This window comes from Pristiophorus japonicus, chromosome 1, assembly GCF_044704955.1.
Source record: "Pristiophorus japonicus isolate sPriJap1 chromosome 1, sPriJap1.hap1, whole genome shotgun sequence".
NCBI classification, from domain to species: domain Eukaryota; kingdom Metazoa; phylum Chordata; class Chondrichthyes; family Pristiophoridae; genus Pristiophorus; species Pristiophorus japonicus.
The window spans coordinates 166,494,838-166,639,016 of record NC_091977.1 but is presented as its reverse complement, the minus strand read 5'-3'; the positions used below and the strand labels follow the sequence as shown (position 1 = coordinate 166,639,016).

The 144,179-nt window shown below is 45.9% G+C and overlaps 1 protein-coding gene and 2 long non-coding RNA genes across 3 annotated transcripts; 2 read left to right on the top strand and 1 right to left on the bottom strand.

Annotated features, from left to right (window-relative positions):
* Positions 1-44,878: 44,878 nt before the first annotated feature.
* On the bottom strand, positions 44,879-89,168 carry riok2 (RIO kinase 2 (yeast)). Its single transcript, XM_070884439.1, has 10 exons — positions 89,003-89,168; positions 81,247-81,385; positions 76,445-76,561; positions 74,845-75,020; positions 69,539-69,627; positions 67,728-67,919; positions 60,781-60,873; positions 57,968-58,474; positions 55,597-55,693; positions 44,879-45,546 (listed from the first exon to the last, which is right to left on the bottom strand). The coding sequence occupies exons 1-10, from the start codon at positions 89,066-89,068 to the stop codon at positions 45,385-45,387; spliced, it is 1,638 nt and encodes a 545-aa protein (XP_070740540.1). The 5' UTR covers positions 89,069-89,168; the 3' UTR covers positions 44,879-45,384.
* A 246-nt stretch (positions 89,169-89,414) lies between these two features.
* LOC139266839 (uncharacterized) lies at positions 89,415-115,314 on the top strand. The gene is made up of 3 exons (XR_011593785.1): positions 89,415-89,508; positions 114,368-114,450; positions 114,548-115,314. It is a non-coding gene; the product is annotated as an uncharacterized lncRNA (long non-coding RNA).
* Positions 115,315-119,318: 4,004 nt separating this feature from the next.
* On the top strand, positions 119,319-127,109 carry LOC139266843 (uncharacterized). The gene is made up of 3 exons (XR_011593786.1): positions 119,319-119,741; positions 121,631-121,755; positions 126,538-127,109. It is a non-coding gene; the product is annotated as an uncharacterized lncRNA (long non-coding RNA).
* Positions 127,110-144,179: the final 17,070 nt, after the last annotated feature.

Here is a 144,179-nt window from a genome sequence, read left to right as displayed (position 1 = left end):
CGTGGATAACCAAGGAAATAGAGGAGAGTATCAAATTAAAAAGCAATGCGTATAAGGTGGCCAAGGTTAGTGGGAAACTGGAAGATTGGGAAAATTTTAAATGACAGCAAAGAATGACTAAGAAAGTAATAAAGAAAGAAAAGATAGATTACGAAAGTAAACTTGCGCAAAACATAAAAACAGATAGTAAAAGCTTTTACAGATATATAAAATGGAAAAGAGTGACGAAAGTAAATGTTGGTTCCTTAGAAGATGAGAAGGGGGATTTAATAATGGGAAATGTGGAAATGGCTGAGACCTTAAACAATTATTTTGCTTCGGTCTTCACAGTGGAAGACACAAAAACCATGCCAAAAATTGCTGGTCACGGGAATGTGGGAAGGGAGGACCTCGAGACAATCACTATCACTAGGGGGGTAGTGCTGGACAGGCTAATGGGACTCAAGGTAGACAAGTCCCCTGGTCCTGATGAAATGCATCCCAGGGTATTAAAAGAGATGGCGGAAGTTATAGCAGATGCATTCATTATAATCTACCAAAATTCTCTGGACTCTGGGGAGGTACCAGCGGATTGGAAAGCAGCTAATGTAACGTCTCTGTTTAAAAAAGGGGGCAGACAAAAGGCAGGTAACTATAGGCCAGTTAGTTTAACATCTGTAGTGGGGAAAATGCTTGAAGCTATCATTAAGGAAGAAATAGCGGGACATCTAGATAGGAATAGTGCAATCAAGCAGACGCAACATGGATTCATGAAGGGGAATTTACTGGAATTCTTTGAGGATATAACGAGCATGGTGGATAGAAGTGTACCGATGGATGTGGTGTATTTAGATTTCCAAAAGGCATTCGATAAGGTGCCACACAAAAGGTTACTGCAGAAGATAAAGGTACGCGGAGTCAGAGGAAATGTATTAGCATGGGTCGAGAATTGGCTGGCCAACAGAAAGCAGAGAGTCAGGATAAATGGGTCCTTTTCGGGTTGGAAATTGGTGGTTAGTGGTGTGCCACAGGGATCGGTGCTGGGACCACAACTGTTTACAATATACATAGATGACCTGGAAGAGGGGACAGAGTGTAGTGTAACAAAATTTGCAGATGACACAAAGATTAGTGGGAAAGCGGGTTGTGTAGAGGACACAGAGAGGCTGCAAAGAGATTTAGATAGGTTACGTGAATGGGCTAAGGTTTGTCAGATGGAATACAATGTCGGAAAATGTGAGGTCATCCACCTTGGAAAAAAAAACAGTAAAAGGGAATATTATTTGAATGGGGAGAAATTACAACATGCTGCGGTGCAGAAGGACCTGGGGGTCCTTGTGCATGAATCCCAAAAATTTAGTTTGCAGGTGCAGCAGGTAATCAGGAAGGCGAATGGAATGTTGGCCTTCAATTGCGAGAGGGATGGAGTACAAAAACAGGGTATTGGTGAGGCCGCACCTGGAGTACTGCGTGCAGTTTTGTCACCTTACTTAAGGAAGGATATACTAGCTTCGGAGGGGGTACAAAGACGATTCACTCGGCTGATTCCGGATATGAGGGGGTTACCTTATAATGATAGATTGAGTAGACTTGGTCTTTACTCGTTGGAGTTCAGAAGGATGAGGGGTGATCTTATAGATACATTTAAGATAATGAAAAGGATAGACAAGATAGAGGTAGAGAGGTTGTTTCCACTGGTTGGGGAGACTAGAACTAGGGGGCACAGCCTCAAAATACGGGGGAGCCAATTTAAAACCGAGTTGAGAGGGAATTTCTTCTTCCAGAGGGTTGTGAATCTGTGGAATTCTCTGCCCAAGGAAGCAGTTGTGGCTAGCTCATTGAATATATTCAAATCACAGATAGATAGATTTTTAACCAATAAGGGAATTAAGGGTTACGGGAAACGGGCGGGTAAGTGGAGCTGAGTCCACGGCCAGATCAGCCATGATCTTGTTGAATGGCGGAGCAGGCTCGAGGGTCTAGATGGCCTACTCCTGTTCCTAATTCTTATGTTCTTATGTTCTTGACCTTGTATGACCCTTGTAAAAAACTGGTTTTAACGTGTGATGCATCATCCTACGGGGTTGGGTGCGTGTTGCAGCAGAGTAATGATGATGGCCGGTTCCAACCGGTGGCTTATGCCTCCAGGTCGCTCTCCCAGGCAGAGCGTGGATACAGCATGATCGAAAAGGAAGCACTCACTTGTGTTTACGGTGTGAAAAAGATGCACCAGTACCTTTTTGTTAGGCGGTTCGAGCTAGTAACGGACCACAAGCCGTTAACATCCCTGTTGTCCGACAGCAAGGCTGTCAACGCCAATGCATCAGCTCGCATACAGCTCAAATCACAGATAGATAGATAAAAATCTATCTATCTGTGATTTGAGCTGTATGCGAGCTGATGCATCTACTGACCAGCTGTGGCCCAAAGACATATGCGCTGATGAAAGATCTGCTCGCACCCGAGAAGCCGGCGGACAAGTCCTTCGAAGAGCTCAGCCAGCTGATCAGTGAGCATCTCAAACTGGCGAGTAGCGTACACATGACCCAGCGCCAGTTCTACACACACCAGCATCGGGAGAGACAAAACGTCTCGGACTTCGTCGCGGACCTGCGGCGCTTGGCCAGTCTCTGTAAGTTCACAGACGCTTGCAGGGGGAGATGTTAAGGGATTTCTTCATTGAGGGCATTAGTAATGCCGGGATTTTCAGGAAGCTCATAGAGACCAAGGACTTGACTTTAGAAGGGGCAGTGTTGATAGCTCAAACCCATGGCAGGGGAAGAGGAGACCAAGCAAATTTACACGCGCAGCTCTGGCTCCAACATGGCAATGGACCAGGGGGTTAACATTGTGAACGTGGCTCAGGACTCCACAGGCAGGCAAGGGCATTTTGAAACTGGCCAGGCAGCAACAGACGCTAGGGTGGGCCCGCAACAGGGACAATGGAAAGGGGATCGGCAATTCACGCCATCTCGAGGAACAATGCGTCCTGTGATGGGACCATTGACACCCACCATCAGAGCGCTTAGAAACAACCAAAGGGACAATCAGAGAGGAATGCCTGGTAACAGTCCTTTTGTTAACAACAACCTCAGCTCATGCTGGAGGTGTGGGGGTAGACATACTGCGAAAAGCTGCAGGTTCCAGCAATTTATCTGTAGGAATTGCAACATCAGTGGACACTTGGCCAGAATGTGCAGGAAGGCTGTAGTGAGGTTAATCTATGAGACAGAGGAACCAGACGAGGGGTCTGCAATGCAGGATGATGCTTGGGGCAAAGCCATGGATGCTGAAGTTCAGCGGGTTCATGTGGCTGACGTCCACAGCTCATATACCAAAACACCACCCATGATGATGAAAGTTTTATTGAATGGCATCCCAGTGTGCATGGAGCTGGACACAGGAGCCAGCCAGTCCCTTATGAGCGCCCAACAATTTGAGAGACTATGGCCACACAGAGCTAGCAGGCCCAAACTGGAACGCATTGACACGCAGCTACGGACGTACACCAAAGAGATCATCCCAGTGCTAGGCAGTGCAAACTTGGTGGTAACACATAATGGATCACAGAACCGCCTGCCACTCTGGATTGTCCCGGGAAACGGCCCCGCACTTTTGGGGAGGAGCTGGCCGAGATGAACTGGAAATGGGGGGATGTGCACACCATTTCATCTATGGAGCGAAGCTCATGCTCACAGGTCCGACAGAAATTCGGGGCACTGTTTCAACCAGGTGTCGGGGACTTTCACGGGCACCAAAATAATGATACGCATCACCCCGGACGCCAGACCAGTGCGCCACAAAGCCAGAGCGGTGCCGTATGTGATGCGTGAGAAAATTGAAAGTGAATTGGACAGGCTGCTCAGAGAGGGCATAATCTTGGCAGTTGAATTCAGTGACTGGGCATGCCCCATCGTTCCTGTTCTCAAAGCGGATGGCTCGGTCAGGATTTGTGGCGACTACAAGGCCACCATCAACCGAGTGACACTGCAGGACCAATACACGCTTCCGAGAGCGGAGGACCTTTTTGCCATGCTGGCAGGTGGCAAACTGTTCACCAAGGCCTACATGACTCAGGAACTGGCTGAAGAATCCAAGCTTCTGAGCACCATCATGACGCACAAGGGGCTATTTATCTACAACAGGTGTCCATTTGGCATTCGTTCGGCGGCCGCTATCTTTCAGAAGAACATGGAAAGCTTGCTTAAATCCATTCCTGGAATGATCGTATTCCAAGATGACATCCTAATAACAGGTCGAGACACCGAGGAACACCTCCAAAACCTGGGGGAGGTGCTACGCCGACTGGACCGGGTAGGCTTGCGGTTGAAAAAGCCCAGGTGTGCGTTTTTTGCCCCAGAGGTCGAGTTTTTGGGCAGGAGTGTTGCCGCAGACGGGATTCGGCCCACCGAAGCTAAAACGGAGGCGATCCGCCCGACGCCCAGGCCCGGCAACACATCGGAGTTGCGATCATTCCTGGGAATTTTGAACTATTTCGGGAACTTTCTGCCTAACTTAAGCACACTGTTGGAGCCGTTACACGTGCTCTTGCGTAAAGGTTGTGAATGGTTTTGGGGGGACGGTCAAGAATGGGCTTTCAATAAAGCGCGGAACCTCCTTTGTTCTAACAAGCTGTTCGGCGAGAGGCGGGAGTTCCGGGGATCGGAAATATATTCCAGTGAAAAAGAAGGGCGGCAAGAGAAGTGATAACCAGCCGTGGATAACCAAGGAAATAGAGGAGAGTATCAAATTAAAAAGCAATGCGTATAAGGTGGCCAAGGTTAGTGGGAAACTGGAAGATTGGGAAAATTTTAAATGACAGCAAAGAATGACTAAGAAAGTAATAAAGAAAGAAAAGATAGATTACGAAAGTAAACTTGCGCAAAACATAAAAACAGATAGTAAAAGCTTTTACAGATATATAAAATGGAAAAGAGTGACGAAAGTAAATGTTGGTTCCTTAGAAGATGAGAAGGGGGATTTAATAATGGGAAATGTGGAAATGGCTGAGACCTTAAACAATTATTTTGCTTCGGTCTTCACAGTGGAAGACACAAAAACCATGCCAAAAATTGCTGGTCACGGGAATGTGGGAAGGGAGGACCTCGAGACAATCACTATCACTAGGGGGGTAGTGCTGGACAGGCTAATGGGACTCAAGGTAGACAAGTCCCCTGGTCCTGATGAAATGCATCCCAGGGTATTAAAAGAGATGGCGGAAGTTATAGCAGATGCATTCATTATAATCTACCAAAATTCTCTGGACTCTGGGGAGGTACCAGCGGATTGGAAAGCAGCTAATGTAACGTCTCTGTTTAAAAAAGGGGGCAGACAAAAGGCAGGTAACTATAGGCCAGTTAGTTTAACATCTGTAGTGGGGAAAATGCTTGAAGCTATCATTAAGGAAGAAATAGCGGGACATCTAGATAGGAATAGTGCAATCAAGCAGACGCAACATGGATTCATGAAGGGGAATTTACTGGAATTCTTTGAGGATATAACGAGCATGGTGGATAGAAGTGTACCGATGGATGTGGTGTATTTAGATTTCCAAAAGGCATTCGATAAGGTGCCACACAAAAGGTTACTGCAGAAGATAAAGGTACGCGGAGTCAGAGGAAATGTATTAGCATGGGTCGAGAATTGGCTGGCCAACAGAAAGCAGAGAGTCAGGATAAATGGGTCCTTTTCGGGTTGGAAATTGGTGGTTAGTGGTGTGCCACAGGGATCGGTGCTGGGACCACAACTGTTTACAATATACATAGATGACCTGGAAGAGGGGACAGAGTGTAGTGTAACAAAATTTGCAGATGACACAAAGATTAGTGGGAAAGCGGGTTGTGTAGAGGACACAGAGAGGCTGCAAAGAGATTTAGATAGGTTACGTGAATGGGCTAAGGTTTGTCAGATGGAATACAATGTCGGAAAATGTGAGGTCATCCACCTTGGAAAAAAAAACAGTAAAAGGGAATATTATTTGAATGGGGAGAAATTACAACATGCTGCGGTGCAGAAGGACCTGGGGGTCCTTGTGCATGAATCCCAAAAATTTAGTTTGCAGGTGCAGCAGGTAATCAGGAAGGCGAATGGAATGTTGGCCTTCAATTGCGAGAGGGATGGAGTACAAAAACAGGGTATTGGTGAGGCCGCACCTGGAGTACTGCGTGCAGTTTTGTCACCTTACTTAAGGAAGGATATACTAGCTTCGGAGGGGGTACAAAGACGATTCACTCGGCTGATTCCGGATATGAGGGGGTTACCTTATAATGATAGATTGAGTAGACTTGGTCTTTACTCGTTGGAGTTCAGAAGGATGAGGGGTGATCTTATAGATACATTTAAGATAATGAAAAGGATAGACAAGATAGAGGTAGAGAGGTTGTTTCCACTGGTTGGGGAGACTAGAACTAGGGGGCACAGCCTCAAAATACGGGGGAGCCAATTTAAAACCGAGTTGAGAGGGAATTTCTTCTTCCAGAGGGTTGTGAATCTGTGGAATTCTCTGCCCAAGGAAGCAGTTGTGGCTAGCTCATTGAATATATTCAAATCACAGATAGATAGATTTTTAACCAATAAGGGAATTAAGGGTTACGGGAAACGGGCGGGTAAGTGGAGCTGAGTCCACGGCCAGATCAGCCATGATCTTGTTGAATGGCGGAGCAGGCTCGAGGGTCTAGATGGCCTACTCCTGTTCCTAATTCTTATGTTCTTATGTTCTTGACCTTGTATGACCCTTGTAAAAAACTGGTTTTAACGTGTGATGCATCATCCTACGGGGTTGGGTGCGTGTTGCAGCAGAGTAATGATGATGGCCGGTTCCAACCGGTGGCTTATGCCTCCAGGTCGCTCTCCCAGGCAGAGCGTGGATACAGCATGATCGAAAAGGAAGCACTCACTTGTGTTTACGGTGTGAAAAAGATGCACCAGTACCTTTTTGTTAGGCGGTTCGAGCTAGTAACGGACCACAAGCCGTTAACATCCCTGTTGTCCGACAGCAAGGCTGTCAACGCCAATGCATCAGCTCGCATACAGCTCAAATCACAGATAGATAGATAAAAATCTATCTATCTGTGATTTGAGCTGTATGCGAGCTGATGCATCTACTGACCAGCTGTGGCCCAAAGACATATGCGCTGATGAAAGATCTGCTCGCACCCGAGAAGCCGGCGGACAAGTCCTTCGAAGAGCTCAGCCAGCTGATCAGTGAGCATCTCAAACTGGCGAGTAGCGTACACATGACCCAGCGCCAGTTCTACACACACCAGCATCGGGAGAGACAAAACGTCTCGGACTTCGTCGCGGACCTGCGGCGCTTGGCCAGTCTCTGTAAGTTCACAGACGCTTGCAGGGGGAGATGTTAAGGGATTTCTTCATTGAGGGCATTAGTAATGCCGGGATTTTCAGGAAGCTCATAGAGACCAAGGACTTGACTTTAGAAGGGGCAGTGTTGATAGCTCAAACCCATGGCAGGGGAAGAGGAGACCAAGCAAATTTACACGCGCAGCTCTGGCTCCAACATGGCAATGGACCAGGGGGTTAACATTGTGAACGTGGCTCAGGACTCCACAGGCAGGCAAGGGCATTTTGAAACTGGCCAGGCAGCAACAGACGCTAGGGTGGGCCCGCAACAGGGACAATGGAAAGGGGATCGGCAATTCACGCCATCTCGAGGAACAATGCGTCCTGTGATGGGACCATTGACACCCACCATCAGAGCGCTTAGAAACAACCAAAGGGACAATCAGAGAGGAATGCCTGGTAACAGTCCTTTTGTTAACAACAACCTCAGCTCATGCTGGAGGTGTGGGGGTAGACATACTGCGAAAAGCTGCAGGTTCCAGCAATTTATCTGTAGGAATTGCAACATCAGTGGACACTTGGCCAGAATGTGCAGGAAGGCTGTAGTGAGGTTAATCTATGAGACAGAGGAACCAGACGAGGGGTCTGCAATGCAGGATGATGCTTGGGGCAAAGCCATGGATGCTGAAGTTCAGCGGGTTCATGTGGCTGACGTCCACAGCTCATATACCAAAACACCACCCATGATGATGAAAGTTTTATTGAATGGCATCCCAGTGTGCATGGAGCTGGACACAGGAGCCAGCCAGTCCCTTATGAGCGCCCAACAATTTGAGAGACTATGGCCACACAGAGCTAGCAGGCCCAAACTGGAACGCATTGACACGCAGCTACGGACGTACACCAAAGAGATCATCCCAGTGCTAGGCAGTGCAAACTTGGTGGTAACACATAATGGATCACAGAACCGCCTGCCACTCTGGATTGTCCCGGGAAACGGCCCCGCACTTTTGGGGAGGAGCTGGCCGAGATGAACTGGAAATGGGGGGATGTGCACACCATTTCATCTATGGAGCGAAGCTCATGCTCACAGGTCCGACAGAAATTCGGGGCACTGTTTCAACCAGGTGTCGGGACTTTCACGGGCACCAAAATAATGATACGCATCACCCCGGACGCCAGACCAGTGCGCCACAAAGCCAGAGCGGTGCCGTATGTGATGCGTGAGAAAATTGAAAGTGAATTGGACAGGCTGCTCAGAGAGGGCATAATCTTGGCAGTTGAATTCAGTGACTGGGCATGCCCCATCGTTCCTGTTCTCAAAGCGGATGGCTCGGTCAGGATTTGTGGCGACTACAAGGCCACCATCAACCGAGTGACACTGCAGGACCAATACACGCTTCCGAGAGCGGAGGACCTTTTTGCCATGCTGGCAGGTGGCAAACTGTTCACCAAGGCCTACATGACTCAGGAACTGGCTGAAGAATCCAAGCTTCTGAGCACCATCATGACGCACAAGGGGCTATTTATCTACAACAGGTGTCCATTTGGCATTCGTTCGGCGGCCGCTATCTTTCAGAAGAACATGGAAAGCTTGCTTAAATCCATTCCTGGAATGATCGTATTCCAAGATGACATCCTAATAACAGGTCGAGACACCGAGGAACACCTCCAAAACCTGGGGGAGGTGCTACGCCGACTGGACCGGGTAGGCTTGCGGTTGAAAAAGCCCAGGTGTGCGTTTTTTGCCCCAGAGGTCGAGTTTTTGGGCAGGAGTGTTGCCGCAGACGGGATTCGGCCCACCGAAGCTAAAACGGAGGCGATCCGCCCGACGCCCAGGCCCGGCAACACATCGGAGTTGCGATCATTCCTGGGAATTTTGAACTATTTCGGGAACTTTCTGCCTAACTTAAGCACACTGTTGGAGCCGTTACACGTGCTCTTGCGTAAAGGTTGTGAATGGTTTTGGGGGGACGGTCAAGAATGGGCTTTCAATAAAGCGCGGAACCTCCTTTGTTCTAACAAGCTGTTCGGCGAGAGGCGGGAGTTCCGGGGATCGGAAATATATTCCAGTGAAAAAGAAGGGCGGCAAGAGAAGTGATAACCAGCCGTGGATAACCAAGGAAATAGAGGAGAGTATCAAATTAAAAAGCAATGCGTATAAGGTGGCCAAGGTTAGTGGGAAACTGGAAGATTGGGAAAATTTTAAATGACAGCAAAGAATGACTAAGAAAGTAATAAAGAAAGAAAAGATAGATTACGAAAGTAAACTTGCGCAAAACATAAAAACAGATAGTAAAAGCTTTTACAGATATATAAAATGGAAAAGAGTGACGAAAGTAAATGTTGGTTCCTTAGAAGATGAGAAGGGGGATTTAATAATGGGAAATGTGGAAATGGCTGAGACCTTAAACAATTATTTTGCTTCGGTCTTCACAGTGGAAGACACAAAAACCATGCCAAAAATTGCTGGTCACGGGAATGTGGGAAGGGAGGACCTCGAGACAATCACTATCACTAGGGGGGTAGTGCTGGACAGGCTAATGGGACTCAAGGTAGACAAGTCCCCTGGTCCTGATGAAATGCATCCCAGGGTATTAAAAGAGATGGCGGAAGTTATAGCAGATGCATTCATTATAATCTACCAAAATTCTCTGGACTCTGGGGAGGTACCAGCGGATTGGAAAGCAGCTAATGTAACGTCTCTGTTTAAAAAAGGGGGCAGACAAAAGGCAGGTAACTATAGGCCAGTTAGTTTAACATCTGTAGTGGGGAAAATGCTTGAAGCTATCATTAAGGAAGAAATAGCGGGACATCTAGATAGGAATAGTGCAATCAAGCAGACGCAACATGGATTCATGAAGGGGAATTTACTGGAATTCTTTGAGGATATAACGAGCATGGTGGATAGAAGTGTACCGATGGATGTGGTGTATTTAGATTTCCAAAAGGCATTCGATAAGGTGCCACACAAAAGGTTACTGCAGAAGATAAAGGTACGCGGAGTCAGAGGAAATGTATTAGCATGGGTCGAGAATTGGCTGGCCAACAGAAAGCAGAGAGTCAGGATAAATGGGTCCTTTTCGGGTTGGAAATTGGTGGTTAGTGGTGTGCCACAGGGATCGGTGCTGGGACCACAACTGTTTACAATATACATAGATGACCTGGAAGAGGGGACAGAGTGTAGTGTAACAAAATTTGCAGATGACACAAAGATTAGTGGGAAAGCGGGTTGTGTAGAGGACACAGAGAGGCTGCAAAGAGATTTAGATAGGTTACGTGAATGGGCTAAGGTTTGTCAGATGGAATACAATGTCGGAAAATGTGAGGTCATCCACCTTGGAAAAAAAAACAGTAAAAGGGAATATTATTTGAATGGGGAGAAATTACAACATGCTGCGGTGCAGAAGGACCTGGGGGTCCTTGTGCATGAATCCCAAAAATTTAGTTTGCAGGTGCAGCAGGTAATCAGGAAGGCGAATGGAATGTTGGCCTTCAATTGCGAGAGGGATGGAGTACAAAAACAGGGTATTGGTGAGGCCGCACCTGGAGTACTGCGTGCAGTTTTGTCACCTTACTTAAGGAATGATATACTAGCTTCGGAGGGGGTACAAAGACGATTCACTCGGCTGATTCCGGATATGAGGGGGTTACCTTATAATGATAGATTGAGTAGACTTGGTCTTTACTCGTTGGAGTTCAGAAGGATGAGGGGTGATCTTATAGATACATTTAAGATAATGAAAAGGATAGACAAGATAGAGGTAGAGAGGTTGTTTCCACTGGTTGGGGAGACTAGAACTAGGGGGCACAGCCTCAAAATACGGGGGAGCCAATTTAAAACCGAGTTGAGAGGGAATTTCTTCTTCCAGAGGGTTGTGAATCTGTGGAATTCTCTGCCCAAGGAAGCAGTTGTGGCTAGCTCATTGAATATATTCAAATCACAGATAGATAGATTTTTAACCAATAAGGGAATTAAGGGTTACGGGAAACGGGCGGGTAAGTGGAGCTGAGTCCACGGCCAGATCAGCCATGATCTTGTTGAATGGCGGAGCAGGCTCGAGGGTCTAGATGGCCTACTCCTGTTCCTAATTCTTATGTTCTTATGTTCTTGACCTTGTATGACCCTTGTAAAAAACTGGTTTTAACGTGTGATGCATCATCCTACGGGGTTGGGTGCGTGTTGCAGCAGAGTAATGATGATGGCCGGTTCCAACCGGTGGCTTATGCCTCCAGGTCGCTCTCCCAGGCAGAGCGTGGATACAGCATGATCGAAAAGGAAGCACTCACTTGTGTTTACGGTGTGAAAAAGATGCACCAGTACCTTTTTGTTAGGCGGTTCGAGCTAGTAACGGACCACAAGCCGTTAACATCCCTGTTGTCCGACAGCAAGGCTGTCAACGCCAATGCATCAGCTCGCATACAGCGATGGGCTCTTACGCTGGCTGCGTATGACTACACCATGTGGCACCGGCCAGGCACCGAGAATTGCGCTGACGTGCTCAGCAGACTTCCACTGGCCACCAGTGAGGGGGCGTCGGAGCAAAGCGCTGAGATGGTCATGGCCGTTGAGGCTTTTGACACCGCAGGCTCCCCCATCACAGCCCGCCTGATCAAAATCTGGACCAACAGGGACCCCCTCCTGTCCATGATAAAGAAATGTGTTCTGACTGAGGATTGGGCGCCCGCACATGGGGCGTGCCCCGAGGTGGTCAGACCGTTTCACAGATGATGGATGAGCTCTCCATTCAAGCCGACTGCCTGCTATGGGGCAGCCGGGTAGTCATGCCCCAGAAAGGAAGGGGAGCATTCATCAGGGAACTCCACAGCGAGCACCCTGGCATCGTGCTAATGAAGGCCATTGCCCGGTCACATGTATGGTGGCTGGGAATTGACTCAGACCTGAAACACTGGGTACGCAGGTGCATGACGTGTGCCCAGCTGGGCAATGCCCCCAGGGAGGACCCCTCAGTCCGTGGCCCTGGCCTACCAGGCCATGGTCACGCATTCATGTAGACTACACGGGCCCGTTCATGGGAAAAATGTTCCTGATCGTTGTCGATGCATACTCAAAATGGCTTGAGTGCATCATATTAAACTCGTGCACGACATCCATCACAGTGGAGAATCTGCACACGGTTTTCACGACCCATGGCTTGCCGGACATTCTGGTCAGCGACAATGGCCCGTGCTTCACCAGCCATGAATTCCAGGAGTTTATGTCGGGTAATGGCATCAAATACGTCCTGACAGCGCCGTTCAAGCCAGCTTCCAATGGCCAGGCGGAACGTGCGGTCCAAGTCATAAAACAGGGCATGCTCCGTATCCAAGGACCCTCCCTTCAGCACTGCCGATCACACCTCCTGCTGGCCTACAGGTCCCGCCCACATTCACTCACGGGAGTACCGCCAGCGAAACTACTCATGAAACGCACGCTTAAAACGCGGCTGTCCCTCATTCATCCAGCCCTGGCAGACATTGTTGAGGGCAAGCGCCAGTCCCAAACCGAGTGCCATGATCAAAATGCAAGGGGGAGATGTATAGAAATTGATGATCCAGTATTTGTTCTTAACCATGCTATGGGACCCAAGTGGCTTGAGGGCACCGTAATTGGCAAAGAGGGGAATAGGGTCATAGTGGTCAGACCCAACAATGGGCAGATATGCCGAAAACATTTGGACCAAGTAAAGAAAAGGTTCAGCATAGACTCTGAGGAACCTGAGGAAGAGCATGAGATGTTACCCACACCACTGCCAGTGGACGAGCAACAAGGACATTCACCAACATGCACAGTCCCTGCGGCCAGCCCGGACAGGCCGGAATCACCTCAGGTGACATAGATGCATGCCAACTGCGGCGCTCCACGAGAGTCGACCATCTGAAAGACTTAACCTTTGACACAAAAAGATGTGAGGGGGGAGGTGATGTCATGTATGCAACCTTCATACAACTGTAACCTTCATGTAACTGTAACCTTCATGCAACCACACTGTACACTGTATATATGTCCTGGAACTGCACACCTTGACCACAGGGGGTGAACTTGTGGGAGACACTCCTCACCTGGGCACTCAGGTATTTAAAGGGAGGTCCCACGCAGGGTCATCACTTCTTGGTCCTGGGAATAAAGAGAGGTCACGCAGTGACCGTGTCTGCAGTACATGCCTCGTGTGATTCAGTAGCAAGGTGCAGGGACACCACAGTGGGAAAATTATTGTAAAAAATTCTGAGGGACAGGATAAATCTTCATTTAGAAAGACACGGATTAATCAAGGACAGTCAGCATGGATTTGTTAAGGGAAGGTCATGTCTGACTAACTTAATTGAATTTTTTGAGGAGATAACAAGGAGGATTGGTGAGTGCAGTGCGTTTGATGTAATGCATATGGATCTTAGCAAGGTTTTTAGATAAGGTCACACATGGCAGACTGGTCACGGAAGTAAAAGCCCATGGGATCCAAGGCAAAGTGGCAAGTTGGATCCAAAATTGGCTCAGAGGCAGGAAGCAAAGGGTAATGGTGGTTGATGAGTGTTTTTGTGACTGGAAGGCTGTTTCCAGTGGGGTTCCACAGGGCTCAGTACTGGGTCCCTTACTTTTTGTGGGTATATATAAATGATTTAGACTTGAATGTAGGGGTTATGATTAAGAAGTTTGCAGATGATACTAAAATCGGCTGTGTGGTTCATAATGAAGAAGAAAGCTGTAGACTGCAGGAAGATATCAATGAACTGGTCAGGTGGGCAGAACAATGGCAAATGGAATTCAATCCGGAGAAGTGTGAGGTAATGCATTTGGGAAGGGCTAACAAGATAAGGGAATACACATTAAATGGTAAGACACTAAGAAGAATAGAGGAACAAAGGGACCTTGGAGTGCAAGTCCAGGTAGATAAGGTGGTTAAGAAGGCATACGGAATACTTGCCTTTATTAGCCGAGGCATAGAATACAAGAGCAAGGAAGTTATGCTTGAACTGTATAAAACACTAGTTAGGCCACAGCTAGAGTACTGCGTGCAGTTCTGGTAATCACATTACAGGAAATATGTGATTGCACTAAAGAGGGTGCAGAGGAGATTTACGAGAATGTTGCCTGGACTGGAGAATTTTAGCTATGAGGAAAGATTAGATAGGCTGGGTTTGTTTTCTTTGGAACAGTGGAGACTGATGGGAGACCTTATTGAAGTGCATTAAATTATGAGGGGCCTAGATAAAGTGGATTGGACAGACCCATTTCCTTTAGCAGAGGGGTCAACAACCACGGGGCATAGATTTAAAGTAATTTGTAGGAGGTTTAGAGGAGATTTGAGGGGAAATTTCTTCACCCAGTGGGTGGTGGGGGTCTGGAACTCACTGCCTGAATGGGTGGTAGAGGCAGAAACCCTCACCACACTTAAAAAGTGCTTGGATGTGCACTTGAAGTTCTGTAATCTACAGGGCTATGGACCAAGAGCTGGAAAGTAGGATTAGACTGGATAGCTCTTTGTTGGCCGGCACGGATACGATGAGCCAATATGGCCTCCTTCCGTGCTGTAAATTTCTTTGATTCTATGATTCTATTTCATTTCCAGCATTTGATAGAACTTGGTTTCAGAACAAACTCCAAACATCTTGAGAGCACCACGGTACCATTACTGCGAATCCAGGGGCTCTCAGCTCCCCTACAGATCTGGTAAAATAATATCTGAGATCTGTAAGAGTGCAGAGGGCCCCTAGATTCTCAGATGCAGCTGTGAAAGTGCAGCTAAATGAAGCAAGACAGAAGAAAGCCCGGTTTGTCATAGAGCGATCCAGACGTCAATGTAAGCAACACAGCGGCAATGGATGGTGGTGGCCAAGGCACTGGCTGCCAATTCTAAAATGCATGTATAGCCAATTAGTGTCAGAAAAAGTTTAATGGGGCTTATCCAATCTGGCCACACCATCCAAAAACGTACTGTACTATGCACACCTTCCACTTCCACTAACAGTGCAAGGGGAGGTTAAAGTAGTCAGATTTCTTGTGATCAGTACTCAGGATGCAGTGCAGTGGGTTTTAAACCCCCAGCCTTCATTGTAAGTGTTCATTCACTCATAGCCTTGTATGGATTCACCCCACTAACAACCTCACATAGAATGTAGTGGATAATTTTGAGAGTCTGTGCTGCCATCAGAGACACACCTCTGCCAGCACCACAAATCAGAAACTTGGATTCACACTACCCTTGATTTTCCAATCAGAAAGGCAGCGTGCACTAAAATTTGCAATTTGCATTGCCATAAGTACCCCCATCATTGTTAGGTAAATGAAACCCATTATTGCTAACACATGAGTTTTGGGGCTAGAAATTTGCCATTAGTTCTTTTCTTTGACGTTAAAAGGTTTTTTTTGGTGGTAAATAAATTTAAGACCATTTTGCTAGTTTCACCAGTGGTGTAACGGCATCGTTAAAAATTAAGGACCAATTTTTTTGGAACCATTTTTGTGATGTCACTCGGCATTAAAACCAACAATAACACCGTTATTGAGAGTTTCCCCAATAAGGACATTTTTAAGGACAGTGATAAATACCGATTTGAAAAAGTTTGGCTTATCTGATCGAGTCTGATCGAAATTGGCGTTAACAGCGCCATCTTGGGAAACTGAGCTTTTTTGGAGGGAGCTTATAATGCGTTTTTAGGAACATTTAAGGACTTTTAAGGATATTTAAGGGCATTTAAGGACATTTAAAGAATGGGAGCTATTCTATCTTTGCCATATGTGGTGAGTGCTTAAGTTACCCAGGATATTCATAGAAGGCTTATTCGACAGCATTATCAGCATAATCAAAGAGGTTGCAGACTTATGGGGAGGAGGCCTTACTCCCAACGAGTTTACAGGGAGAGGTGCTCATACCTGCACCTGACTGAGGTACAGTGCAGAAGGCTGTGCTTTCTAAAAGAGGTGGTCACAGAGAAATGTCAGCTCATAAAGGCAGACATACAGCCTACAAGCGGGAGGAGGACTGCACTGTCCGTCGAGGTCCAGGTGACTGCGACACTTGCCTTCTATGCCTCCGGCTCCTTTCAGGCATCAGCAGGGGACATATGCTGCATCTCGCAGCACGCTACACATTGCAGCATTCGCCAGGTGACTGCTGCATTGTTTGAACGGAGGGACGACTTCGTCAACTTCCCAATGACTAGGGAGGCACAGAAGGAGAGGGATGTAGGCTTTGCATGAATTGCTGGCTTCCCCAAGGTAGAGGTTGCCGTTGACTGTACACACATTGCCCTGCGAGCACCTTTTGAGGATCCGGAGGTTTACCGAAACCGAAAAGGGTTCCACTTGCTGAACGTACAGATTGTCTGCGACCATACTCAGCGTATCATGTCAGTTCAGTGTATCATGTCAGTAAATGCACAATATCCAGGGAATATCCATGATGCTTTCATCTTACGTGAGAGCTCTGTCTCAGCCTTGTTCGAGCTTCAATCACAAGGCCAGAACTGGATGCTGGGGAACAAAAGTTATGGGCATGAGTTTGGTTTAGTTGAAAAAATAATTTACAGTTTATTAAACATTTGTACACTTGTACTTAACTTTAATAAAAACTTTTACATTAAACTTTAAACTTTTAAATTAACATCACTTAAATAACAATAAAAGAAGAACAAAATAACAGCAAAACAACAACAGCAGCAAATAAACTTCAGCTGCAGCTATCTCTCCACCCCCCACCCCCACTTATTTAAAAACTGCCACACTGCGTGCCCTTCTTGAACATGCCACTAGCCTTGGCCGTTTCCTTAGCCTTAGGCCAATTCCCGGTGAGCCCAAGGTTTTTGTTAGTGTCTTGGGTACGGTGTTCCGCTTGTTGGGGGACAGACCCAGGGGACGGCAATCCGAAAGGCCTAGGTTCAGCCTCTTCGGCCTGTGGATCAACCTGCACACTACCTGTTGAGGTTGGTCTGGGGATTGGATACTGTCAATTGCTGCTGGAACTTGTTCAGTATGGCCGAGGCTGTTGGGGCCATCCACTTCTGCTTGTGGCAAGGTGGCGAGGTCTTCTCCTTCATTATTGGATGTCTGTGAAGCATCTGCAAAATATAACAGAACAGATGAATGGTTAGCAGCAGGGGAGGGAACAGGGTGACATGAGTAGCCTCACATAGCGCAGGTTCATTTGAAGGACCACGGTGAATGATAGTATATCGCATAAACCGAAGTGTAGCTGACAGAGAGTACATCGCATAAACCAAGGCCTAGCCCACTTGTGCCAACCCAGACTGGATTTTGCAGTATTTACCCTCTCTCTGCAACCTGGGCCCAGCATCCGCACGGGTGGTTGATCTTTGGGACTCACCAATAATACCTGCGATTCTACTTTCCAAGGCTGTAGTGGGCGCAGGCTTGGCGAACCTCCACCAGTTTTTGTCCGCTCTCGGTGGTTGTCTGCAAAGATAACAATAGAAATTTTTAAGAGAGGGGCCCACTGCTGTCATTGCACACATAGATAGTCACATTTACAATTCAAGTAATTGTAGTGCATAAATAAAAACATTACTTACTCTAACTGCTTGGCAAAGGTCCTGCCACTTCTTGCGGCACTGCTGGCCAGTCCTCCTGATGGACCCCATTGAGGAAACTTGCTCTGCAATGCATTGCCAAGCTTGAGCTATTACTGCTGGTTTAAGTTTACCAGGACACTACTTGCCAATCTGGCACCATCCTCTCTCCACAGTGCCTACCAGGGCCTCATTGGCATCTTGGTTAAACTTCCTGGCCCTTTTCCTTTCCAAATCACCAAGGTGGTAAGAGGGATGTATGGGAGGAAGATTGGGGCTTCCCCCATTGGTATTTACATGCAGTGTGTCGGGAGGAATAGCAGCATTATCTGCTGACATTAGTACAGAACAGTGGAAGGCATTTCTACCATGGTGCCAAAGTGACAATTTAAATAAAAAGGGAACTCTTACTATCGTTGTAGCAGCAAGGTTAAACATTTGGACTGAAAATGTATGAGGACTGGATGGTGAAGCAGATTAAACACTGTCTGCTGACTTCTGGAACCTGGCCTCAAATCCAGCCCAGACTAATGGGCTAACTGTTGCCTGGCTGAAGCCTGGCTGAAAAGCTCAGCCTGAAAAGAAGTTTGGTCGCCATCACCCCAGTTTATACCAGGTGCAGGCTTACAGCACAAAACTGCCCCCGATTCAGCAACAATCAGATTCTCATTCAAACATGACACAGGGACGTCTGGTGTGGGAAATGGAAACACAAGTGTTGCAATTATGGGTGGGGCAAGAGGTTGTCTTGTTCAAAAAAGTTTAACTAAAGCACACTGCTAGTACTGAATAGAAGCGTCACTCTGCAGTTAACTGTGCTATAAACAATCTGCAAAAGCTTACAGCTAACACTTGTACTTGGAATGTGAAAGCATTTAATTCCTCAGCACTAATATTCCTCATCTTCACGACCACAAGGAATTATAAAGCTTTGAAAAGGGACATGTTAATTTGCAACACCTAAAGCTTTGATTGGTCCCCCTTGATGACACGTCCTGATGGCTGATTGGTCCCCTTGGAAGATAAGACACACCCAGCAGTTTCTGTTTGCAAAGTATAATTCGAGCCATTCTGATTGCCGACTCCAGACAGCACAGAGCTCTCTTGGAACAGGCAGGGCTCACTCTCACAGATTACGACCTTCTCCCAACCCCTAAAGAAGTTCCTGCCCACACACCCCTAACCGCCCAAGTGCCTGACCTCCCTTCCCTGCCCAAGTTCCTGACCTCCCTTCCCCTACTGCCCCCACTTCCCCCACCCCAGGTTGCTGAACTTCTTCCCTGCCTAAGTTCCTTCCCCACGGATTCATGACCTTCTCCTTGCAATAAGTTCCTGATCTTCTCCCCCCCCTCCCCTTCAACCATAAATATGGCATTGTGTGTGGGTCACGGATTGTTAACAGGTTTTAAAACATTATTTCCAGGATGTGGGCATCGCAGGCAAGGCCAGCATTTATTTCCCATCCCTAATTGCCCTTCAGAAGGTGGTGGTGAGCCTCCTTCTTGAACCGCTGCAGTCCTTGTGATGAAGGTACTCCCACAGTGCTGTTAGGGAGTGAGTTACAGGATTTTGACCCAGAGACGATGAAGGGATGGTGATATATTTCCAAGTTAGGATGGTATGTAACTTGGAGGGGAACTTGCAGGTGATCATGCTCCCATGTGCCTGCTGCCCTTGTGGTAGAGTGGTAGAGGTCGCGGGTTTGGGAGCTGTTACCGAAGAAGCCGTGGTGAGTTGCTGCAGTGCATCTTATAGATGGTACACACTGCAGTCACAGTGCAACGGTGGTGGAGGAAGTGAATGTTGATTGGGTGCCATTCAAACGGGTTGCTTTGTCTTGGATGGTGTCGAGCTTCTTGAGTGTGTTTAGAGCTGCATATAACCAGGCAAATGGAGAGTAATCCATCAGACTCCTGACTTGTGCCTTGTTTTCTCAATTCACCCTTCTCTCTCTCCTCTGAGTTCACTAGCCTCCTCAGGCGGTGCTCCATTGGGGGGGATGAAGGCAGAGGCGGTGGTTGCACGGGTACGGGAGCGGGGGGTGCCGAGGTGGGAACATTCTCGAATCCAGAAGCAGGATCTTCCTCTTATGTGTCATTGGCACTGGTGGTGCGGAACCTAGGGATGGAGTGCTTTGCTGCGAGATCACTGGGGTGCCTGTGCCAGCAGTGTTCCTGGCTATCGCCTCCAGGGCCTCTGCCATCCCAGAACGTACTCAGTCATGGTGCCGGAGATGGTGGCCAGCTGTCGGGATATGCCCCCCAATGCATTGAGGATCTGGTCACCAATGTCTACAGTCCTCTTGGACAACTGTACCATCTCTCCGCTCTCATCTGGTGCTCGTGGACCAGACCTGCTGCAGCCACGCAACCCCCGCGGGGTCGGCGCTGTCCTGGGGACAAATGGAGTGCCCTGTGGCAAGGTGCTTGGGCCCGGTACCTCCAGAGTGGAGGCAGGAATAGCCGGAGGAGCACTAGATGGCCTTGGAGTGGAATGCCTTCTGGAGTCTGGCGATGCAGGTTCCTCGAAGTCCGCGCTCTCATCCGTAGAGAACAGACCCAGCGGATTGATGGGCGAGAATCGGAGCTCCTCAGCACCAGATGTAGGATCGTCCTGTGAGTCTAGCCCCGCACCCCCACCTTCTGGCCTCTGTGGTCTTGCCTGGGGCCGCACTGCTGGCTGAGCTGCAAAACACAAATGAGGTTATTAGAGGAGAAAGAGGTGCTAGGATCACAAGGTGATTCCAGCGCTACACACAGCATATGCACGACAAAAGCACCACCGCTATCAAAATCATCACAGACATCATATTTCATTACCATCAACACATTGTACATTGCAATGATTAGCATTAGGCCAGCATTATTTATATGACAATTTTAGAAATCATCTATCATATGTGATTGTTCGGATATGAGTGGGTGTGGCATCTATTGACTTTACATCACGCAATGGTGTAAACTTAACTCACATGGCATCACTTCAGGGTCTGCAGCTGCTTGCGTGGCTGTCCAGGGATGCTTCCCCACAAGTGCGAGTACCTGTTCCTCCATGTCAGTGATGTCGCTGGTGACTGGTGGCCCCCCACCCGTTCGCCCCTGCATGGACCTCATCATCAATAGCTTCTTCTGTAAAAGGTAACAGGACGATATGGCATGAGGTCATTGTGTGATATCATTGCTAGGTATTGTCACAGAGACTGATACAACACATAACCGACAGATATAATCATGATTATTATGATAATTATCATTCTTTACCTAAAGACGTGCACCGTGACCGCAGGCTTTGAGTAAAACATTCCCGGTAAAAGTGAAAGACCTCACATCTGATGATAATCACTCATGACTCCTACAAATCAAATTATATAAATACATAAGTACATGTAAATAAATGTAATACTTACTCTTGCGGATCCGACAAGTCGTTCCATCGTTGCGGCATTGGTTGCCCTCACGGTCCTCGTTAGTCGCCGACGAGTCCACCTCTACTATCTCGGCCCATATCTTCTGGTATGCCTTTGGGGTGGGCTTCCTGTTATATATGCAGACTATAGATATACTCTCTGTGTAGTCACTGTGTAGTTGCAGAAAATGGAGATGTGTTACCTGATGTATTATCAATAAGGTTTACACTGTGTATATACTATGCTGACACCACTAGAGGGTGCAACTGGTGGAGACTGGGGTTTCCTGCCCCTGTGGCAGAGGCTGTTCACCAGAGGGCACTGCAGTGGGAGGCCTGAGGGTCACCTGCATAGGTGTGCAGGGCCCAGTATAAAAGGCTGCCCGCCATGTTTGTGCCTCACTCTGGAGTTACGAATAAAGGACCAAGGTCACTACAGTTTGAGTACAACACATTGCCTCATGGAGTCATTCATAAGTACATTACAGACATAACAACTGGCGACGAGAATACAGACTTTCACGCGATTATAGATACCTTTGGCATACTAAAAGACTTTGCAGGGGGTGATGATTGGGATGCCTTCACGGAAAGGCTTGAGTTATATTTCATGGCAAACGACCTGGCAAGGGAGACGGACGCATCGGCGGAGAAGCGCAAAGCTATACTGCTGACCAGTTGTGGGCCCGAGGTCTACCGCCTCGTCAAGGACTTGCTGGCACCCACGAAGGCCAAGGATAAGTAATACGATGAGCTGACTGAACTAATTCACGCCCAACTAAAACCAAAAGAGAGCATCCTCGCGGTCAGGCACAGATTCTACCTCACCGCAGGCCTGAGGGCCAGGAGATTGCAAAATATGCTGCCGACCTCAGGAGGCTTGCAGCACCATGTGATTTTGGCATGCAACTCAACGAAGCATTGCAAGACATTTTCGTTATGGGAATTGGCCACGAGGGCCTCCTTCATAAGCTATTATCTGCCGAAACCATAATCAACCTGTAGAAGGCCATCAGCATCGGTCAGGCGTTCATGACCTCAACCTGCAGCACCAAGCAAATTATTCATCCTGTGGACTCAAACCCGGCAAGTACAAGAATGGTGCCTTTCACAGGCAAAACTGTAGAATGTGACTCTGCCCAGGGCAGGAAGCACAGACCTCAGGGTTCCAGAACTCAGAGTCCACCGAGGGGTGCTAATCGAGTAGCACCATGCTGGCTTTGCGGAGGAAACCATAGAGCTCACCAGTGTCGGTTTGCTGAGTACATGTGCAAAGCCTGTAACACGAAGGGCCACCTCCAGTGTATGTGTAAAAGAAATACGACTTACTGTCTAGCGGAGGAGTGGGTAGATGACTTTGAATCCAGCGGGGAGTATGATGATTTGGCCAGAGAGGCAGCTCAGCCCCAAGAAGTATATGGAGTGTATACCTGCACCACCGATTGTCCTCCAGTGAAGATGGAAGTCGAGCTAAACGGCATTCCACTCTTCATGGAAGTGGACACGAGAGCGAGCCAGTCAGTGATGAGCCAGGATGCCTTCAAGCGGCTATGGAATGAAAAACGACCCGAGCTGGTTCCAGTACAGGAAAAGTTGTGCACCTACACCAAGGAGCTGATCCCAGTCCTTGGTAGTGTGGATGCAAGTGTAATCCATAATGGCGTGGTGCACAAGTTACCTCTGTGGATTGTTGCAGGTGATGGTCCAACGCTACTCGGAAGAAGATGGATGGGGAAGATCCAGTGGAAATGGGAAGACCTCTTCACTTCAGCAATCGATGTCCCCCGTGCTCAGAGGCAGAGCAAAACCTCACCTTCGCTTGGGCCAGGCAGCAAAGAACAGACCAGCGCAGCACCTGAGGCACAGACCGTCCATCACGACTGCATAGCAATGATCCGACCGGAACGACTTAAAAGTACCTTCCCGGCTCCAGTGGCAGGACTCCTGGAGAGGAGGATCGAATTCACAGGCACTCTTCCAGCTTTTGTGGCAGAATCGCAGGAGAGAAGGATCAAGACAGTTGACCTTAAGGACCAAGGCAAGATGGCGTCCCTGCTGCAGCGAGGTGCAGCGTGGCTGAAAAAAAAGATGGCCGCAGCAATATCACAAGGTGCAACGCTGAGGGACCAACACGTGGTATCTAACAAAGGACTTGATTGGGGTAAAGCCAGCGGGGTTCTCTTAAAGGAGACCTGCAACCAACTGAACTTAAAGAGACATTGTATGCATGGCAATCACTGTAACGAACCGATTAAGATTGTGAACAAAATGTTGTTGCGAGATGTCGGGAATAGAGTGTCCCCAAAAGTAGCAAGCGAGCGAATTCGGGCAGGTAAAGGTGCTGATCCTGATGCCCTGCCCCCGGTGTCCCCACAAGATATAGGCCAGCGACCTCAGGAGGGTGAAGCACTGATCCTGATACCCTGCCCCAGGTCTATCCCACGCTGCAGGCACCCGATGGCACTATTCGCCACGGACCTGGAAATGAAAACGGCGCCTATACGGGTAGTCAGCCGCCGTTGCCCACCACCCGGGTGGAGACGGCGCAGCCCCCAGACCCAGTCGCTATCTCGGCCATGTCCAGGAGCGAGTTCCCCAAATGGGACCTGGAACAGTCAGATTCCCAACACCATTAGAGAGCAGTCAGAAGCTTCTGCAGCCCTCAAAAGAGGACAGGGAGGCCACACACATCTGTGGCTCTGCCCACCACTAGGCAACGGCAAAGGCCCTGAGTCCTGACTAGGTGAGCGAACCAAGCCCACACCACTAGCAAGGGGCGCAGCGCTGCTCTCAGACGACTAGGATCCCGTCCGGTTGCTCTGGAACCTGTGTCCTCATACCTGTACTGTTACCTCAGTACTTACCATGACTGAACCATGAATGCAATCTACCCAATCCTGGCGCACGACCGCAAAACGTAATGAATGTAAGTCACTGAATCAAGGTGTCACGATACAAACTGTAACCTCCTTTCTTTGTACTTGCACTGTGTCTGATCCTGTATGTTAATGTAACGGGCCTGCTGCATGATCTCGCCGTGGGGTGGGGGGGGGGCGGAAATGAATGTATATAACCATGGTCACACACATGGATCACACCCAGAACCCATTGGAACCTCCACTGCATCATCGAACCATCCAAACTGGTAACCACTACCCAACGTTGTGGCAAAAGTACTTGGGGGTTAACAGGGAGAGAGCCAAGCCAAAGGACAGCTAAGGTGCAAGGGCTATTGGCACTTAAGTCTGGGGAGAGCTGAGCCAGAGCACATAGTGCAAAGGTAATTGGCACAAAGGACTTGGGAGAGAGTGATGTTATATATGCAGACTATAGATATACTCTCTGTATAGTCACTGTATAGTTGCATAAGATGGAGATATGTTACCTGATGTACTATCAATAAGGTTAACACTGTATATAACATGCTGGCACCACTAGAGGGTGCAACTGGTGGAGACTGGGGTTTCCTGCCCCTGTGGCAGAGGGCATTGCGGTGGGAAACCTGAGGGTCACCTGCACAGGTGTGCAGGACCCAGTATAAAAGACTGCCCACCATGCTTGTGCCTCACTCTGGAGTTACAAATAAAGGATCAAGGTCACTACAGTTTGAGTATAACACATTGCCTTGTGGAGTCATTCATAAGTACATTAGAGACATAACAGTTCCCACGCCCTCCCTGGTTCAAATCACCTCAGCGTAACTCAATCTCCTGCAGGAGGGAGGCATGTTCCTCGTCCGAGAACCTCCTCGCTCTTTTGCGCCCTCCAATGTGCTCCTCTCCCAGCTCACTGCTCTCGCCAGTGTCAGTCTCCACAGTGTGCTGTGTCGCCTCCTCCTCTCCCTCCATTATAGGCACCAAATTCGAGAAAATATCTAACTGGTAACAGCAATTTTTTTTGTCCCAATTTGCTCGAAAGCTCTAAACTCTCCCTCCTTTCTCCCAAAGCAGCCACGCCACACCCACGCACGCCTTCACTCCCTCTCAGCTCCCTCTCTCTCTGTCTCCTCTTATGCGCATGTCATGATGACCCTTGACCTCTTGAATTGTGGGAATCAAGCGTTGCTATGCCGTTGCTAAGTACAGCGACACATTACAGCAGAAGGTCAGAGAAATTTAACGCTAACACCCATTTCAAATCACTCGTAGTAAGCCCAATTTCAAAAATGGAGGCTCGGGGCTTTGAGAATGGATGACAAGCCGACGATCTGAAAATGCATTTTTGCTGCCCACGCCGGGAATAACGCACATTTTTGGGTGATCTGCACAGAAGTGTAAAATCTAGCCCATAGACTTGAACGGATATGGCGGACAACTGGTTAGGCCATTCACCGCCAGATCTCGCTGGACCACATAAAGCATTATTGAGTCCTGCTTTCATCTGACAAAAACATTCACCATTCCAGAATCATTCTGGAATATGAAGATAAACCCCGGCTTCTATTCTCCACTGCTAACCCTCCTTTTAAACCCCTCTCCCCAGTCTCCACCCTCACCTCTGAAAATAAATGTGAACAGCTTATGGACTTCTTTGTCTCTAAGATTGAGACCACCCCTTCGGCTGCCTCTGCCTCTTCCCTTCCTTCCTCCCACTGGGCCAAACTTCCTCTAAGGAAGCCCCCTGCCCTAGCCCTGACCACACATCTTTCTCCAGTTTCTCTCCAATCTCCCCTCATGACCTTTCCGAGCTCATCCTATCTATGAGACCCACTTCCTGCTTCCTTGACCCTATTCCCACCAAACTGCTGACCACCCAACTTCCTTTTCTGGCTCCCATGTTAGCTGACATTGTTAATGGTTCTCTCTCCTTGGGTACTGTTCCTCTCTCCCTCAAATCTGCCGTCATCACGCCCTCCTCAAAAAACCAACACTCGATCCCTCCGTCCTTGCAAATTACCGCCCCATCTCAAAACTTCCTTTTATCTCCAAAATCCTTAAATGTGTTGTTGCCTCCCAAATCCATGCCCATCTTTCCCACAATTACATGTTTGAATCCCTCCAATCCAGTTTCCGTGCCTGCCATAGTACCGAAACGGTTCTCATCAAAGTCACAAATGATATCCTTTGTGACAAAGGCAAACTATCCCTCCTTGTCCTTCTTGACTTGTCTGCAGCCTTTAATCTGGTTGACCATTCTATCCTTCTCCAATGCCTCTCCACTGTCATCCAGCTGGGTGGGACTTGCCTGGTTCCATTCTTATCTATCTAATCATAGCCAGAGAATCACCTGCAACAGCTTCTCTTCCCACACCCCCACCGTTTCCTCTGGTGTCCTCCAAGGATCTATCCTTGGCACCCTCCTATTTCTCATAAGAACATAAGAATATAAGAAATAGGAGCAGGAGTAGGCCATCTGGCCCCTCGAGCCTGCTTCACCATTTAATAATATCATGGCTGATCTGATCATGGATTCAGCTCCACTTCCCTGTCCGCTTCCCATAAACCTTTATTTTCTTAACGCTCAAAAATCTGTCTATCTCCGTCTTAAATATATTCAATGACTCATCCTCCACAGCTCTCTGGTGCAGAGAAGTCTACAGATTTACGACCCTCTGAGAGAAGAAATTCCTCCTCATCTTAGTTCTAAATGGACAATCCCTTATTCTGAAACTATGCTCCCTAGTTCTAGATCCCCCTACGAGGGGACACATTCTCTCTGCATCTACCTTGTCGAGCCCCCTCATTATTTTATATGTTTCAATAAGATCACCTCTCATTCTTCTAAATTCCAATGAGTAGAGACCCAACCTGCTCAAGCTTTCTTCATATGACAACCCCTTCATCTCAGGAATCAACCTAGTGACATCAGTCATTGAAGGTTGGCATGCAGGTACAGCAGGCGGTTAAGAAGGCAAATGGCATGTTGGCCTTCATAGCAAGGGGATTTGAGTACAGGGGCAGGGAGGTGTTACTACAGTTGTACAGGGCCTTGGTGAGGCCACACCTGGAGTATTGTGTACAGTTTTGGTCTCCTAACTTGAGGAAGGACATTCTTGCTATTGAGGGAGTGCAGCGAAGGTTCACCAGACTGATTCCCAGGATGGCGGAACTGACCTATCAAGAAAGACTGGATCAACTGGGCTTGTATTCACTGGAGTTCAGAAGAATGAGAGGGGATCTCATAGAAATGTTTAAAATTCTGACGGGTTTAGACAGGTTAGATGCAGGAAGAATGTTCCCAATGTTGGGGAAGTCCAGAACCAGGGGTCACAGTCTAAGGATAAGGGGTAAGCCATTTAGGACCGAGATGAGGAGAAACTTCTTCACCCAGACAGTGGTGAACCTGTGAAATTCTCTACCAAAAAAGAATTGTTGAGACCAATTCACTAAATATATTCAAAAAGGAGTTAGATGTAGTCCTTACTACTCGGGGGATCAAGGGGTATAGCGAGAAAGCAGGAATGGGGTACTGAAGTTGCATGTTTAGCCATGAACTCATTGAATGGCGGTGCAGTCTCGAAGGGCCGAATGGCCTACTCCTGCATCTATTTTCTATATTTCTATGTTTCTATGATATTGGTTCCAGTCCTGCCCAGGTGCAGCCCGTCCAGTTTGTACTGGTCCCACCTCCCCCAGAACCGGTTCCAATGTCCCAGGAATTTGAATCCCTCCCTTCTGCACCACTCCTCAAGCCACATATTCATCTGAGCTATCCTGTGATTCCTACTCTGACTAGCACGTGGCACTTGTAGCAATCCTGAGATTACTACTTTTGAGGTCATACTTTTTAATATAGCTCCTAGCTCCCTAGATTCGCCTCTTAGGACCTCATCCCTTTTATTTACCTATGTCATTGGTACCAATGTGCACCACGACAACTGGCTGTTCACCCTCCCTTTTCAGAATGTCCTGCACCCGCTCCGAGACATCCTTGACCCTTGCACCAGGGAGGCAACATACCATCCTGGAATCTCAGTTGAGGCCGCAGAAACGTCTATCTATTCCCTTACAATTAAATCCCCTATCACTATCGCTCTCCCACTCTTTTTCCTGCCCTCCTGTGCAGCAGAGCCAGCCATGGTGCCATGAACTTGGCTGCTGCTGCTCCCCCCTGATGAGTCATCCCCCTCAACAGTACTCAAAGTTTCAACAGCCATGACCATCTCAGCAGCATGCTCGGTTGCCCACTTGGTGGTGGCTAGTGGGAGCCTGCTGAGTGCATCGCGCAGTTTTTAGTGCCTGGTCTGTGCTGAATTGTATAGTCATAGGCTGCTAACGTGAGTGCCCACCTCTGTATGCGGGCCAATGCATTTGCAATTATGGCCTTGTTGTCAGCCAAAAGGGCCGTTAGGGGTTTGTCATCTGTCTCCAGCTCAAATTTCCTGCCAAACAGGTACTAGTGCCTTTTTTTTAACTTACTTTTTTTACTGCATATACACATGCGAGCGCTTCCTTTTCAACCATCCCATAGCCCCTTTCTGCCTGGGTCAGACTTCTGGAGGCATAAGCTACCGGCTGTAACTGACCCTTGGTATTAACATGCTGCAACACACACCCGACTCCATAGGACGATGCATCGCACGTTAACACAAGTTTCTTACATGGGTCATATAGCGTTAACAGATTGTTGGAGCATAACAAATTGCGTGCTCTATCAAAAGCCCTTTCCTGGCTGTCCCCCCAGACCCATTTGAGACCTTTGCGTAGGAGCAATGGTAGCGGCTCTAACAGCGTGCTCAATTTGGGAAGAAAGTTACCAAAATAGTTCAGGAGCCCCAGGAACGAACGCAGCTCCGTCGTGTTACGGGGTCTGGGTGCTCTATGGATCGCTTCCGTTTTGGATGCAGTAGGTCTGATCCCGTCTGCTGCTACCCTCATCCCCAGGAATTCTACCTCTGGAGCTAGAAAGACGCAGTTCGCCTTTTTCAGTCGCAGACCTACCCGGTCCAGTCTGCGTAGCACCTCCTCTAGGTTGTGGAGGTGTTCTTAAGTATCGCAACCCATGATGAGGATGTCGTCTTGAAAAACCACCGTCCTTGGAATCGACTTGAGGAGACGTTCCATGTTTCGTTGAATGATCGCGGCGGCCGACCGAATCCCGAACGGACATCTGTTGTACTCAAACAACCCCTTGTGTATCGTGATGGTGGTCAGCTTCTTCGACTCACTCGCCAGCTCCTGGGTCATGTAAGCTGAGGTCAGGTCCAATTTTGAAAAAGGTTTGCCACCAGATAGCGTCGCAAAGAGGTCCTCTGCTCTCGGTAGCGGGTACTGGTCTTGGAGTGACACCCGATTGATGGTGGCCTTGTAATCACCACATATCCTGACCGACCCATCCGCCTTGAGCACCGGCACAATCGGGCTCGCCCAGTCACTGAATTCGACTGGCGAGATGATGCTTTCCCTCAGCAGGCGGTCCAATTCGCCTTCTATCTTTTCTCGCATCACGTATGGCACCGCTCTGGCCTTGTGGTGTACTGGCCTGGCGTCCGGGTCTATGTGAATCACTACCTTGGTCCCCATGAAAGTGCCAATGCCGGGTTGAAATAGCGAGCCAAATTTGTCCAGCACCTGTGAGAATGATATTCACTCCACAGAAGAAATTGCAGTGACATCGCCCCATTTCCAGTTCATGACAGCAAGCCAACTCCTCCCCACTAGTGCGGGACCATCCCCCGGGACAATCCAGAGTGGCAACCTGTTCTCCGAATCTTTGTGGGTCACGACTACCGTGGCGCTGCCTAGCATTGGAATTATCTCCTTTGTATATGTCCGTAGCTGTGCGTCAATCGGCAATAATTTTGGCCTCCTGGCCTTGGATGCCCATAACTTGTCGAACTGTTTGATACTCATCAGGGACTGGCTGGCCCCCGTGTCTAGCTACATTGATACTGGGATGCCATTGAGGAGCACTTTCATCATTATCGGTGATGTCCTGGTGTATGAACTGTATATGTGCTCCACATGAACTCGCTGAACTTCAGCTTCCAGCGATTTCCCCCAGTGTCCATTTGGCCTCGTAGGGCTTACATCGGGCCCGTCCTCCTCGTACATCAACCTGGCTGCAGGCTTCCTGCACATACGTGACAAGTGACCGCTGACATTGCAGTTTCTGCAGGTATATTGCTGATACTTGCAAGGTCTTGCTGTGTGTTTGCTTTTACACCTCCAACGTGAACCGTTGTTGGAAACAAAAGGTCCATTACCAGTCGATCGTCTCTGACTGTCTCTGTAACTGGCCTTAAACGCACCATTGACAGGTGTTGATGGCCCCATTACTGGCCGCATTGTACCTTGCGATGACATGAGTAGCCGTTCAGCTAGCTATTGTCTCTGTTGACTACATGCTCGGGCATGTCCGATTGCCCCTGTCTGCCTGGAGAACTGTGTGCTGCATTAACAATGTTGACTCCCTGTCCATTTGCTGCATTTAAACCAAGATTTTTGTCAAACATCATTCTGGTCTCTTCCTCCCCTGAGATAAATGTCTGGGCCATCAAAGCCATCGTTTCCAGGGTCAAGTCTTTGGTCTCAATCTGTTTCCTGAAAACCCCAGCGTGCCCGATGCCCTCAATAAAAAAAGTCTCGCAGCATCTCCGCTCTGCGTGCATCTGGGAACTTACATCGGCTCGCCAGTCGCCGGAGGTCTGTCACGAAGTCTGGAACGATTTGCCCTTCTCGCCGCCGGCGCATGTAAAACCGGTGTCTCGCCATGTGCATGCTGCTCGTTGGTTTAAAGTGTTCCCCGATCATCTTACTGAGCTCTTCAAAAGTCTTGTCCGCCGGCTTCTCTGGCACTAGAAGGTCCTTCATCAGGGAGTATGTCCTGGATCCACAAACCGTCAGGAGATGAGCCCTGCGCTTGTCGGTCGAATCCTGTCCCAGCCATTCCTTAGTGACGAAACTTTGCTGTAGTCTCTCAATAAAATCATCCCTATCATCACCAACACAGTACCTCCTGCCTGTGCTGCTAGTGGCCATGCTCGCGTGGTTTAAATCCCAGTTTCTCGTCGCCAATAATATGTCCTTACTATATAGTACAAATGCACACGAGGCCCATACTAGAGAGAAGGTCACTCTGTGACCAGTAACCTTTATTTGCCAGCACTGAAGTGGAGACGATGGGTGGAGCTTCCCCTTTTATACCTGAAAGTCCAGGTTAGGAGTGTCTCCCACAAGTTCACTATCTAATGTTCAGTGTTCTCATGGTGTACAACTTAGGTTAGTTTATACCTGGATTGCAATGACAGTTGAATACATGACAACTTCCTACCTAAATTGAGCACCTTATTAGAACCACTGCACATGTTGCTAAGAAAAGACGACAACTGGGTGTGAGGTGCGTCTCAAGACAAAGCTTTTGAGAAAGCCACTAACCTGCTTTGCTCCAACAAGCTGCTGGTACATTATGACCCATGTAAACGTTTAGTATTGGCCTGTGATGCTTCGTCATATGGAATTGGTTGCGTACTCCAACAAGCTGATGAGTCGGGTAAACTTCAACCAGTCGCGTATGCTTCAAAAAGTTTGTCTAAAGCGGGAAGAGCCTACTGCATGGTAGAGAAAGAAGCACTAGCCTGTGTGTATGGGGTTAAAAAGATGCATCGGTACCTGTTTGGTCTTCGGTTTGAACTGGAGACAGATCACAAGCCGCTCATTTTACTGTTCTTTAAAAGCAAAGGTATCAATACCAATGCTTCATCTCACATCCAGAGGTGGGCACTGACATTATCCGATTATGATTATGTCATTCGCCATAGACCTGGCATCGAGAATTGTTCCGATGCTTTGAGCAGTTGCCCACACCGGAGGTGGAAACACCACAACCGGCGGACCTAATTTTTGTTATGGATGCTTTTGAGAGTGAAAGAATCCTGTCATGGCTCAACAAGTTGAGAACTGGACCAGCCAGGACAGGATTTTATCGGTGGTGAAGAGTTGCATCTTCAAAGGTGATTGGTCTGCCATACCCAAGCAAATGTGCGAGGAGACCAAACCTTACATTCATTGCAAAGACGAACTGTCTATTCAGTCGGATTGTATACTGTGGGGCAATCGTGTTGTTATGCCCAATGTGAAAAGATAGAAAAAGAGCAACCATAGATTGCAAGGCTTGCTGGGACATTATATTTGGTCAACCTAAGAATTAGAGCGTACTTCAGCAACTATACCAAACAAGCTGTCAGCAGTTGAAACCACGGGTTGCAATACCTTGCAGCAACTGAGGTCATCTGTCTTTTCTGTTTAATTATGATCACAATGAGGATGTGATAACCAAAAACCAGACACTGGAGTGTACAGGGGGCAAGGAAAGGTTAGCCCAAATAAGGAAAGGGTAGCTAAGACAAGTATCCATTGGATAACACTGATGAAGTAATTAATTAAACTGCTGTCGAGAGACTGTTGAATTTTGCAGACTCTGCACTATTACAAAAAGAGGAACCATTACACATGATTCTATGGGACTTGTTTACTTGGGTATATAAATACGTACCAATTTCTGTGGATTGCCGGATGGGTAACCCTAGCCTTTGTCGAGGGCACTCTCCCCTTGTATGTAAGTAAAAATAAACTAACAATCTGACGGTCTGCTTGTGTTAAGAGTCTTGCCTTGATTCGGTGTCTTCGACACCAAGAAAGGGAGAGAGAAAATTGTAGGTGAGATACATAGCACACATCCTGGCATTGTAATGATGAAAGCCATCTCCAGGTCTCATGTATGGTGGCCGGGAATTGACTCTGAGCTGGAATCATGTGTGCATCAGTGCAACACTTGCAAGCAGCTCAGCAAAGCACCAGCGGAATCGCCGCTGAGTCTGTGGTCATGGCCGTCCAAACGAAGTCCAGAATCCACATAGACTTTGCAGGTCCCTTCCTGAGGAAGATGTTTTTAGTTGTGGTGGATGCATATTCGAAGTGGATAGAGTGTATAATCATGTCATCCAGCACATCCACAGCTACCATTGAGAATCTCAGTGTCATGGTCTGCCTGACATCGTTGTTAGCGACAACGGATCATGTTTCACCAGTCAGGAGTTTCAAGAGTTCATGAAACTCAATGGTATCAAACATGTAAGGTCAGCACCATTCAAACCTGCGTCCAATGGGCAAGCAGAACGTGCTGTCCAAATCATAAAGCAGAGTAACTCAAGGGTCACTGCAGACCCGCCTGTCATGCATACTGCTGAGTTATCGGACAAGACCACACACGCTGAACTAATGATAAAGAGAGTTCTTAAGACCAAGCTATCTTTTGTACACCCTGACTTGAATAATCATGTTGAATATAGAAGGCAAAGTCAGCAAGGGTATCACGATCGCACAGCTGTGTCACGCGATATTTCTGTAAATGATCCTGTATATGTTCTGAATTATGGTCAGGGTCCCAAGTGGATCGCTGGTACTGTCATGGCCAGGGAGGGCAGCAGAGTATTTATTGACAAGCTCAAAAATTGGCAAACATGCAGGAAACATATGGATCAGACAAAGTTGCGGCACACAGACGAACCGGGACAGTCAGAGGAAGAGACAATCGACGACCAACCAACCTACCCCCAGTCATCAGAGGACTCAGTGGTCATCAGTGAATCGGGACTTTCAATCACTGACATGTTCAATGAAAATGGACTTTCAATCCCTGACATGGCCATTGCCACACCCACCAGGTCAGCCACCCAGCCACCAGTCATAACAGACTCTGAACACTCACCCAAGGCTGGAGTTGAACTGAGACAGTCAACCCAGGAGCGTAAAACACCGGATGGTCTCAATTTGTAAAAAGCTGTGTTAATATCTCAGAGGGGGGTATTGTCATGTATGTACTTTTGGGATCACTAGCCACTAGATAGCGTCACTGTTGGAGGTCATTATAAAGTATAAAAGGCCAGCCATTTTGTATATTAGTCACTTTGGGCCTTAATAAAGCAGAGCCAAGGTCATACATCTTGGAGTTAAACAGTACTCAGTCTAACAGTTATTGCATGCACAACACGGTCCCCACCACAAACTCTGTTGCCTAGACACTGGCTTCATCCCTCTCCCCAACTCCTGTCCGAGGCTGAACCAAACTGTTTGTAACCTTGGTGTCATATTTGACCTCTGAAATGAGCTTTCGACCACATATCCACAGCATAACTAAGACAGCCTATTTCCACCTCCAAAGCATTGCCTGTCTCCGCCCTTGCCTCAGCACATCTGCTGCACAAGCCCTCACCCATGCCTTTGTTACCTCTAAACTTGACTATTCCAACACACTCCTAGCTGGCCTTCCACATTCTATCCTACGTGAACTAGAGATGATCCAAAACTCGGCTGCCCGTGTCCTAACTCGCACCAAGTCCTGCTCACCCATCACCCCTGTGCTCAGTGACCTACATTTGCTTCCGGTTAAGCAATGCCTCGATTTCAAAATTCTCATCCTTATTTTCAAATCCCTCAATGGCCTCACACCTCTCTATCTCTGTAATCTCCTCCAGCCCCACAACCCCCTGAGATGTCTGCGCTCCTCTAATTCTGCCCTCCAGAGCATCCTTGATTGTAATCACTCAACCATTAATAGCCATTCCTTCTGTTGCCTAGGCCCCAAGCTCTGGAACTCCCTAGCTCTCTTTCCTCCTTCGAGATGCTCCTTTCCCCTCGCCCCACCCACTGCCACGCCCCTTGTCCCACCCACTGCCACGCCCCTTGTCCCGCTTTAGTTTCCTGAACAATTGGGACCGCTTCTGGGGAAGGTGGGACCTGTACAAGTCGGACAGGTTACACCTCAACAGAGACGGGACCAATGTTCTCGCGGGTGGTTTTGATAGTACGGTTGGGAGGGCTTTAAACTAGCTTGGCAGGGGGATGGGAACCCAGGAGAGGGCTCTGAGCTAGTTAGAGCTTGATGAACAGAACCCCAAGAAAGAAGGCAAACGGCAGGAGGCAACAGAGCAGAGTAGCACTGGGTTAAGTGTAAACCACAAGGTGATAGGAAAGGACAATATGTATGAATATAAAGGGGCTGCAGGAGGGTTCAAAACTAAAAATCATGGTTTAAAAACTAGTATTAAAACACTCTACCTAAATGCACGCAGCATTCGAAATAAAGTAAATGAGTTGACGGCACAAATCATTACAAATGGGTATGATTTGGTGGCCATTACAGAAACCTGGTTGCAGGATGGCCAAGACTGGGAATTAAACATACAGGGGTATCTGACAATTTGGAAAGATAGACAAGAAGGGAAAGGAGGTGGGGTAGCTCTGTTAATAAAGGATGATGGCAGGGCAGTTGTGAGAGACGATATTGGCTCTAATTAACAAAATGTTGAATCATTGTGGGTGGAGATTAGAGATAGTAAGGGGAAAAAGTCACTGGTGGGCGTAGTTTATAGGCCCCCAAATAATAACTTCATGGTGGGGCGGACAATAATCAAGGGAATAATGGAAGCATGTGAAAAAGGAACGGCAGTAATCATGGGGGATTTTAACCTACATATCGATTGGTCAAATCAAATCGCATGGGGTAGCCTTGAGGAGGAATTCATAGAATGCATACGGGATTGTTTCTTAGAACAGTATGTTACAGAACCTACAAGGGAGCAAGCTATCTTAGATCTGGTCCTGTGTAAATGAGACAGGAATAATAAACGATCTCCTCGTAAAAGATCCTCTCGGAATGAGTGATCACAGTATGGTTGAATTTGTAATACAGATTGAGGGTGAGGAAGTAGTGTCTCAAACAAGCATACTATGCTTAAACAAAGGGGACTACAGTGGGATGAGGGCAGAGTTGGCTAAAGTAGACTGGGAACAAAGACTATACGGTGGCACAATTGAGGAACAGTGGAGGACTTTTAAGGATGTTTTTACTCAACATCCAGGGGTATTCAACATTCAGGAAGGATAGAATAAAAGGAAAAGGAGGTGGGGTAGCATTGCTGGTTAAAGAGGAGATTAATGCAATAGTTAGGAAAGACATTAGCTTGGATGATGTGGAATCTATATGGGTAGAGCTGCAGAACACTAAAGGGCAAAAATCGTTAGTGGGAGTTGTGTACAGACCACCAAACAGTAGTAGTGATGTTGGGGAGGGCATCAAACAGGAAATTAGGAGTGCATGCAATAAAGGTGCAGCAGTTATAATGGGTGACTTTAATATGCACATAGATTGGGGTGGCCAAACTGGAAGCAATACGGTGGAGGAGGATTTCCTGGAATGCATAAGGGATGGTTTTCTAGACCAATATGTCGAGGAACCAACTAGGGGGGAGGCCATCTTAGACTGGGTGTTGTGTAATGAGAGAGGATTAATTAGCAATCTCATTGTGCGAGGCCCCTTGGGGAAGAGTGACCATAATATGGTGGAATTCTGCATTAGGATGGAGAATGAAACAGTTAATTCAGAGACCATGGTCCAGAACTTAAAGAAGGGTAACTTTGAAGGTATGAGGCATGAATTGGCTAAGATAGATTGGCTAATGATACTTAAGGGGTTGACTGTGGATGGGCAATGGCAGACATTTAGAGACCGCATGGATGAATTACAACAATTGTACATTCCTGTCTGGCGTAAAAATAAAAAAGGGAAGGTGGCTCAACCGTGGCTATCTAGGGAAACCAGGGATAGTATTAAAGCCAAGGAAATGGCATACAAATTGGCCAGAAATAGCAGCGAACCTGGGGACTGGGAGAAATTTAGAACTCAGCAGAGGAGGACAAAGGGTTTGATTAGGGCAGGGAAAATGGAGTACGAGAAGAAGCTTGCAGGGAACATTAAGGCGGATTGCAAAAGTTTCTATAGGTATGTAAAGAGAAAAAGGTTAGTAAAGACAAACGTAGGTCCCCTGCAGTCAGAATCAGGGGAAGTCATAACGGGGAACAAAGAAATGGCAGACCAATTGAACAAGTACTTTGGTTCAGTATTCACTAAGGAGGACACAAACAACCTTCCGGATATAAAAGTGGTCAGAGGGTCTATTAAGGAGGAGGAACTGAGGGAAATCTTTATTAGTCGGGAAATTGTGTTGGGGAAATTGATGGGATTGAAGGCCGATAAATCCCCAGGGCCTGATGGACTGCATCCCAGAGTACTTAAGGAGGTGGCCTTGGAAATAGCGGATGCATTGACAGTCATTTTCCAACATTCCATTGACTCTGGATCAGTTCCTATGGAGTGGAGGGTAGCCAATGTAACCCCACTTTTTAAAAAAGGAGGGAAAGAGAAAGCAGGGAATTATAGACCGGTCAGCCTGACCTCAGTAGTGGGTAAAATGATGGAATCAATTATTAAGGATGTCATAGCAGCGCATTTGGAAAATGGTGACATGATAGGTCCAAGTCAGCATGGATTTGTGAAAGGGAGATCATGCTTGACAAATCTTCTGGAATTTTTTGAGGATGTTTCCAATAAAGTGGACAAAGGAGTACCAGTTGATGTGGTATATTTGGACTTTCAGAAGGCTTTCGACAAGGTCCCACACAGGAGATTAATGTGCAAAGTTAAAGCACATGGGATTGGGGGTAGTGTGCTGACGTGGATTGAGAACTGGTTGTCAGACAGGAAGCAAAGAGTAGGAGTAAATGGGTACTTTTCGGAATGGCAGGCAGTGACTAGTGGGGTACCGCAGGGTTCTGTGCTGGGGCCCCAGCTGTTTACATTGTACATTAATGATTTAGACGAGGGGATTAAATGTAGTATCTCCAAAATTGCGGATGACACTAAGTTGGGTGGCAGTGTGAGCTGCGAGGAGGATGCTATGAGGCTACAGAGTGACTTGGATAGGTTAGGTGAGTGGGCAAATGCATGGCAGATGAAGTATAATGTGGATAAATGTGAGGTTATCCACTTTGGTGGTAAAAACAGAGAGACAGACTATTATCTGAATGGTGACAGATTAGGAAAAGGGAAGGTGCAACGAGACCTGGGTGTCATGGTACATCAGTCATTGAAGGTTGGCATGCAGGTACAGCAGGCGGTTAAGAAAGCAAATGGCATGTTGGCCTTCATAGCGAGGGGATTTGAGTACAGGGGCAGGGAGGTGTTGCTACAGTTGTACAGGGCCTTGGTGAGGCCACACCTGGAGTATTGTGTACAGTTTTGGTCTCCTAACTTGAGGAAGGACATTCTTGCTATTGAGGGAGTGCAGCGAAGATTCACCAGACTGATTCCCGGGATGGTGGGACTGACCTATCAAGAAAGACTGGATCAACTGGGCTTGTATTCACTGGAGTTCAGAAGAGTGAGAGGGGACCTCATAGAAACGTTTAAAATTCTGACGGGTTTGGACAGGTTGGATGCAGGAAGAATGTTCCCAATGTTGGGGAAGTCCAGAACCAGGGGTCACAATCTAAGGATAAGGGGTAAGCCATTTAGGACCGAGATAAGGAGAAACTTCTTCACCCAGAGAGTGGTGAACCTGTGGAATTCTCTGCCACGGGAAGTGGTTGAGGCCAATTCACTAAATATATTCAAAAGGGAGTTAGATGAAGTCCTTACTACTCGGGGGATCAAGGGGTATGGCATGAAAGCAGGAAGTGGGTACTGAAGTTTCATGTTCAGCCATGAACTCATTGAATGGCAGTGCAGGCTAGAAGGGCTGAATGGCCTGCTCCTGCACCTATTTTCTATGTTTCTATGTTTCTTTCATAGTGCTCAAGCAAAATATATTCCAGTGAAAAAGAAGGGTGGTAAGAGAAGGGATAACCAGCTGTGGATAACCAAGGAAATAAAGGAGAGTATCAAATTAAAAACCAATGCGTATAAGGTGGCCAAGGTTAGTGGGAAACAAGAAGATTGGGAAAATTTTAAACGACAGCAAAGAATGACTAAGAAAGCAATAAAGAAGGGAAAGATAGATTACGAATGTAAATTTGTGCAAAACATAAAAACAGATAGTAAAAGCTTTTACCGATATATAAAATGGAAAAGAGTGACTAAAGTAAATGTTGGTCCCTTCGAAGATGAGAAAGCGGATTTAATAATGGGAAATGTGGAAATGGCTGAGACCTTAAACAATTATTTTGCTTCGGTCTTCACAGTGGAAGACACAAAAACCATGCCAGAAATTGCTGGTCATGGGAATGTGGGAAGGGAGGACCTTGAGATAATCACTATCACTAGGGGGGTAGTGGTGGACAGGCTAATGGGACTCAAGGTAGACAAGTTCCCTGGCCCTGATGAAATGCATCCCAGGGTATTAAAAGAGATGGCGGAAGTTATAGCAGATGCATTGGTTATAATCTACCAAAATTCTCTGGACTCTGGGGAGGTACCAGTGGATTGGAAAGCAGCTAATGTAACGCCTCTGTTTAAAAAAGGGGCAGACAAAAGGCAGGTAACTATAGTTTAACATCTGTAGTGGGGAAAATGCTTGAAGCTATCATTAAGGAAGAAATAGCGGGACATCTAGACAGGAATAGTGCAATCAAGCAGACGCAACATGAATTCATGAAGGGGAAATCATGTGTAACTAATTTACTGGAATTCTTTGAGGATATAATGAGCATGGTGGATAGAGGTGCACCGATGGATGTGGTGTATTTAGATTTCCAAAAGGCATTCGATAAGGCGCCACACAAAAGGTTACTGCAGAAGATAAAGGTACGCGGAGTCAGAGGAAATGTATTAGCATGGATCGAGAATTGACTGGCGAACAGAAAGCAGAGAGTCGGGATAAATGGGTCCTTTTCGGGTTGGAAATCGGTGGTTAGTGGTGTGCCACAGGGATCGGTGCTGGGACCACAACTGTTTACAATATACATAGATGACCTGGAAGAGGGAACAGAGTGTAGTGTGACAAAATTTGCAGATGACACAAAGATTAGTGGGAAAGCGGGTTGTGTAGAGGACACAGAGAGGCTGCAAAGAGGTTTAGATAGGTTAAGCGAATGGGCTAAGGTTTGGCAGATGGAATACAATGTCGGAAAATGTGAGGTCATCCACCTTGGGGAAAAAAAACAGTAAAAGGGAATATTATTTGAATGGGGAGAAATTACAACATGCTGCAGTGCAGAGGGACCTGGGGGTCCTTGTGCATGAATCCCAAAAAGTTAGTTTGCAGGTGCAGCAGGTAATCAGGAAGGCGAATGGAATGTTGGCCTTCATTGCGAGAGGGATGGAGTACAAAAGCAGGGAGGTCCTGCTGCAACTGTACAGGGTATTGGTGAGGCTGCACCTGGAGTACTGCGGCAGTTTTGTCACCTTACTTAAGGAAGGATATACTAGCTTTGGAAGGGGTACAGAGACGATTCACTAGGCTGATTCCGGAGATGAGGGGGTTACCTTATGATGATAGATTGAGTAGACTGGGTCTTTACTCGTTGGAGTTCAGAAGGATGAGGGGTGATCTTATAGAAACATTTAAAATAATGAAGGGGATAGACAGGATAGAGGCAGAGAGGTTGTTTCCACTGGTCGGGGAGACTAGAACTAGAGGGTACAGCCTCAAAATACAGGGGAGCCAATTTAAAACCGAGTTGAGAAGGAATTTCTTTTTCCAGAGGGTTGTGGATCTGTGGAATTCTCTGTCCAAGGAAGCAGTTGTGGCTAGCTCATTGAATATATTCAAATGACAGATAGATAGATTTTTAACCAATAAGGGAATTAAGGGTTATGGGGAGCGGGCGGGTAAGTGGAGCTGAGTCCATGGCCAGATCAGCCATGATCTTGTTGGGTGGCGGAGCAGGCTCGAGGGTCTAGATGGCCTACTCCTGTTCCTAATTCTTATGTTCTTATGTTATTATTAATGTTGGGGAAGTCCAGAACCAGGGGTCACAGTCTAAGGATAAGGGGTAAGCCATTTAGGACCGAGATGAGGAGAAATTGCTTCACCCAGAGAGTGGTGAACCTGTGGAATTCTCTACCACAGAAAGTTGTTGAGGCCAATTCACTAAATATATTCAAAAAGGAGTTAGATGTAGTCCTTACTACTAGGGGGATCAAGGGGTATGGCGAGAAAGCAGGAATAGGGTGCTGAAGTTGCATGTTCAGCCATGAATTCATCGAAGGGCCGAATGGCCTACTCCTGCACCTATTTTCTATGTTTCTATGTTTCTATTAAAACATACCTCTTTGATCAAGCTTTTGGTCACCTGTGCTAATTTCTACTTGTGCAGCTCAGTGTCAAATTATTATCGCACAATACTCCTGTGAAGCGCCTTGAGACGTTTCACTACATTGAAGGCACTATATAAATACAAGTTGATCAAGTTGCTGTTGTTGTTTTTGTGGTAGATGGTGGAAAGGCTTTGGGGAGTCAGGAGGTGAGACACTCGCCGCAGAATACCCAGCCTCTGACCTGCTCTTGTAGCTACAGTATTTATGTGGCTAGCCCAGTTAAGTTTCTGGTCAATGGTGACTCCCCAGGATGTTGATGGTGGGGGATTTGGTAATGGTAATGCCTTTGAATATCATGGGGAGGTGGTTAGACTCTTGCTTGTTGGAGATGGTCATTTCCTGGCACTTGTGTTGCGCGAATGTTACTTGCCACTTATCAGCCCAAGCCTGAATGTTGTCCAGGTCTTGCTGCATGCGGGCATGTACTGCTTCATTTTCTGAGGAGTAGCGAATGGAACTGAAGACTGTGCAGTCATCAGGGAACATCCCCACTTCTGACCTAATGATGGAGGGAAGGTCATTGATGAAGCAGCTGAAGATGGTTGGGCCTAGGACGCTGCCCTGAGGAACTCTTGGGGCTGGGCTGATTGACCTCCAACAACCACAACCATCTTCCTTTGTGCTAGGTATGACTCCGTTTTCCCCGATTCCCATTGACTTCAATTTTATTAGTGTTCCTTGATGCCACACTCGGTCAAATGCTGCCTTAATGTCAAGGGCAGTCACTTTCACCTCACCTCTATAATTCAGCTCTTTTGTCCATGTTTGGACCAAGGCTGTAATGAGGTCTGGAGCCGAGTGGCCCTGGCAGAACCCAAACTGAGCATTGGTGAGCAAAGTATTGGTAAGTGCCGCTAGATAGCACTGTCGACGACACCTTCCATCACTTTGCTGATGATTGAGAGTAGACTGATGGGGCGGTAATTGACCGGATTGCATTTGTCCTGCTTTTTGTGGACAGGACATACTTGGGCAATTTTCCATTGTTGGATAGATGCCAGTGTTGTAGCTGTACTGGACCCGCTCAGCTAGAGACAAGGGTAGTTCTGGAGAACAAGTCTTCAGCACGACAGCTGGGATGTTACCGGGGCCCATAGCCTTTGCTGTATCCAGTGTGCTCAGCAGCTTCTTGCTATCAAGTGGAGTAAATCAAATAGGCTGAAGACTGGATTCTGTGATGGTGAGGACCTCAGGAGGGGGCCGAGATTGATCATCCACTCAGCACTTCTGGTTGAAGATGGTTGCAAATGCTTCAGGCTTGTCTTTTGCAATTGTGTGCAGGGCTCCAACAGCATTGAGAATGGGGATATTCATGGAGTCACCACCTCCCGTTAGTTGGTTAATTGTCCACCGCCATTCAAGACTGGATGTGGCAGAATTGCAAAGCTCTGATCTGATCTGTTTATTGAGGGATCACTGAGCTCTGTTTATAGCATGCTGCTTCCACTACTTTGCATGAATGTAGTCCTGTGTTGTGTTGTATGGCTGTCTCGCTTTTTCGCTTCGTTGCTTTTAATGTCGAATTATCCGCACACTCAGTTGCAGTAAAGTGTTACTGAGAACACTTTACAAAGGCAACTTGCTTCGATTTATGTGGCTGCTTGAGACACACACCTTCCAAACGTCCAGTGTCTCTGGTGTCTATGTGTGTGAGTCTCATCTTTATACTGAAAAAGCCTTTGAACTCTTATTTCTTTGCATTTAGACAATTACGGCTAACTGCTTTGTGAATTGTTTAACATACAGACTTAACATTGCTTGTTTAATCTACAGATGTCATTAAATAGTAACAAAGGTACAATCAAATATTTAACATACAGACATCATCAAATCGTTTAGTCATGAATTTCCATTATATTTAACATCGTTTAGTTGTAAGGTACTCAAATATTCCATTATTTCCACCGTAACGAGGTGCTCAAATACTTAACATTACTTGTTTAACCTACAGATGTTATTAAATAGTAACAAAGGTACAAATATTTAACATACAATGACCAGTTACTCATTTCAATGGCGGAAGGCACCACATTGTCTAAGTCTCTTTCAATCCAAAACTTCCAATCTTCCTGTTTTTTAATCCAAATTTCAGACCGCGTGCTGAAACAAAGAGTTCAGAAATGCGGGACTGTGCTCCCACATGTTGCAGCTTCCCTACGTTGGCACCTCATTTTTAGGTATGCCTGGTGCTGCTCCTGGCATGCTCTTCTGCACTCATTGAACCAGGGTTAGTCCCTGGCTTGATTGTAATGGTAGAGGGATATGCCGGGCCATGCGGTTACAAATTATGGTGGAATACAATTCTGCTGCTGTTGATGGCCCACAGCGCCTCATGGATGCCCAGTTTTGAGTTGCTAGATCTGTTCGAAATCTAACCCATTTAGCATGGTGGTTATGTCATACACTATAGAGGGAGTCTTTAATATGAAGACAGAACTTCGTCTCCACAATGAGGGTGCGGCGATCACTGCTACCAATGCTGTCATGGACAGATGCATCTGCGACAGGTAGATTGGTGAGGACGAGGTCAAGTAGGTTTTCCCTGGTGTTGGTTCTCCCCACTTGCTGCCAACCCAGTCTGGCAGAAATGTCCTTCAGGACTCGGCCAGTAGTGGTGCTGCTGAGCCACTCTTGGAGATGGACATTGAAGTTCCTCCCCAAAGTACATTCTGTGCCCTTGCTACCCTCAGGTGTTTCTTCCAAGTAGTATTCAACAGCTTCATCAACTGAGGGATCGCGGTTGGTGGTAATCAGCTGGAGGTTTCCTTGAACTGAAGTCATGAGACTTCATGAGGTCCGACGTCAATATTGAGGACTCCCAGGGCCACTCTCCCCCGACTGTATATCACTAGCTCAGCACCTCAGGTGGGTCTGTCCTGCCTGTGGGACATGACATACCCTGGGATGGTGATTTAGACAAGCCTGGGACATTGGTGGAAAAGTATGATTCTGTATGACTATGTCAGGCTGTTGCTTGACTAGTCTGTGGGACAGCTCTGCCAATTTTAGCGTAAGTCCCCAGATGTTACTGAGGGCTTTGCAGGGTTGACTGGGGTTGGTGCGCCATTGTTGTGTCTGAAGACGGTGCCGAGGTTGATGTTGGGTGGTCCGTCCAGTTTTATTATTACCTGTATAGTTTCTTATAGCAGTTTGTTACAACTGAGTGGCTTGCTAGGCCATTTCCATTTATTGAGTATGAAGCGAATAGTGATAGTGTCCTGACTTCCGGATTTTGTCCAGTTTTACCATCTGGATCATTCTCGCTCTCAACCTCGCACCCCAACTTTAGACCTGGATCATGTTCTTCCGCCATCCCACTGTGCTCTCTACCCTGCCCCCACTGAGTTCCTTACCTCCTCTCTCTACCCTCTCCGATCCCCACATCTCTCCCTCTCTTCCCTTTCGATCCAAGCTTCTCCGGGGCCGTGATCCACGGAGCTGAACAAAGCGTGGGTCACGCTGCACTGTGGGGTACTGCGCATGTGTGGCTGGACCTCAGTGTCAGCATGCATTGCAGAAGGGGATGAGGTGTGCATGTGCAAAAATGGTGTGTCCGAGCGCACATGCAGAAGGACACAAAAATGTTTGTGCAGATACTCACTTTGTTTGAAATATTAGGCAAATAGTGACAATGATGAAATTGTTAGCTCTTTTTATTAGTTGAAAACCAACAGCAGTGAGCTAATTAAACAAAGTTACTTCAATTTTGATGGATCTAGTACATCAAAACAAGACTCAGGAAGGTAGTGATCTTATAGTATATGCCAATTTAAAATAGTAGGTTACATTGGTACAATGTCATAGTGGATCCATACATTTTTCTCAAAATATCACTTACAGCATTCACTAGTTTGACATTTCTGACTGTGGGCTTTATGATTAGCTGGATGTACAGGACCTCAAATCTTTAAAATCAGTCTGAAATCCTCCACTATTAAATGTATATGCTCTCTATGTTAGTTTAAAAATTGAATTAAAAACATTATTTCAAACTGTACTGTATAATTTATTTTTATATAGCCAGGAAATGTAATCAATTCAAATACACAGAAATCACCACAAAACTAGTTTTCACAGATTCATTTTCGGTTGTATTCATTTAAGCATAGCATCTTGGGATATTAGAACGTCTACAGGCCCCTTCTAACCCCAAAAGCTTTGTGCGTCAGCACTCCATTTAATGGTCTGCATGTTTTCTCGTCGCTGTTTGGTGTAGATGTTGGCCTCTCCCTTCTGTAAACGTCTTCTGATTGCTGTCTTCTGCTGTTTGGTCAGTTGTTGCTTCACTTTCCGTTTGATCACATCCTAAAATAGCAAACGATCTGAAATTAAATTCAATGCCAATCGACAACAGTAAATCATACAACATTTAGAAACATTATTTGTTGATTTCAAGTCAACACACACCCATGGATGAGGGTTTCCACAGCAGAAGAGCTGAGGCAGGGTCAGAGTTGTATGGAGGTGGAAGGCGGCAGTCTTGATGATGGAGCAGATGTGGTCGGAAGCTCAGCTTGGGGTCAAACACAACAATAAAGGTTGCAAACAGTTTGGCTCAGCTTCAGACAGTTGCCAGGGATGGAAACGGTGGCCAGGGAATGGAGTTTTTGGCAGGAACCAAAGACAATGGCATCAGTCTTCCCAATATTTACTTGGAGGAAATTTTTGCTCATCCAATATTAGATGTTGGACAAGCAGTGTGACAAATCAGAGACTGTGGAGGGGTCCAGGGAGGTGATGATAAGATAGAGCTGGATGTCATCAGTGAATAGAATCATAGAATGGTTACAGCACGGATAAAGGCCATTCAGCCAGTCAAGCCTGTGCCAGCTCTCCAAGAGCACCTCAGCTACTCCCACTCTCCCCACCCTTTTCCTGTAGGCCTGAAAATTTTCTTTCAGGTACTCATCCAACTCCCTTTTGAAAGCTGCGATTAAGTCTGCCTCCGCCACCTTTTCAGGCAGTGCATTCCAGATCCTAACCACTCGCTGCATAAAAAAGCTTTTTCTTGTGTTGCCTTTGGTTGTTTTACCAATCACCTTAAATCTGTGTCCATTGTTCGTGACCCTTCTGCCAATGGGAACAGTTTCTTTCTATCTACTCTGTCCAGACCACTCATGATTTTGAACACCTTTATCAAATCTCCTCTCAATCTTCTCTGCTCTATGAACAACCCAAGTATATCCACGTAACTGAAGTCTCTCATCCCTAGAATCATTCTTGTAAATCTTTTCTGCACTCTTTCCAAGGTTTTCACATCTTTCCTAAAGCGCGGTGCCCAGAATTGCATATAATACTCCATTGAGGCCGAACCAGTGTTTTAGAATATCATAATATCCACGTTTTTGTACTCTGTATCTCATGAAGCCCAGGATCCCGTAAGCTTTTTTAAAATTGCTTTCTCAACCCGTAATTTCTTGTGTGGCTCGGTGTCAAATTTATCTCCTTTATCTTATAACACTGCTGTGAAGCGCCTTGGGACATTTTACTACGTTAAAGGCAGCATATAAATAAAAGTTGTTGCTGTTGCCCTGCCATCTTCAACAATTTTTGCACATATAGCCTTGGGTCTCTTTGTTCATGTACCCCTTCTAGTTCATATTTCCTCTCCTCTTTCTACCAAAATGTATCACTTCGCATTTTTCTGCATTAAATTTCATCTGCCACATGTCCGCCCATTCCACCAGCCTGTCTATGTCCTCTTGAAGTCTATCACTATCCTCCTCACTGTTCCCTATACTTCCAAGTTTTGTGTCATCTGCAAATTTTGAAATTGTGCCCTGTACACCCACATCAAAATCATTATTATATATATCAAGAAAAACAATGGTCCTAGAACCAATCACTGTATACCTTCCTCCAGTCCGAAAAACAACCAACCACTACTACTCTCTGTTTCCTCACTTAGCCAATTTCGTATCCATGCTGCCACTGTCCCTTATATTTCATGGCCTTCAACTTTGCTGGCAAGCCTATTATGTGGCACTTTGTCAAACGACGCTTGGAAATCTATGTATACCATGTCAACTGCATTGGCCTAATCAACCCTCTGCTATCTCACCAAAAAACTCGATCAAGTTGGTTAAACAGGATTTGCCTTTAATAAATTCTTGCTGGCTTTCCTTAATTAATCTACATTTGTCAAAGTGATTGTTAATTTTGTCCCTGATTATCATTTCTAAAAGTTTTCCCACTACTGAGGTTAAACAGACTGGCCTGTAGCTACTGAGTTTATCTTTGCACCTTTTTTTGAACAAGGGTGTAACATTTGCAATTCTCCAGTCATCTGGCACCACCTCCTTTTTTTAAAGGAGGAATGGAAGATTATGGCCAGTACCTCCACAATTTCTTCCTTCACTTCCCTCAGTGCCCTAGGATGCATCCCATCCGGTTCCAATGCCTCATCTACTTTAAATACAGCCAGCCTTTCAAGTACCTCATCTTTACCAATTTTTATCCCATCCAGTATCTCCTCTACCTCCTCCTTCATTATGTCCATGGCAACATTTTATTTGTTCGTGAAGATGGATGCAAAGTACTCATTTCGCACCTCAGCCATACCCTCTGCCTCCATGCATAGGTCTTTTTGGTCCCTAATCAGCCTCACCCCTCCAATTACCTGCTTACTATTTATATGCCTATTGAAGACTTTTGGATTACCTTTTATGTTAGTTGCCATTCTATTCTCATACCCTCTCTTTGCCCCTTTTATTTTCTTTTTCACTTCTCCATTGAACTTTCTATATATAGTCTGATTCTCAGATGTATTCTCAACCCGACATCTGTCATAAGGGCTCTTTTTCTGCTTCATCTTACTCACTATCTCTTTTGTCATCCAGGGAGCTCTGACTTTAGTTGCCCTAAGTTTCCCCCCTAGTGGGAATGTACCTAGACTATACCAGCACCATTTCTTCTTTAAAGGCAGTCCATTGTTCCACTACAGTTTTGCCTGCCAATCTTTGATTCCAATTTATCCGGGCCAAATCCATTCTCGTCCCACTGAAATTGGCCTTCCTCCAATTAAGTATTTTTACTCTAGATTGCTCCCTGTCCTTTTCCATAGCTAATCGGAACCTTATGATACTACAATCACTGTTCCCTAAATGTTCACCTACTGACACTTGCTCCACTTGACCTATCTCACTCCCCGGAACCAGATCCAATGTCTCCTTCCTCTTTCGGCCAGAAGCATACTGATTGTTTTCCTGAACACACTTCAGAAATTCTTTTCCCTCTCTACCCATTACACTATTACTATCCCAGTCTATATTAGGATAGTTGACATCCCCCATTATCAATATTCCATAGTGCTTGCACCTCTCTAATTTCTCTGCAAATTTGCTCCTCCATATTTTTCCCACTAGTTGGTGGACTATAGAATACACCGCAGTGTAACGGCACTCGATTATTTTTTAACTTTAGCCATATAGATTCTGTCCTTGACACTTCCAGTACATCCTCTCTCTCTCCAGCACTAACATTCTCCTTAACCAATACTGCCACACAACCTTCTATCTTTCCTTCCTTCTTCCCTGAACACCCTATATCCAGGAATATTAAAAAAAAAAATCCTTTCCCTTTTTTGAGCCAGGTGTCCGTCATTGTCATGACATCATATTTCCATGTGGCTATTTGTGCCTGCAGTTCACCAATCTTGTTTACTATGCTTCATGCGTTCATATACATGCAGTTAAACCTATCTTAGACCATCCGGTGTTCTCCCTTAGACTGAGCCCACCTAATACATTACTATTTATTACTTGTGCTCATCAGTCTCTCCCAATCCCTTTGTGCCCCCTTTCTAATGTTACATCCTGGTGCCCATCTCCCTGCCAATTTAGTTTAAAGCCTCCCCAACAGTACTAGTAAACCTCCTTGCGAGGATATTCATACCGGCTCTGTGGAGGTGCCACCTCCCCCAGAACCGGCCCCAATGCCCCAGGAATCTGAAGCCCTACACCATCTCTCCAGCCACGCATTAATTTGCTCTATCCTCCTATTTCTATACTCACTGAGCTACACCAATATGTTTATACTCAAAACACATCTGAATGGCCTAATGGAAATATAGTCAGTTGAAAGTGAAACATGGAAATGTAGCACTTAACAGCTGGCAATGCCACAAAAATGCAAGATAACATTACACAGAATTTTATTGCTTAGTCTATTATTCTGAATTGTCATTCCTTGCTTCTATCACAGGGTGGCACTCCTGTGTTGTATCTGGATTACTTTTTAACAGTTGCATAGATATTTTAACTTTCACATCTCGAGCGAACAACTCCACCCAAAAGAGGATGCCATACTGGAGACAAATATATTTCCACAAGCAGGGGCTGGCTAATATTTTTTTTAATTTAGGGATAATGTCTAAACTGAGACCCATTAACAATGAGGGCCAGGAAAAGTAGTGAAGTCATGAATGTTCTCAATGTTTCTCTTCAGCACCACAATCTCACTACATTATAGCCGTCCTGATCCCCAGATCCATATCATAATTAGTTTTATTTGGCAGTAAAAAGCAATTTTTTTTTTGGTACCAACTCTTGGATGCCAGCGTACTTCCTAATTTTTCTTCCCTTTTATCTCCATCCAATTCTCCCTCTCGCTATTTCTAATTTTACTGCTTGCTATATTTTCACTATTTCCTCTGTCCATCCCTCTCTGGTCAGATTTCCAGCACCTATGGTATTTTCCTTTTTACGGGAAAAATAACTAGGCCTCAAGTCTTACTGCTTTGCCACAAAGGACGTGAACTTACTGAACTGAGCCATGGTTTGACATGGGGTGGATTTACAATTTTCGGGTCTGTCGTAGAAATGTTCTTAGTTCAGCAGTTCTGGTACTTTCATAAATGGTATCAGAATCTTACATTCCTTACTGCCCAATAGCTAATCATATGAAAGCTTAACCTGTGGGCATAACATTCAAAACTGAGATATAGATTGTGTGTTAGGTAGGATATTCAGGGATATAGAGCAAAGGTGGGTAAATGGAGTTGTGTTACAGATCAACCATGATCTAACTGAATGGTGGAACGGACTCAAGGGGCTGAACAGTCTACACCTATGTTTCTAATATCCTTGTGATCTGAAGTGGATATTACATCATGTGCATTTGTCCAATGTTTCAGTAGGTAGACTGAAAACACTTTAATGAGATGAAGCTAGATACACATTGTTAAGCGGTTTTATTTTTGGACAGAAAGTGAATGTAAAAAGACAAGACAGTCATAAGCAAAACTCATTTACTTCACTTAAGTTAATTTCAAACCCATCCTTCTGAATCAGAAAATTAAACTAAGCCACACTATTGCACCTTAGTGGGCAGGCTAACTTTTCTGGGGCAATTTCCTGGTTCTAAGCTTAAGATTAGCCAGCTTTCCCCTGGCTGTGCGAGGCTTGCTTCACAAATCTAACTGGACTGATTGACCTTAAAAGAGAAAAATCAATGGTCAAGGTTAAGAACTCCCAGACCATGCTCCCTTCATTTCATCTGCTCTCCTCCTCCCCTCATGGACTTCCTGACTTCCTTTCCACAAAGAGTGGAAGGCGGAATCCAGCGGAACAGAGTTCCGTCCCGTTTTTAACCCCTTGCTTGGCAGTTAAGCTAGGGAACTTTCTGGACCAGCATATTCTTGTTATTGTTGTTTTAACAATGTTCTTGTCCACAGCCATGAAATGTTTCTTTAACATTCACTGATTCAAGTTTTAAGTGACTTAGCATAACATTTAGTGGCCATTTATTTTAAAAATAGAAGAGAATGAATCTACTTCAATTCCTTTATGCAAGCTAAAATTGTGGAAACATGGTTTGTGGATGGTTGACAGAAATGTTGGTACGAATTAATGTTGTGTTACTGGAGCTCAGGATTTACATACTGAATTCTGTCTCAAACAATACTAGCATTTCAATAAAACATCTGTATTAAGACAAATTCCAGCAGTTATTGCTCTTCATCATCATAGGCAGTCCCTCGAATCGAGGATGACTTGTTTCCACGTCAAAAAGTTCACAGGTGTTTCAATGAAGGACCTAAAATTCCAGGTCCCGAACTAAATCTTGGAGTGGAAGATGCCTGTGCGTGGATTTTTTTGAAAATGTGTGGTGGCTGTTGCACACCAGCCACCACATGGGTTACTGCTCTTACCCTCTGATACAGATACAGTTTTCCATACATAACATATTCAAATCACATTTTACTCTTTAAAAAAAAAAATCAAGAATAAAAACTTCAGCTGACAATATCATCTATCCATTAATATACATTTATCTTAAGTCGATTTCCTCTGACATTGCACACAGGGACAAGATGAAGTACAGTCTTCAGGTGCAGTGGAATTCGCGGGCAGTGGATAATTGGACCAGGAAACACACGTTATTCATTATTTTAAAGTCATACACACTGTCCTCAATTTTATATGTTTCCGTTATAAATGTTTATGTCTACATTCACAATGGCACATTCCTGCCAATGATGGTGTTGTAGTACTAGCATAGTAATAGCAAGGATGTGCGCATCACCCGTGCCATGACAAGAGCCGACGACTGCTGGACGGACCACCGCCTAATCCGATCCATCATTGACATCAACATAGCCCCAAAGCGAAGAGGGCAGCAGAAGCGGCGTCGCAAAAAAAGTCAATGCCGGGGCACTTAAGGACCCAGTTAAGAGAGCCCTTTATAGTCAGTGCCTCACAGCTAACCTGGAGTGCCTTGATGACCCCGTGACGGAGAATGTCCACAGCATTTGGTCTGCCCTCCAGGCCTTCATAACCAGTGTCTGCAAGGAGACGCTCGGTCACTCAACCAGGAAACAACAGGACTGGTTTGATGAGAATGATCAGGAGATTCAGGAACTAATAGATTGCAAGCCCAGGGCATTTCTGAGCCTTAAACAGCAACCCAACTCTGGAGCAGGAAAGCAGCATTACAGACGGCTAGAGGCTAAGGTCCAACAAAAAACCCGGGACCTAAAGAACAGGTGGTGGATGGAGAAAGCACAGGAGATACAGCAGCTGGCCGACAGCCATGATGTGCGAGGATTCTTCACTGCAGTCAAGGCCACATACAGACCAAACTCCCAAGGCCCCAACCCCACTCCTGGCCAAGAACAGGGAAACACTCATCAAGGACACCGAGGCAGTCAGTGCGCGCTGGAAGGAACACTTCGAAGATCTCCTCAATCGAAACTCTGCCTTTGACTCGAGTGTTCTCGACTCCATCCCGCAGCATGCTACCCGCCACCACCTCAGTGAGACCCCAACACTGCACGAGATAGAAAAAGCCATAAGATCGTTTAAGAACAACAAGGCTACGGGAGCGGATGGAATCCCTGCTGAGGCACTGAAGTATGGCGGAGAGGCACTACTGGCGCGAATACACCACCTCATCTCTCTCATCTTAGAGATGCAGTGATCGTGACCATCTTTAAAAAAGGGGACAAGTTCGACTGCGGCAACTACAGAGGAATCTCTTATCAACCACTGGGAAAGTCGTCGCTAGAGTCCTCCTCAACCGTCTTCTCCCAGTGGCTGAGGAGTCCCTCCCGGAGTCGGAGTGCGGATTTCGTCCCCTCCGAGACACAACGAACATGGTTTTTGCAGCGTGACAGCTGCAGACAAAATGCAGGGAACAGCGCCAGCCCTTGTACGTGGCCTTCTTCGACCTTACAAAGGCCTTTGACACGGTCAACCGCGAGGGTCTATGGAGCTTCCTCCTCCATTTTGGATGCCCCCAAAAGTACATCACCATCCTCAGCCTGCTCCACGACGACATGCAAGCAGTGACCCTTACCAACGGATCCATCACAGACCCAATTCACGTCCGGACCGGGGTCGAGCAGGGCTGAGTCATCGCCCCAACCCTCTTCTCAATCTTCCTCGCTGCCATGCTCCAACTCACAGTTGATAAGCTCCCTGCTGGAGTGGAACTAAACTACAGAATACAGAACCAGTGGGAATCTGATCAACCTTCGCCATTTCCAGGCCAGGTCCAAGACCACTTGAATCTCTGTCGTCGAGTTACAGTACGCGGACGCCGCCTGTGTCTGTGCACACACAGAAGCTTAACTCTAGGATATAGTCGACGTATTTACCGAGGCGTATGAAAGCATGGGCCGTACGCTAAACATCTGTAAGACAAAAGTCCTCCACCAGCCTGTCCTCGCCGCACAGCACTGCCCCCCAGACATCAAGATCCACGGTGTCGCCCTGGACAACGTGGACCACTTCCCCTATCTCGGGAGCCTCCCATCAACAAGAGCAGGCATTGATGACGAGATCCAACACCGCCTCCAGTGCGTCAGTGCAGCCTTCGGCCGCCTGAGGAAGAGTGTTTGAAGACCAGTCCCTCAAAACTATCACCAAGCTCATGGTCTACAGGGCCGTAGTAATACCCGCCCTCCTGTATGGCTCAGAGACGTGGACCATGTACAGTAGACACCTCAAGTCACTGGAGAAATATCACCAGCGAAGTCTCCGCAAGATCCTGCAAATCCTCTGGGAGGACAGACGCACAAACGTTAGCGTCCTCGTCCAGGCCAACATCCCCAGCATTGAAGCACTGACCACACTTGATCAGCTCCGCTGGGCAGGCCACATAGATCGCATGCCAGACACAAGATTCCCAAAGTAAGCGCTCTGCTCGGAACTCGTCCATGGCAAACGAGCCAAAGGCGGGCAGAGGAAACGTTACAAGGACACCCTCCCTGATAAAGTGCGACATCCCCACTGACACCTGGGAGTCCTTGGCCATAGACCGCCCTAAGTGGAGGAAGTGCATTTGGGAGGGCGCTGAGCTCCTTGAGTATCATCGCCGAGAGCATGCAGAAATCAAGCGCAGGCAGTGGAAGGAGTGTGTGGCAAACCAGGCTCCCTGTCCACCCTTTCCCTCAATGACTATCTGTCCCACCTGTGACAGAGACTGTGGTTCTTGTATTGGACTGTACAGCCACCTAAGAACTCATGCTAAGAGTGGAAGCAAGTCTTCCTCGATTCCGAGGGACTGCCGATGATGATGATGATAGTAATAGTGCGTCAAGTTTACATAGATAGTTTTCATTAGAACTGTGGATTTAGGAAGCTATAATGGAAATGATGATAGGAAGTGCACGCAAACATTCGACTAAAAAAAAAGACAAAAACAGATTAAACTACGCCCTGCATTATTATAGCTAACATATTATATTTTTGTTAAGTCAGATTCAGTTAATAGGTAATTCCTAAATGTCATTTCTAAGTACAGGTTGAGCGTTCAATATCCGGAGTTCTGAAATTCAGACACCGTGGCAGGGTCGTCCAGGAACCGGAAAATGTTCCGAAATCCGGACTCCCCGTCTTGGCTGCCCAATCTCCCTCCACCTCTGCCCCTGAACCCACCTCCCCCCCACTTACCTCAGCCGCCGGCCCCCCCCCCCCCCTTACCTCGGCCGCCCAACCCCCCCCTCCCGCCCCAGGCAAAGACATTCCAAAATCCAGAAATACCCGGAATGGCCTCGGTCCAGAGGTTTCCAGATTTCGGACGTCACACCTGTATTGTGAGTTGGTAGCCAACACTGCATTATGGAGTTCATGTCGGAAACTTCTTTTGTAGCGAGCTACCAATTTTAAGTAGCTCAGGACGAATAAGCAGCAGAGTACCCTAGTGGTAGTTGGTATCCAAGTCACTCATGGTATTCACTGCCTTGGAGATGAACGAGTAGCACCATCAGAACAGACCACCCGCTAATCTAAAAGCAAAATACTGCGGATGCTGGATCTGAAATAAAAACAGAAAATGCAGGAAATCTCAGCGGGTCAGGCAGCATCTGTGGAGAAAAAAAAGTTAATGTTTTGGATCGACGACCCTTTGTCAGAACTAGTGAATGTTCGAAAAAAAACACTTTCTTAAGAAGCACTGAAAGGGAGATGGGAAGAAAGAACAAAAGGGAAGGTCTGTGATAGGGTGGAAGGCAGGAGAGATTAGAGACACAAAAGCGATGATGGGCTGAAATGAAATGGTCCCCATTGAAGTGATCCCCAAGATCTATATCCTGCTCCAATACCTCAAGTACATTCCCATTTAACATAATCCACATTAATCTTCTCGCCACCAAATCTCATAGCCAACTGCTAATCTACCGTTCAGCTGGGAAAGTTGTGCTTTGAAGCCTAAAGGACAATACCATTGACATCATGCTGAAAATATTAAACAATTGTATGTAGTTTCAGCTATTAAAATTACAGCAAGACAGAGGAATGATATGGAGCTAGAACACTTGAAAGCTATATAGGTTGTGAAAGAAAGAGCAATTAATGTAGACTACTACCAATGCAAAACAAAAATTAGGAGAGGGATCTTTGAATACAGACTTACTGGTGGGATTGTTGAAGTACTCAGCAAGCTGCCTACAGAACTCTCACTGGTGGTCCTTTGTCTGTGCTCATTCGTGTGCATCAAGCTTAATTCATCCCTACAAAATGGAAAAAGCATTTACAATCATTGAAACTTGCAACAAATTAACTACATTCCATGAAACAGATATATCAATAAACCATGAAAATATATTATGGGATCTACTGTAGATGAGTAAGACACAATGCACTAAAACATAGTAACAAGTTCAGGTAAGACCTTCAGTCCATGTAGCTCACCCATCCAGTATTCCTTTGGTGCATTTCTAATAACCATGAATCCCATTTGTTGACAACATGTGTCTAATTCCTCTTAAAACCCATTAAGGTTTCTCATTCCACTACCTTTGCCTGTAATCTATTCCACATACTTACCACCCTTTTAGTAGAAAAGTTCCTCCTGCATTTCCTATTTTCTTTTGTCCTAAATTTGTAATTATGACCCCCTGGTGTATAAATTTTGTATATGGCAGAAAAGCATACTTGAATTAAATTTGTCCAAATCTTACATAAACTCTTCGATCATATCCTCTCTCATTTCGAGACACACAAGATCAGGCTAGTCAATCTTTCATGTTATCTGGGATCAACTGTGCCCCTTCTCTGTACGCTCTCCAATAATTAAATATCCCCTTTGATAGAGAGATGAAGGTGCACGCAGTACCTCAAATGTAGTCTAACGGAGGGACAAATACAGTTTTAACACAAACTCTCTGGAGTTAGGTTATACTCCTTGCTATGCATCCCAACATTGTGTTTTTTTTTTTAAATAGCTTGGGAATATTGTGCAGAAGGTTTTAGTGATCACCAAGATCTATCTCCTACTCCAATACCTCAAATACATTCCCATTTAACATAATCCACATCAACCTTCTCTCCACCGAATCTCACAAGCTTGCATTTTCCTGTATTAAACTGCATCTACTATTTCTCCGGCCACTGATTGAGCTCGTCGAGATCCTTTTGAATCCATCTGCATTGATATTAATCATTTGCCACAGCTTTCAGTTTGGTATTGTGTACAAATCTGGACACAATACCTTTCTCCAAATCATATATAAAAATTAGAAATAGCAGCTCCAACACTGAATCTTGTGGCACTCCACTGGTAACTGGCTGCCAACTAGATAGCTACCCATTCACTACTACTTGTTGCTGAATACCCACCAGCCATTTCAATACATTCCCATCATGGGCTTGGACCTAATGTAGTAGCCAATTATGTGGAATAGCATCAAATATCGTCCTTAAATCCAGGTAGAAAACATCCACAATCTCTCCCTTAATACTAGGTCTTTCATCACCTCAAGAAAAATCCTGTAAATTAGTTAAGCATAATCTCTCACTTTTAAAAGCATGCCATCTCAGATTAGCTCATGGCCCTTAAATTATTCCTCAATACTTTCAAACACTTTACCAACAGTAAAAGCAAGTCTTACAGGTTTATAATTTGATGGTTCATCTCTCACCCATTTTTTTGAGAATGGGGAGTCACATTTGCTATTTTCCAATCCCCTGGGATGTGGCCAGTCCATTTCTCTATCTTCAGATACAACTTCCCCACTGTCATTTTCAGTGAGCCAATGCCTCTTTGCACCTTTTGTTTACTCCTGACACACTTGAATTCTTTCATGGTCTGCTTCATGTTTCTAACTAGGTTTTGTTTGTGATCCCTCAATTCCGTGGGGTTACGCAGCCTACTTTTACGGAGCTCCTTATCCTGTTCCTTTCCTGAACATTCAAAAATGTATTACGCCCTGTGGGTTCCTTCACATACTCTTTTAGAAACAAGTCTCTCACAATTTGAATAAATTCCTGCTCACATGGTACTCGGCTGTCTTATCAGTTCCCAAAAAGTTGCATTTCAAATTGCAAGACCATCCTCGGGAATTTGCCAGGTTAGCCTTGTGGCTGGAATAGTGTGCACTGCACCTACAAACATGCTACTTCTATTGTTGTCTACAGATTCAAAAAACACATTCTGCAATTATAGCAACTCAAGGTATGATGCGATCTTTCAGAAGTAACAGTGTCTACAGCAGTATGAGAATATTTGCATTCCTCACACGGAAAAGTCTGAAAAATCTACTGTGAAATCAGCAATGTTAATAGATGCAAGTATACAGGAGGACTAACTGACACATGAAGCCATTCTCCATTATTTTCTCAATCAAAAGGAAAAAACTGCACATACAACCTAGCATCACATTGGATGCCAGATAAAAAGGAAAAAGTCTATCACCTGGGTTCAATGCACTAACTGCTCCCAACCTGCCAAGAATGCAAGATGCAAGACAACATGGATGGCAGGTTAGACATTGCTCAATTGGTACCTGAAAGGTCTAAATTCCTTGTTTTGAGTGGACAGATCAACTAAGTCTGGGCATTCATCTTCATGTCTTGGAGCCTCCTCACTATGGCGTATCTGGTGCACTGTTTCAGTGGCATGTTCAAGATTATGTTCTGTAACATCTACAGAGAATTCAACAGCACTAACTGCTTCAGTACATTGTCTTTCAACTTCTTCTACATTTATTTTCAGTTTGGCCAGATCAATATTTTCAACGTCATTGTTCTCAGCATCTTCCTTGTATATTTTTTCAACCATGTTGGAATTAGAAGTAGGAAACACTACAGAATCAGTTTTATTTTCAGGAAGCAAATCCTTGCTTTCAGCTGTTTCATTTGAAAACTTAATTTCATCATCCAAATCATCTTCTGGAAATTCAGGCTCATCACCTTCCTCTTCAGGGCCTGGAGCATATAGCAGCTCAGCATCTTCTTGGAGCTCTTTAGTGTAACCGCTAACTGCTATCTCCACATCCAGTGAAGACTCCTTCCTAAAAAAGATGGAGAAGGAATCCAGATAATAAAAAGAATACTAAAGTTTCCTGTTGCAAAGGAAAGGGGGCGGGGGGGGGGGAATAAAAGGAGAGAAGCATTATAGCTGAAGAATGAAATAAGAGTGAATGCATTTCAAAACTTAAGGGTTCCTGCATGTATAGTTACTTTGTATAGCACCAGCTCCCGAGACAAACGCATTAAATGGTTTTCAATGAAGAGTGGGCGAGACCAAGAGAAACAATTCCATTAATGCATAATTTCTAGTCATTTTTTTTTAGTCAATTATATTAAATTATTTTTTAGCCCAAAAATGCATTACTGTTTTAGTCTAATTTTATTCCTTTTTGAAGTCATTGACAAACTCAGCTGTAAATCCCCTATAGTTTTGTGATGTCAACAACAACTTGCATTTATACTGCACCTTTAACATAGTAAGACATCTCAAGGTGCTTCACAGGAGCATTATTAAGCTAAATTCAACATCGAGCCACATAAGGAGATATTAGAGCAGATGATCAAAGAGGTAGGTTTTAAGGAGCGTCTTAAAAAGGAGAACATGGTAGAGAGGCAGAGAGGTTTAGGGAGAGAATTCCTGAGCTCAGGGCCTAGGCATGGCCGCCAATGGTGGAGCGACTTTAAAAAAAAATGGAGATGCACAAGAACCCAGAATTGGAGGAGCACAGAGACTTGAGGATTGTGGGGCTGGAAGAGGTTACAGAGGTAGGGAGGGGCGAGACCACAGAGGGATTTGAAAACATGGACGAGAATTTTAAAATTGAGGTGTTGCCGGACTGGGAGCCAATGGAAGTCAGCGAACACAAGGGTCATGGGTGAATGGGACTTGGTGCGAGTTAGGATACAGGCAGCAAAGTTTTTGATGAGCTCAAGTTTATGTAGGGTGGAAGATGGGAGGCCGGCCAGGATAGCACTGGAATAGTCCAGTCTACAAAGTAACAAAGGCATGAGGGTTTCAGCAGCAGATGAGCTGAGCCAAGGGTAGAATTGGACGATGTTGCAGAGGTGGAATTAGACAGCCTTGGTGATGGGAGTGGATATTTGGTGAGAAGCTCACCTCGGGGTCAAATACGACAGCAAGGTTGCGAATGGTCAGGTTCCGCCTCAGACTGTCACCGGGGAGACAGTGGCTATGGAACGGAGTTTGTGGCAGGGCCCAAAAACAATGGCTTCAGTCTTCCCAATATTTAGAGGAAACTTCTGCCCATCCAGTACTGGATGTCAGACAAGCAATGAGACAAACCAGAGATAGTAGAGGGGGTAGAGAGAGGTGGTGGTGAGGCAGAACTGGGTGTCGCCAGCGTACACATGGAGCCTGATGTTTTTCGGATGATGTTGCCAAGGGGCAGCATGTAGACGGGAAATAGGAGGGGACCAAGGCTAGATCCTTGGACAACTAGAGAAGCATTAATGCAGGAGTGGGAAGAATAAGCCCTTGCAGGTGGGATAGTTTACCAGTCACAGTCAGTCACATAGGATGTAATTTGTGACTTTGATATATAAAATCATAACCAGATTGTCTGAAATAACCATGAGTATTAATCCTGTCATGTTACTGACAGAACAGAAGCATAAAATGCAGCTGTCACTAGGCTCAGTTTAAGTACAACTTTAGCAAATATAATGCAGTGAAAAATGTCTGGTATAATGGATATGTGGAAGCTAGCAGTACTTTTAGTTTGATTAGAGTTGAACAACTGGGGAGACATCATTGTTGTTGTCAGCAATTTAGAGTTGTTACTAAACCAGGACATCCCAGGTTAAATTCCTTTTCTGTACTGAGTTGGCTGACATCACCCAATAGAGCATCTAGGATACTAAAATTGGCATCAGTTCCTAAGTTAGGGAAACAGGAGAGATGGGAAGAGGGGCGGGGGGGTGGAAGGAAGAAGAGAAAACAGATAGCATCCAACAAAATCCTTTAGATGTCAGAGGGCAGGATGCCTACTATAGTCGAATAGCTGGCCAACATTATCTAGGCTGCCGATATTATGATCCAATTAACTGAAGAAAATATTGTACCTTGACAATTGCTGCCATACTGGATTCCCTTGACTTGGGTCACTGAGTTTCTGGCTTATTATATTCACTTCAGATAAATTAATAAAATGGGCTGTATATTGCAAAACTGCATTATTGATGAGCAAGAGGACAGCTTTTGAATATACAACTGCTACAGAAGTCTAAAGGATGATGATTGAATTATTAATTTACACGCAAAGGATCACCACAAATCTAAAATATTAAATTCCACAAGATGTTATCAATTTATACAAGTGTTGCTAACCTGATGTCCTTGAATGTTGGATAAAGCTCACTTTCATAGCTAAAGCGTCTGATAAAAAAATCACGGATACATTTTACATCTCTATTAAAATACCTGTAAGAAAAGATAGGCCAGTTTACTGATTGACATTTTTTTTTATAAAAGAGCTGTGCAGCCAGTTTTTAACCAATGTTCTTCCAAAAATCTTCCTCCAGTTTTTCATCCATTCTTTAAAACAAATAAAAATCTGCTTTTTCCTATGTAGAAATGAAAATGTTACTTTCAATAATAACTGATTATCTTTATGGGGGTCAATACCTTGTAAAAACTGGTTCATGTTTTACACAAACCAAATTTTTGGAGAATATACTGAAGAGCACAAATCATTTTTATTTTCTAATTGTCGTTAACTTTTGACTTTAAAATTTTAATTACCAGTGTCCTTCTCACTCCAAACGCACTTGAAGGCAGGAAAGCCTCTTGAATTGTAACTTAATGCTAGGTAAGCAAAATTCAATGATCAAACTTTTCTCCTCTCTTGCAACCCCAATTCTTTCTTTCTCTTGGAACGCATCTTGCCTCTGCTGTGTGCCTTCCATTGAGTGCCATTAAGAACTCATCATTATTTTTTATTCGTTCCGGGTTGTGAGCATCACTGGCAAGGCCAGCATTTATTGCCCATCCCTCATTGCCCTTGAAAAGGTGGTGACGAGCCACCTTCTTGAATCACTGTAGACCTTGTGGTGAAGGTACTCCCAGTGCCGGTGGTGGAGGGAGTGAATGTCGAAGATGGTGGATGGGCTGCCAATCAAGTGGGCTGCTTTGTCCTGGATGGTGTCAAGCTTCTCGAGTGTTGTTGGAGCTGCACTCATCCAGGCAAGTGGAAAGTATTCCACTGCACTCCTGACTTGTGCCTTGTAGATGGTGGAATTTAATATAATAATCATTCTATACTGCCTTTTAAATCAAAGATATACTGCTCTGATCAGTTTCCAGTTGGCTCCTTTTCTGAACCAGGTTGTGCACAAGATGCTCTGACCATTCCTTGCTTGCCACTCCGCCCAAACCGGATTTCATATGAAGTGCTCTATTTCCAAGGCCAACCTTCAGAGAAACAACGCTGTCATAATAAACGTGTAACTGCAGTCACAGTATATTCAAATAAACCAAAGAGATGTGTGGTGTTTGTTAGGTTTGTGCAGATGAATTTTGTTAGCTTTGCCCAATTGTTAAAATAAACATAGAAACATAGAAAATAGGTGCAGGAGTAGGCCTTCGAGCCTGCACCACCATTCAATATCATGGCTGATCATTTCCTCAGTACCCCTTTCCTGCTTTCTCTCCATACCCCTTGATCCCCTTAGCTGTAAGGGCCACATCTAACTCCCTCTTGAATATATCCAATGAACTGGCATCAACAACTCTCTGCGGCAGGGAATTCCACAGGTTAAAAACTCACTGAAGAAGATTCTCCTCATCTCAGTTCTAAATGGCCTACCCCTTATCCTAAGACTGTGTCCCCGGTTCTGGACTTCCTCAACATCAGGAACATTCTACCCACATCTAACCTGTCCAGTCCCGTCAGAATCTTATATGTTTCTATGAGATCCCCTCTCATCCAATGTATAAAGGCCCAGTCGATCCAGTCTCTCCTCATATGTCAGTCCAGCCATCCCGGGAATCAGTCTGGTGAACCTTCGCTGCACTCCCTCAATAGCAAGAACATCCTTCCTCAGATTAGGAGACCAAAACTGAACACAATATTCCAAGTGAGGCCTCACCAAGGCCCTGTACAACTGCAGTAAGACCTCCCTGCTCCTATACTCAAATCCCCTAGCTATGAAGGCCAACATACCATGTGCCTTCTTCACCGTCTGCTGTATCTGTATGCTACCTTTCAATGACTGATGAACCATGATACCCAGGTCTTGTTGCACCTCCCCTTTTCCTAATCTGCCACCATTCAGATAATATTCTGTCTTCGCGTTTTTGCCCCCAAAGTGGATAACCTCACATTTATCCACATTATACTGCATCTGCCATGCATTTGCCCACTCACCTAACCTGTCCAAGTCACCCTGCAGCCTCTTAGCATCCCCCTCACAGCTCACACCGCCACTGCGTACACTATAAATAGAATGGTTGCAGATAATGGAAGAGCGCTCCAGCTAGTCCTTTCTCTGTACCCTGCAAAGCCCCGCCCTTTCTCCGTACCCTGCAAATTTTTTCCGCTCAGGTATTTATCCAACTCCCTTTTGAAAGCAGTGATTGGATCTGTATCTGCCCAAACCTTTGGAGCTGCTGACCAAGGGGCTGCTGACACGATGGGCTGAAATGGCCTCCTTCTGCGTTGTAAGTTTCTATGAAAGGCTTTGGGGAGTCAGGTGAGACACTCTGAACCGCTCTTGTTGCCACAGTATTTATGTGGCTGGTTCAGTTAAGTTTCTGATCAATGGTGACAGCCATGATGCTGATGTTGGGGGATTCGGCGATTGTATTGTTGAATATCAAGGGGAGATGGCCATTGCCTGGGTGTTGCGCGGCTGTTACTTGCCATTTATCAGCCCAAGCCAGAATGTCGTTCAGGTCTTGCTGCATGCGGGCATGGACGGCTTCATTTTCTGAGGAGTTGCGAGTGGAACTGAACACTGTGCAGTCATCAGCAAACATCCCCACTTCTGACCTTATGATGAAGGAAAGGTCATTGATGAAGCTGCTGAAGATGGTTGGGCCTTGGACACTACTGAGGAACTCCTGCAGCGATGTCCTGAGGCTGGGTTGATTGACCAACAACCACAACCATCTTCCTTTGTGCTAGGTATGACGCCAGCCAGTTTTACTCCCGATTCCCATTGACTTCAGTTTTACTAGGGCTTCTTGATGCCACATTCAGGGGTTGACTTATGAGGAAAGGTTGAGTAGGTTGGGCCTTTATTCACTGGAATTCAGAAGAATGAGAGGTGATCTTATCGAAACGTATAAGATTATGAGGGAGCTTGACAAGGTGGATGCAGAGAGGATAGAGACGACTAGAACTAGGGGGCATAGAATAAGGGGCCACCCATTTAAAACTGAGATGAGGAGGAATTTCTTCTCCGGGAGTTGTAAATCTGTGGAATTCGCTGCCTAGAGAGCTGTGGAAGCTGGGTTATTGAATAAATTTAAGACAGAGATAGACAGTTTCTTAACCGATAAGGAAATAAAGGGTTATGGGGAGCGGGCAGGGAAGTGGACCCAAGTCCATGATCAGATCAGCCATGATCGTATTAAATGGCACAGCAGGATCGAGGGGCTGTACGCCTACTCCTGCTCCTACTTCTTCTGTTCAGTCAAATGCTGCATTGATGTCAAGGGCAGTCAATCTCACCTCACCTCTGGAATTCAAATTTTTGGACCAAGGCTGTAATGATGTCTGGAACCGAGTGTTCCTGGTGGAACCCAAAATGAACATCAGTGAGGTGGTTATTGATGAGTAAGTGCCGCTTGATAGCACTGTCAACAACCCCTTCCATCACTTTGCTGGTGATTGAGAGTAGACTGATGGGGCGGTGATTGGCCGGATTGGATTTGTTCTGCTTTTTGTGGACAGGACCTACCTGGGCAGTTTTCCACACTGTCAGGTAGATGACAGTGTTGCAGGAATAGCTTGGAGGTGCGGCTGGTTCTGGAGCAAAAAGTCTTCAGCACGACAGCTGGAATGTTGTCGGGACCCATAGCCTTTGCTGTATCCAATGTGCTCAGCCGCTTCTTGATATAACGTGGACTCAATTGAATTGGCTAAATCGCGGGAGGTGGCCGATATGGATCATCCACTCGGCACTTCTGGCTGAACTGTTTGCAAATTCTTCAGCCTTGTCCTTTGCACTTTTGTGCTGGGCTCCGCCATTATTACATAGGATATACGGCACAGAAACAGGCCATTCGGCCCAAAAGGTCCATGCCGGCATTTATAGAAACATTGAAAATAGGTGCAGGAGTAGGCCATTCGGCCCTTCGAGCTTGTACCACCATTCAATATGATCATGGCTGATCATGCAACTTTAGTACCCCATTCCTGCTTTCTCTCCATACCCCTTGATCCTTTTAGCAGTAAGGGCCACACCTAACTCCCTTTTGAACATATTTAACGAACTGGCCTCAACAACTTTCTGTGGTAGAGAATTCCACAAGTTCTCTGAGTGAAGACGTTTCTCCTCATCTCGGTCCTAAATGGCTTACCCCTTATCCTTATGCTCCACTTGAGCCGCTTCCCGTCTTTCCTCATCTAAATCTCAGTATAACCCTCTATTCCCTTCTCCCTCATATCCTTGTATAGCCTCCCCTTAAATGCATCTATACTATTTGCTTCAACCACTCCCTGTGGTAGTGAGTTCCACATTCTCATCTCTCTTTGGGTACAGAATTTTCTTCCAAATTCCCTATGGATTCCTTGGTGACTATCTTATATTGATGGCCTCTAGTTATGCTCTTCCCCACAAACAATCTCTCTGTATCCAATCTATCAAAACCTTTCATAATTTTAAAGTAGGTCACCCCTCAGCCTTCTTTTTTCAAGAAAAAAAAGAGACCCAGCCTGTTCATCCTTTCCTGATATGTATACACTTGCATTTCTGGTATCATCCTTGTAAATCTTCTTTGCACCCTCTCCAGTGCTCTAACTGTGGTCTAATTGAGGATGGGGATATTCATGGAGCCTCCTCCTCCCATTAGTTGTTTAATTGTCCATCATCATTCACGACTGGATGCGACAGTACTGCGGAGCTTTGTTCTAATGCGTTGATTGTGGGATTGCTTAGCTCTGATTATAGCATACTGCTTCCGCTGTTTATCTTCCCAAGGTTGGTACCTCATTTTTAGGTGCGCCTGGTGCTGCTTCCAACATACTCTTCTGCACTCCTCATTGGTCCCCTGGTGTGATTGTAATGGTAGAGGGGTATGCCGAGTCACGAGGTTACAGATTACGGTGTAATACAATTCTGCTGCTGCTGATGGCTCACACGCCTCATGGATGCCTAGTTTTGAGCCTAAAGATCAGTTCTGAATCTATCCCATTTAGCACGGTGGTAGTGCCACACAACACGATGGAGGGCGCCTTCAGTGTGAAGATGGGACTTTGTCTCCACAATGACGGTAGCAGTGACCACCGCACAAATGCTGTCATGGACAGATGCATCTGCTACAATAGATTGGTGAGGATGAGGTCAAGTAGGTTTTTTTCCTCATGTCGGTTCTCTCACCACTTGCTGCAGGCCCAGTCTGGCAGTTATGTTCGTCAGGGCTCGGCCAGCTCGGTCAGTAGTGGTGCTACCGAGCCACTCTTTGTGATGGACATTGAAGTTCCCTACCCAAAATACATTCTGTGCCCTTGCTACCCATAATGCCTCTTCCAAGTGGTGTTCACCATGGAGGAGTACTGATTCATCAGCTGAAGGAGGGCGGTAAGTGGTAATCAGCAGGAGGTTTTCTTGTCCATGCCCGACCTGAAGCCATGAGACTTCATTTCACAGGCTCCGGAGTCAATGTTGAGGACTCCCAGGATCATTTCCTCCCAACTGTATATCATTGTGCCGCCACCTTGGGTGGGTCTGTCGTGCCGGTGGGACAGGATATACCCAGGGATGGTGATGGTGGATTCTGGGACATTGGCTGAAAGGTATGATTCTGTGAGTATGACTATGTCAGGCTGTTGCTTGATTAGTCTGTGGGACAGCTCTCCCAATTTTGGCACAAGTCTCCAGATGTTTGTGAGGAGGACTTTGCAGGGTCAACTGGGCTGGGTGTGCCATTGTTGTGTCCAAAGTCGGTGCCGAGGTCGATGCTGGGTGGTCCATCTGGTTTTATTCTTATAGCGGTTTGCTACAACTGAGTGGCGTGCTAGGCCATTTCAGAGGGCAGTTAAGAGTCAGCCACATTGGTGTGGGTTTGGAATCACATGCCAGACCAGGTAAGGACGCCAGATTTCCTTCCCTAAAAGGACATTAGTGAACCAGTTGAGTTTTTACGACAATCCGGTAGTTTCATGGTCACCATTACTGACACTAGCTTGTTAAAAAAAATTCCAGATTTATTTAATTAACTGAATTTAAATTCCACAGCTGCCATGGTGGGATTTGATCTCGCGTCTCTGGATTATTAGTCTAGGCCTCTGGATTAGTAGTCATCATGCAGGAAATTGACAGTGTCCTACCACGTTATATCATTATATGCAGCTGCCACCCTGAGCAAGTACTCGAAACTCGTCTCAATGGAGAGAAAAAGGAGAAACTGCAGATTCTGAAAGTTTTAAATAAAAGCAGAAAGTACACAATGTTCACTCTAAGCTGCGCGGATGCACAGCTGTCTGCCGGTCTTGCGCAGTTTTTACAACGTGAAATTTGAATGGGCCGCGCAGCTCATTAAAGGGATCGTGCACCTAAATTTAAAATGGGGGGGGGGGGGGTGGGCAGGAGGAGAAAAGAGATGGAAGGAAGAACTTTGGTCCGCGACCATCTGAAATAATTAAAAACATTTTGGGTGGAGACCCTTCATCAGAACACCTGACAAAAGGATGTCCACCCAAAACACGAATCTATCTTTTTGCATACTGACAGACCTTCTTGTCCTAGGTTGTGTATATTTTTCATACAGGCTACAGTTTTAGGCATCGTCATGGTTTCCCCAATGGACCAAGATCAAAATCAATTCATGCACAGATACTACCAACTTTATATAAAAATCAAAGGATCGTATGCATTTATTTATTTATTCAAAGAAAAACTGGATGTCAAATGTTACTTTGATAATGTGCCTCTGTAGGAGGGCAAAAGTGCAAATGACTTAATAAGCAGCAGAATGCAAGAACATTGGTGTAAAATCATGTGCGTGAGAAACAGCATAGCACCCATTCCAAATCTGCAGTAAATTACACCACCAAATATAAATAGGAAAAATAAACCCCACAAAATTCCACTTTTTGATTTTGTACTTACCATTCAGCATTTAGATGAGATGTAGATACCATCTGTGGAAAATCAATCATTGTGATATGATCCTCATCATCCAACATCAAGTTAAATTCATTGAAGTCACCGTGAATTAAACCATGATTACCAAGCTTCACAATAAGATCCATTAACTCATTATAAGTTGCTGCAGGATTATCAAGCTGGCGAACTTGGCACCTAAGCAAACATGAATAAATGTAATATTTTGGTGATTTAAGAATTTTTTAAACACTGAAGTTTTCATGCTACTTGGTCTGTTTTTGCTTAAAGACATTGGACTAGAGTTTCCCTAACCTGTTTTTCTGGCGCCCTCACTTGAGGTGCGTCGCTTTTGTCCGCCTCCAAGCGCGCCGAAAAAAGACGTCCGTATTCTGGTCACTCCCCAGCCTCTCCTCTGTCGTGGTGCAGCGTGGCTCAATGGATTGGGAGCGGAGCCAGGTTCCGGCGCTGAAAACAGTGCGGGGACCTCTGCAAATGCGCGTTAGAGTCTGCACGCATGTGCAGTAGCTCCTGGCAGGCCGTTTCTGCAAATGCACGCTGCAGCTGTGTGGGAGGGGCCCGAAGCACACCGTCCCTAACCCTGGTCGAATGAGCCCCCTCATCGGCGACCTGCTGCGTTCCCCAAGGTAGGACTCCTAATTTTTGTGTGTTATTTACTGATTGATTTTGGTGCTTTAGGTGCAGGGTTCCTTCTATTTTATTTGTTAATTAATTGCTTATTACTTTTTGTGTTTCGTCTGGTGCTTTAAATGTAGTTACTTGCGTCGATTCCTTAACTCTAGATAAGGTTTTTCTGTGCAGACAGAAGTGGCAACATACGCTGGCGGAAGTTAGTTTGGAGCAACTATTTGCTGGCCAAACGCCTAAAACAGGGGCAAGTGGCTGGGAACGCCCCCTTTTGGAAAAAAAAACTAAAAAAAAAACCTAACTAACTCACTTACACTGGCGCAAATTAAATGGCCAGAATTGCAACCAAAAAGATAGTCCAGAAAAATCAAGTTGCTCTAAAAAAAGAGCAATTCCTGGGGAAACCTGGGTCCACTGGAACTTTTAGCATCAGAGAAAAAATGTTTTAAAGTTTGTGTTACAAAGTGGCATGGCAAATTCTTGTATGGTCTCTCAATATACTGTGGTTAGTTTAAAAAATACCAGACACAACATGATGGCATTACAGTGAAAATACTTCAAGTCTGTCAGTACATGTTGCTTAAGGCTTTGACTAATCTTCTGGAATGGTTACTGAAAATTGCTATTTACCTCCTCATTGAGTCTAAACCAGTGTGAGATTTATTTTGTAGATGCCGATTTGATTTGTCGTATATAACTATATTTGAATGTAATAAGTCTTAAGAAAAGTTATTAAGCAAAACAGACTTACAGCTGAAACAGTGAATTTAACATTTATTTATGGAACTTCCATTCTATGGAATTATGTACACTTAAGGCAGTGTCTCCTGAGAAATTTGAAGCAGTTTACTTGTAATCAAACCTTTCAAGATGATGCCGAAAGGTTACTATAACCCCCTCGAAAACCTCAGTGATCTTGTGATTGCAGCTACATAAACAGATAAATTGTGACTCAAGATGCTGAATGAAATTTTAAGATCTCTACAAAAAAGCCTTTTAGATAATAACAGTACAAACAACTTAACAATTTACAAGAGACATTGTAACAGAGACTACCCTGCCCTGAGCTCTGCTTTGTAGTGTGAAAGTCCCTACCTGGCATCTAAAATATCTGAAAGAAACTCTTGTACAAAATTTTGAGCTGGCTCTGCAAGAATGCTGATACTCACATGGGGTAGCCATTTATGAGCTCCATGACCACTGCATGTCTGTTGAAGTCCACTGGTTTGGGAACAGGGAATCCTCGGTCATATAATGCCTCGACACAAATAAAACAATATAATTGAATACATGCAATTTATCAAGATCACTGCCATACGGCAGGACATTCAATTTGCTTAAGATCAGTTATACACCACTGAACAATCACAAGTATGAGGACTTTTCAGTAAGAAATATTTAAATTATATATATATATAAATATATATTTTAAATTGCACAACATTACTACTTTTGGTCTTCACATTTTGGTCTGTGATAAAGGTTTAAACATTACTGTGCCGACACCCAGTGGCTTTGCAATGGAACTGCGTGTTGATTCTCAGTTGTAATACAATATTAGTAAATTGTATGTTAAGTGGCAGGGCTTTGAACAATGCAAAGGCCTAACAAGGGTCACCTACAAATGTAACTGGAACTACAGGTTCATGTGGAGAGTTTTTCCAATGTGTTTTTTTCCCCAGAGAGCAAGTAACAGTTTTGTATGTTTTGAAATGTAAAGTTGCAACCCACCCAGCAGATTTTTATATATGCAGTAATGGATTAGTGGATCTTGCACAAGGGGAGTCAAGACCAAGTGTTGACTTCAATAAAGGGTGGTGTTAGCCAACGAAGAATTATTCAAACAGGGCATGCAGTCCTTATTTTAAAGTTGTATATTCTGTCCTTTTTATATTTCCATGATAAATTCCCATGTCCACATTTATAATGGAATCCGCCTTTACAAACTGGTCATATTATAATGATATCCTTTTGCCAGTTTTGGTGTTGGGGGTGGGGGAGTAATTAGTATGACAAGTTTACATCAGTAGTTTCCATTATAAATGCGGACTAAAGATTCATAATAGAAAAAACATCTCCGAGATAGAGAATAGTCTTTCTGTTACTTGTCTCAGCTACTTTTGTTTCTCTCAGTCACTCCTCCCCTCACTTTGGCACGCTTTCTCTTTTCTCCTCTTAATTCTTGTTTCCTTTCATGTTGGAGATGGTGGATGGTATGGCAGGGAAAGAAGTCACCATTGACACCAGGCTGCATTTGGTGTGAGAATAGTGGGGAAAATATAACATTCACCAGCTCCTTCCCCAATCACTCACGTTTCCCACTCCGCCTTGATCATCGTCCCCTTTACCAATTCACCTTCCCACTAATACCCTCATTGCCTTTACCTCTTCCCTTTGAACTACAAACTCAACCTCTTAGGCCCTTGCTCCCTATCACTCACCTCACCCTTAACTCCACTACCACTGACTCCCCTACCCAAAGTGCAGGTGATAAAGGGCGCCAGAAAGTAGAATCTCGGTTTCAAGCGCAAACTATTAGCATTGACATTTTCGAACCATGAATGAAACACAGGTGAGGCAATTAGCTTTAAAGCTCAACTTAAATAACATTACATGAAAAAGATACTCGGTATCCCACCCACCCTCTCTTTCATGTTCTAATGTTTAGACAACAAAAAACAAATCAGTGTGTGTGTTGATTTCTGGATTCTTTTACCTCAATCTGGTTCAGCAAAATTACTGAAACGAATACCGTTTGTGCTTTAAACAAAGCAAGCTTTTATTTAAAAAGCAAATCCCGATCGGGGACCTTATCAGACAGAAGGAATGTAACTCTGATAGAACGCACCCACTTCCTACGGACAAAGTGACGTTACATTGTAAAGGGACGACGGTTATACATTTTCGGCAAAAGATAAGAAGATAGGGCTAGAGTGACATCCTAGTTCAGCCTATCTCTTTTGATCCCTCTTTCCCTTTGTCCACTCATAAGCCGACCTAAGTATGGTCTGATTTTAAACAAAGACCTTCTGTTAATGTTTCAGGTTAATAACATGATTTAATAAGACCTTGAGGTTTTTCTGCAAGCTGTGGGTTTTGTTTCAATATGTGTTAGTGTTGTAACATTTCGCAGTCTCAAGTCTGAGATGTCATGGCTATTCCTCCATGAATTCTTTGTTAGCTTATACTGTCCCTATACAATTCCCACGTTCTCAACTTCAATGTCTCTATACATTTTTAAACATTCACATGTGTATCAGAACACTTGTCAATTTCATATATACACACTTTATTTAGAGAAAGAACTATACATTTTACCCCAGTAAAGCTTTTGACATTTATCCTCTAGCTTTTTCATCAACTAATTTTGGAAAACATTTGAGCAGAGACCGTTAAAGGATAAAGAAAAGAAAATTCCTCAGTATATCTGACTGAGTGGTACTGAGGCATCCTCGGATACAATGCACATGCTCAAAATGCACAATACAATTTCAGCTCATAGTAACACAGCTCTGGACAAAGCATTCAAGTTCTGCCTTTGTCCCTATCCTTGATACCCTTACCCAATAAAAATCTCTCTCTCAGTCTTGAAAGTTCCAATTGTCCTCGCATCCATAGTCTTTGGGGAAGAGTACCAAAAATCGACCACCTTTGTGAAAAATTGCTTCCCGATTTCAGTACTGTACGAGCATTAATTTTAAGATCATATCCCCTTGTTCTTGATGTCAACGGAGAAAATAGTTTCTCTGTATCTATGTGTGGAGGCAGAAGATGTGAGAATGTTCTTAATGAATACTTTGCGTCTGTCTTCACAGAAGAGAGGGATGATGTAGACATTATAGTTGAGGAGGAGTGTGAAATATTAGATGTGATAAACATAGTGAGAGAGGAAATATTAAAAGGAGTTTAGCATTTTTGAAAGTAGATAAATCACCAGGCCCAGATGAAATGTATCCCAGGCTGTTAAGGGAAGCAAAGGAGGAAATAGCGAAGGCTTTGACCATCATTTTTCAATCTTCTGGCTACAGGTGTGGTGCCGGAGGACTGCTAACGCTATACCGTTGTTTAAAAAAGGAGAAAGGGATAGACCGAGTAATTACGGGCCAGTCAGCCTAACCTCAGTGGTGGGCATTTATTGGAAAAAAAATTCTGCGGGACAGTATTAACCGTCATGTAGAAAAGCACGGATTAATCAAGGACAGTCAGCATGGTTTTGTTAAGGGAAGGTAGTGTCTGATTAACTTGATTGAATGTTTTGAGTTGGTAACGAGGCAGGTCAATGAGGGTAGCATGTTTGATGTCTACGTGGATTTTAACAAGGCTTTTGACAAGATCCCACATGGCCGACTGATCAGAAAAGTAAAAGTCTATAGGATCCAAGGAAAGTGGCAAGTTGGATCCAAAATTGGCTCAGTGGCAGGAAGCAAGGGGTAATGGTTGACAATTTGCTGATGATACAAAGATGGGTGGGAAAGCAAGTTGTGAGGACACAAAAAATCTGTAAAAGGATATAGACAGGCTAAGTGAGTGGGCACAAATTTTGCAGATGGTGCATAATGTGGGAAAGTGTGAGGTTATCCACTTCGGCAGAAAAAATAAAACGCAAATTATTTAAATGGAGAAAAATTACAAAATGCTGCAATACAGAGGGACCTAAGGGTCCTTGTGCATGAAACACAAAAAGTTAGTATGCAGGTACATCATGTAACCAGGAAGGCAAATGGAATGTTGGCCTGTAGTGCAAGGGGGATAGAGTATAAAAGCAGAGAAGTCCTACTACAACTGTACAAGGTATTGGCGAGGCCACACCTAGAGTACTGTGTACAGTTTTGGTCTCCTTTTTTAAGAAAAGGATATATTTGCATTAAAGGCAGTTCAGAGAAGGTTCACCAGGTTGATTCCAGAGATGAGGGGGTTGACTTAATAAGGTAGGTTGAGCCTATACTCATTGGAGTCAGAAGAATGAGAGGTGATCTTATTGAGACATAAGATTCTGAGGGGGCTCGACAAGGTAGATGCAGAGAGGATATTTCCACTCATAAGGGAATCTAGAACTAGGGGGCATAGTTTCAGAATAAGGGGTTACCCATTCAAAACTGAGGAGGAGGAGAAATGTCTTCTCTCAGAGGGTTGTAAATCTGTAGAACTCTCTACTCCAGAGAGCTGTGAAGGCTGGGTCATTGAATATATTTAAGGCAGAGATAGACAGATTTTTGACTGAGGCCGTTCCAGACTTCGTGTTTTTCTGGACTTTCAAACGTGTTTCTGATGTCCGAAAACGCCCGAGCCCAGGTTCTGGTATTTCGGAACGCCAGAGGCGGGTCGAGAGTCCAGAAATGCCTGTGCCTAGGTTCCAACATTTCCAGTTTTTGGACGTAATTTTGTAGTTCTTCTCTTCGCAAGCCTTGTAGTCCTCGCTTCTTCGCAACACATCATAAGTCTTCCTCTCTTGTTTTCGTATCTGTATGTTTTGGAAGGTAGGCTGATGTGCTGTACAAGCCGAAGGGGACTTGCACGTGAAGTTTGGTTGGTTGTGGCCGAAGGGACTTGCGCGCAGAGCATGGCTGATTGTGGCTGAAGGGGACTTGTGTGATGTGCAGAGTTGGTTCTGGCTGAAAAGAACTTGTGTGTTGTGCAGAGTTTGATTTTGACCAGGGACTTGCGCGCAGAGCTTGGTTAGTTCTGGCCAAAGGGACTTGCGTGCAGACCCAGGAGCAGTGGTGCGGTGACTGTGAAGATGTGGCCTGGAACAGGTAGGATTGGAGTTTTTATTCTTGCAATTTTTGTTAGTTGGGTTTCATTTTTTGACTTCTCCCTGGGCCCGGCTAGCAGCGGTTAACGGTTTGGCAGGGTGCCCGATCTCCGGAACATTTTGGATTCTGGACGACCCAGCCACGGATCCCAGAGTCCGGACCATTCCGGAACTCCGGATTTTTGAACCTACTACTACTACTACTGAGCCAAGGCTGAGACCAAATAGAGGGGAGTCTGAGGCATTCCAAGTAAAAAAAAAACATTTAAATTAAGGCATTATGACAAAAATAAAATCAATTCATAAATTTTGTAATATTATTGCGAAATAAGTGACTTTTTTCTATTTTTTAGGTTAAACCCTTATTTTGGACATTGGGATGTTCAGTTACTCGGAAAAAATTGGCAGATGAAAACATTTCAGAAAGCATTGAGAATTATGGGATACTGGCCAGATTGTGTAAATGGCATTTCAACTGATCTTCTGAAGTTACAATGGGAGAACCCCTGTCAAAATTGCTGGCAACAGTCTATGATAGCATAACATTTTATTTGGTATGCAACTGTAATGAGAATAAGAGCCACATATACACCATCATACTAGTACATCAGATGAACTGCATCTCACCTCTTTCATATTTAACTACTACATTGAAAATTCCCTATACATTCGCAGGATCATCTAGGAAAATATTATCAGTTGCACTTTAAAAGTATCAAATACCTTCATATATGCATATTCTTTCATTGCTGCAAGGCGGGAGAGATAAAGCCATGACATTTTTTGTCTGTGTTTGTGGTAGTCACGTTTGTTCTTCAAATTCCGAAATGATGTACGGCCCAATCTATGCAGTTTTAAAGCAAACTGTTGCTCCTCTTCATTTGCAACTATATAAATATCTGCAATAGATTAATGCAAATTAAGTTTCTGTTGTATCTGATCAGACACATTTTACAATTTCAAGGACCACAACGGTAAATGTACTGTAGCTGGACCACAAATGGACGAGCATTCTTCTACAATAAATACATACATCATGAACTGAAGAGTTCTTAGGGCTGGAAATGGTGATAGAAGACACAAGTAGTCTAGAGCAGGGGTTCTCGACCTTCTTGCTTCTGAGGCCCCCCGCCCATGTTATAAGAATTTCACAAACCCCTGTAACAGAACAGAGGTACTGTTTCCTGTATAAAAATTCTCTCAGCGCCACTCTCAGTCACTATGTTGCTGCTGCTGCTATTCCAGCATTGTAGAAAATACTGGTCCCCACGACCATCCCTCTTTTCCTCCACACGACATCTAATCACCTGACCCCCAGTCTCCCTCTTTCCCCCATAACGATACTCGGCACAGGTTCTCTGCTTGGTTGTCAGTCAAGCAGCCTCCCCCGCCCCCCCCATCTCCAATATTTTCCTAACTAATAAACAAAGAGTACAATGAAAATGGGGGGGGAAAACACACACAATTTGCTTGCAACAGTCTCCAGATTAATGATTTATTCCTGGCAACTCCAGAAAAAAAATTGAAAACCTAGCTGGAGGCCAATAATGGATGTGAACAATCAGGTCTGCCTGTCCTTGGCAGAGCAAGGCTACTAACATTCAACATATGCACTCATAGGTAAAGAATGGATGTGGTTAGGAACCAAAGGGCAGCCAGCACCCTTCTAACCATACTACAGCGCGAGTCAATATCCTTGCTAAAATCCATCAGCTAACTGCGAGTTTCCGATATTGTGTAGAATAAGTTATGGATGCAATCGGATGCTTTTGGTTGCGAGGCTAGAAGTCGAATCGATATGGAGTTATACTCCAGGTGACGCCAATCCCAGTGTCTGGAGGCTGCCTCCTTGAAGGGTCTCGCACCTCTGCAGGCCAGAGTTATATTGGTGTCTGATTTCCAAGTTATACGGAAAACTATGTTGCTGAAACAAGTCAGTGTAAACCCATGTGTTTATGTCTGACTTAGCATCTTTAGTTGCAATTGGTAACTTTTTCTTACAACTAGTAACTACCATTAAGGCTATTAAGATTTGCTATACATTATTGAAATTAGTCCTGCGAAGAGTAATTTGTGGAAAATATTGCGGGGCGAGAGGGCGGGAAAGAGGGAGGGGACAAAAAAAGGGAGAGTTCCAGTATTGCTTCTGGGATGTTGGCAAGGCCACTTTTATTGCCCCTCCCCAGTTGCTCGGAGAAGGCAGTGGTGGGTCTTTTCCATGAACCATAGACGTTTAATTTACTTTAGTCTTGCAATTTGCAGATCAAAAAAATGATTCCCTAGTTATCAAATATTGTGTAAGGTAAATAGTTTGTTTTCTTACCAGATTCTTTGCCAACACCCATTTGGTTTCCAACAGAATTAAGGACATTACGAGAAGAAAGAGTTTTCAGAGCTAGGTAATCATATCCGCTATTTGTCAATCGATAACCTTGGACAGCTGAAAGAGAAACAGTGTGATGAGCCAAAATGGACACCAATGGAGAAACCAAACGTAGATTGGATGATTGCTTTGCTGAACACCTCCATTCAATCTGTAAGAGTGACCCTCAGCTTCTGGTCACTTTAATTCTCTATCCCACTCTGAACTCTGTCTTTAGCCTCCTACACTGTTCCAATGAAGATCAATGCAAGATTAAGGAACAGCACCTCACCTGGCTAAAAAGGCACTTTATAGCATTCGGGCCTTAATATTAAACAAATACTTTAGTTCTGTCTTCACGAAGGAAGACACAAATAATGCTCTGGAAATACTAGGGGACCGAGGGTCTAGCGAGAAGGAGGAACTGAAGGAAATCATTTAGTCAGGAAATTGTGTTAGGGAAATTGATGGGATGAAAGGCTGATTATATCCACAGGGCCTGATAGTCTGCATCCCAGAGTACTTAAGGAAGTAGTTCTAGAAATAGTGGATGCATTGGTGGTCATTTTCCAACATTCTATATACTCTGAATCAGTTCCTATGGATTGGAGGGAGCTAATGTAACACCACTTTTTAAAAAAGGAGGGAGAGAGAAAACAGGGAATTATAGACCGGTTAGCCTGACATCGGTAGTGGGGAAAATGTTGGAATCAATTATTAAAGATGTAATAGCAGCTCATTTGGAAAGCAGTGACAGGATCGGTCCAAGTCAGCATGGATTTATGAAAGGGAAATCATGCTTGACAAATCTTCTAGAATTTTTTGAGGATGTAACTAGTAGAGTGGACAAGGGAGAACCAGTGGATATGGTGTATTTGAACTTTCAAAAGGCTTTTGACAAGATCCCACACAAGAGATTGATGTGCGAAATTAAAGCACATGGTATTGTGGGTAATGTATTGATGAGCATAGAGAACTGGTTGGCAGACAGGAATCAGAGAGTTGGGATAAACGGGTCCTTTTCAGAATGGCAGGCAGTGACTAGTGGGGTGCCGCAGGGCTCAGTGCTGGGACACCAGCTATTTACAATATACATCAATGATTTAGATGAAGGAATTGAGAGTAATATCGCCAAGTTTGCAGATGACACTAAGCTGGGTGGCGGTGTGAGCTGTGAGGAAACATAGAAAATAAGTGCAGGAGTAGGCCATCCGGCCCTTCGAGCCTGCACCATCATTCAATAAGATCATGGCTGATCATTCCCTCAGTACCCCTTTTCCTGCTTTCTCTCCATACCCCTTGATCCCCTTAGCCGTAAGGGCCATATCTAACTCCCAGACACTAAGAGGCTGCAGGGTGACTTGGACAGGTTAGGTGAGTGGGCAAATGCATGGCAGATGCAGTATAATGTGGATAAATGTGAGGTTATCCACTTTGATGGCAAAAAACAGAGAGACAGACTATTATCTGAATGGCAGCAGATTAGGAAAAGGGGAGGTGCAATGAGACCTGGGTGTCATGGTACATCAGTCATTGAAGGTTGGCATGCAGGTGCAGCAGGCAGTGAAGGCAGCAAATGACATGTTGGCCTTCATAGCTAGGGGATTTGAGTATAGGAGCAGGGAGGTCTTGCTGCAGCTGTGCAGGGCCTTGGTGAGGCCTCACCTGGAATATTGTGTTCAGTTTTGCTCTCCTAATCTGAGGAAGGACGTCCTTGCTATTGAGGAAGTGCAGCGAAGGTTCACCAGACTGATTCTTGAGATGGCAGGACTAACATATGAGGAGAGACTGGATCGACTGGGCCTGTATTCACTGGAGTTTAGAAGAATGAGATGGGATCGCATAGAAACATATAAAATTCTGACGGGACTGGACAGGTTAGATGCAGGTAGAATGTTCCTGATGTTGGGGAAGTCCAGAACCAGGGGTCACAGTCTAAGAATAAGGGGTAAGCCATTTAGGACCGAGATGAGGAGAAACTTCTTCACTCAAGAGTTGTTAACCTGTGGAATTCTCTTCTGCAGAGAGTTGTTGATGCCAGTTAGTTAGATATATTCAAGAGGGGGTTGGATATGGCCCTTACGGCTAAAGGGATCAAGGGGTATGGACAGAAATCAGGAAAGAGGTACTGAGGTGAATGATCAGCCATGATCTTATTGAATGGTAGTGGCTCGAAGGGCCGAATGGCCTACTCCTGCACCTATTTTCTATGTTTTAATAACTTAACCACATTTTCATTTTCTCTCCAACAATAGGTATTAGGAATGGAGGATGGCTGCATCAGTGCCACTGGGAGTAGGTGAGGTGCAGGTTGGTGCTTGGAGTGGGGGATACCCTGTCTGTAAACAGACAAAGGGGTAAGCCCACCCCTGGAGTCTACCTGCCTTTTTGCCGCCACACTCCCAAGCCACAGCAGCCTTCCTATCTTTGCCAGATTTTCCATGCATCCTTCCTCTTCTGCTATTTTGCTGTAACCATTTACACCTCCTTTGGACCCATTTTTTTGTTTCTATACTTGCTTCATCATCATCTCATTTTGCTTTGCATCATCACATAAAAGTCACTTAATTACTGCTGTCCTCTACCCTTTCACAGACCCTTTTGTTCTTTTCCCAGGCTCTGCAACTGCTCAAAAGTGGTTCATCTTCCATCTGCCGAAACTTTAACTCTTTCTTTCTCCACAAATGCAGCCTGACCTGCTGAGTGTTTCCAGAATTTTCTGTTATGAGTTTATTTCAATTCCATTATAATGTGAATTAAGTTACAGCTTTTCAAATTTAGAACGCAAATTTAATCAGTTTCTACAGTTGTAACATTTTGTTGGCTTGGAAATTGCCAATTAGTAATTTGCTTTACTTCACTTGCAGGGCTGCAATATACATACCCCTAAAATATTGCAAGATTGTATCAGAATTTAAAAAAAATAAAAGATCGGCAAGTGAATCCTGAATGTTTTTTTTGAGGGAAGGATGCAAGGGCGTATTTATTTCATCTCTTAATTTGCTTGTCAAAAAGCTAGGACAGTAACTTGCTCTGGACATCTACTAATTCTGCCCTACACATCAGTTACTAGGAAGCAAGCAACTGCAATTTGGTGCACCTCATCCTTCAATTGCTCCCCCTTTTTGAGACACATCCAGAAAAAAATTAAGTTTCACAGGTGCAGTCACATCTTATTAATTAGTGAGAATGCATATTGATGCTCTGATTATTTTCCGTAGTTACTTAAATTGTAAGATCCAAACACTATTACTACACTACTTAAGGGCAAAACAGCACTATGTTGAATATTTGGGATTTTTTTTGGGGGGGGGGGGGGGGGGGCAGGGGAAGCAGAGATGCAAGGGAGATAAAAGTGGACATTTTTCCTCTTCTATTCTTGGGAGGTTTATATGTGAATCTTCAAATATTGCACAAGATGTGAAATTTTGGAAATCAATGTCTAGTGGTGTGTCAGGAAAAGGACAGAAGAAATGTTAGGAGAGCGAAACTTTAAAAATGTTTCAATTATATTAGTTTATGGCTGTTCCACGGTTCTCATTAAGTGGTTTATTATTGAAAAATAGTGGCATTTAGGTATATCCTGACTAGGCATTTTAAAAGTCTGCAGAAAACAGTGTGGTTGACAGACCCAAACTGCGCCATACCTGAATTTAGTATGTGAGGCCCGGTCATTAACACAACCTGATCTCATCCCTGGCGCAGGCCTGCCAATACGGAGCATTGTGCCAAGCACTGCGGGCAGGAAGAGGCAGAGGCTTGCTAGTGGCCTCAGGCCTGGCTGTTAAGAGAAGAGAAGAGAAGCCACAAGGCACTGAAGCCCAAAAGCAGACATCCAACTTTCCAAAAACAAAAAATGCTACCAATCTTTGGGCCTGTCTTCAGCTTGGTGCAAGGTGCCCCCCCACCCCCCACTCACTTCCCCAGGCAGTTTCTTGGGGTCATTAGGCGCATGGGCTCAACTTCAAGAGAGAGGTGGGAGGCTGTGAATGTCTCGCAAATCTCACCAGCATAGGGCCTCCGTCTACTACAAGCATAGAACCTGTTTCCGCCCCTCAAGGGAAATCTGGAAACCTCAGGACACCATAAGGGGGGACAAAACCCAGTGTTCTCAATCTCTGCCACTTTTTTCCTGATCTGTACATCTGGGGAATATGTTTTCCCTCGGGACAAAAAAAATCAGCCCTGATGTTTTTTGAACTGGATTATCACTATGAATTGTGCGGCTACAGTCCAACAGTCAAATGGGTATTCCAAAGTCATAAAAAAAAACTTAACTGAGGCCAAACTTAAAATTAAATTGCAGTGCTGTACAATTTGAAAACAAGAGTACCTGTAATATGTTAAGACTTACATATTCAGGTCCTTTATTTTGATGTCTCATTACAGCACAAGGTATTAAACATGATTTCACAAAAATTGCAAATGATGGAAGGGTCATTCATATCAGTAACATAAAAGGTAAATAGGTAACACAAGCATACTTCCCTCCATACATAACAGATAACAAATATTTGGTTTGTGTGCATTTATTCACTAAAATTGGTACAATAATGCATAAATTGAAGCAAAAAGGTGCTAAAAATGTGACACGACAAACTGTAATATAAAGGAGTACCATCACTGAAAAATACAAAATAGCTGAAATTTCAAAGTATGGCTAAGACCAGGGTTTACATGGAGAATATAAATGTGGCATTTATGACAGCGGATACGGTTAAAATGCAAGACAAATTATTTAATGTTATCTGTACCAAACTTACTTTTTGTTCGTTCATAAGCCAATAGTTTGTGTTTTACCAATTCACACAGGATCTTGTTGCATCCACCATGTTTAAGGTTTGATATTGAAGCAATAAGACTGGGTGGCACAATTTCATGATTCTTCATTCCCATTTCAACCTGTATATTATTATAACAAAATAAAAGTTGAAAATGTTAACTTAAGATACTTAGAATAAAGTAAGTAATGCACACTATTATTGAATAAAATATCAAAGTATTTATGTGACCAACCTATCCCCTCCCCATCATGCAATCTCCTGGGACAGGCAAAAAAAAAGAAAAAGCCACAGGAAATCCCTCTGTCACTTAAGGCAATCAAGCGAGTTCCTGGAGATTGCTGTGACTCACGAGTATCACTAATCACAGGAACTCCACAATCTACTTTTTATAGCTTGAAATGTTGTCCAGAACTTATCCAGCTCCCTTTTCCCCATGTTCTTTAATAATCTGTCAGAGGTCGGTAACATTCTGTGAAAAGGAATCCCTGTACTTCCTAGCATTAAATCCAACAGTATGTTTACATATATTTTATAGTGATGTCACAATTCTCCCCGATCCAAGACATCGATATCTCCCATTATGTGTCGGGATCAAAACCAAAATACAGTACTCCAAAATATAGCCATGTACAACCCACAAAGTATTCCTCATTTTATACTCTATCGTCCCAGCAATATGCCTCCAAACCCCATTTATTTGGTTCATCACACAGCTTGTGGACCTTCAATGTGTCAGCTGCTATAATTCTCAAGGCCCCTTTCCTGCTCTGCAACCTGTAATAGATATCTCTGCATTGCATACACATGTAAGAAATTACCTAGCCCACAGTATCTCAGTACATTTAAACTGAAGGACATTTGCCACAAGTGTGCTCATTCTACCCACCCCCATATCCCCTTGTATCCAAATTGGCCTGTACTAGAAACACAGAAATTTACAGCGCAGAACGAGGCCATTTCGGCCCATCGTGCCCGTGCCGGCCAACAAAGAGCGACACGGCCCTTGGTCAGCAGCCCTGAAGGTTACATATAAACCAAGACAATTGCGGACAGGTAAAGAGCATCTGGCCCAACCAGGCCGCGCCCGCCCCCCCTCCAAAAACTGCGATTCCTCATGTATTGCAACATTTTATACTCCACCCCACCCGGAGCCATGTGATCTCCTGGGAGAGGCAAAAAACAGATAAAGACCCAGGCCAATTGGGGAAAAGAAATCTGGGAAAATTCCTCTCCGATCCATACAGGTGATCGAAACTAGTCGAGGAGATCACTTTGGCCGTATTAGATTTCCTGAAGTACTTACCATCGTATCTGTGTTGACCAACAAGAGGTTATCCAGTCTAATCTCACGTACCAGCTCTAGGTACGTAACCTTGCAGGTTACGGCTTTCCAAATTCCCATCCAACCACCTTTTAAATGTGGTGAGGGTTTCTGCCTCTACCACCTTTCCAGGCAGTGAGTTCCAGACCCCCACAACCGCGTGTGTGAAGAAGCTTCTCCTCAAATCCCCCCTACACCTTCCACCAACCACCTTAAACCTATGTCCCCTCATAATTGACTTTTCCACCAAGGGAAACAGGCCCTTGCTATCCACTATATCTGGGCCCCTCAAAATTTTGTACATCTCAAATGAGGTTTCCTCTCAGCATCCTCTGTTCCAATGAGAACAAACCCAGCCTATCCAATCTACCCTCAGTTAAGATTCTCTATTCCAGGCAGCATCCTCGTAAATCTCCTCTGCACCCTCTCGTGCAATCACGTCCTTCCAAAATACAGCGACCAGAACTGCACGCAGTACTCCAGCTGTGGCCTAATCAGTGTATTATACAATTTAAGCATAACCTCCCTGCTCTTGTATTCTATGCCTCGGCCAATAAAGGCAAGCAATCCGTATGCCTTCTTAACCACCTTATCCATCTTGCCTGCTACTTTCAGGGATCTGTGGACAAGCACTCCAAGGTCCCTTTGTTCATCTGCACTTCTAAGTGACCTACCGTTTAATGTGTATACCCTTTCCTTATTAGCCCTCCCCAAGTGCATTACCTCACACTTCTTCAAATTAAATTCCATTTGCCACTGTTCTGCCCACCTGACCAGTAGATTGATATCCTCCTGTAGTCCACAACCACACAGCCAATTTTAGTGTCATCTGCAAACTTCTTAAATCATACCCCCTATATTCAAGTCTAGATCATTAATGTATATGACAAAAAGCAAGGGACCCAGTACCTGCGGAACCCCACTGGAAACATCCTTCCAGTCACAAAAACATCCATCAACCATTACCCTTTGCTTCCTATCTCTAAGCCAATTTTGGATCCAACTAGCCATTTTGCCCTGGATCCCATGGGCTTTTACTTTAGTGACCAGTCTGCCATGTGGGACCTTATCAAAAGTTTTGCTAAAGTCCATGTACACTACATCGTACGCACAACTCTCATCGACCCTCTTGGTTACCTCCTCGCAAAATGCAATTCGGTTAGTCAAATACAATCTTGCCTTAACAAATCCGTGCTGACTGTGCCCGATTAATCCTTGCCTTTCTAAATGTAGATTTATCCTATCCTTCAGGATTTTTCCAATAATTTTCCCACCACTGAGGTTAGGCTGACAGGCCTGTAATTACTCAGCCTATCCCATTCTCCCTTCTTAAACAAGGGCACCACATTAGCAGTCCTCTAGCACTATGCCTGATCCAAACAGGACTGGAAAATGATGGTACTATGGGCTAGAATTTGCACTCTTTCACCGCCCGGTTTCTTGGCGATATTGGCCGTTTTGGGCGAGATTTGGGTCGGCGAAAAATTCCCCAACTGAGGCATGCTGGCGGTTTCGAATTACCACAGGGAAGCACACCGCTGGCGTGCAATGTCCACAGATCTTGGCTGAGTGGGGACCCGTAGGCAAGTATAAAAACATTTTTTTTTTTTTTTAAAAACGCCAACGAGAATCAACGGAGCTGGGCGGTAGTAAGTAGGTCTGCAAGAAAAAGGTAAATGATAGTTAAAAAAAACAATTTATTTTCAAAATCTGTTGGGGTCATTTAATTGTTTTTTAAAAAGTGTCTTGGAAATTTTTTGGGATTTTTTTTAAAGTTAGGTTTTTTTGAAAAATCATTTTTATTCCTTTTTTGGTGTTTGGCCCAACCTGCAGCCTCAGTGTAAATTTTTATATATTTTTTTATTTTTCGCCCATTTTCTTTAGGCGCTGCCCAATCTAGCCAAAATTGCACTTGTCCGCCCAGATTGAGGGTGCAAGGCCTATATTTTTCACTGGGCGAATTAAAAAAACATTTGGGGAAGTTTTCGCCGCTGATAATCTTCCCTCCCAGCTTTAGCAGTTTTTTTGAGCGGCAATTGGGCGCTGGCAGGCTTTGGGCAAACTCTAGCCCTATATTCATTCAATCTAAATTCCCATCTGCAGTGTATCACTTTTAAAACTGGCCTGAATCTCCCCGATAAATCCTGTGGTAGCCGACTGCATCAGTTTCCAGTATGAGTTTGCTGTTCCTTGTTTGAATGTGGCAGAAGCAGCTGAATCCCAACATTTCCAATGCTGCTGGGTCCACCAATTTCAAACAGAAAGAAGAATAGTATTGACTGTTCTAATTCCTAGTCTCGTGATGGCCATTCCAGACACCAGAGAGCAGGGTGGTACACAAGCAATACATTAAGTTACTGCAGAGAAGGACTAGGCCAGGAACAAAATTCTAGACCAATTAAAGTTTTGGTATGTCAATTTTTAGCAGTCTACTTACAATTCAATACATCAAGACTCTACTGCATCATTGGTTATGTATTCAGCTGTGACATTTCAACTTTTATAATGGACCTAGACTCAGTTCTAGGGAGCAGCATTATAAAATTTGCAGATAATATGAAACTTTACAAAGTAGTAGATATTGATAATAGGCTTCAGGATGGCAGACAGGATGGCAAAATGGGCAGAAGCATGGCAGATGGAGTTCAATGTGAAGTGATGCACTTTGGGAGGACGAATATGGAAACTATATGATAAATGGCACAATTTTGAAAAGTTTAGATCGATCACACAAATCCTTAAAGCTGGTGCAACAAGTTGATAAGGTGGTTAAAAAAGCATATAGTTTACATGGGTTTACAAATAGAGGAATAGAATATAAAAAGCTGAGATGTTGCTAGAGCTTTATAAATCACTGGTTAGGCCTCAGCTGGAGTATTGTGGACAATTCTGGACACCACATTTCAGGAAAGGTGTAAAGGCCTTAGAAAGGGTACAGAAGAGGTTTATCAGAAGGGGAAGAGTGACCATAATATGGTGGAATTCTACATTAGGATGGAAAACGAAACAGTTAATTCAGAGACCATGATCCAGAACTTAAAGGAGGGTAACTTTGAAGGTATGAGGCATGAATTGGCTAGGACAGATGGCGAATGATACTTAAGGGGTTGACAGTGGATGGGCAATGGCAGACATTTAGAGACCGCATGGATGAACTACAAAAATTGTACATCCCTATCTGGTGTAAAAATAAAAAAGTGGCTCAACCGTGGCTATCAAGGGAAATCAGGGATAGTATTAAAGCCAAGGAAGTGGCATACAAATTGGCCAGAAATAGCAGCGAACCCAGGGACTGGGAGAAATTTAGAACTCAGCAGAGGAGGACAAAGGGTTTGATTAGGGCAGGGGAAATAGAGTACGAGAGGAAGCTTGCAGGGAACATTAAAATGGACTGCAAAAGCTTCTATAGATATGTAAAGAGAAAAAGGTTAGTAAAGACAAACGTAGGTCCCCTGCAGTCAGAATCAGGGGAAGTCATAACGGGGAACAAAGATTTGGCAGACCAATTGAACAAGTACTTTGGTTCGGTATTCACTAAGGAGGACACAAACAACCTTCCGGATATAAAAGGGGTCAGAGGGTCTAGGAGGAACTGAGGGAAGTCCTTATTAGTCGGGAAATTGTGTTGGGGAAATTGATGGGATTGAAGGCCAATAAATTCCCAGGGCCTGATGGTCTGCATCCGAGAGTACTTAAGGATCTGGCCTTGGAAATAGCAGATGCATTGACAGTCATTTTCCAACATTCCATAGACTCTGGATCAGTTCCTATGGAGTGGAGGGTAGCCAATGTAACCCCACTTTTTAAAAAAGGAGGGAGAGAGAAAAAAGGGAATTATAGACCGGTCAGCCTGACATCGGTAGTGGGTAAAATGATGGAATCAATTATTAAGGATGCCAGAGCAGCGTATTTGGAAAGAGGTGACATGATAGGTCCAAGTCAGCATGGATTTGTGAAAGGGAAATCATGCTCGACAAATCTTCTGAGGATGTTTCCAGTAGAGTGGAGAACCAGTTGATGTGGTGTATTTGGACTTTCAGAAGGCTTTCGACAAGGTCCCACACAAGAGATTAATGTGCAAAGTTAAAGCTCATGGGATTGGGGGTAGTGTGCTGACATGGATTGAGAACTGGTTGGCAGACAGGAAGCAAAAAGTAGGAGTAAATGGGTACTTTTCAGAATGGCAGGCAGTGACTAGTGGGGTACCGCAAGGTTCTGTGCTGGGGCCCCAGCTGTTTATATTGTACATTCATGATTTAGACGACGGGATTAAATGTAGTATCTCCAAATTTGTGGATGACACTAAGTTGGGTGGCAGTGTGAGCTGCGAGGAGGCTACAGTGACTTGAATAGGTTAGGTAAGTGGGCAAATGCATGGCAGATGAAGTATAATGTGGATAAATGTGAGGTTAGCCACTTTGGTTGTAAAAACAGAGAGACAGACTATTATCTGAATGGTGACAGATTAGGAAAAGGGGAGGTGCAACGAGACTTGGGTGTCATGGTACATCAGTCATTGAAGGTTGGCATGCAGGTACAGCAGGCGGTTAAGGTGGCAAATGGCATGTTGGCCTTCATAGCAAAGGGATTTGAGTACAGGGGCAGGGATGTGTTACTACAGTTGTACAGGGCCTTGGTGAGGCCACACCTGGAGTATTGTGTACAGCTTTAGTCTCCTAACTTGAGGAAGGACATTCTTGCGATTGAGGGAGCGCAGCGAAGGTTCACCAGGCTTATTCCCAGGATGGCGGGACTGACATATCAAGAAAGACTGGATCAACTGGGCTTGTATTCACTGGAGTTCAGAAGAATGAAGGGGATCTCATAAAACGTTTAAAATTCTGACAGGTTTAGACAGGTTAGATGCAGGAAGAATGTTCCCAATGTTGGGGAAGTCCAGAACCAGGGGTCACAGTCTAAAGATAAGGGGTAAGCCATTTAGGACCGAGATAAGGAGAAACTTCTTCACCCAGAGAGTGGTGAACCTGTGGAATTCTCTACCACAGAAAGTTGTTGAGGCCAATTCACTAAATATATTCAAAAAGGGGTTAGATGTAGTCCTTACTACTAGGGGGATCAAGGAGTATGGTGAGAAAGCAGGAATGGGGTACTGAAGTTGCATGTTCAGCCATGAACTCATTGAATGGCGGTGCAGGCTCGAAGGCCCGAATGGCCTACTCCTGCACCTATTTTCTATATTTCTATGTCACCAGGGATGAGGGACTTCAGTTATGAGGAGAGATTGGAAAAAGTTAGGACTGTTCTCCTTGGGAGAAGGTTAGGAGGTGATCTAACAGAGGTTTTCAAGATGAGAGGTTTTGATGAGAGAAAAAACATTCCCTCTGGCGAGTTGGCCAATAACCAGAGGTCATGAATTTAAAATCATTGGCAAAAGATCTAGAGGGGAGTTTAGGAGAATTTTTTTTCCACCCAGTTGTCAGGATCTGGAATACTCTACCTGAAAAGATGGCAGAAGCTGATTACATAAATATTTTTGAGAGAGTTGGACAGGTACTTGAGGATGAGAAAGTTACAGGATTACGGACAAAAAGCAGAATGTGGGACTAAGCACAACTGCTCTTTCAAAGAACTAGCACGATGGCTGAATGGCCTCCTTCTATGCTGTAAGTTTCTATTACTATAATTGGCCTCAGCATCAGACAATGCCAGACATAGGAGTTAAAAGGAAAGAAGTAAGGGCTCCTACATCTGAACATTATCTAGATAAAAAAATGCAAAATTTGAAAAGATTTTAAATACTGCCAGACTGTCTTTTCCAGTTTAACTGAATATAGTATGAAAGTTTCATGCACCATTATACTTTATTGAAATTTCAAAAATTACCCGTGTGCCAGCACAAAAACGTCACCATATAATGTTGTACTGAAATCTTAGTAACAACATTTGAAAAGGGAGAAATCAGGCTCAGCTGGGTTCTATCTTCGTTCCGGCATGAAGTGTGCTCTCTTGGACGAGGTAATAAACACCATGAAATTATTTGGGAGCAATGCCAGCAAAAGCAACAGCGAGGGCACACAGGGATACTGCATACATTTAGAGCGGTTGTGTTAATATTGTATTGAATGTGTATAATATAGGAATTATCTCTTCACTACCCCACCACACACACACATAACATTGCTACTAAATGTACAATACAGCTAGGGCAAGTAATTGATCATTCTAAAACTATCAAACTAGCAGTTTCAGTAAACTGCAGAATTTTTTTAAAATGGAAAACTGTGTTGATTAGGGAAAAAAATCGCTCATCCCAAACGATAGCCACATGCCCAATTTTGCTCCAGCACAACTTGGACTGCGGGAGTAAAATCTTGGTAGTATACACCCAGAAACAGAGCTAGGCCTAGACCAGCCAGCACACCAGGATCTTATAGAGGCACAGCTGGGACTTACCCCAACCAGCACCCTGAAGTCCTCTCTCTCGAGGTACCTCAGCAACACCACGTTCAGCTTCCCCATGGCGCCAGCCTCGGAACGCCGCGTCCTTCAAACCTCACCGGATTCCAAACCGGCTACACGCGACACACCACCGACTGCGCATACGCGCAGCACTGCCTTCAGGTCCTGGAATCCACTTAAAATAAATAATCAGCGAGTTAAGCATAATCAATCGCACTTTTAAAAAATGTCTGTAACAAATTTATTTTAAGATGATTTAAAAAAAATAATTACATAATATTTTAGTGGCAATCATCTTCCCCTTTGGATGGTTGTTGGCTTACTGCGAGTTTTCCTTTATGCTGCGAGGACCTGCGAGGCCGTGGTGACGGTGGCTGAGCTGAGCGCGGGCTGGAGGGTTCAGAGCGGCTGCGCAGTGGCTGCGAGCGCTGAGTTAGAGCTCCCCGCGAACGCCGCAATCAGCTATGTCCTGGAATAAGAGCCAAGACCTGCCACCAAAGGTACCGGTGCTTCCATGTTGCAGGGCTGGATTAACCCATAATAATCATCATCACAGGCAGTCCCTCGAAATCGAGGACTTGCTTCCTTTCTAAAAGTGAGTTCTTAGGTGGTTGTACAGTCTAATACTAGAACCACAGTCCCTGTCACAGATGGGACAGATAGTCCTTGAGGGTGGGACTGATTTGCCACACGCTCTGCACTTAATTTCTGCATGCTCTCGGCGTTGAGACTCGAGGTTCTCAGCACTCTCCCAGATGTACTTCCTCTACTTAGGGCTCAGTCCCACACCTCACGGACTATTCCTGCTCCATCTGTGCGGGACTCGAGGTTCGTCTTAGCACTGTCACCCATATGAACTCACTACTTAGAAGGAAGCAAGTCCTCGTTTCGAGGACTGCCTGTGATGATGATTATTATGGGTAATCCAGAAACATGTCCCTGCAACCGCGGCGTTCGCGCTCAATGAGGCTCGCAGCCACTGCGCAGCCGCTGAACCCTCCAGCCCGCGCTCAGCTCAGCGTGCATCTGGCCTCCCAGGGGATTTGCAGGATCTTGAGGAGACATCGTTGATGGTACTTCTCCAGCGATTTGAGGTGTCTACTGTATATGGTCCACTGCTCTGAACCATACAGGAGGGTGAGTATCACTGCTGCCCTGCAGACCATAAGCTTGGTGCCAGATTTGAGGGCCTGATCTTCGAACACTCAGGTGGCCGAAGGCTGCGCTGGCACACTGGAGGCGGTGTTGAACCTCGTCGTCGATGCCTGCCCTTGCTGATAATAGGCTCCCGAGGTATGGAAAATGGTCCATGTTGTCCAGGGCCGCTCCTTGGATCTTGATGACTCGGGGAGGACAGTGCTGTGTGGCAGGGTCAGGTTGGTGGAGGACCTTTGGGATACGGATGTTTAGTGTAAGGCCTATGCTTTTGTACGCCTCGATGAAGATGTCGACAGTGACTTGGAGTTCAGCCTCTGAATGTGCGCAGATGCAAGCGTCGTCTGCGTACTGTAGTTCGATGACAGAGGGTGGGATGGTCTTGGGTTAGGCCTGAAGGCGACGACGGTTGAACAGGTTCCCACTGGTTCTGTAGTTTAGATCCACTCCATCGGGGTGCCTGTTGAGTGTGAGGTGGAGCATTGCAGCGAGGAAGATCGAGAAGAGGGTTGGCGCGATGACGCAGCCCTGCTTGACCTCGGTCCAGACGTTGATTGGGTCTGTGTTGGATCCGTTGGTTAGGATCACGGCTTGTATGCCATCGTGGAGCAGGCAGAGGATGGCGACAAACTTTTGGGGGCAGCCGAAACGCAGGACGACGCTCCATAGTCCCTCGCGGTTAAGTGTCAAAAGCCTTTGTGAGGTAAAAGAAGGCCACGTACAAGGGTTGATGCTGTTCTCTGCATTTCTGTTGCAGTTGTCGCGCCGTAAAGATTATGTCCATTGTACCCCATAGTGGACGAATCCGCACTGTGACTCCTCAGCCACAGGGAAGATGGTTGAGGAGGATTTGAGCGATGACTTTCCCAGTGGGTGACAACAGGGAGATTCCTCTATAGTTGCCACAGTCGGACGTGTCTCATTTTTTAAAGATGGTCATGGTTACTGCATCTCTCAGATCTTCCGGCATGCTCTCCTTGTTATGTATGGACAAAGAGTCAGACTGAACACTGTGAGCTGAAAGTAAAATGTGACCGTAGTCTTTTATGGAATCCATTGGGACTCCAGGGGATGAGCTCTCTGGTGTCTGTACAGTGTAAATACAAGTTTACATATATAACAACACTCCCTGCCAAAGTCAGTAGTGTAACTATTTACAACGTGAGTTGATCTGGGGCCCTTCTTGCCCTGGTTGATCGTCTTGGTGCGAAAGCTGGTATTGTTGAATCATTTGTTGGGCCCTCGCTGGGCTGCTGTGCAGCTGGCCTTGCTGGGCTGCCTGGTGTGTTGGGTCCTGATGGGCTGCTGTGGATGATGGGTTCTGCTTCGTGGTCAACCGTGGTGCCGGTTGCCACTGGTATATATGTTGGGGGATCAAAAAAGGTAGGGTCCAAGTTGGGTTGCTCAGGATAGTCCGTGAATCTGAATTTGACTTGGTCCAAGTGTTTCCGGTGAGTGAGTCCATTTGAAAGTTTGACCCGAAATACCCTGTTCCCCTCTTTGGCCACGACAGTGCCGGGAAGCCACTTGGGACCTTGTCCATAATTCAGTACAAATACAGGATCATTGATTTCAATCTCGCATGACACATTTGCGCTATCATGGTATGCACTTTGTTGAAGCCGCCTGCTCTATACCTGTTCATGTAAATCAGGGTGAACTAACGAGAGCCTTGTCTGAAGTGCTCTTTTCATGACCAGTTCAGCAGGTGAGATCCCAGTGAGTGAGTGGGGTCTCGTGTGGTAGCTAAGCAGGACTCGGGATAGGCAAGTCTGCAGTGAGCCTTCACTTACCCTCTTCACGCATTGCTTGATGGTTTGCACTGCTCTCTATGCCTGGCCATTGGCTGCTGGTTTAAACGGGGCAGATGTGACATGTTTGATCCCGTTACGGGTCATGAATTCTTTGAACTCAGCACTGGTAAAACAAGGCCCGTTTTCGCACAATAGGACATAGGGTAAGCTGTGGGTGGCAAACATGGCCCGCAGGCTTTCAGTAGTGGCAGCGGACGTGCTAGCCGACATTATCTCACATTCAATCCACTTGGAGTACGCGTCTACAACCACAAGGAACATTTTACCCAAGAACGGGCCTGCATAGTCGACGTGTATCCTAGACCACGGTTTGGAGGGCCAAGACCATAAACTTAGCGGGGCCTCCCTGGGTACATTACTTAACTGCGATCATCTATTACATGTGTGAACGCAGGACTCTTAAGTCCGCATCGATACCGGGCCACCACACGTGGGATCTGGCTATCGCTTTCATCATTACGATGCCTGGATGGGTACTGTGGAGGTCATTGATGAAGGTGTCTCTGCCCTTCTTGGGGACCACTAGTCGATTGCCCCATAGAAGGCAGTCAGCTTGTATAGACATTTCATCTTTGCGCCTCTGGAACGGCTTTATCGCTTCCTGCATTTCCACTGGGACACTGGACCAGCTCCCGTGAAGCACACAGCTTTTGACTAGAGATAATAAGGGGTCCTGGCTTGTCCAGGTTTTGATCTGCAGGGCAGTGATGGGTGATTGCTCACTTCAAAGGCTTCCATAACCATGGCTAGATCTGCGGGCTGCGCCATTTCCACCCCCGTGGTGGGCAATGGCAGACTACTGAGAGCATCGGCGCAGTTTTCTGTGCCTGGCCTGTGGCGGGCGGCGTAGTTGTATGCAGACAATGTGAGCACCCATCTCTGGATGCGGGCCGATGTGTTGCTATTTATCCCTTTACTCGGAAAACAGGGATATAAAGTGGCTTTTAGTCAGTTTCCAATTCGAATTTTAGTCCAAACAGGTACTGATGCATTTTCTTTACCCTGAACACACACACACTAATGACTCTTTCTCAATCATGCTGTAGGCCCTCTCGGCCTTAGACAAGCTCCTGGAGGCATAGGCGACAGGTTGCAACTTCCCCGCAACGTTAGTTTGTAGTAATACACACCAGACTCCATATGACGATGCATCACATGCTAGCACAAGTCTTTTACACGGGTTATACAATACAAGCAGCTTGTTGGAGCATAAAATGTTTCTGGCTTTCTCAAAAGCGATTACTTGTTTTTTTCCCCATACGCAGTTCTCACCTTTACGCAATAATACATGTAGGGGCTCTAAAAGGGTGCTTAACCTCGGTAGGAAGTTACCAAAATAGTTGAGGAGTCCCAGGAACGATCGCAGATCCGTGACGTTCTGTGGCCTGGGCGCGTTCCTGATAGCCTCTGTCTTGGCGTCTGTGGGCCGAATGCCCTCCGCCGCGATCTTTCTCCCCAAAAACACCCTTCTGTTGCCATGAAGACGCATTTCGACCTCTTCAGCCGCAGCCCTACGTGATCCAATCGCTTGAGGACCTCCTCCAGGTTTTGTAGGTGCTCGACGATGTCCCGACCCGTGACCAATATGTCATCCTGAAAAACCACCGTGCGTGGTACCGACTTGAGTTGGCTCTCCATGTTTCTCTGGAAGATCGCTGCAGCCGACCAAATTCTGTGGAAGATGAACAGTGCCTTGTGCGTGTTGATGCAGGTGAGGCCCTTCGAAGACTCCTCCAGCTCCTGCGTCATGTAGGCCGAAGTCAGGTTGAGCTTGGTGAACGTCTTGCCTCCTGCCAGTGTCGCAAATAGGTCGTCTGTCTTAGGTAGCGGGTATTGGTCCTGTAGCGAGAAAGGATTAATAGTTACTTTAAAATTGCCGCAAATCCTGACCGTGCCATCACTTTTGAGTACTGGAACAATCGGGCTGGCCCACTCGCTGAATTCCACTGGGGAGATGATACCCTCGTGTTGCAGCCTGTCCAGCTCGATTTCCACTCTCTCCCTCATCATGTGAGGTACCGCTTGCGCCTTGTGGTGAATGGGTCATGCCTCTGGGACCAAGTGGATCCGCACCTTCGCCCCGGAAAAGTTTCCAATGCCTGGCTCAAAAAGGGAAGGAAATTTGTTAAGAACCTAGATACATGAGGCCTCATCGACATGTGATAGCGCTCGGATGTCATCCAAGTTCGAGGATTTTGCCCAGCCAGCTCCTTCCAAGCAGTGTGGGGCCATCGCCCAGGACAATCCAGAGTGGCAGTTCGCGCACCGTGCCTCCATAGGTGACCTTGACCATGGCGCTGCCCAGGACAGTGATGAGCTCTTTGGTGTACGTTCTCAGTTTCGTGTGGATGGGGCTCAGGGCTGGTCTGAGTGCCTTGTTGCATCATAGTCTCTGAAACATCTTTTTACTCATGATGGATTGGCTACGCCATGGCTATGGGTAAGACATTCAATTTTACATTTAGCATTATAGGTGGACATTTCGTCGAAAATGTGTGCACCCCGTGTACTTCAGCATCTGCCTCCTCTCTCTGAGGCTCGAAATTGCTTTGATCCACCATGGACTGATCTTTCTCTGCCACGTGGTGGTTAGTAGGTTATGCAGAGCTGCAAGCTCGTTGGAGGTGCCGCATTGTTCCACAGCTCTTGTAAACATATCCTTTGAAGTGGCATGAATAGGCTGAATGGAAGCCTCCACAACGCCAACAAGGTGTGAATTGCCTTGCATTCATCATTTGTTGTGGACTCTGAGTCATCTGGATCACATGAGGCCTGCTGGCAGTTGCAGACTCGTGGTTTCTGCCCTGTCCATTTCTGCTCGCAAACACAGTTCCAGTTAATTTATGAACATTGCTAGCACTTGTGTGCTGAGAGATTTGTTTCGTGTTATCACTGGTGGACATAAACGCCTGTGCTATCGCAATGGCTTTGCTGAGGGTCGGTGTCTCTACAGTCAAAAGTTTTCGTAGGATGGTCTCGTGGCCAATGCCCAATACAAAAAAGTCTCTGAGCATTTGCTCCAGGTAGCCATCAAACTCACATTGTCCTGCAAATCGCCTTAGCTCGGCGACGTAGCTCGCCACTTCCTGACCTTCAGATCGCTGGCATATGTAGAACCGATACCTTGCCATCAGCACGCTCTCCCTCGGGTTAAGATGCTCCCGAACCAGTGTACACAGCTCCTCATACGGCATATCTGTGGGTTTCACTGGAGCCAGAAGATTCTTCATGAGGCTGTAGGTTGGTGCCCCGCAGACCGTGAGGAGGACCGCTCTCCTTTTTGCAGCGCTTCCTTCTCCGTCCAGCTCGTTGGCTACAAAGTACTGGTCTAGCCATTCGACATAGGCTTCCCAGTCCTCACCCTCCGAGAACCTCTCCAGGATGCCCATAGTTTGCTGCATCTTTGTGTTGGATTCGTATACTCATCGCTAGTTATTGTGTTCCTAACACAGATGAGACTGCACACAGGGAGGTTAAAGTAACAGTGACCTCAGTCTTTATTAAGACACTCCAGAGTGAGGAACCGGCCTTAGGGGCCGGCTTATATACAGTGCTCCCAAGGGATGCTGGGATCCCTTGGGACTTCAGGGGATGCACTCCCTGGTGGTGGAACATGGGAGTGCATGCTTTACAGATACATAACACTAGTACCAAACGCTTACATGGATCATAGAACAGAAGCAATTTGTTTGAGCATAACAATTTTCTCACTTTTACAAAGGCATTTTCTTGGTTTTTGCCCCAAACCCATTCGTTGCCTTTTCATAGTAAGACATGCAGTGGTTCTAACAGTGTGCTAAGACCCGGTAAGAAGTTACCAAAGTAGTTCAGGAGTTCCAGAAACGACCGCTGCTCCGTCACGTTCTGTGGCCTCGGTGCGTTCTCGATTGCCTCTGTCTTCACGTTGGTGGGCCTGATGCCGTCCGCCACAATCCTCCTTCCCAAGAACTCCACTTCAGGTGCCAGGAAAACGCACTTCGAGCGTTTTAACCTGAGCCACACGTGGTTGAGTCGACTAAGAACCTCCTCCAGGTGCTGCAGATGATTGACTGTGTTCCGACCTGTGACCAAGATGTCAACCTGGAAGACCACAGTGTGCGGGAGCGACTTCAGTAAGCTTTTTATGTTTCTCTGGAATATTGCCGCCGCCGATCGGATTCCAAACGGGTATCTGTTATAATCAAAAAGACCTTTGTGCATGTTGATGCAGGTGAGGGCCTTCGATGATTCCTCCAGTTCCTGCATCATGTAGGCTGAAGTTAGATCCAGCTTCGTGAACGCCTTTCCTCCCGCCAGCATTGCAAAGAGGTCGTCGGCCTTTGGTAGTGGGTATTGGTCCTGCAGTGTGAAATGATTGATAGTTACTTTGTAATCACCACAGATTATGACGGTGCCGTCTGCCTTGAGGACTGGGACAATAGGACTGGCCCACTTGTTGAACTCGATTGGTGAAATGATGCCCTCTTTTTGCAGCTGGTCTAGCTCGATCTCTACTCTTTCTCTTATCATGTACGGTACTGCTCTCGCCTTATGATGGACAGGTCGCGCCCCTGGAATTACGTGGATCTGCACTTTTGCTCCTTGGAATTTCCCGATGCCTGGTTCGAACAGCGAAGGAAATTTGTTTAAGACCTGGGCACACGAAGTGTCATCAGCACTCAGACCTTGTCCCCGTTCCAGCGTATCTTTCCCAGCCAGCTCCTTCCGAGCAGCGTGGGACCATCGCCCGGTACCACCCAGAGTGGTTGCTTGTGCACCGCTCCATCATAGGAGACCTTTACGGTGGCACTGCCGATTACAGGAATCAGTTCTTTTGTGTAAGTTCTTAGTTTCGTGCGAACTGGAGTTAAGACTGGCCTTGAGGTCTTGTTGCACCACAATCTTTCGGAAGTCTTTTTGCCAATGATGGACTGGCTCGCACCCGTGTCCAGCTCCATTGATACCAGGAGTCCATTTAGTTCAACATTCAGCATTATCGGGGGACAATTCGTGGTGAATGTATGCATCCCTTGTACTTCTGCCTCCTCGGTCCGAGGCTCTGGTTCATCGTGATCCTCCGTGGATCTGTCCTCCTCTGCAATATGGTGGTTTGCAGGTTTAACAGGATTTGCAGCTCGCCTGCACACTCGTTGGAGGTGTCCCATTGTTCCATAGCCCTTGCAAACGTACCCTTTGAATCGGCATGAATGGAAATGACGATCACCCCTGCAGCGCCAACAAGGTGTTAATGGCCTTGCATTCATCACCCTTGATGGTGGACTCTGAGACATCTGCGGACGTGCAACTGCAGGTAGTGTGACCTGCCCTGTACGTTACGATTCGAAAACAACATCACTTTGTTCACAGTACTTGTAGCAGCACTTGTATGCTGAGAGATTTGCTTCGTATTGTCACTGGTAGCAATGAACGCCTGGGCTATCGCTATGGCCTTACTCAAGGTTGGGGTCACTACAGTCAAAAGCTTGCGAAGTATGGTTTCGTGGCCAATGCCAAGTACGAAAAAGTTTCTGAGCATGTGCTCCAAATGTCCTTCCAATTTGCAATGTCCTGCAAAGCGTCTTAGCTCGGCAACATAACTCGCCACTTCCTGGCCTTCAGACCTTTTGTAGGTGTAGAACCGGTACCTCGCCATCAGAATGCTTTCCTTCAGGTTCAAATGCTCTCGGAGCAGTGTGCACAAATTGTCATACGATTTCTCTCTGGGTTTCGCTGGAGTGAGCAGATTCTTCATGAGGCCATACGTTGGTGCCCCACAGGCAGTGAGGAGGATCGCCCTTCGTTTGGCAGCGTTCTCTTCCCCATCTAGCTCGTTGACCACAAAGTATTGGTCGAGTCGCACCACGAAAGTTTCCCAATCATCTCCCTCCGAGAATTTCTCCAGGATGTCACTGTTCTCTGTATCTGTGGGTTCACTATCTGTATCTCGTCGCCAGTTGTTATGTATGAAGAAAGAGTCAGACTGAACACTGTGAGCTCAAAGTAAAGTGTGACCGTAGTCTTTTATTACAGGTCTCCAGAGTGCCTCTCCAACCTGTGAAGCCTCCTTAAATACCTGTGGTCCCAAGGGATTATGGGATCCCTTGGGACTCCAGGGGATAAGATGCAGATGGTTAATATGCATGCGCAATGTAGCTGTGATTGCTTCACAAATTCAAACTTTCAGCATAATTATCAAGATAATTGTTAGAGTGAGATTTGTATATTCAAAAACAATGGGACTGATTACAAACCTGTTTAAACATATTGGGGGATTTTCTCCAGATACTTTATGTGCTAAAGAGCCTCCAAGGTGGTCAATATGGGGTCTTCAGCTGCAATGCCAGTTTAGCACACCTTTAGTGCAAGACGATACCTTGGTAAAGGAGTTGAGGCACGTGCTAGGAACGGCTGCCCCAAGATTGTCAAGACTCATTGTCAATTAAATTGACTGAGTCATGTATGTATGCTTGGGATTACTAGCCACCAGGTGGCACCAGTGTCATTGGGCTGTATGCATGTGTGTGCGGCCCAGGTATAAAAGGCAAGCCATCATGTAATGTAATCACTTCGGGGCCCTAATAAAGCAGAGCCAGGTTTGTACCTGTGTTAGTTTACAGCATTCAGTCTATCGAGTTATTACATATATGACATTTGGCGACGAGGTAACTTAAGAACCTTCGCATGCAAAAATGAACACTATTGGAATTCTGGAGAGATTCGTGGAGGGAGAGGACTGGACAGATTTTGTAGCTCGCCTGGACCAGTACTTCGTGGCCAACAAAATGGAGGAACTTACTGACGCAGTTAGACGCAGGGCGGTCTTCCTCACTGCGGTCCGAGAATCTATGGACTCATAAAGAATCTTCTCTCGCCTGCAAGTCCAACGGACAAGAACTATGAGGAATTGTGTGCTCTGGTACGTGACCATCTCAAACCAGAAGAAGGCATCATCATCTCACGCTATCGTTTCTACACGCACGTTCGTTCTGACGGCCAGGATATGTCGGAATTCGTTGCTGACCTAAAACGTCTAGCTGGACCGTGTAAGTTCGAAAATGCGTTTGGAGACATGCTGTGGGACTTCTTTGTAATCGGCATCAACCACGAGGTGATCCTGCGTAAGCTACTGGCGGCGGAGACGCTGGATTTGAGCAAGGTCATCACGATTGCCCAGGTATGCATAACGACGGACAAAACCTTATAGCAGATATCGAAAAATCGGAACTTGACAAGTACTGTAAACAAGATTTTATTGTCGTTTGGCAGATCTGTATGTGACAGGGCCTACTCGACTGCGAATGCAAAACCTGTGGCTGCCCAAAGTCCGCCAAGGGGAATGAATCCGATTTCACCGTGTTGGCGTTGTGGGGGCAAGCATCAGCCTCATCAGTGTCGGTTTAAACAGTACATTTGTAAAGGCTGTTCGAGACTGGGGCATCTCCAGCGCATGTGTCCGCAACTGAACAAGCGTGCTGCGACACACCACGTGGAGGATGATAGCCAGTATAGCGCGGATCCGGATATGCAATCCGAGATACCAGAGGAGAAAGTGTGTGGACTGTATTCATTCCTAACAAAGAGCCAACCGATAATGATTCATGTGAAACTTAATGGTGTGCCGGTACCGATGGAATTGGACACAGTGCGAGTCAATCAATAATGAGCCAGAGGACATTTGACAAGCTGTGGGATACTAAGGGCTGTGAGGTCTAAGCTGAGTCCAGTCAATGCCAAGTTGCGCACGTAGACTAAAGAACTCATAACAGTGATTGGCAGTGCAGTAGTCAAGATGTCGTATGATGGTGCGGTTCATGATTTACCGTTATGGATTGTTCCAGGCAATGGTACAATGCTGTTCGGCAGGAATTAGCTACAAAAAATCAAATGGAATTGGAACGATATCAAAGCGTTGTCATCGGAGGATGATACTCCATGTGCTCAAGTGTTGAGCAAGTTCCTCTCGCTGTTTGAACCAGCCATTGGCAATTTCACGGGAGCCAAGGTGCAGATCCACTTGGACTCGGATGCAAGACCCGTCCATCATAAAGTTCTGGAGGTTCCGTACATGATGAGGGAGAAGGTCGAAATCAAACTGGACAGACTCCAGCGTGAAGGGGTCATATCACTGGTCGAATTTAATGAATCGGCCAGCCCCATTGTTCCTGTGCTGAAGAGTGATGGCACTGTCAGGATTTGTGGAGACTACAAGGTTACGATCAACCGAGTTTCGAAACAGGATCAATACCCATTACCGAAGGCTGATGACCTGTTTGCAACGCTAGCCGGGGGGAAGTCGTTCACTAAACTGGATCTGACATCGGCCTACATGACACAGGAGCTGGTCGAGACGTCGAAGAAACTTACGTGCATCAACACTCATGAAGGACTGTTTATCTACAACAGATGTCCTTTCGGAATTCGCTCGGCTGCAGCTATATTTCAGAGGAACATGGAGAGTCTACTGAAGTCCATCCTTAGAACCGTCGTGTTCCAAGGTGACATCCTGGTCACAGGTTGTGACACTGCCAAACATCTGAACAACCTGGAAGAGGTTCTACATTGTCTGGACAAAGTGCAACTCAGACTGAAACGTTCGAAGTGCGTCTTCATGACACCAGAAGTCGAATTCCTGGGGAGGAAAATTGCTACTGACGGCATCATGCTTACGGACTCAAAAACCAAGGCCATCAAAAATGGACCCAAGCCTCAAAATGTGACGAAGCTGCGTTCGTTCCTCGATCTACTCAACTACTTTAGTCATTTCCTACCTAGATTGAGCACTTCATTAGAGCCACTACACTTGCTGTTAAGAAAAAGTGACAACTGGGTTTGGGTTGCGTCTCAAGATAGAGCTTTTGAGAAAGCTACTAATCTGCTTTGCTCTAACAAGCTGATGGTACATTATGATCCGTGTAAGCGTCTAGTATTGGCCTGCGATGCTTCGTCATATGGAGTTAGTTGCATGCTCCAACAAGCTGACGAGTCGGGTAAACTACAACCTGTTGTGTATGCTTCTAAAAGTTTGTCAAAGGCAGAAAGAGCCTACAGCATGGTAGAAAAGGAAGCATTAGCCTGTGTGTATGGGTTAAAAAGATGCATCAGTACCTGTTTGGTCTTTGGTTTGGACTGGAACCAGATCACAAGCCACTCATTTCATTATTTTCGGAAAACAAAGGTATCAATACCAATGCATTGTCCCTCATCCAGAGTGAGCGCTGACATTATCTGCCTATGATTATGTCATTCACCATAGACCTGGCACCGAGAATTGTGCCGATGCACTGAGCTGTCTGCCGTTGCCCACACTGGAGGTGGAGATGCCACAACCTGCAGACCTACTATTAGTTATGGATGCTTTTGACAGTGAAGGAACCCCTGTCATGGCTCAACAAGTTAAGACCTGGACCAGCCAGGACCCGATATCAGTTGTGAAAAGTTGTGTCCTTAGTGGTGATTGGTCTATCATACCCAAGCAAATGGGTGATGAGACCAAACCTTACAACCGTCGCAAAGACGAACTATCCATTCAGTCAAATTGTTTACTGTGGGGTAATCGTGTTGTTATGCTTAAGAAAGGCAGAGAGAAATTTGTACATGATCTACATAGCACTCATCCCGGTATTGTCATGATGAAAGCCATTGCCAGGTCTCATGTATGGTGGCCTGGAATTGACTCTGATCTGAAATCATGTGTGCACCAATACAACACTTTCATGCAGCTAAGTAAAGCATCAGCGGAATCGCCGCTGAGTCTGTAGTCATGGCCATGGTCCAGGATCCACATCGACTTTGCAGATCCCTTCCTGAGAAAGATGTTTTCAGTTGTGGTGGATGCATATTCCAAGTGGATAGAGTGTATAATCATCTCATCCAGTACATCCACAGCTACCATTGAGAGCCTTCGTGTCATGTTTGCCACTCATGGTCTGCCCGACATCGTTGTAAGCGACAATGGACCTTGCTTCACTTGTCTGGAGTTTCAATAGTTCATGAAACTCAATGGTATCAAACATGTGATGTCAGCACCATTTAAACCCGCATCTAATGGTCAAGCAGTGCATGCTGTTCAAACCATCAAGCAGAGTATGAAATGTGTAACTCAAGGTTCACTGCAGACTCGCTTGTCATGCATATTGCTTAGTTACAGGACAAGACCCCACACGCTTACCGGTGTCCCCCCTGCTGAACTATTGATGAAGAGAGGTCTCAAGACCAAGCTCTCTCTTGTCCACCCTGACTTGAACGATCATGTTGAATACAGACGTCAAAGTCAGCAGTGGTATCATGATCACGCTGCTGTGTCACGCGACATTTCTGTTAACGATCCTGTGTATGTACTAAATTATGGTTAAGGTCCCAAGTGGATCGCCGGTACTGTTACGGCCAAGGAAGGTAACAGAGTATTTATCGTTAAGCTCAAGAATGGGCACAGATGCAGGAAACATGTTGATCAGATAAAGCTATGGCACACGGAAGAACCGGAACAGTCTGAGGAAGACACAATCAGTGACCAACCAACCCACCCTCAGTCATCAGAGGACTCGACTGTGATCAATGAATCTGGACTTTCAATTCCTGACATAGTCATTGCCACTCCCATCAGATCGGATACCCAGCCCCCAGTCATAACAGACTCAGAATGCTCGCCCAAGGCTGGAGATGAACTGAGACAATCAACTCGGGTGCAGAAAGCCCCAGACAGTCTCAATTTGCAAAAAGACTATTACTAATATCTTAAAGGGGGATATTGTCATGTATGTATGCTTGGATACTTATAGACTGGTCAGCCTGACCTCAGTAGTGGGTAAAATGATGGAATCAATTTATTAAGGATGTCATAGCAGTGCATCTGGAAAATGGTGACATGATAGGTCCAAGTCAGCATGGATTTGTGAAAGGGAAATCATGCTTGACAAATCTTCTGGAATTTTTTGAGGATGTTTCCAGTAAAGTGGACAAAGGAGAACCAGTTGATGTGGTATATTTGGACTTTCAGAAGGCTTTCGACAAGGTCCCACACAAGAGATTAATGTGCAAAGTTAAAGCACATGGGATTGGGGGTAGTGTGCTGACGTGGATTGAGAACTGGTTGTCAGACAGGAAGCAAAGAGTAGGAGTAAATGGGTACTTTTCAGAATGGCAGGCAGTGACTAGTGGGGTGCCGCAAGGTTCTGTGCTGGGGCCCCAGCTGTTTACATTGTACATTAATGATTTAGACGAGGGGATTAAATGCAGTATCTCCAAATTTGCGGATGACACTAAGTTGGGTGGCAGTGTGAGCTGCAAGGAGGATGCTATGAGGCTGCAGAGTGACTTGGATAGGTTAGGTGAGTGGGCAAATGCATGGCAGATGAAGTATAATGTAGATAAATGTGAGGTTATCCACTTTGGTGGTAAAAACAGAGAGACAGACTATTATCTGAATGGTGACAGATTAGGAAAAGGGAAGGTGCAACGAGACCTGGGTGTCATGGTACATCAGTCATTGAAGGTTAGCATGCAGGTACAGCAGGCGGTTAAGAAAGCAAATGGAATGTTGGCCTTCATAGCGAGGGGATTTGAATACAGGGGCAGGGAGGTGTTGCTACAGTTGTACAGAGCCTTGGTGAGGCCACACCTGGAGTATTGTGTACAGTTTTGGTCTCCTAACTTGAGGAAGGACATTCTTGCTATTGAGGGAGTGCAGCGAAGATTCACCAGACTGATTCCCGGGATAGCGGGACTGACCTATCAAGAAAGGCTGGATCAACTGGGCTTGTATTCACTGGAGTTCAGAAGAATGAGAGGGGACCTCATGGAAACGTTTAAAATTCTGACGGGTTTAGACAGGTTAGATGCAGGAAGAATGTTCCCAATGTTGGGGAAGTCCAGAACCAGGGGTCACAGTCTGAGGATAAGGGGTAAGCCATTTAGGACCGAGATGAGGAGAAACTTCTTCACCCAGAGAGTGGTGAACCTGTGGAATTCTCTACCACAGAAAGTAGTTGAGGCCAATTCACTAAATATATTCAAAAGGGAGTTAGATGAAGTCCTTACTACTCGGGGGATCAAGGGTTATGGCGAGAAAGCAGGAAGGGGGTACTGAAGTTTCATGTTCAGCCATGAACTCATTGAATGGCGGTGCAGGCTAGAAGGGCTGAATGGCCTGCTCCTGCACCTATTTTCTATGTTTCTATGTTTCTATGGAGTTACTAGCCACCAGGTGGCGCCACTGTCTGAAATCATTGGGCTGTATGTACATGTGTGCGGCCCAGGTATAAAAGGCAAGCCATCATGTAATATAATTATTTTGAGCCCTAATAAAGCAGAGCCAGGTTTGTACCTGTGTTAGTTTACAGTATTCAGTCTATTGAGTTATTACATACATAACAGACTGCTAGCACACTATTTTGCTGGTTAGCGCTGCAATTGATGACCTCTCCTAACAGTGACCAGCTGAACAGAAGTAAAGACGTTGTTGCTGAGGATTTTGAGCGCTACTCAAAGCCATGCTTAGCTTTCACTGTTCAATTGCTGCTGGAGATCGACTGACTAGACTGTGTTTGAAGAGAATTTAGAATCATAGAATGGTTACAGCACAGAAGAAAGCCATTCAGCCCCGTCCCGGCTCTCTGCAAGAGCACCTCAGCTAGTCCCACTACCCCACCATTTCCTCATAACCCTGCAATTTTTTTTTAAATTTCAGGTACTTATCCAACTCCCTTTTGAAAGCAGTGCTTGAGACTCCCTCCTCCACCCTTTCAGGCAGTGCACTCCAGATCCTAACCACTCACTGTGTAAAAAAGTTTTTTCTTATGTCACCTTTGGTTCTTTTGCCAATCACCTTAAATCTATGTCCTCTGGTTCTCGACCCTTCTGCCAATGGGAACAGTTTCTCTCGATCTACTCTGTCCAGATCCCTCATGATTTTGAACACATCTATCAAATCTCCTCTCGCTCTTCTCTGCTCAAAGGAGAACCACCTCAGCTTCTCCAGTCTAACCACGTAACTGAAATCTCTCATCCCTGTATTCATTCTGGTAAATCTTTTCTGCACCCTCTCCAAGGCCTTCACATCCTTCCCAAAGTGCAGTGTCCAGAATTGGACACAATACTCCAGTTGAGGCAGAACCAGTGTTTTATGGAGTTTCATCATAATTTCCATGCTTTTGTACTCTATACCTCATGAAGCCCAGGATCCCGTAAGCTTTTTGTAACCGCTTTCTCAACCTACCTTGCCACCTTCGACAATTTGTGCACATATACCCCTGTTCATGCACCCCCTTTAGGATTGTACCCTTTAGTTTATATTTCCTCTCCGCATTCTTTTGACAAAACTGTTTCACTTCACATTTTCGGCGTTAAATTTCATCTACGTGTCCACCCATTCCACCAGCCCGTCAATCTCCTCTTGAAGTCTATCACTATCCTCCTCACTGTTCACTATACTTCCAAGTTTTGTGTCATCTGTAAATTTTGAAATTGTCATTAATATATATCAAGAAAAGTAGTGGTCCTAGTACTGACCCCTGGGGAACGCCACTGTATGCTTTCTTCCAGTCCAAAAAACAACCATTCACCACTACTCTCTGTTTCCTGTCACTTAGCCAATTTTGTAACTATATTGCCACTGTCCCTATTTATGCCATGGGCTTCAACTTTGCTGGCAAGCCTATTGGACCAAAAATTGCTGTCGGAGGCTTCCCATAGCGGATGCCTCTGACAGAAATATTTTTAACAAAAATACCTGGTGGTCCCGGAGGAATGTAGACTTGCGTTCTGAGGCCTAGCTGTGCAGTCCAACATAGGGGCCCATGTATTCCAGCAGTGTATGTGCAGCCTGGGATCAGGTGAGCCGGCCAATGAAAATGGTGTATCTCCATTCACAGTAATGGTGGTCACCATTTCTATGAATGGGGATACACCTCCAAAAATACAAACATTTTAAATAAATAAGAAAAACACTTAACATATTTAAAATTAATTGAAATTGAAATTGAATGTTTCAGACACATATTTATTTTTTTGAATTTTTGAAAAAATAGGGATAAAAAATAAACTTACTTGAATTGACAGGATTGTTAATCTGAAAATTATCGATAAAATGCAATTGTTCTACTTTTTAAAACTCTTATGCTGTTAAAAGCAGGCCTTACGCTTGCTTTTATCAGGTGTAAAAGTTTGAAGGACATTTGCTGGGCAAGAGTTGGGCAAATAGCCCAAATCTCCGCCCGCGAAAGCCCTTCTCCTGGGGATGCATTGGAACTGTCAAAAGAAATTGACAGTTCACAAGTACTGGATTTCGGCCCATGCGCGTTGCGTACTGAGAACAGGCGCTTGCACGGGTTCATGCGCACATCATATGCACCCGTAAAGAGCACGATTTTTGGCCCATTATGTGGCACTTTGTCGAATGCCTTTTGGAAATCCATGTACACATTGTAAACCGCATTGCCCTCATCAACCTCATCAAAATACTCGATCAAGTTGGTTAAACATGATTTGCCTTTAACAAATCTGTGCTGACTTTCCTTAATTAATCCGCACTTGTCCAAGTGATTTTAAATTTTGTTTCTAAAAGCTTCCCCATTATCGATGTTAAACTGACCAGCTTTTAATTGCTGGGTTTATCCTTACACCCTTTTTTGAACACGGGTGTAACATTTGCAATTCTCCAGTCCTCTGGCACCACCCCTGTTTCTAAGGAGGATTGAAAGATTATGGCCACTACCTTTTGAGACACATTGGGAGACTGTCTGGAGCACTTTGTTAAGACTTCACCAACACTTTGTCAACATTTTTCCTGGACATTCTCTGAGGACTTCACCTGAAGAGAGTGAGTACTGTGCTACTCTACCTTATTGGAGATCTGATAGAAGTCACCAGGAGAAAGAGAGTGCTTGATTGTAGGTGTCTTGCTAGGGGTCCGCCTTGGTTTGGAGGAGGAGTGGGAGGAGGAGATGAGGCCAGACTGAGCTGAACCAGATTCTGCTGGAGAGAGGGACAGGTGGGTGAGGTGGGCTCCAGATTCATTCTGACTTCTGCATTCTCCACAATCTGCCAATCATGAGCGACCAGCCGTTACTACCAGCAATTGTGCCAGAGGATCAAGCTGAGCAGCCTCAGGAGGAAGATGAAGATAGAAATGAAGATGAAGAAGATGGGGACCAGGGGGCACCTGAGGGTTACAGGTAGATGTCCCACACCTGGGAAGGACGTTCGCTGCCATCTAATTGAACACTGCTTTTCAGACATGTCCTCCAACATCAGACTTCAGAGCACTCGTGTCACATACTTTATCTTTCACAAATGTGGCTCCATCAGAAAATCCATCATCTGCACTTAATCCTTTCAACCCCCTCCCCATGAAGATCACAATAAAAAAGACCACCAATTCCATCAATATCCAATTACCATAATTATTCTTTATCTACAGAAAAAACAAACAATGAACACATGATGCAACCAACAGCACTTACAAATCTTAAACTATTCATCTTGGTGCTTACCCTTAGTGGCTATTGTTATGTATGAATAAAGAGTCTGACTAGATACTGTGAGCTCAAAGTAAAGTGTGACCTTAGTCTTTTAGTGCAGGTCTCCAGTGTGCCTCTCCAGCCTGTGAGGCCTCCTTAAGTACCAGTGCTCCCAAGGAATTGTGGGATCCCTTGGGACTCCATGGGATGAGCCCTCTGGTGGCTACACAAGTTATATACAGGTTTACACATATATAACAACCCCCCCCCCAAGTCAATAGTGTAACTATTTACAAGGTGAGTCGATCTGGGGCCTTTCTTTCCCTGATTGATCATAGAAACATAGAAATGTTTAAAAATTTAAGATCACCTTGGTGCAAATGCTGATTTTGGTGAATCATTTGTTGGGCCCTCGCTGAGCTGCTGTGCAGCTGGCCTTGCTGGGCTGCCTGGTGTGGTGAGTCCTGCTGGGCTGGTGCGGTTGATGGGTTCTGCTTTGTGGTCAACCGCGGTGTAAGTTGCCACTGGTGTGTATGTTGGGGGTGGGGGGTCAAAAAAGGTAGGGTGCAATGTGGGTTGCTCAGGATAGTCCGTAAATCTGAGTTTGATTTGGTCCAAATGTATCCGGTGGGTGAGTCCATTTGAAAGTGTGACCCGAAGCACCCTACTCCCCTCTTTGGCCACAACAGTGCCGGGAAGCCACTTGGGATCTTGTCCATAGTTCAACACAAATACAGGATCATTGATTTCAATTTCGCGTGACACATTTACGCCATCATGATATGTACTTTGTTGAAGCCGCTTGCTCTCTACCTGTTCATGTAGATCAGGGTGGACTAACGAGAGCCTTGTCTTAAGTGCTCTTTTCATGAGCAGCGGGTGGAATCACAGTGAGCGAGTGGGGTCTCGTGCGGTAGCTAAGCAGGACTCGGGATAGGCGAGTCTGCAGTGAGCCTTCAGTTACCCTCTTCAAGCTCTGCTTGATGGTTTGCACTGCTCTCTCTGCCTGACCATTGGATGCTGGTTTGAATGGGGCAGATGTAACATGTTTGATCCCATTACGGGTCATGAACTCTTTGAACTCGGCACTGGTGAAACATAGCCCGTTGTCGCTCACAAGGACATCAGGCAGGCCGTGCATGGCAAACGTGGCCTGCAGGCTTTCAGTGGTGGCAGCGGACGTGCTTGCCGACATTATCTCATATTCAATCCATTTGGAGTACGTATCTATAACCATTAGGAAAATTTTACCCAAAAACGGGCCTGCATAGTCGATGTGGACCCTGGACCACGGTTTGGAGGGCCAAGACCATAAACTTAGTGGTGCCTCCCGGGTGCATTACTTAACTGCGAGCATGTGTTACATCTGTGCACGCAGGACTCTTAAGTCCGCATCGAAACCGGGCCATCACACGTGGGATCTGGCTATCATTTTCATCATTACAATGCCTGGGTGAGTACTGTAGAGATCACTGATGAAAGTGTCTCTGCCCTTCTTGGGGACCACTACCCATTTGCCCCACAGAAGGCAGTCTGCCTGTATAGACATTTCATCTTTGCGCCGCTGGTACGGCTTTATCTCTTCCTGCATTTCCACTGGGACACTGGATCAGCTCACAATGATGCTCACAATTTTTTTACTAGGGACAGTAAGGGGTCCTGGCTCATCCAGGTTCTAATCTTTCGGGCTGTGACGGGTGATTGTTCACTCGAATGCTTCCATAACCATGACTAAATCTGCGGGCTATGCCATTTCCATCCTCGTAGTGGGCAATAGCAGCCTACTGAGAGCATCGGCACAGTTTTCTGTGCCTGGACTGTGGCGGATGGCGTAGTTGTATGCGGACAACATGAGCGCCCATCTCTGGATGCGGGCTGATGCATTCGTATTTATCCCCTTACTTTTGGAAAAAAGGGATATCAGTGGCTTATGGTCAGTTTCCAATTCAGATTTGAGCCCAAACAGATATTGATGCATTTTCTTTACCTCATAAACACACGCTAACGCTTCTTTTTCAATCATGCTGTAGGCTCTCTCAGCCTTAGGCAGACTTCTGGATGCATAAGCAACCGGTTGCAATTTCCCAGATTCATTAGCTTGTTGCAATATACACCTGACTCCTTACATCGACGCATCACATGCTAGTACCAAACGCTTACATGGATCATACAACACAAGTAATTTGTTTGAACATAATAATATTCTAGCTTTTACAAAGGCATTTTCTTGGCTTTTGACCCATCCCATTCGTCTTCTTTACACAGTAAGGCGTGCTGTGGTTCTAACAGTGTGCTGAGACCCGGTAAGAAGATACCAAAGTAGTTCAGGAGTCCTAGAAACGACAGCAGATCCATCACATTCTGTGGCCTCGGTGCGTTTTTGATTGCCTCTGTCTTCGAATCGGTGGGCCTGATGCCATCCGCCGCGATTCTTCTCCCCAGGAGCTCCACTTCAGGCAGCAGGAAAACGCACTTCGAGTATTTTGACCTGAGCCCCACGCGGATGAGTCGACCAAGAACCACCTCCAGGTTCTGCAGATGCTCGACTGTGCCCTGACCTGTAACCAAGATGTCGTCCTGGACCGACTTCAGTATGCTTTCCATGTTTCTCTGGAATATCGCTGCGGCTGTTCGAATTCCAAACGGGTATTTGTTATAGATGAAGAGACCTTTGTGCTGATGCATGTGAGGCCCTTTGATGATTCCTCCAGCTCCTGCGTCATGTAGGCCGAGGTCGTCCAGCTTTGTGAATGTCTTTCTTCCCGCCAGCGTAGCAAAAAGGTCGTCAGTCATTGGTAGTGGGTATTGATCCTGCAGGGAGAAACGATTGATAGTTCCTTTGTAATCACCACAGATTCTGACGGTGCCGTCTCCCTTGAGGAGTGGAACAATCGGACTGGCCCACTCGTTGAATTCGATCGGCGAAATGATGCTCTCTTGTTGCAGCCGGTCTCTATCCCTTTCTCTCATCATGTACGGTACTGCTCTTGCCTTGTGATGGATGGGTCGCGTCCCCGGAATTAGGTGGATCTGCACTTTTGCTCCTTGGAACTTTCCGATGCCTGGTTTGAACAGCGAAGGGAACTTGTTGAAGACCTGGGCACATGAAGTGTCGTCAGCGGACGAGAGCGCTCGGACGTTGCAGTTCCAGCGTATCTTTCCTAGCCAGCTCCTGCTGAGCAGCGTGGGACCATTGCCCGGTACCACCAAGAGTGGTAGCTTGTGCACCGCTCCATCAAAGGAGACCTTTACAGTAGCACTGCCGATTACGGGAATCAGTTCCTTTGTGTAAGCTCTCAGTTTCGTGCGAATGGGAGTCAAGACTGGCCTTGAGGCCTTGCTGCACCACAATTTTTCGAAAGTCTTTTTGCTCATAATGGACTGGTTTGCGCCCGTGTCCAGCTCCATTGACACCAGGAGCCCATTTAATTCACCCGTCAGCATTATCGGGGAACGTTTTGTGGTGAATGTGTGCACCCCATAGACCTCTGCCTCTTCGGTCTGAGGCTCTGGTTCGTCATGATCCACTGTGGATCTGTCCTCCCCTGCAACATGGTTTACAGGATTACCAAGCTTTGCAGCTCACCTGCACATATGTTGGAGGTGTCCCATTGTTCCACAGCCCTTGCAAATGTACCCTTTGAAGCGGCATGAATGGAAACAATGATCATCTCCGCTGCGCCAACAAGGTGTTAATGGCCTTGCATTCATCACCCTTGATGGTGGACTCTCAGACATCTGCGGATGTGCAGCTCCAGGGCCTGCCCTCTACTTTGCAATATGAAAACAACATCACTTTGTTCACAGTACTTGTAGCAGCACTCGTGTGCTGAGAGATTTGCTTAGTATTGTCACTGGTGGCAATGAACGCCTGGGCTATCGCTATGGCTTTACTCAAGGTTGGGGTCTCTACAGTCAAAAATTTGCGAAGTATCACTTCATGGCCAATGCCAAGTATGAAAAAGTCACTGAGCATGTGTTCCAAATGTCCTTCAAATTTGCAATGTCCTGCAAGGCGTCTTAGCTCGGCGACATAACTCGCCACTTCTTGGCCTTCAGACCTTTTGTAGGTGTAGAACCGGTACCTCGCCATCAGAACGCTTTCCTTCAGATTCAAATGCTCCCGGACCAGTGTGCACAAATCATCATACGATTTCTCTGTAGGTTTCGCTGGAGCAAGCAGATTTTTCATGAGGCCATACGTTGGTGCCCCGCAGATGGTGAGGAGAATCGCCTTTCATTTGGCAGCATTCGCTTCTCCTTCCAGCTTGTTGGCCACGAAGTATTGGTCGAGTCGCTCCACGAAGGTTTCCCAATCACCTCCCTCCGAAAATTTCCCCAGGATACCCACTGTTCTCTGCATCGTTGGGTTCGTCATCTGTATCTCGTCATCAGTTGTTATGTATGAATAAAGAGTCTGACTAGATACTGTGAGCTCAAAGTAAAGTGTGACCTTAGTCTTTTGTTGCAGGTCTCCAGAGTGCCTCTCCAGCCTGTGAGGCCTCCTAAAGTACCAGTGCTCTCAAGGGATTGTGGGATCCCTTGGGACTCCAGGGGATGAGCCCTCTGGTGGCTGCACAAGGTATATACCGGTTTACACATATATAACAGCTATTGTATAAGTTCTCTTGCCTACTCTGGTGCTTCTATGAAGTGCAGCAGGAGTGGCAGCAGTACGCAAGGTGGATGGCTGCTGAGATTCTGAACAGGGCAGTTCAGATGTCCTCCTGTGACGTCCTCGAAATGCTATGGGCCATGATGGCCCCATCTCAGACTGCACCATCTCAGTATGGGCTACAGTAGTCTGGGCCACCTGGCTGACAGGCAACTGCAAAGGCAATGGTGGAGCGGCAGGGGAGGGAGCTGGAATGCTGCAATCTGGAGAGAGGCCAGTAGGTTCCTGCTACATGATTCCCACACCATTACCTCGGGATGTCTATTCAGCCAGCCTAATGATCTGTTGGAGCACAGATCTCTGGGCATTGGCGATGCTCTGTAAACCCCTTTCAGTCAAGGAGCCCAGAGCCACCATGGTAGTTACCTGAGTTTCCATTGCAGCAGTTTGGCGTTCCATGCAAGCTGCAGTGGAAGCTGTGACCTCAGTTATCAGACACTGCATAATGTCAGGCGCTGGCTGCAATTATCTAGTCTCTCCACACTGGGGAGAATGGGTTCCAGGCTCTGCGTCAAGCTTGAGTGCTAAACAGTAGGTGTCTGTTTTAGTGCCTCCAGGCACACTTAAATCATGGTCATTATTAATTAGCCCCAAAATTGCAGGCTTAAAACCAGACTTTCAAACAGGCATGTCTTATTAGCATAGTACCACTTAGCACCTGTTTTCATCATTTCCCTGAAATAACCCCCAGGGACTTGTGTTTAATTTTCAGAGTGATATTTATCAAAATTGGAACGCCTTTTAAGCCAAAGTGAATGACACTCCCTCCAAACGAGTGAGTCTGTGTGGCATGATTCAGTGAGTGAAGACGTCCTGAACGCCACCTGACTTAATGTTAGAGACCACTGATTCTGTCATGGAACCTGTGGACTAGGAATACAAAAAATACCAAAAACAAAATAAAACTGATCTTCACAAACTCATAAGTTGAAGCAATAACAATTAAATAATCAAATTGAGGGGTTCAGATGGTAGTAATTGCAAGGAATTAATATGATTGCCTACTAATTATTCCTTTCTTTCCACCTATAAAGGGAGAGAAAGACAATATACATTCAGGGAAATTCTGATTTTATATTAGAAATAAAGGCTGTTCTTGTGAACTTTCTACCCAAAAGGGTATGACCAGTATTGTATTTTTTGTTTTGTATGCCTTCTGGGTGTACATCTTTTTTCCCTCATAATGCTCTAAATGGTCATGCATTTAACAAGTTGGGGAATGCTGTATTACTTAAAATAAAATAAAAACTCAATTAGATAGTTCAGGTTTCCTGAAGTCACTGCTGGGGAAATCCTTTCAAGAAATGCAGCCCCTGTCCCTCCCTTTATCCACCAAAACCAGATTCTAAGGTGCAATGACATTGGGCCAAGGGCCTGGTCACAGAGTGGGGGGAGGTTGGTAGGAGTAGTGAGGAATTGTATTTCTTAAAAGGCCTTCTTCGCTAAAAGAAAGCTTGTATTATTCAAAATATTTCCAATAATAGATTTTGTGAGTTGTTTAGCCATCTGTGCCAAACCTGAGTTGTTCTTGATTGGATAAAGAAAGAAATTGTATTTTCGTAATGCCTTTCACAACCTTAAGATGTCCCAAAGTGATTCACAGCCAATGAAGTACTTTTGAAGTGTAGGAAAACTCGGCAGTCAATTTGCACACAGCAAGGTTCCACAAATAGCAATGAGATAAATGCCCAGATAATCTGTTTTAATGACTACACCTTGGCCAGGACACCAGGAAGACTCCTCTACATGTCTCCGAATAGTGCTGTGGAATCTTTTACATTCACCTGAGAGAGCAGACAGGGCCTATGTTTAGAGGCCTAGAAATTCCCTACCTTACCGCCGTCCGCTTGCACCATATTTCTGCAAATATTGGCAGCAGCCTTGTTTCTAGTGCAGGATACCATTTTGGTGAGGTCCATAGCGCTGCGTGCCAGCGCTTGTTCTCTCAAATTCAAACGAGCAGATCGTGATGTCAATCGGTGTGCAACTCCTGATTTGACGTGCGACTGCTATTTTCAATGTCGCCGCATGCCATAACACCCTCTCGAAACCATGCACAGAAGAACATGTGTATAGCAGCACTGCAGAGACGCTGTCAGCGCTTCTAATAGGGCCATACATTTTTCAGGTCAGTTTGGATTGTTTCTTTTATATTTTATTGAAGTCGTGTCTTGATGCAATACATTTACAAAGTGTTAAAGTATTTCATTGGCTGTAAAGTGCTTTGAGACATCTGCTGGTCATGAAAGGTGCAATATAAATGCGAGTCTTTCTTTTACAGGGAGTGCTGCTGGACGCTTGCAAGACTTTGGATGTTAAAGGAAGGCCTCTGAGAAGACAGAAAAAGCTGGAAATACTCAGCAGGTCAGGCAGCTGTGGCGAGAGGAACAGAGTTCACGTTTTAGATTGAGATACTCCTTGACCTACTGAGTATTTCCAGCATTATCTGCTTTTATTTCAGATTTCCAGCATTCTCTGAGGAGACCACTTGCTTACAGTTCCGGGGGGGCACATGGAGATGAAGCAGAGGCAAGCAAAGGGGACAAGCTGCTCGCAGAGGGAAGAGGAAGAAGCAGAAGAGGAGGTAACGAAGGAATGATGCAACCCAGACAGCTCCTTTCTGGCCAAGATATCTGGGATCAAATCATCCACCTGCAGTACCAGTGAACACAACCTCAAATCCCTTTTCAACATTTGTCCCACACCTTACCTTCCCTCTGTTACTGACCATCACAGCATCCTCTAGGCCACAATGCTGAAATAAAAGCCGACAAGAAGCAAACTTTCTAATCCAACCTTATCCATATATGCATCCAATATGACGTTAAGAAATCAACATATTCACCCTTGTACATTCCCTTAGTGACTGTCTTGCATGTCCCTTTGCTTATTCTAGTGATGTCATGCAATGGATGCAGCATGGCTGGTGGAAGGCTGCTGACTTTCACTGGGGGTCATTGCAAATGGTCTGGCAGGATGACCTGGAGGAGCTGGTGGCTGGGAGTTTAAAATCGACTGACTGTTTCTTCTTTTTCACTCTCATTTCCCTTTTCTAGGTCAATGACTGGTTGGGCAGGCTGGATTTCTTGGGTGTTGTGTCCTTACACTACAGAAAATCAACACGAGGCACATACTGGAGACAAGGTCACTCTGTGACCTGTACCTTTATTCACAGGACCAAGAAGTGATGACCCTGCATGGGACCTCCCTTTATATACCTGGATGACCAGGTGAGGAGTGTCTCCCACAAGTTCACCCCCTGTGGTCAAGGTGTGCATTTCTCAGGTGTATAGTGTACAGTGTTGTTACATAAAGGTTACAGTTATGTGAGGTTACAAACATGACATCCTCTCCCCCCAACGTCTTTGAGTCAAAGATTGAGTCTTTCAGACGGTCAATGCTCTCTCGTGGAGCGCCGCAGTTGGGGCTCTGGTTGTTGAGCCTTGGCATGCGTCTTTGTCACCTGTGGTGATTCCGGCTCATCCGGGCTGACTGCAGGGACTGTGCATGCTGCTGACGGTTCTTGTTGCTCGTTCACTGGCAGTGGTGTGGACAGCATCTTATGATTTTCATCAGGTTCCTTAGTGTCCATGCTGAACCTTTTTTTCACTTGGTCCAATTACAGTACCTTCGACTCACTTGGGCCCCACAGCGTGATTAAGAACAAATATAGGGTCATCGATTTCTATCCATCTCCCCTTTGAGTTGCGGTTGTGGCACTTATTTTGGGACTGGCGCTTGCCCTCAACAATGTCTGACAAGACTGGATGAATGAAGGACAGCCGAGTTTTTAGTGTACGTTTCATGAGTAGTTCTGCTGGCGGGACTCCCGTGAGCGAGTGCGGTCGGGACCTATAGGCTAGCAGGAGGCACGATAGACGGTATTGAAGTATTGAAGGGAGAGTCCTTGAATCCGGAGCATGCCTTGCTTTATGATTTGGACCGGACGTTCCGCCTGGCCATTGGAAGCCAACTTGAACGGCGCTGTCCTGACATGTTTGATGCCATTACCCGACATGAACTCCCAGAATTCATAGCTAGTGAAACACGGGCCGTTGTCGCTAACTAGGATGTCCGGCAAGCCGTGGATCGCAAAGACCGCACGCAGACTCTCCACTGTGGTGGATGTCGTGCACGAATTCAATATGATGCACTTGATCCATTTCGAGTACGCATCAACAACAATGAAGAACATTTTTCCCATGAACGGGCCCGCGTAGTCTATGTGAATACGTGACCAAGGCTTGGTGGGCCAGGGCCACGGGCTGAGTAGGGCCTCCCTGGGGCATTGCCCAGCTGGGCACACGTCATGCACCTGCGAACACAGTGTTCCAGGTCTGCATCAATTCCCGGCCACCATACATGTGACCGGGCAATGGCCTTCATTAGCACGATGCCTGGGTGCTCGCTGTGAAGTTCCCTGATGAATGCTTCCCTACCCCTCTGGGGCATGACTACCCGGCTGCCCCATAGTAGGCAGTCGGCTTGGATGGAGAGTTCATCCATCCGTCTGTGAAACGGTCTGACCTCTTTAGGGCATGCTCCATGTGTGGGCGCCCAATCCCCAGTCAGGACACATTTCTTAATCAGAGATAGGAGGGGATCTCTGTTTGTCCAGGTTTTGATCTGGTGGGCTATGATGGGGGAGCCTGCGCTGTCAAAGGCATCGACAGCCATGACCATCTCCGTGCTTTGCTCCGCTGCCCCCTCAGTGGTGGCCAGTGGAAGCCTGCTGAGCGCGTCAGCACAATTTTCGGTGTCTGGCCGGTGCCGGATGGTGTAGTCATACACAGCGAGCGTGAGAGCCCATCGCTGTATGCAAGCTGATGCATTGGCATTGACAGCCTTGCTGTCTGACAACAGGGATGTTAACGGCTTGTGGTCCGTTTCTAACTCGAACCTTCTGCCAAAAAGGTACTGGTGCATCTTTTTCACCCTGTAGACACATGCGAGTGCTTCCTTTTCAACCATCCCATACCCCCTTTCTGCTTGGGAGAGCGACCTGGAGGCATAAGCCACAGGTTGGAGTTGGCCCTCATCATTACTCTGCTGCAACACGCACCCAACCCCATAGGATGATGCATTGCATGTCAAAACCAATTTCTTACAGGGGTCGTACAGGGTCAATAACTTATTAGAACAAAGCAGTTTCCGCGCCCGATTGAAAGCCTGTTCCTGATAGTCCCCCCCAAACCAATCGCAACCCTTATGCAGGAGCACGTGTAGCGGCTCCAGCAATGTACTTAAGTTCGGTAGAAAATTCCCGAAATAGTTCAATAGTCCCAGAAATGAACGCAACTCCGATGTGTTGCCGGGCCTTGCGCGCGACGGATCGCCTCCGTTTTGGATTCGGTAGGCCGGATCCCGTCTGTGGCAACCCTCCTGCCCAAAAACTCGACCTCTTGGGCCAAAAACACACACTTGGACTTCTTTAGTTGCAGGCTTACCCGGTCCAGTCGGCGTAGCACCTCCTCCAGGTTGTGGAGGTGTTCCTTGGTGTCTCGATCCGTGATAAGGATGTCGTCCTGAAATACGATTGTTCCGGGGATGGATTTTAGCAGGCTTTCCATGTTTCTCTGAAAGATAGCTTCTGCTGAACGAATGCCAAACAGACACCTGTTGTAGACAAACAGCCCCTTGTATGTGGTGATGGTGGTCAGTAGCTTGGATTCTTCGGCCAGTTCCTGGGTCATGTAGACCGAAGTGAGGTCCAACTTGGTGAACAGCTTGCTGCCTGCCAGCGTGGCAAAAAGATCCTGCGCTCTCAGAAGCAGGTATTGGTCCTGAAGGGACACTCGGTTGATGGTGGCCATCCGTTTTTAGAACAGGGACAATGGGGCTTGCCCAATCGCTGAATTCAGCAGGCGAAATTAAGCCCTCTCTTAGCAACCTGTCCAACTCACTCTTAATTTTCTCCCGCATCACATACGGCACAGCTCTGGCTTTGTGGTGCACTGGTGTGGTGTCCGGGGTGATGCGTATCCTTACTTTGGTGCCTTTGAAAGTCCCGATGCCAGGTTGAAATAATGACTCGAACTTTAGTAGGACCTGTGAGCATGAACTGCGCTCCGCAGATGAAATGGCATGCACATCCCCCCATTTCCAGTTCATCTCGGCTAGCCAGCTTCTCCCCAAGAGCGCGGGACCATTTCCCGGGACAATCCCGAGTGGCAGCCGGTTCTGAGATCCATTATGTGTGACCACCAACATTGCACTGCCTAGCACTGGGATGATCTCTTTGGTGTACATCTGTAATTGTGTGTCAATGCGTTCTAGTTTGGGTCTGCTAGCTCTGAGTGGCCACAGTTTCTCGAATTGTTGGACACTCATAAGTGACTAGCTGGCTCCTGTGTCCAGCTCCATGCGTACCGGGATGCCGTTTAACAGTACTCTCATCTTCATAGGTGGCGTTTTTGTGTATGAGCTGTGGATGTTTGCCACCTGGACCCACTGAACTTCAGTGTCCATTGCTGTGTCCCAGGCATATCCCTGCCTTGCAGACCCCTCTTGTGGTTCATCCACTTCATAAACCAGCCTCGCTGTGGGCTTCCTGCACATCCTGGCTAAATGTCCACTGAAGTTACAATTTCTGCAGATGAATTGTTGAAATCGGCAGGTCTTCGCAGCATGTTTGCCCCCGCACCTCCAGCATGAGCTGAGATTGTTGAATAAAAGAGCTGTTACCAGGCATTCCTCTCTGATTGTCTCTTTGATTACTCTTGAGCACTCTATTTGTGGGTGTCAATGGTCCCATCCCGGGACGTATTGTCCCTTGTGATGGTATAAATGTCCGTTCAACCTGCCATTGTCTCTGTTGCGGGCCCACCCTAGAGTCTGTTACTGCCTGGTTGGTGTTGAATTGCCCTTGCCTGCCTGCGGGGTTCTGAGTCACGTTTACCATGTTAACTCCCTGCTCCATCTCCACGTTGGGAGCAGAGTTGCGCGCGTATATGATCTTGGTTTCCTCCTCCCCCGCCATGAAGGTTCGAGCCATCAACGCCGCTGCTTCCAAGGTCAAGTCCTTGGTCTCAATTAGCTTCCTAAAAATCCCAGCATGACCAATGCCCTCAATGAAGAAATCCCGTAACACCTGCCCCCTGCAGGCGTCTGTGAACTTACAGAGGCTGGCCATGCGCCGAAGGTCGGCAGCGAAGTCCGGTATGCTCTGCCCTTCCTGACGATGCTGCGTATAGAATCGGTGTCGGGCCATGTGTACACTACTCACCGATTTGAGGTGCTCACCGATCAGTTAGCTGAGCTCCTCGAAGGTCTTGTCCGCCGGCTTCTCGGGTGTGAGCAGGTCTTTCATCAGCGCGTACGTCTTAGGTCCACAGCTGGTCAGTAGATGAGCCCTTCGCTTGTCAGCCGCTGCCGTTCCCAGCCAGTCCTTCATGACAAAGCTCTGCTGGAGCCTCTCGATGAAATCATCCCAGTCCTCACCAACACAGTACCGTTCATCTGTGCTACCGGTGGCCATTCTTGTGGGTCGTTGATTCCCGTTTCTCGTCGCCAAATGTTGTGTCCTTACACACTACAGCAAATCAACACGAGACACATACTGGAGACAAGGTCACTCTGTGACCTGTACCTTTATTCACAGGACCAAGAAGTGATGACTCTGCATGGGACCTCCCTTTATATACCTGGATGACCAGGTGAGGCGTGTCTCCCACAAGTTCACCCCCTATGGTCAAGGTGTGCGTTTCTCAGGTGTATACAGTGTTGTTACATAAAGGTTACAGTTATGTGAGGTTACAAACATGACATTGGGTGTCTGAAATGCAGAAAGGACATGGGTAGGATTGTGAGGGGAGGGCGGGAAAGCAAGAGGTGCATGCTTATACAATGTGCAGCTTCTAATTCAGAAGGTATTGTGGGATAAAAGGTTTGATAGAGATTGTTGGTAGGTGATTGATGGGGGGAGTGCATTGAGCAGTGTGTGAGGCTAGTGGTGCAGTTGGTAGAAGATGGTTTTTAAAGATACATTCACTGATCTTGATCACTGGTTATGAAACTTCTTTGGACACTGCAGCCAGGTCCTGGGGGCGACACTGCTGGCAGTTACAGCTTCATCGATCTGGTCTCACATCGTTCTTTCTGGAGGGCTTCCTGGCCCTTTGTGGGTAGAGAACCTCTCTTCCACTTTTGACCCTTGCACAAAGCTGGAGTGCTGTGTGCTAGACCCTGCATGCCCTTTCCCTCGCCTGTTGAGCTATTTGTGTTATGCTGAAGCACTTATACCATTATACCATTGTTTACATGCAGAAGGCAGTTCAGATTTAAGAGCTGAAGACTGCCATTTTGCAATTATGGTTAATGTTTTTTATTTTAGAAGGCAGTTCCCCTTTAAGGGCTCGAGACTGCTTTCTAAAATGACAGTCTTACTTTAAGAAAAGCCTGCTCACTCCAGAGATGCTACGGCCACGCTACATTGAGCCTCCCGCTGAATGCACAGCCTGAGCCATTGCATTCCATGCTCGGCTGTGTGCTCCAATCATTCAAATCAGCAGGCAGCACCAAAATAATGGTGCTGCCTGTGATGTTTTTACGGGTGCGAGCAAACATCGCCCTGCGGTGGCACCGGTACCGTTTTCAGGCTTTACCAGATTTCTAGACCAGAGTCTCTTCTGAAACATGGTTCATCTGACAGAACAGCACTCCCACTAGTACTGCGCTGAAATGTCAGTTTAGATTATATGCTCAAGTTTCTGGATAATTGGTTGCCATTTAAAGTCAGTGATATTTTTGATGGCGTCGGCACATTTGTTCTATAACAGTTCAATATTAATAGTGAAAATGTGCATTTATGCTGGCAATACACTGCAGGTTTTCAAACTAGCAACTCTTCCCTCACAAAAATATGTCATCATTAACTTTTGCAGTAAAACATTTAGCCAATATTGGTTGATGCCAGAAGCATATTAGCTCTGCACAGTATAATCCAGTATATATAAACTTAGCTGTACCATGCCAGACAGAGATAATTGTCCAATGGTTTTGCAAACATTCGTCCAGATGAGTTGTGTTTGGTATTCCAGTCAGACCATACTTGAAGTGTTGTGCTTAATTCTTGTCACTGGGCCACAAAGGAGCCATTTAAGCCCTGTAGAGAAGATTCATGTGATAGCTTGCGTCAGAGGACCGAATTGTGATGAAAGACTGGAAAACTTAAAAATTTTCCGTTTTTAAAGGAGATAACTAAAAGGGACTATTATAGAGTTATGAAAAGTAGTAAATTGTATTGAAAAGATGAATACAGACTATCTCTTAAAATTAAGATGTGACAGTAGGTGAACGAGGCATGTGTTGAAATTAGTGAAAGGCAAAGTTAGGACTGATGGAAGTTCTGCTTCACACAAAGAATGATCAATGCATGTAATGTACTTCTGGTATAGTAGTGGAATAATTTAAGGAAATGCTTGATCCTGAGATGGGATTGGTTCTTTCTGAATGGATGAGCTAGAATGGCCTTCCTCATCTGTAAGTATCTTGTCATTTTGTATGTTAAAGATTAGAACTTAATCAATCCTTCACCCACTTGCAGATTGTAAAATAAATTTACTGATGCAAGCAAACAAGTGGAAGATTCAACCCAAGATAATCCATAGGTTGAGATCTAAGACGTATCTTTGGATCGGGGATTACAGTTGAGGAAGGGGTCTTTACTTGGTAAGCATATTGGACCGGCTTTTGCTTTAGAAATTACAGTGAGGCTAACAGAGCTCACCGTTAGTAAAGTATAAATCGGATAGGAATTTACGGCGACTGCACATGTGCCATTAAACACGGAAATCAGGAAGTTTCTGTCTGTGTTGCCCTGCTCTTTCCAAAGCTGCGCAGAAATGGTATCTCGCCGAGAGACTCTGCATTGAAATACATGGTGTGAAGTTGCTGTACATATGTGATATATATCTATGCATCTCGCCAGAAAAAGCTAGGGCTTGTCCATTCCAGTGCAAGTAAATTTTTCACAGCATGATGCATCTTGATTATTGGCTCTCTGGCACATAAAATTAATTGTTACAAGTGTGGAATCTCATTCCTTCAGATTTTAATTATTGTTGGGAGATTTTAAAAAATAATAAAAAATTGGCCGCCGCGGTTCCAACATTACAATGGACTTTCTATGGGATTTTGCACTGGAATCTTTAGAGAGCCAAAAAGGCACAATGTCCTCTACAGGGAACCTGGGATCTGAGTGAACCTGACAAGCAACTGTGTACTCCTTAACCAAGCAGTTTGAAAGTTATGTGAAGTCATCTCCAGTCTTCATTACTCAAATTACATTTTAAATTGTCATGTTTTGAGTATTTCTTACCTATTCTTCAACTGGAGGAAGCTCTAATATTATGTATCTATTATATCTCCCCCTTCTGGCTCAAAATCTGTACTACAGTAAGGTATTTTTTAAACGCGTCCTTTCTCTTTGTTCACTCTTAATCCATCTTTCGTTCCCTCTCTTTATTTTGCTTTCTGTACCTGATTTGATATTGAATTAAATATTCTAAATGACACTTCCTGGTTCAGACTGCACTGATCATTAATGATTCTTCAATCTGATTGGTTAAGGAGTACATAGTTGTTTGGCCTGTTCACTCAGATCCCCTTAGAGGGCACTATGCCTTTTTGGCTCTCTAATTTACTGTAAGTTCCAGTGCAAAATCCCATAGAAAGTCCATTGTAATGTTGGAAACGCAACAGCCAATTTGCGCACAGCAACGTCCCACACACACCAATGAGAGAAGGTAGACTTAGGAAAGTAAACTAGCACAAAATATAAAAACAGATAGCAAAAGTTTCTATAGATATATAAAAAGGAAAAGAGTGGCTAAAGTAAATGTAGGTCCCTTAGAGGATGAGACCGGGGAATTAGTAATGGGGAACATGGAGATGGCAGAAACTCTGAACAAATATTTTGTATCAATCTTTACCATAGAGAAAATTAACAATATCCCAACAGTGGATAGTCAAGGGGCTATAGGGGGGGAGGAACTTACCACAATCACAATCACTAAGGAGGTTGTACTCAGTAAGATAATGGGACTAAAGGCAGATAATTCCCCTGGACCTGATGGCTTGCATCCTAGGGTCTTAAGAGAAGTAGCAGCAAGGATTGTGGATGCACTGGTTGTAATTTACCAAAATTCCCTGGATTCTGGGGAGATCCCAGCAAATTGGAAAACTGCAAATGTAACATCCCTATTTAAAAAAGGAGGCAGACAAAAAGCAGAAACTATAGACCAGTTAGCCTAACATCTATGGTTGGGAAAATGTTGGAGTCCATTATTGAAGAAGCAGTAACAGGATATTTGGAAAAGCATAACTCGGTCAGGCAGAGTCAGCATGGATTTATGAAGCGGAAGTCATGTTTGACAAATTTGCTGGAATTCTTTGAGGATGTAACGAAAAGGGTGGATAAAGGGGAACCAGTGGATGTGGTGTATTTGGATTTCCAGAAGGCATTTGACACAGTGCCACATAAAAGGTTATTGCGCAAGTTAAAATTTCACGGAGTTGGGGGTAATATATTAGCATGGATAGAGGATTGGCTAACTAACAGAAAACAGAGAGTCGGGATAAATGGTTCATTCTTGGGTTGGCAACCAGTAACTAGTGGGATGCCGCAGGAATCAGTGCTGGGATCCCAACTATTTACAATCTATATTAACGATTTGGAAGAAGGGACCGAGTGTAAAGTAGCCAAGTTTGCTGACGATACAAAGATAGAAGGAAAAGCAAAGTGTGAGGAGGACACAAAAAATCTGCAAAAGGACATAGACAGGCTAAGTGAGTGGGCAAAAATTTGGCAGATGGAGTATAATGTTGGAAAGTGTGAGATCATGCACTTTGGCAGAAAAAAATATCAAAAAGCAAGTTATTATTTAAATGGAGAAAGATTGCAAAGTGCTGCAGTTCAGTGGGATCTGGGGGTACTTGTGCATGAAACACAAAAGGTTAGTATGCAGGTACAGCAAGTGACCAGGAAGGCCAATGGAATCTTGGCTTTTATTGCAAAGGGGAGGGAGTATAAAAGCTGGGAAGTCTTACTACAGTTATACAGGGTGTGGGTGAGGCCACACCTGGAATACTGCATGCAGTTTTGGTTTCCGTATTTACAAAAGGATATACTTGCTTTGGAGGCAGTTCAGAGAAGGTTCACTAGGTTGATTCCGGAGATGAGGGGGTTGACTTATGAGGAAAGGTTGAGTAGGTTGGGCCCTACTCATTGGAATTCAGAAGATTGAGAGGTGATCTTATCGAAACCTATGAGGTTATGAGGGAGCTTGACAAGGTGGATGCAGAGAGAATATTTCCACTGATGGGGGAGACTAGAACTAGGGGACATAATCTTAGAATAAGGGGCCGCCCATTTAAAACTAAGATGAGGAGAAATTTCTTTTCTCAGAGGGTTGTGGATCTGTGGAATTCGCTGCCTCAGAGAGAGCTGTGGAAGCTGGGACATTGAATAAATTTAAGACCGCGATAGACAGTTTCTGAACCGATAAGGGAATAAGCGGTTATGGGGAGCGGGCAGGAAAGTGGACCTGAGTTCAGGATCTGATCAACCAACATTGTATTAAATGGTGGAGCAGGCTCGAGGAACCGTATGGCCTACTCCTGCTCCTACTTCTTATGTTCTTATGAGATAATGACCAGATAATCTGTGTTCTAGTGCTGTTGGCTGAGGGATAAATATTGGCCAGGAGAACTCCCCTGCTCTTCTTCAAAGTAGTGGCATGGGATTGTTTGCGTCCACTTGAGAGGGCAGACAGGCCTCAGTTTAACATCTCACCCAAAAGGTGACTATCCGTCTGTTGCTATACCTGATAGTTATGTGAAGTCATCTCCAGCCTTTATTACTCAAATTAAAGTTTAAATTGTCATGTTTTGAGTATTTCTTACATATTTGGCTCAGAAGGTAATGAAGTTGAATACCTTACTGTAGTAAATAATTTGAGTCAGCAGGGGGAGATATAATATTTACATAGTGGGGCTGAAATTGCTGTCGGAGGCTTCCCGTGGGCAATTGCTTCCAACCTGAAACATTTCTACGAATTTACCTGGTGGTCTGGGAGAAGCCTACGATTCCGTTGGGGAGCTCCCGAACTCCTGGTTCCCATGCAGAAGGTGCAGTCACGTGTGACTGCTCAGCCCATCAAGTACTGTATTCCACAGTTTTCTCATTAATAGCAATGAGAACATCATATCTACGAGTTCTCATTGCTATTAATGAGAAAAAAAAACAAACGCACTTAAACACACGTAATAAAAATAAAAATCACACCTCACATAATTAAAATTAATTGAAATTAAAGTTAATAAATATAAGAAAAACAAATTTCTGAGTTTTTAAAAAGTTTTTTTAATTATGGTTAAAAATAAATGTAATGTGGGCAAGGTTTTAAAAAATATGTTTATTAAATTTAATTTAATTATATTTTTCTATTTTTAAACTCTCACGCCTGTAAAAGTAGGCTATATGCCTGATTTTATCAAATGCAAGAAGTTTGAGGACATTTGCTGGGCAAGATATGGGTAAATACTGTAATCTTGCTCCTGATATGCTTGAGATCTGTCAAGCTCCAGCTTGACAGATCGGAAAAGCCGGTTTTCAGCACATGCACATTGTACGCTGAAAACCGGCTTTTCCGATGCTTTCCCGGGTCCGTAGAAACTTTGTATGGACCTGGGGAGGCCAGGATTTCCAGGCCATTATTGGAGCTTCCTCTAGTAAAAGACACCAGACAATAACGAGCAGATTTCTACATTTTGCTTCAGGAGCTAAATATTATGACATTATGGGCTAGAAATTTGGGTTTTAGCGATTTTGCCTGTTTTGGGGCTATAATTGCGGCAGAGTTTTACTTTACCGCCGGGGTACCGTTATCGCCGGAACTAGCAAAATTCGGCAAACGGTGACTAGCGATAACTCTGGCATTGTACAACTGAATTTGTGCGCTGGAGCCGAAATTTGTGACGAAAAAGAACGGATCTTCTGTGCATGTGCGATTTTTTTTTTTGCCATTTTTTTCTTCCCGCACTTCTGGTCAGCTGTCAGGGAGCGCCTGCGCATGCGCAGTACACCCAGGACTGAATCAGCCTTTTTCAGATAGGCACGATGGAAGAAGGGGATGGGAGCAGGCAGAGAGCGAAAAAATTCAGTAAGGGGGCGAAAGTGGTTTTTGGGCGTCTTTGGACCAGCATTTCTGAGGAGGTGTCAGAAGGACCCACACCCAGTGCCACAAGATCTTCAATGACCATTGCAAGGTCGTCAAAGTAATTAATATTTTTATTGATGCACTCCTTCATTACTTAAATTATAAATCTGACATATGTTGGTATAGGTAGGCTTAGTGTTGTACCTTATTTGCCATGAATGATCCTTGCACATTATTAAGACTGCTTTCTGAGATCTTAAAATATGTTTCTGTACTTCGATGTCTTCCTCAGGAGCCACATGCAACTTCCTAGGACCATTAAACAAAGGACTGTATTAAATGCACACAGTATGTTATAAGTGCTTTGGGGGCTATCTGTGCTACAAGAACAGATGGGCCCTCTGGTAACCATTCCCATTGTCAACTTTGCAAGGAAAGATATCCCACAACCACCGGGAGCAGCGACGAACAGGCGGCGATCCATCGAGAACCATACCTCTGACAGACCTAGAGGAGCGAGTGGCCGGTCTGATCGGTGCTTCAGGGAGGTCAACTGCCCTCGGGAATGCTGAGCCCCCGTTTGAAACTGAGGGCAAGTCCTGCAAAATCTCTGGGCTGGGTTGGGGCAATGTGATGTAGTAGCTGTGGACTAGGGTTGGGGCAATGTGATGCAATATCTCTGGACTAGGGTTGGGGCAATATGATGCAGTGTCTCTGGACTAGGGTTGGGGCAGTGTGATGCAGTGTCTCTCGACTACATATAATGCCAGTAACAGCGGTCCTTCAAATGAGTCTGTGCTATGTGACCTTACTCATGTCACCCTGTCCCCTCCCCTGCTGCTAACCAGTCGTCTGTTGTTTTCTATTTCAAGATGAGGACTCGCATGCGTCACATCCTCGAATGGAAGCCTCCACTTCAGTCCGTCGTGCGGGGGTGGAGGAGGGGGACGAGGAACCTCCACTGGAGGAGCAAAGTGATCAACCTATTCCGAGGGGTGGGGGGGAATGGGAGTGGGGAGGGCCCATGCACTTTGAGCTTTGAGCCATCCGAGGCCCCAGGTACAAGTGGCGTGCAGCGCACCACTGGGGTTGAATCCCGTATGCCGTCTCTCCAGAGGGTGAGTCGGCAAAGCTGGTCTGCTGACAGACAGGCAGACGTATACCTGGACATGGTGGGACTGTCCAGGGAGAGCATCCAGCTCAGCCGACAGCTCCTGGAGGTCTTGGGTGGTTTTCCCACAAGCATTGCAGCATTATCCGTGAACATAGAAATATAGAAAATAGGTGCTGGAGTAGGCCATTCGGCCCTTTGAGCCTGCACCGCCATTCAATGAGTTCATGGCTGAACATGCAACCTCAGTACCCCATTCCTGCTTTCTCGAGGGAGGGCATGTTGCAGATTGTCACTGCGACCCACGAGAATACCGAGACTGTCGATGCCCACGCACAATTGATGGTCTCCATCTTTGACACTACAGTCCCCAGTGTCACACCCAGACCGACATCACCTGTGAGTGGTGAGGCCGAGCAAGAGCCTTGCCACTCAGAAGCCGGGCCTTCCATACCCCGAGCTTCTCCAAGGGATCCACACATGGCATCTCCATTGCCTCTTCCCCCCAATACAACAGGACTCTGGCCGCCGTGCTGCACGAACTCTTGGTGCAAACTTGGGTAGGGTCATGACGAGAGGGAGGAGGGTTAGGGTGGGGGGGCCGAGAAGGGACCGGAGGTAAAAGACGTTCAGTGCAGGGGTTGTTTTTGTTTTATTGTTGTTTTGTTGCTGTTTTGTTGTTATTTTATAAATTTCCCAATTCACAATAATATTTAATAAATGTTATTCCACTTTTGAAATGTTTAATAAATGCTATTCAAGTTACAATGTTTAATAAATCTTATTCAAGTTACTGTATGTTTAATACATTCTTTTGTTCACCTTAACCATTCCTGTGTAGTGTCTCATTTGCAGAATAAGAGGGGGAATAGTCAACATGTTGGGATAGAGTGGGCAGACAACGGTCAAACGGCCGTTCACTCTTCAAGCAAAGTGTTGAATTATGAACTGCTGCTGTAAGGTTTTTGCAGTGGCGAAAGCTCCACAAGGCCTCCCCTGTGGTGGGGGTGGTGGTGCTGGTAGCATGGGTTCCTCATCAGGCTCCTTGACCTGCTCCTCATCCTCCCCCTCCTCCCTTCTCTGCTGAGGTGGCCTGCAACCCCAGTGGCAAATCCTGTTCCCTCATGATGGCTAAGTTGTGTAGCATGCAGCACACCACAATGAACTCAGCGACCTGCTGAGGGGAGTATTGCAGGCATCCTCCAGAATGGTCCAGGCAGCGGAAGCACTGCTTGAGCACTCCAATTGTCTTTTCGATTATGTTGCGTGTGGTTATATGGCTGTAATTATAGCGATGCTCGGCTTCTGATGAGGGTTTCGGAGTGGAGGTCATGAGCCAGGTGCCGAGGCCGTAACCTTTGACCCCCAGCATCCAGCACGGGCCTTATGGCTGATGCTTGAGGCATGAGACACTGCACTCACGCAAGATGAAAGAATCATGGATGCTCCCTGGATATTGGGCATTTACTGCCATGATGTGCTGAGTATGGTCGCAGACGATCTGTATGTTCAGGGAGTGGAATCCCTTTAATTTCAGTAAACCTCTGGATTGAGGTGCGCAGGATGATGTGCGTATAGTCAATGGCAGCCTGAACCACGGGGAAGCCAGCAATTCATCCAAAACCTTTGGCCCTCATTCTGTGCCTCCTTGGTCATTGGGAACTTTATAAAGTCCATCCTGCATGCGTACAGTGCAGTAGTCACCTGGCGAATGCAGCGATGTGTAGCGTACTGTGAGATGGAGCATATGTCCCCTGCTGATGCCTGAAAGGAGCCGGAGGCATAGAAGGCAAGTGCTGCAGTCACCTTCACCTCGACTGGCAGTGCAGTCCTGTTGCCGCTGGTAGGCTGTATGTGTGCCTTTATGAGCGATCATATCTCTGTGACCACCTATTTTCGGGAGTGCAGCCTACTAATGCATTGTGCCTCAGAGAGCTGCAGGTATGAGCGCTGTTCCCTGTAAACTCATGGGGGGTAAGGCCTCCTCCCCATATGTCTGCAAGCTCTTCAATTATGCTCAAAATGCTCATCAATAAAACTTCCAGCTCGATGCTGCATACAAAAATCAGCCAGGAATAATGCTTGACATAGTTTAGCCCCCATTTTGAAAAATGTCCTTAAATATCCTTTAAAACGAACTATAAAACTCACATAAAACTTCACTGTGTAAAACGCAGCCTTCTTCAAATCCTTTTATGCATTGAACTTGTGCTCTGTTTTCAAGATGGCACCATTAGTGCTGGGTGCGCCCTGGGTCCGACTGTTTTTTCTCGGCGGGCGATAAATGAGAGATATCGACGAATTTACTGCCGGGGGTGATAGCACAGCATTGCATGCCAATTGACGTCATAAAAAATCGGGTGGGCGATAACTTATAGTGCTGGCGCAAATCACTGCCAAAATTTCTGCCCGGGCACAAAATGTTGCGCAACTTGTTTAGCGGCAAAAAAAATATATATCGCTTCACTCTGGCGAAAAAACGGTCGCAAACCTATCGAATTGCTAGCCCTAAGAATATTAGAAAAGTCAATGATTAGATTCTACCTGGAGAAGCTTGTTCCTCTGGTACAGTGGAAGCCAGCTGACATTTTTCTAACGTGCATATGACTGTTCTGTGACTGAAGTGCAGTTATTCGACTGCATTGTTTAAGAACATAAGATCATAAGAAATAGGAGCAGGAGTAGGCCATACCCATCATGCTGATCCGATCATGGACTCACTTCCCTGCCCGCTCCCCATAACCCCTTATTCCCTTATCAGTTAAGAAACTGTCTATCTCTGTCTTAAATTTATTCAATGTCCCAGCTTCCACAGCTCTCTGAGGCAGTGAATTCCACAGATTTACAACCCTTTGAGAAGAAATTCCTCCTTATCTCAGTTTTAAATGGGCGGCCCCTTATTCTAAGATTATTCTAGTTCTAGTCTCCTTCATCAGTGGAAACATCCTCTCTGCCTCCACCTTGTCAAGCCCCCTCATAATCTTATATGTTTTGATAAGATCACCTCTCATTCTTCTGAATTCGAATGAGTAGAGGCCCAACCTACTCAACCTTTCCTCATAAGTCAACCCCCTCATCTCCGGAATCAACCTAGTGAACCTTCTCTGAACTGCCTCCAAAGCAAGTATATCCTTTCTTAAATATGGAAACCAAAACTGCACGCAGTATTCCAGGTGTGGCCTCACCCACACCCTGTATAACTGTAACAAGACTTTCCTGCTTTTATACTCCATCCCCTTTGCAATAAAATCCAAGATTTCATTGGCCTTCCTGATCACTTGCTATACCTGCATATTAACCTTTTGTGTTTCATGCACCAGGACCCCCAAGTCCCGCTGTACGACAGCACTTTGCAATTTTTCTCCATTTAAATAATATCTTGCTCTTCGATTTTTTTCTGCCAAAGTGCATAACCTCACACTTTCTAACATTATACTCCATCTGCCAAATTTTTGCCCACTCACTTAGCCTGTCTATTCCTTTTGCAGATTTTTTGTGTCTTCCTCACACATTGCTTTTCCTCCCATCTTTGCATCATCAACAAACTTGGCTACGTTACACTCGGTCCCTTCATCCAAGTCATTAATATAGATTGTAAATAGTTGGTGTCCCAGCACTGATCCCTGCGGCACCTCACGTTACTGATTGCTAACTGGAAAATTAACCATTTATCCTGACTCCCTGTTTTCTGTTAGTTAGCCAATCCTCTATGCATGCTAATATATTACCCCCAACCCCGTGAACTTTTATCTTATACAGCAGCCTTTTATGTGGCACCTTGTCAAATGCCTTCTGGAAGTCCAAATACACCACATCCACTGGTTCCCCTTTATCCACCCTCTTCGTTACATCCTCAAAGAATTCCAGCAAGTTTATCCAACATGACTTCCCCTTCATAAATCCATGCTGACTCTGCCTGACTGAATTATGCTTTTCCAAATGTCCTGCTATTGCTTCTTCAATAATGGACTCCAACATTTTCCTAACCACAGATGTTAGGCTAACTGGTCTATAGTTTCCTGCTTTTTGTCCACCTCCTTTTTTAAATAGGGATGTTACATTTGCAGTTTTCCAATCTGCTGGGACCTCCCCAGAATCCAGGGAATTTTGGTAAATTACAACCAATGCAGGCACTATCCACTTCTCTTAGGACCCTAGGATGCAAGCCATCATATCCAGGGGATTTATCCGCCTTTAGTCCCATTATCTTACTGAGTACCACCTCCTTAGTGATTGTGATTGTGGTAAGTTCCGCACCCCCCGCAACCCCCCCCCCCCCCTTAGCCCTTTGACGATTCACTGTTGGGATATTTTTAGTGTCCTCTACCGTAAAGATTGAAACAAAATATTTGTTCAGAGTTTCTACCATCTCCATGCTCCCATCACTAATTCCCCGGTTTCATCCTCTAAGGGACCAACATTTACTTTAGCCACTCGTTTCCTTTTTATATACCTGTCGAAACTCTTGCTATCTGTTTTTATATTTTGTGCTAGTTTATTATCATAGTCTATTTTCCTTTTCTTAATCATTTTTTTTAGTCATTCTTTGCTGGCTTTTAAAAGCTTCCCAATCTTCTGTCCTCCCACTAATTTTGGTCACTTTTTATGCCCATCTTTTTAATTGGATACTTTTGTGTATAGAAGAACTCGACGAGGCTGAGTACTGTGAGCTAAACTTAGTGTGAACTTAGTCTTTATTACTACTCCAGAGTGCCTAAACAACATAGCAGCCAACCTTTTATACTGGCCCTGCACGTGTGTGCATGTGACCATTAGGACTCCCAACAGTCGCGTCCTCTGGTGGCAAGTATTACATAGTTACATACATAACATCACTCCCCCCAAAGTCTTCGGTACAAGTTATTTACAAGTTGAGGCGATCTGGAGCTCTTCGCTCCCTGGTTGGCGTGTGTGAGTTGGTCGGACCATTGCTGCACTGCAGCACGGCTGGTCTGACCGGACTTTCCGGAATGGTGGGTTCATCCTCGTGATTGACAGCGAGGTTGATTGCTGGTTGGGTATGTGTTGGTGAATCGTCGATGGTGATGTCCTCTTCATGTCTTTCCTGGTTATCAGTAAATTGCAATTTGGTCTGATCTAAATGCTTTCTGCATGTTTGGCCATTTAATAGTTTGATTATAAACACCCTATTCCCTTCCTTGGCCAAAACAGTGCCAACAACCCACTTGGGACCATGACCGTAATTCAGGACAAACACAGGATTGTTAACATCAATGTCACGTGAAACAGCCACGCGATCGTGGTACATGTTCTGCCGGTGTCATTGCATTTCCACGTGATCATTAAGATCCGGACGGACTAAGGAGAGCCTGGTTTTGAGGGCTCTCTTCATTAACAATTCTGCTGGGGGAACCCTGGTGAGCAAGTAGGGTTGCGTCCGGTAACTGAGCAGAATGCGAGACAAACAGGTCTGCAGGAAGCCGTCCGTCATGCGTTTCATGCTCTGCTTGATTGTTTGGACTGCCCGCTCCGCTTGACCGTTAGACTCGGGCTTTAACGGAGCAGACTTGACATGCTTGATGCCATTGCGGGTCATAAACTTGTTGAATTCCGAACTGGTGAAACACGGTCCATTGTCGCTGACAAGGACGTCGGGCAAGCCATGGGTGGTGAGCATGGCCCGGAGGCTTTCAAGGGTGCTGTGGACGTGCTGGATGACATGGTTATGCATTCAATCCATTTGGAGTAAGCGTCCACAACTACTAAAAACATCTTTCCTAGAAAGGGGCCAGCAAATTCTACGTGGATTCTGGACCACGGTTTGAAGGGCCATGACCACAGACGCAGTGGAGCCTCCCTGCTCAGTTGCGAGCAAGTATTGCACTGATGCATGCATGACTCCAAGTCCGAGTCAATGCCGGGCCACCAAACATGCGACCTGGCAATTGCCTTCATCATGACAATGCCTGGGTGGGTACTGTGTAGGTCGCGTATAAACGTTTCCCTGCCTTTTTTTGGCAAAACCACGTGATTACCCCATAAGAGACAATCCGACTGGATGGACATTTCATCTTTGTGTTGGTGAAACGGCTTAATTTCATCTTGCATTTCCCCGGGAACGGCCGACCATGTTCCCATTTAGGACACAACTCCTTACTAATGATAGCACAGGATCCTGGCTGGTCCAGGTCCTGATTTGGCGAGCTGCGATGGGTGACCCCTCACTCTCAAAAGCATCCAATTCCAGTAGCAAGTCTGCGGGCTGCGCCATTTCAACCCCAGTAGTGGGTAGTGGTAGCCGGCTGAGAGCATCGGCACAGTTTTCAGTGCCTGGTCTGCAGCGGATAACATAGTCATAAGCGGATAGTGTTAGTGCCCATCTTTGGATGCGGGATGAAGCATTGGTATTTATACCTTTGCTCTCTGAAAACAATGAAATGAGCGGCTTGTGGTCAATTTCAAGCTCAAACCGGTCCAAATAGGTACTGGTGCATTTTCTTAACCCCATACACACACGCTAACGCCTCTTTCTCGACCATACTATAGGCTCTCTCAGCCTTAGACAGACTTTTAGACATGTATGCAACTGGTTGGAGGTTGCCCGATACATTGGCTTGCTGTAAAACACAGCCGACTCCATACGATGAGGCGTCACAAGCTAGCACTAAACGTTTACATGGGTCATAGTGTGCAAGTAACTTATTTGAACATAGCAGGTTCCGGGCCTTCTCAAAGGCTGTGTCTTGAAATTTTCCCCAAACCCAGTCATCACCCTTATGTAGCAACATCTGCAAAGGCTCTAACAACGTGCTCAACCCGGGTAGAAAGTTACCGAAATAGTTGAGGAGTCCCAGGAACGAACGCAGCTCGGTCATATGCTGTGGTCTAGGTGCATTCTTGATGGCCTCTGTCTTTGAGTCCGTGGGCCTGATGCCATCTGCTGCAATCTTTCTCCCCAAAAATTCGACTTCTAGCGCCAGGAAAACACACTTGGAGTGTTTCAGCCTGAGTCCCATTCTGTCTAGGCGACTTAGAACCTCTTCCAGGTTGTGTAGCTGTTCGATGGTGCCACGACCAGTGATCAGGATGTCATCTTGAAACACAACGGTGCGCAGAACAGATTTCAGCAAACTCTCCATGTTTCTCTGGAAAATTGCTGCAGCCGAGCGAATCCTGTGTTTTATAAACAGCCCTTTGTGTGTGTTGATGCACGTCAGTCTTTTTGAAGAGTCAGCCAGCTCCTGTGTCAGGTAGGTGGAGGTTAGGTCCAACTTAGTGAACGACTTCCCCACACTAACGTTGCGAACAGGTCATCCGCTTTGGGAAGCGGCTACTGGTCCTGTAGTGAGACTTGATCGATCGTTACCTTGTAGTCTCAGCAGATTCCAACCGTGCCATCGCTTTTCAACACCGGAACAATTGAACTGGCCCACTTGTTGAACTCGACTGGCAATATGATTCCTTCATGTTGGAGTCTGTCCAGTTCGATCTCGACTTTCTCCCTCATGATGTACGGAACCGCCAAGCCTTGTGATGGATGGGCCGTGCATCTGGGCCTAGATGGATCTGTACCTTGACGCCTGTGAAATTGCCGATGCCTGGTTCGAATAGCAAGGGAAACTTGCTCAGCACTTGAGCACATGAGGCGTCATCCACTGAAGATAGTGCTTTGATGTCGTTCCAATTCGATCTAATCTTTTCTAGCCAGCTTCTGCCGAACAGCGTTGGGCCATTGCCTGGAACAATCCAAAATGATGGGTCATGCACAGCTCCATCATACGATACCTTCACTGCCGCACTTTCAATGACTGGTATGAGCTCTTTGGTGTAGGCACGCAGCTTTGCATTTATCGGGCTCAATTTGTGCCTTTGTGCTTTATTGCCCCACAGTTTCTCAAAAGCCTCCTGGTTCATTATTGACTGACTCGCACCCGTGTCCAACTCCATGGATACTGGAACTCCATTTAATTTGACTTTGAGCATTATAGGAGGGCTTTTGGTGGTGAAGGTATGCCCCCCATACACTTCTTCCTCGGGTTGAGTTGCTTGTGATGTGTGATCCACGCTGGATCGATCATCCTCTGCCACGTGGTATGTCGCAGCACATTTGCACATTCGCTGGAGGTGCCCCATCGTTGCGCAGTCTTTGCACACGTAGTGCTTGAATCGACATTGATGGGCCCGATGAGTACCCCTGCAGCGCCAACACGGTGCCAATGGATTCACATTCACCCCCAATGGCGGACTCTGAGTCATCACAGGTCTTGCAGCCGCAGACATATAGACCCTGCCATATGCAGTTCAGCCTGCTAGCAACGTCATTTTATGCACAGTACTTGTCGGTGAGCTTCGATGTTGAGAAGATATCTGTTAGATGTTATCGTCTGTGGCCATGCATGCCTGGGCGATCACGATGCCCCGGTCTAGGTCTAGGGTTTCAGCAGCTAGCAGCTTTCGAAGAATGACCTCGTGGCTGATGCCCAGCACGAAAAAGTCTCGCAGCATTTGCCCCAATGCAGCTCCAAAATCGCAAGGTCCCGCGAGGCGTCTCAGGTCGGCGACATAATCCTCCACGTCCTGGCCCCCAGAGTGATGGTGCATGTAAAAATGATATCTGGCCATGAGGATACTCTCCTTCGGCTTGAGGTGGTCCTGAACCAGCGTGCACAACTCTGTATATTCCTTCTCTGTTGGTTTTGTCGGTGCGAGCAGATTCTTGATGAGGCTGTATACTTTAGGCCCTCAGACGGTGAGGAGAACTGCGTTAGTGTCTCCTTCCAGCGCGTTGGCCACGAAGTACTGGTTGAGAAGTTTGACGAAGGCTTCCCAATCATCACTCTCTACAAATCTCTCTAATATTCCAATGGCAGCCATGGTTGCGTGAAGGTTCGTATTCTGTTACTCATCGGCAATTGTTGTGTAAAGAAGAACTCCACGAGGCTGAGTACTGTGAGCTAAACTTAGTGTGACCTTAGTCTTCTTTATTACAACTCCAGAATACCTAAACAACATGGCAGCCAAGCTTTTATACTGGCCCTGCACGTGTGTGCAGGTGACCATTAGGTCTCCAACAGTCGCGCCCACTGGTGGCAAGTATTACATAGTTACATACATAACATCCTTTATTTCTTTACTTAGCCACGGATGGCTATCTTTTCTTTTACACCGTTTCCTCCTCACTGGAATATACTTTTCTTGAGAGTTATGAAATATCTCCTTAAATGTATGCCACTGTTCATCAACCATCCTACACTTTAATCTATTTTCCCAGTCCACTTGAGCCAACTCTGCCCTCATACCTTTGTAGTCTCCTTTATTTAAGTTCAGTATGCTGGTTTGGGATCCAACTTTCTCGCTCTCCATCTGAATTTGAAATTCAACCATGCTATGATCACTCATTCCAAGGGGATCCTTTACTAGGAGATTGTTTATTAATCCTGTCTCATTACACAGGACCAGATCCAAGATAGCCTGACCCCTGATTGGCTCTGTTACATATTGCTCAAGGAACCCGTCCGTTATACACTCTATGAACCCTTCCTCAAGGCTACCCTGACCAATTTAATTTGTCCAAATTTGGTTAAAATCACCCATGATTATTACTGTTCCGTTTTTACAAGCCCCCACAATTTCTTGGTTTATACTCCGACCAACAGAGTTGCTACTGTTAGAAAATAGAAAAAATACATAGAAAATAGGTGCAGGAGCAGGCCATTCAGCCCTTCTAGCCTGCACCGCCATTCAATGAGTTCATGGCTGAACATGAAACTTCAGTACCCCCTTCCTGCTTTCTCGCCATACCCCTTGATCCCCCGAGTAGTAAGGACTTCATCTAACTCCCTTTTGAATATATTTAGTGAATTGGCCTCAACTACTTTCTGTGGTAGAGAATTCCACAGGTTCACCACTCTCTGGGTGAAGAAGTTACTCCTCATCTCGGTCCTAAATGGCTTACCCCTTATCCTTAGACTGTTACCCCTGGTTCTAGACTTCCCCAACATTGGGAACATTCTTCCTGCATCTAACCTGTCTAAACCCGTCAGAATTTTAAACGTTTCTATGAGGTCCCCTCTCATTCTTCTGAACTCCAGTGAATACAAGCCCAGTTGATCCAGTCTTTCTTGATAGATCAGTCCCACCATCCCGGGAATCAGTCTGGTGAATCTTCGCTGCACTCCCTCAATAGCAAGAATGTCCTTCCTCAAGTTAGGAGACCAAAACTGTACACAATACTCCAGGTGTGGCCTCACCAAGGCCCTGTACAACTGTAGCAACACCTCCCTGCCCCTGTACTCAAATCCCCTTGCTATGAAGGCCAACATGCCATTTTCTTTCTCAACCGCCTGCTGTACCTGCATGCCAACCTTCAATGACTGATGTACCATGACACCCAGGTCTCGTTGCACCTTCCCTTTTCCTAATCTGTCACCATTCAGATAATAGTCTGTCTCTCTGTTTTTACCACCAAAGTGGATAACCTCACATTTATCCACATTATACTTCATCTGCCATGCATTTGCCCACTCACCTAACCTATCCAAGTCACTCTGCAGCCTCATAGCATCCTCCTCGCAGCTCACACTGCCACCCAACTTAGTGTCATCCGCAAATTTGGAGATACTACATTTAATTCCCTCGTCTAAATCATTAATGTACAATGTAAACAGCTGGGGCCCCAGCACAGAACCTTGCGGTATCCCACTAGTCACTGCCTGCCATTCTGAAAAGTACCCATTTACTCCTACTCTTTGCTTCCTGTCTGACAACCAGTTCTCAATCCACATCAGCACACTACCCCCAATCCCATGTGCTTTAACTTTGCACATTAATATCTTGTGTGGGATCTGGTCGAAAGTTAGGGGACCTATAGACTACGCCCACCAGTGACTTTTTCCCCATCTATTCCTTATCTCCACCCAAACTGTTTCAACATCCTGATCATTTGAGCTAATATCATTTCTCACTATTGCATTGATTCCATCCTTTATCAACAGAGCTACTCCATCTCCTTTTCCTTTCTGTCTGTCCTTCCGAATTGTCAAATACCCTTGAATATTAAGTTCCCAGTCCTGGTCACCTTGCAACCACATCTCTGTAATGGCTATCAGATCATACCCATTTGTATCTATTTGTGCCATCGACTGATCTATTTTGTTATGAATGCTATGTGCATTTAGACAAAGAGATTTTAAATTTGTTTTTTTACCCTTTTTTCCTGCTTCCTCTGTCCTTCAAACTCACTTTCTTCATTTTTTGCTTTCTAATTCCAGCTTTATTCCCCTCCTTACTGAATCTATTTTCAGGTTCCCATCCCTCTGCCAAGCTAGTTTAAACTCTCCCCAACCAATAGCAACCGCCCCCCCCCCCCCCAGGTGGGATATTGGTCCCGGCTCTGTTGAGGTGCAACCCATCCGGCTTGTACAGCTCCCACCTCCCCCAGAAGCGGTCCCAATGCTTCAGGTATCTAAAGCCCTCCCTCCTGAACCATCTCTCCAGCCATGCATTCATCTGCTCTATTCTCCTATTTCTGTGCTCACTAGCTCGTGGCACCGGGAGTAATCCAGAGATTACTACCTTTGAGGTCCTGCTTTTTAATCTCTCTCCTAGCTCCCTAAACTCTGCCTGCAGGACCCCATCTCTCTTTCTACCTATGTCATTGGTCCTGATATGGACCACGACCTCTGGCTGTTCACCCTCTCCCCCCAGAATGCCCTGCAGCCACTCAGTGACATTCTTGACCCTGGCACCAGGGAGATAACATACCATTCTGGAGTCACATCTGCGGCCGCAGAAACGCCTGTCTGTTCCCCTGACTATTGAATCCCCTACCACTATTGCTCTTCCACTCTTCTTCCTCCGCCCCCCTTGTGCAGCTGAGCCAACCGTGGTGCCATGGATTTGACTCTGGCTGCACTCCCCAGAGGCACCATTGCCCTCACTGGTACTCAGAACAGAGTACCGGTTGGAGAGCGAGATGGACTCCTTCACTACCTGCCTATCACCTTTCAAAGTTCTCAATTCCAATAAGAGATGCAGGATAACAAACTTGGCTCAGTGGTAGCACTCTCTCCTCTGACTCAAAGTCATGGGTTCAAGCCCCACTCCAGAGACTTGAGCACATAATGTAGACTTGCAATAATACTGAGGGTCTGCTGCACTGTCGGACGATGGCAATTTTCAGTGAAGAGCAGGGAAGTTCTCTTGGTGTCCTGGCCAACATTTATCCCTCAGCCAACACCGTCAAAAACAGATCATCTGGTCATTTATCACATTACTGTTTGTGGGAATTTCTCTACAGTACAATAGTAACTACACTTCAAAAAGTGTAAGAATACAAGTGCTTGAACGTGCTGTCGCCTCCCAAATCCGTGCCCATCTTTGCTGGAACTCCATATTCAAATCCCTCCAATCTGGTTCCGCTCTAGCCACAGTACCGAAACAGGTCATATCAAAGTCACAAATGCCATCCTATGTGACTGTGACAAAGGTAAACTCCCTCCTCATCCTTCTCAATCTGTCTGCAGACTTTGACACACTTGACCACACCATCCTCCTTCGATGCCTCTCCTCCATCGTCCAGCTGGGTGGGACTGCATTTGCCTGGTTCCATTCTTATCTATCCAGTCGTAGCCAGAGAATCACCTGCAATGGCTTCTCTTCCCGCTCCCACACCGTTACCTTTGGAGACCTCCAAGGATCTGTCATGGGCCCCCTCCTATTTCTCATTTACATGCTGCCCCTCGGTGACAACATCTGAAAAAACAGTGTCATGTTCCATATGTATGTTGATGACACCTGTAATGTATCCTACATGGCTACTGTTTGTACTATCACAAGGTGTGCCACCAGAGGGCACAGCAGTGGAAGACTTGTAGGTTACCTGTACAGGTGTGTCTGGCCTAGTATAAAAGGCAGGATACCAAGTGTGATCCTCATTCTGGAGTTATCAATAAAGGACTAAGGTCACTACAGTTCAAGTACAACACATTGCCTTGTGGAGTCATTATCAGAGCATCCAAGGCCATAACAATTGGCGACGAGATTACGGATTTTCACGCGAAAATGGCTACCCTTGGTACTTTGCAGCAGTTCGCCGATGATAATGATTGGGATGCCTTTGTGGAGAGGCTCAACCATTTCTTCACAGCAAACGACCTGGCAGGAGACAACCTGGCCACACTGGCTAGCAAGCGCAGAGCTATCCTGCTAACCAGTTGTGGGCCCACCGTATATGGCCTCGTCAGGGACTTGCTGGCACCAGTGAAGACAATGACCAAGACATACGAGGAGCTCGTAACACTGATCCATGAGCAACTCAAGCCCAAGGAGATCATCCTCACAGCCAGACACCGGTTTTATACCCACCGACGGCCCGAAGGCCAGGAAATCGCGAAATACGCTGCAGACCTCAGGAGGCTGCCGACATCGTGTGATTTTGGCAACCACCTCACCGAAGCGCTGCGAGACATTTTTGTCATTGGAATCGGCCATGAGGGCCTTCTTCATAAGCTACTGTCGGCAGATACCACAGTCACACTGCAGAAGACCATCTCTGTGAGCCAGGCATTCATACGTCGACCAGCGGCTCTAGGCAGATGACTCACCCTCAGGACTCAAACCCGGCAAGTACTGTGCACAGAGTGCCGCCTTTTAGAGGCTGGACTGTGGAACACGAACCTTCTCAGGGAAGAGAGAACAGGCCCCCGAGTCCCTTAACTCAGAGTCCGCCGAGGGGGACTAATTGAGTAGCTTCATGCTGGCATTGTGGAGGAAATCACAAGGCTCGCCAGTGCCATTTTAAAGACTATGTATGCAAAGGCTGCAGCACAAAGGGCCACCTCCAGCGAATGTGTAAGAGAAATATGACTCACTGTGTTGATAAAGAGTCTGCAGATGGCCATGAATCCAGCGCGGATTATGAAATGATAGGCAGAGAGGCAGCTCAGCCCCACGACGAGGTATATAGCATGTTCACCTGCATCACCGAGTGCTCCCCGTTGTGGATGGAAGTCGAGGTAGATGGCGTTCCAGTCTTAATGGAAGTGAACACGTGGGCGAGCCAGTCAGTAATGAATCAAGAAGCCTTTGAGAGGATATGGGACAATCAAGCTGAACGACCCAAGTTGGTCCCGATTCAGGCAAAGCTGCGCACCTACACCGATGAACTTATCCCAGTCGTTGGCAGTGTGGATGATAAGGTACTCCATGATGGTGCGGTGCACAAGTTAGCTCTGTGGATTGTTGCAGGTGATGGACCAATTCTACTCAGAAGAAGGTGGATGGAGAAGATCCATTGGAAGTAGGAAGGCTTCACCCCTCCAGCGATCGATGTCCTCTGTGCACAGAAGCAAAGCAAGCCCCCACCTGAGGTTGGATCCGGCACCAGAGAGCAGACCAGCACAGCACCCAAGGCACAGACCGCCCAGCACGACTGCATGGAGATGATCCAGTTGGGACGACCTGAGCGCACCTTCCAGGCTCCAGTGGCAGGACTCCGGAGAAAGAAAATTGGATCCAGAGGCGACTTCCCAGCTTTGGAGGCAGAACCCAGGGAGAAGAGGATCACCTCAGTCGACATCGTGGATGGAGGAAAGATGGCGCCCGAACCACGAGGTGATGCGCTGAAGAAAAGGATGGCAGTGGCCAGACCAGGAGATGCAGCGCTGATGGAGCAACATGTGGCACCAAACGGAGAAGAGGATTGGGGTAAAGAAAGCAAGGCTCTCTTAAAGAATGCCTGCAAACCACCACACTTAAAGGGACAGTTCCACACACTCAAGCAATGTAATAGCAACTGTGAGTTAGAGATAAAATGTGGAAGTGATGATCAGAGTTGTGTACATGCACAAGCAAGGAAAAGTCGCACGATCATGATCGGAGCTACAGGGTAGTCACAATAAGTAATGAAACATTGTGCGATGTAGGATTTCAACTGCACACAGCCAATGCAGCGGGCAAACATCCATTGGGAGCACATAGGTCAAGCGAGTTACCCAACACTGTAGCCTGTGTCCCTGGGACCAGAGTTATGCACAATGGAGGGTGGCCACATGCAGCCAATACACATGACCTGCAGAGCAAGCGATCTCAGGAGGGCAATGGCACCAGTATCGATACCCTGCCCCTGATCAGGTCCGCCTCTCAGGCACCTGATGGCACCAACCGCCACGAGCCTGAAAGAGCGAATTGTGCTAAGGTGCAGCCACCGGACCCCATCGCCACCAAGGCCATATCCTGGAACGAAGGGTCACCCGCAACAATCCTCCCAAAGGGGACCGGGACCAGTCAGGATCCCAAACCAAACAACGCCCAGGCTAGCGAGTCAGCAGTTCCCTGTGCACTGCTAGACGACAGCTCCTCAAGGAGCAGCAGCGATCCAGGGCACAAAGAAAGGACATGGAGGTTATACGCATCTGTGAACCTGCCCGACGCCAGGAGCAATGGTAACAGCCCCAAGAGCAGGCAACTTGAGCCAACCAGGTTCCCACTGCCAGCACTGGGCACCGCGCCGCCACCAGACTGCCTGGACACCATCCAGCAGTTCTGGAACTAGCTTGTCCTTACGCACTGGTTACCGATCCTCAGTACTTATCGATAATGTATCTCACCAGTCTAACATACTTGTCTCACAACTGAACCACAAATGTAATGCAAACTTGTTTTTTTGGACTTGAATGTATATGAATGCAATGAGCCTCCGGCATAATCTATATGTGGGCGGGGGGGGGGGAGAATGGACTGGTCAGGGACACACACAAACAGCAACCAACAGCACTCTACTGCCAACAAAACACCAACCACTCACCCAAGATTGAAACGACCCGTCAAGGGTCAACCAGATAGAGCTAAGCCCAGAGCACAGTCAATGCAAAGTCGATTTGCACTAAAGGCTTGGGGGAGAGTGATGTCATGTATCCTACATGGCTACTGTTTGTACTATCTCAAGGTGTGCCACCAGAGGGCCCAGCGGTGGGAGACTTGCAGGTTACCTGTACAGGTGTGCCTGGCCTAGTATAAAAGGCAGGCCACCAGGTGTGATCCTCACTCTGGAGTTATCAATAAAGGACAAAGTCACTACAGTTCAAATGCAACACATTGCCTTGTGGAGTCATTATCAGAGCATCCAAGGACATAACAACACCCATCTTTATCTCACCACCATCTTTCCTGACACCTCCACTGTCTCTAAATTGTCAGATTGATTGTCCGACATCCAGTACTGGATGAACAGAAATTTCCTCCAACTAAATATTGGGAGGACTGAAGCCTCATCTTCAATCTCCGCCACAACCTCTGATCCCAAGCCACCAACTCCATTCCTCTCCCTGGCAACTGTCTGAGGCTGAACCAGACTGTTTGTAACCTTGGTGTCGTATTTGACATGGAGATGAGCTTTCGACCACATATTCACGCCTTCACTATGATCGCCTATTTCTACCTCCGTAATATCGCTCAACTCTGCCATGCTCTGAAATTCTCATCCATGCCTTTGTTACTCTCGATTTTACTTTTCCAATGCACTCCTGGTCAGCCTCCCATCTTCTACATGCCATAAACATAAGCGCATTCAAAACTCTGCTCCCCGTATCCTAACTTGCACCAAGTCCCATTCACCCCTCACCCCACTGCTCGTTGATCTACATTGGCTCCCTGTTAAGCAATGCCTCGATTTTAAAATTTCCATCTTTGTTGTCAAATTCCTCCATGGCCTCGCCCCTCCCTATCTCTGTAATCTCCTCCAGCCCTACAACCCTCCGAGATATCTGCACCCCCCCCCCCCAATTCTGGCCTCTTGCGCATCCCCAAATGTAATTGCTCTAATATTCGCTGCCCTGCCTTCTATTGTCGAGGATCTATGTTCT

Coding starts and splice junctions, on each gene's coding strand:
- riok2 (XM_070884439.1), bottom strand. CDS start 89,068: ATGGGGAAGCTGAACGTGGTGTTGCTGAGGTACCTCGAGAGAGAGGAC. Junction 75,021..76,444: donor GGGTGTTGGCAAAGAATCTG/GTAAGAAAACAA, acceptor AATCTATTGCAG/ATATTTATATAGTTGCAAAT. Junction 67,920..69,538: donor CTCATAAATGGCTACCCCAT/GTGAGTATCAGC, acceptor ATGTTTGCTTAG/GTGCCAAGTTCGCCAGCTTG.